This window comes from Crinia signifera, chromosome 5 (genome assembly GCF_055691185.1).
Source record: "Crinia signifera chromosome 5, ASM5569118v1, whole genome shotgun sequence".
In the NCBI taxonomy this organism is placed as follows: domain Eukaryota; kingdom Metazoa; phylum Chordata; class Amphibia; order Anura; family Myobatrachidae; genus Crinia; species Crinia signifera.
Window position 1 is genome coordinate 246,810,613 of NC_139221.1, and position 112,955 is coordinate 246,923,567.

The 112,955-nt window shown below is 46.3% G+C and overlaps 1 protein-coding gene across 7 annotated transcripts; it reads left to right on the forward strand.

The window, feature by feature from the left end:
• The first annotated feature begins 12,444 nt into the window (after positions 1-12,444).
• Positions 12,445-107,122, forward strand: DAZL (deleted in azoospermia like). 7 transcript variants are annotated; one of them, XM_083188786.1, is made up of 11 exons: positions 12,445-12,577; positions 20,994-21,107; positions 30,943-31,034; positions 39,880-39,931; positions 44,428-44,488; positions 62,761-62,897; positions 66,000-66,077; positions 66,153-66,203; positions 68,274-68,390; positions 83,252-83,347; positions 93,812-95,394. In XM_083188786.1, exons 1-11 carry the CDS (start codon positions 12,575-12,577, stop codon positions 93,848-93,850), a joined length of 840 nt encoding a protein of 279 aa, XP_083044912.1. In that variant the 5' UTR covers positions 12,445-12,574; the 3' UTR covers positions 93,851-95,394. The 7 variants fall into 7 exon arrangements, with proteins under 7 accessions (XP_083044912.1, XP_083044913.1, XP_083044915.1 ...); XM_083188787.1 differs by having other exon boundaries at positions 93,817-95,394; XM_083188789.1 differs by lacking the exons at positions 83,252-83,347; positions 93,812-95,394 and adding an exon at positions 106,907-107,122.
• The last annotated feature ends 5,833 nt before the right edge of the window (positions 107,123-112,955 follow it).

Consider the following 112,955-nt stretch of genomic DNA (forward strand, 5'->3'; position numbering starts at 1 on the left):
GTAGATTCTGATTGGTTGCCCATAGCAACATCACATGTGAAGTAGAATACACAGAATACACATCTTAAATTTCCTTTATTGCCTGAATTTTTAAAGCGGCAATCATTTACAAGGAAAAATCAGGTTGGTTTTGCATTGCAAATGATTGGCTCTTTTAAAATGCAGGCAATCTCAACTGATATCCTGGACCTCTGCAAACTCGGACCCTATTACATTTCCCCAATGATCATGATCATGATTTTGTTTATTAGATATTAGCAGATTCAGATTTGTTGGTAGGTCCATTTTGTGGATAGATCTTGCTATATTTAGCATGTGTGTTGAAGCTAAATGAATGCATATACGATACAAAGATGTCCTTAGGCTAATGGTGTGTACACACAGTGAAATTCCCTTGCTATTCGACTTAAGATTCGAGTGCTATACAATCTTTGCTATCTGTAATTTTGACATACAATCTGCACTATATAGTCATTGCTGCCCTGTCTATTTGGGTTTCGATTTGTGCTGTCACAGGAGCGCGCATCGGGATCGCAAGGTAAAAAACCTGAGCGATCTGCACGCAATTTTGACTATATAGTCAAAATCTCATGCTGGATTGTACCGTCTGTACACAGCATAAGTGTTGTGAGCACATCTGGGGTATTTTGGCAGAAATACAGGTTATACAGAGGTCAGCATACATAGAGATCCATCCAATTTCAGATGGATCATTTGCACAAAGGTAATGCTGGTGAAAGTTCTCTCTGATGGTGCTGAGGGCTAATTCCACTAGCACTGGTGTTATTATAATGGGTTGCAATGTGTGTAGTGCACACAGGCCTTTGGGCCCACACTGCACCCACTGTTTCATTACCTACCCTCTGGAGTACCACGTAGGATGCAGCAGCAGCAGCACAGAAACCACCAAGACAATGGTGCGTAGACATTTTTTCTGGTGTGTTGTGCATGAAATTGGAGAGTCAGCAGGGGTTAAATTGCTAGGGTACATGGTGGAACTGATTTCACCACCTCTAATGGTGAGGTGGAACTAGTTTAGCCTCCACTTGGCACTGCACAGTTATTATAACAGAAAATAATTATAGTTGGGGGGGTGCCAAAAACCCTACCACTGGCCCTGGCTCTGCGTAATGGGTGGAGGGGAAATTAGGTGGCTCCACCACCTCTTCAGGACCACTTTAAGCCCAGTCCCACGTACCTTCTCCTCTCTCGATGAGCCACTGTCTACAAGTGTAAGAATAGGGGATTCTGAGATGCATTAACCGCTGAATGCCAGTGAAGAACTGCATTTATTTCCAAGCATGCAATGCATCTGCTGCAGCATGCCACTGTGGAACCTTTGTGGCGCCATATAAGTACAAGACATATACAGTACATAACATGTGATTTTTGTTTATATTTTCATAATGTATTCCAAAATTGGATGGATGAATTGTTGGGATGGGCCCACACAGAAGCTGATATTCCTGCGCTATTTTTGAAGCTCAAAGACACAAACGGTGATGGGGGAGAAAATTGGGATCACAAGTTGTAATTATTGGAAGGCTAATTTTGGGCATGGTCTGTGGAGAGAATAATGGTAGAGCAGCAATAGAAATAACAGGATACAGTGAACCTTTGAACTGCTTGTGAAAAATCCAGACTGCTGTGATTACTACTTAATGCAAGAGCCGAACAATCATTCTGCAAGGCTACGGCCAGATGGACACTTTTCTGTACTTTTTGCAAACGCTACAGGTGTTGTTATTTTTTTTTCGGCATGCTGCAACCAGGAATGTAGAAACAAAACCTGTATTACGCGTGTCAGGCATTTTTTAAAGAATTCTAGTCCAGTGAAAAGAAGAGTGTTTTGCAAACGTATACAAAGCATAACTACAGTTGTTGCACTTTAAATACATTTTAAAAATAGTTGAACATTATCACTCTCTGAAAACAAATAATGTAACTTATTTAGGTACTTCCTCATTGCGGCCACTGCTTATGCTATGGAACTTACATAGCGTAACCCGCACCTCCCTGGGACCACGGCACCCACCTGTGTCCATGCCACCATAGAGAAGTTGTGGCGATCAAATCGAGACGCCGATCCTGAAGTGTGGCGAGCGGTGGTACTATTCTGAAAGCAGCTAACGTAACTGGCGTAAGCTGTGGACGCAAAGATGAGGAAGTACCCTTATTTATATACTGTATAGTCAGCTATAACTTTATTTGGTACTTATGTAATATCTGGACTCCCGTTTTTCTTATGAGACCGCGTCCCCTCGCCACGCTTCGGGCACGGTGGCTCGCTGCGCTCGCCACACTATATAAAATCAACTCCATGCGTAGTTGGATAGTAGGGGTATGAAAAAATGGGGTGCATTTAACATGGGAGTCCAGATAATACATAAGTACCCTTTATTTTATTGTTAATACTGTAAGTGACAGTTGCACGCAGTGCACATTACTGCATAGCTATTTTCTAGTAGCTGTACATGGGCTCTGGTTTTAAAACGTTGAGTTCCTTGGCCCTTAGTGATTCCAAATACTTGTTGGCACCACCAGATACAATAAGAATAATGGACAACAGTATGGTTTGTTAGGGAACACAACCTCTGCATTGTTTACCTGGTGCTTAAGAAAATTAGGTACACACCTCAATCCTTAAAAAAGATGACAGTGACAACTCCTTAAATATGATATTATAGTGACAGAGCTTCACAGTAAGTATTAGTGAGTATTTTGGTTTTAGGAATATGATTAAGAAAATACATGAATGGCAGAAGTGCTGCACGTACTTTCAGAAAGAGGCTGAGCTAAAGGGATATGGTGCCCTTTGGCCAGTGTGCATTCTAGTGTGGTGCCAAAGCAAAGCACATTCTTCATTCAAATATGCATAATAGGACCTTACACAGCAACAGGGCACAAGCTATTTTTACCACTTGGAGATGGCAGCAAGACAGGTTTTCCTTGGGAAAACAGCTGTGCCCAGCAAGCTCTCTGGTTTTTGTTACATTAAACCATGGGTCCTCAAACTGCGGCCCTCCAGATGTTGTGAAACTACAAATCCCAGCATGCCTTGCCACAGTTTTGCTATAAGGGAGTGTTAAAACTGTGGCAAGGCATGCTGGGATTTGTAGTTTCACAACATCTGGAGAGCCGCAGTTTGAGGACCCATGCATTAAACAATCATCAATCTAAAGTAAAACATTCACACATTGCAAAACTGATCAAAATACTTCATCCTCAGCAGTTACCTACTGTAAAGGCCCCCATACACTAGGGCGACTTGTCCTTAGGTCAAGTCGCCCCCGACTTCCCCCTGAGCTTCCCCGGCTGCTCCCAGGGGGAGCTTGATTAGATTGGCACTTGATGTGCCATTTTTTACATGTGATAAATTGTCTTGATTTATCACATGTAAAAAACCCGGGGAGCAGGGGGGGGGGGGGGGGGGGGGGGCTGCTGGTGGGAGCAGGGGGGCTGGGGACGCTGCGGGGACTCAGACGCTGCGGGGGACACAGACGCTGCGGGGGACACAGACGGCATAGAGCCGGGCAGAGGGAGCCGGGAGCTGTCAGTGCTAGAAAAAAAAGCCTACTGTATACAATGAATGGGCAGCCTGTGATTGGCTGAGCGCTCTCTCAGCCAATTGCTGACTGGCTGAGAGAGCGCTCAGCCAATCACAGGCCGCCCATTCATTGTATGGGCTTTTTTTTTTTTATTCAGTGCTGACAGCTCCCGGCTCCCCCCTGCCCGGCTCTATGCCGCCTGTGTCCCTCGCAGCGTCCCCAGCCCCCCCTGCTCCCTCCACCGCCGCACCGCCCCACTAGGTCCCAAGTCGGGTGGTCGGACTTGCAGCAGGTCCGACCACCCGATGCAGATCGGATGCGCATGGGACCGCGCATCGGATCTGAGGGGACATCAAAACTAGCCGATTTTGGTCCGATTTAGGCCAGATCTGACTGATCTGGCCTAAATCTGACCAAAATCGGCTAGTGTATGGGGGCCTTTAGACAATAATAATCATTTAACCCAATTTGTTACATACCCAAACATCTCACTATACAACACTTGAAACTCAGACCGTTTCATGTTGTAGTGTAGACTATTTGCTACAGAACGGTTTTCGAAATAAATCTTTTATTTTGCCTGTGTTATTTTTCATTATTTTTCCTTGTCAAGAAGCATGAAAATGTTTTAAAAAATAAAATAAATCATGCAACGAAGGGTTAAAGCTTCCCTACTACATAGCAGAATATTAAGTTGTTTACCCTGCTGTGCGCAGCCATTTTCCCAGGGTTCCTCCTTTCCAAGACGTTGCGGTTTGGTGCTCCCGATTCTACCCCTCTCTGTTGCCACTTAAATGCATCTAACTAACTTTATTTGCTGATACAACCGTTCATTATCAGAAACTGCTGAATGCCTGTGACCTAGTGTGACTGGGAGGCACATTTACCTCTCAGAAATGTCTAAGTAGCATTACATCCATGTCGGGGTGTGTGGTATAGATCACAGACAATGTCAGGGTCAACAGTCATTCAGTCGACAGTAAACGCTCAACATGCACAATGTTGACTGACAAAAGGTTGACACAGACACAACATACAAAAGATCACATGAAAAGGCTGACAATGTCAACCTAGTCAAAGTCAAAACCTGAGCAGGTGGACCCCCAAATAGTGTACTATGCACCCTCACAGGGCACTTCCACTGTTCTCGGCACACTTTATTGTTAGTATTAGGAAACCACATGAGAGTAAAGCATAAAAAAAATTCAAAAATTCTGAAACAAAAAAAAATCTACTCATGTCGAGCTTTTCATATTTCAATATTTTCTATGTCGATATTTTGCTTGTGTCAACGTCGACCTTGTGCATGTGGATCTTGTGGTGTCAACCTAGTCTGTCAGCCATCCGTAGTGCTTGATTAACCAATAGGCTGATTAGGCTGTCCCAGGATAGAAGGGGGCACCAAGAACCTTTAATCAGGCCCTGGCCATGCGGACACACATATCGGGGCCCTGGCAGTATCAGGCGGAAGTTATGTAAGATCTTCTCTATTTATCATACAAGATTATACAAACAGATAAAAAAATTCAAATAGAATATTTTATTTTAGAATTTAGTGGTGAAGTTGGAATTGTAGTGTTTTATACTAGTAAGCATATTTATTTTTTAATGGTTTTGTAACAGTTAAACAACAATACCCCATATGTACTATCATCAATTGACTGAATGGGATTGCTGGGGCTTGTAGTGCATTAAATATCAGCATCACCTTCCAGTCATTGGCTACAACTGCATACTTACAAGATGAGCGGAATGTATGGCATTGTAGATGCATTGTGTAGTACCCTTGCGGTGTACCCCTGTTGAATATAGGCGGCCGGAACCACCAGCCCCGTACAAACAAAGGCAGGTGATCACAGACGCTGCTGACCGCCACAGCACCTACAAGCCGTCGTGTCTTCGGGCTGCCCTCCAGCTGCGACCCGGGTGGGCTCCCAGACTTTCTGGTGCTTTTCAGCGTGGGAACGCTAAACAGCCATCAGCCCAGTGTGGAGGGTACCCAGAGGTAGAACTCTGGGAGGCAATGGAGTCATATGAGACCGGGCTCCTGCTCTCAAGGGGGCACCTCTCCACCACTGCCCGTTTAAATCCATTAATTGAAAGCCATCAAAATCGAGTTCTGAAATATATATGTGTTCTCCCTCTCTTTCTGTATATACATACACTATTCACTACTTGAAGGTTTTTGTGATGGACTGCACCATGACTAAGGTCCAAGTTTAGGATCAAAACGTTGTGAATATTTGTGAGGAATAAAAGCACTTTTCATTGCAAATAATTGATGAGTGCCCTGTCTCTGGATTTGTACAGTATATTATATATTTTTCATAACAGACTATATATTTTGAATAACGTTGTGTGTGTGTGTGTGTGTGTGGGGGGGGGGGGGCACCAATATTCATCTTGCCTCTGGGCAACTGGGACAAACTTACGCCACTGAGGGTACCTAAGGTGAAGTGCAGCACCCGCGGCCGAGACACCTATAGGCGGCCATTCTGCTGAGACCCAGGTGAGCGCTCAGACATCAGCGCTAATGAACTGAAGATTACTGAACATATAGGTACATTTGAAAGTTCCCGACACCAAAAGGGCAAGGTACTAACCGGAGCCCCCCTTAAACAAATATATACAGTAGCTGTACCAAAAAGGACTAAACAGCTAGGAGGATACATAGGGGCACCTCTGTTTACCTGCACCTTTCTCCCATATGGTGACAACAACAAAAAAACCTTCTAGAAGGGAGAACCATTACCATCATTGTACGTAAGTGAGGAACTATCATTCACCTATTAACGGTATATAGTGGCTGTTTGTATTAGTTTGTGGAGTCGATGTATATGCTACTTTTGAACTGAACTTTTCCACAATTGTGGAGTGCACCATATTGAGGGTGCGCATAACGCTGATTTATTAGTGTCATTCTGGATCCGTTGTCAGTTTTTTCTAATTTTATTTTAACCTGTTTTTTTTTCATGTGATGTATATGTTTTAATAAAATCGATTTTATCTACACTATTGTTTCATCCTATGCACTAAAAGTGCCAAATGGTATTGTTTGCATAGCACCCTACGAGTGAAAAGTGCAGTATTCTCACATTGCAGTTATTGCACCAGATTAATTAGATCTGTATTATGTATTGATATAACTAACCATTATTCTAAAAAGATCAGCAAGGACAGCATACCTTTAAGTTCAACACAAATAATGTAACAGCAATTCTGTTTTCTGCTGTAACCAACAGTATTTTTCAAATCACTTGTTTAATCAGGAAGAACCTGCCCTCTGCTGTTAAAAAGTATCAATGCATTAACTTCAGCTTGTAACATAGAAACAGAATTTGATGAACTTGGCCCCTCTCATCTGTCCCTTTTTTATCCTTTAGGTATAATCTTAACCCTTTTTGAGCCTTAGCGGGTCATTCTAATTGACTCGGTAAGCTGTGAAGCTCGCAGCTTACCGGGGTCCATGTGACGCCGCCCTGCGGCCGTTTCCCCTCGCAACAATCCAAGGGGATGTGTTACGAAGACACATCCCCTCGCATGTGCACACAGCAGGAGAAATCATTCGATGGTCGGTGACCATCGAATGATTTCTCCTGCCTTCGCAAATATACTGTAAGTCAGTGGAGACTAATTTATATTTGAGGGAAGCTGGGACGAAGACAGGTTGGGCGGCTGCCGTCATGTGATGTCAGCCGCCTACCCCCGGCAAGCATTGACCTGCCCACGTACCCATGGGAAGGCCCATCACTTTCATGGGGACGCCCATGAAACGCTGGACGTTCACATGTCCAGCGCCACAACCGCCCCTTCCCTCCCTCCATGATGTGACCGGTGCAGCGACATTGTAAATCGCAGAGGCATGCGCAAACCCCGACCATCGGGCAGAGGCCAAATTCGGTTCACTCCGTGTGAAACAGAATCAAGCCCTTATGGTCCATATACATTAGGCCGACTTGCCCTAAGGACAAGTCGGACTCAATTCTCCTGTGAGCTGCCCGGCAGCTCCCCCGGGAGGCTCAAATATGATTTGGCACTTGATGTGCCATTTTTTACATGTGATAAATCACTTGTGCAGCGGGCAGCACTCGCCACCCGCTAGTGCAGCGCTCAGCACCCGCTGCCCGCCCCACTGCTCCCCGGTCAGGCTGCAGGCATATGCATACAGGGAGGTCGGATATGATATTATGTGCTGAATGTCTGACCTCCTGATCCGGTGCAATGTGCATCGGATCAGATGTCACACACATGCAATTTTGGGCCAAAGTGCCAAAATCGGGTGAAATCGGCCCAAAATCACATAGTCTATGGGGGCTTTTAGTTCTTTGTAGGGATATTCTTATGTCTAACCCAAGCATGTTTAAACTGCTCTACTATCTTAAGCTGGCCATACATTAGAACAATTCTAGGCCGAATGCACGATTGTGACAGATTATGAGATCAATTGTGTGCACATCGTGAGGTATTTCTGCATACGATCTGCATCGTATGCAAGTCATTTTAATGTATGGCTTGAGCCTCTGATAGGAGACTATTCGACAATGTCCACTACTCTTTCTGTGAAGTCATTTTTCCTTCAATTTCCTCTGAACTTTCCTCGTGTTCTAATACTTTTCCTTCATTGAAGAATGTAGTCATTTCCAAGTTTAGTAGAATGCTAAACATACAAGGCGTCCCATAACGGTTGTGGTATAACAGGTGGACAGTGTCTAGGTAGAAGAGCCCAAAATGTTGGCAAGCACTAGGTCGATTAAAAAGGTGATTACTGAACAGGGATGGCCATTGACCATCTATGATTCAAAATCATCGATGGTTTATGGCCGATGTCAAATACTTTTGCCATTAATAGAGGAGAACCAAATAGTCATCGCTGCATAGTGCAAATAAGTCATCGATGGCAGCATACTATGTGATGTAAGACAATGAATGGTTTTACCTATTGATGCCATCCCTTTTTGTTGACTGACCGGCTCATGGGTCAATCAAAGCCTGGGGGTGCGTGGTGTGATGCGTGTCATCCATGCCCCAGGCCCTTGTTTAAAATAAAAAAACGGTACTTGTGTAGTTTCACGGCGCCAGCATGGTACCGTGCTACTTCCGGGTTCTACGCTCGCCACGAAATATGTCCAAAAAAGTAACTTAACTCCATTCCAACATGGATAGTTCATACCTCCACTATCCATGTTGGCATGGAGTTTATTTTAAATAGCGTGGCGAGCGTAGCGAGCCAACAAGCCCGCAGCGTGGGCGAGCGACGTACGGCGCCATGCCGTGAAACTACACAAGTACCAAAAAAACTATTCTGTTATGCTGTGCCATCGATGGAGGGAAACCATCTGCTTCTCCCCTTCGATGGCAAAACTCGTACATCGGTCATAGACCATCAATGATTATGAATCATTGATGGTTGATGACATCCATAGTGCATGGCCGCTTTATAGATGTATAGTAAGAGCTGATAGAGCATAGGGGACAGCAGATTAATAATAATGCACCATAGTCCTGTGCTGTATAGGGTAACATGTATAATTCAAATGCAAAGGCTGGAGGAGGTGGGCTCCCAGGCAGCGAGGGTCACCTCACCTGCAGGCCATTCTGGCCAAACCCATAGCAACTAATCACATTCTATCATTTTACAGAATGAGAGAAATTAAAATAGCTATCACTAGGGACTATTATTAAGGATTGCATATACAATGTGATCTGGGTGGAATATTACTGCCCAGGATTGCATTAGAGTATGCAATCCTATCGCAGTGATGTTTCATGCTGCACATGTAGGGACAGAGCCTTCCCTGCGATACGCTCAGCCAGGTCTGCACATGCCTACCGCACTACTCGGCGGCGGAATGGTGGTAGCCCAGGGAAGTTATGCTGCCCGATGTTTATACATAGTACTAAAACTAACAACTATGGTTGGAAAAACCAAACCAATCGGGCGCAATGAGTGACCTCACCTTTTATAGAAAAAGGGGAGGAGAAATAGGGATGGTATTGGAAATAGGGAAATTGCACACAACTTTAATAGATTCTTAAATGGTATTGATACCAATAACAATGTATATAGAAGCGTAGTTGGCTGCTCCCAATTACAAATTGGATGGTTTGTAAGGGGACACATATAGTAGAATCAGATATATGTGATCACTCACATATATCTAGAGAGCGCCACACCAAAGGATGTAATCAATATAAATTTATTACTTTTAAAATTAATATAAATCTCTCAATAAAATGTACAATTCAATAGGTACTCACAAAAAAATATATATATAAAAAGTGTATACGAATCTATGGTTATTTCATTGTGTTTTTATATATATATTTTTTTATGAGTACCTATTGAATTGTACATTTTATTGAGAGATTTATATTAATTTTAAAAGGAATAAATTTATATTGATTACATCCTTTGGTGTGGCGCTCTCTAGATATATGTGAGTGATCACATATATCTGATTCTACTATATTTATACATAGTAACCTATGGGGGATGCAGCAGGTGGCAGTATAGGAGGGTTCGCAGCAGGGATCGAAGATTCCTGCTGCGGCCCCTCCTGATACATTCAGGTGATACTTAATAGCTACACTAACTTTTCGGGGAATTTAGCCGCAAAAATGAAATGAAAAATGGTTACTACTGCCTGAGCTGTGATCCAAACAAGGTATCTGCCCATGGCCAGCTCAGGCAGCCTGGGGCCCTGCATGATAGTAAAGACGGGTTGGGATCATTGGGTCTACAGAAAGTTGGTCGACAACCGTTAGGTCAACACCGTTAAGTCAACACAAGCATTAGGTCGACAGTCAAAAAATCGACATGGGGTGTTTCACTGTTTTTTTACCTGAATGTCGACATGGACAGTTTCCAGTGCACCGCATCCCTCGCTATGCTTCAGGCACGGTGCCTCGCTGTACTCGGCACACTATTTTATTCTCCCACCACGGGAGGTTTCTGAACCTCGGTCCTCAGGGACCCCCAACAGTTCACAGGTCTCCACACAGAATCACAGGTGAAATAATTAGCTCCACCTGTGATCATTTAAAATGTGTCAGTGTATAATGAGTGCACCTTTCTGGGTGACCTGGAAAACGTGCACTGTTGGGGGTCCTTGAGGTCAGGGGCAGATTGGAACTTAAATCCTGTCCGGGAAAATTTTTTAAGCCCGGGGATGGGGGTAGTGATTACGGTACTGATCGGGGCGGGGGGGGGGGGTGTGGCGGCGTTAATGCTACTGACCCGGAGAGCGACGCAGCCTGGTTACAAAGTAGGGCAGCAGCATAGCCCAAAACAAATATGGCCGCAGGTATAGTATGATGTCATCTGTAGCACGGTCGGCGGCCCAGCCAGGGAGGAATGCGGCCAAATCTGGACCGGCCCACCGGGGAATGGCCCAGTTTTCCGTGGGCCAATCTGCCCCTGACTGAGGTTGAGAACCACTGCCCTAGTGGATGGTAGGGCATGAAATACCGCCTGTCGGCACATGTCGGCTCAAAAAACAGTGAAAAACCCCATGTCGATCTTTTGACTGTCCACCTATTGCTTGTGTCGACATAATGACACGTTGACCTTTCCCCATGTCGACCTAACGATTGACGACCAACTTGCTGTTAACCCAATGACTGTATCCCGTAAGGACACGGCCGCCCTCCGGACCTTGTATCCGGCAATAGGAATGCTGGCGAGCAGCGACCTGAGGCAGATTTATTAAACTCAGTGAAGTGATAAAGTGTCTGGTTTATATCACTGTCCAGCCATCTCTTAACTGTGAAGTTACAGGCACAGGGGTAGATTTATGATGTGGTGAAGTGGGGCATATGCGCTATCCACCTGCGCTAAAGCAGGGGATATCGCTTCCCCTGATGTATGAAACCTGCGATGCGGGTGATTATCGTGTGGCGGTATGGGGTTGGAGGGCTAAGGTCTGTGCATGAGCTCCAGGCTCACACCTTATTTATGAAGCCAGCCGCTGGCCGCGCGCTTCTTCTTTCTGCTCCTGTTCACATCGCCAGAATTTTCTGGCGCTGTGGGTCTCTTGTGTAAGAAGATAGGTGCTGCTTGTTGGTCTCCGGCGGCTTCAAATTAAAACTGCGCATGCGCCGGGTACACAGCATCCCCTGGGAACATTTCCCGGCGCATGCACAGTTTTAATTTGAAGCCACCGGAGACAAATAGCGGCACCTAACATGGAAAACTGCACATGACTGAGAAAAAGTACTTAGGCGGACGGCAGCGCAGAAAACGTTATGGGAGGCAGCGTATCCCCGGCAGCAGGGGATAACGCACTCCCATAACGAAGCCCACTCTATTGATAAATTTGGGCGAATTGCTGGGGAGCTTCACCACGATAAAGTGGTGAAGCGAACCTGCGCCTAGAGTTACCAACTCATCCCTTTAATCTGGGACATATATTAATTACACAGGTTCTGTGGCAGTTTAAAACCAGGTGAAGTGGAGTCTTGAAGTGTGGCAGTTTAAAACCAGGTGAAAGCCAGCCACAGAACCTGTGTAATTAATGTGTCCCGGATTAAAGGGATGAGTTGGTAACCCTACCTGCGCCCATAAGGAACCTTAGGGCAATATTGATAAATCTACCCCTTAGTTTGAAAAATGACAGATAGGAGCTGATTTACCAGTAATAAAAACACTTTATCACTTCACCAAGCTTAATAAATCTACCCTGCCCTGAGTACCTGAAGCAGCCGGGTGATAGGGGCGACAGAGGGGGCAGTGTGAGCAACTGGCGGGGCAGTGAGATATTCAGTACAGTAGCCGTCTAACATCGGGGAGCGCATACTCCGCCATGGCATGTGTCCGGCAGTAACTAACACCCCCCGGCGACTGCCGGAGGAGTCAGGATGGGCTGTTCCATTATGTCTCCCCCCGCCCGCTGTCCGCAGTGTGCTGCTCCGGGGCAGGTTATAAGTAGGACCCATTGCGCGCCCGCGCCTCACTCACTACAGCCGCTGTCACTGCTGTCCTCGCCGCCCGGGGTTTTAATCATTGTTTTAAGTTTTCGTTTGTGAGGATGGTGAGTAACATGCTGCGCATACTACCGCCCTGTGCGCACCCCCCCACTGTACCGCTGTTATCTCGCCATGTGCGTCTGCTAGCCGAACGCTGCCTGTACAATCACCCGTGCTTCTGTCATGTGTGTGGAGTCGGGTTCCCGGGTGATCTGTGATGGAGTTAGGCCTCACTAACCCTGTCCTACTCTGCCCTGACGGCGATCTCACAGGTGTAGGCCCCAATTCCTCGCCTCTAGCCCCTCACTCCTCCCTGTATCTAGGGGCGACTTGATACCGGGGGTATTGCCGCGACCAGATCGTCCAATCCGCCTGCCGGTGCTGTCTCACACCGGGTGCACGTGCTGCTGAGCAGTCACTGCGGGCGGCGTATGTGTCCCTCATTCCATTATTCCCTATGTAGCGGTGAGCATAGGGGCGCCGTAGTCCCAGCATTACACAGAGGAGCGGCCTGTGCTCCCCGCCCTGGCCTTCTGCCAGGGGCCTACAGACTACAGTATATTCATGTTCTTTCCCCTCCTAAAGTCCCATGGAGGCATCACCTGCCGCTCCCCCTGTTCTCTGATCTTGGAAACCATTTGCAGCTGTCTGCTTATTATGCCTGATAAATGCAGTATTTATAAGCAGGTTCCTGCATGTGACACACGTAGTGTGTGTGTGATATATATATATATATATATATATATGCTTGTGCAATTTTGCAATGTATTGTGTAAAAGCCCCCATCCGCAAGGGCGAGGTATCACATGCAGTACCTAACATGCGATACTAGGGATAGCCTTTGGTGCAGTCACTATCAATGGTTGCCATGGATGGATTCTGCAACCAGCCATTGATAGTTTTAGCTATCAATATCTAGATCTTTGACTGGCTCATTGACCAAACATGTGGGGGTGGGGCTCAGCACCTAAAAAAAGAAGAAAGAAACCTTGTTTCTGCTGTGCCATCGATTGCCTAATGGCATTCATTCCTGGAAAGCCGTAGGAACTGCGATGCGAGGTGCATGGGGGAACGAGTCATATCACAGGTTGACATGTGTCAATTTTTATGAGATGCATCGCAGCATTGCGTAGGAATTGCATAGAAAAGTGGCCATATCGCACTAGTGGATGAAGGCCTTAATCCAATGTGCATTTCCAACGTGTACTGCTTAGGAGCCCATTTATTGTGGATTACATATTTAGTGCAATCTGGGCAGGGTCTTACCCAGGATCACATTGCAATAAAGCGACAGCGGAATACGCATGTGAGACTGCGTGAAGAGGCAGTCAAAATGGCTTCTAAAGTGTCTGCCATATCAGTGAACGCAAGGCGAGCCTTGTGGCTTAAGGCATGGGATGCCGACAATGAATCCAAGAAGTCTGGAGGCATTGGCTTTTAAGGGAGAGTTACTTTTTGGTTCAAAATTGGAATCCATCATTAAACAGGCAACAGGTTGGAAAAGTACTTTTCTTCCTACACCAGCAGCCAAACAAGGTTCATCCAGGTTTGCTGCTTTTTGTTCCTCCTTTCTACCCTCCTATAGAGGGGGTGCGTCCTCCAGGGGACAGTCCAGCAGAGGAAGATTTGTTGCTGGAAAAGGAAAAACTCCCAAATTCCGTTTTGGTGCCTTTACAAAAAAGCAGGCTTCCAATGGTGAGAAGCAGCATGACGGGGTGGAGGCTCTCCAATCTGTAATCAGGGTGGCGGGTCGTCTCTTGCAATACCGGGACTCGTGGACCTTATCAGGTCATGATATTTGGGTTGTCAATGTGGTTTCCCAGGGTTACAGGACAAACCTGAAGGGGGTTCATCCGAAAAGGTTTTTACCTACTTTGCCAAGAGAGGCACGCCTAAGAAATGCCCTTTTGGGGGTGGCGAAGTCTTTCCTGGAAAAGGGTGTGGTGGTTCCGGTACCGTGAGAAGAAAGAAAGGGTTTTACTCCATTCTTTTCTTAGTGCCAAAAGCAGACAACTCATTCAGACCAATTCTGAATTTGAAGTCCCTGAATTTCCACTTGTGGGTGGATCATTTCAGAATGGAATCCTTGAGGACGGTTCTCCTGAGCCTGGAGCATGGGGAATTCCTAGTGTCTATGGATATTCAAGATGCATATTAAGTTAAGGTTGGTATTTTGCAGACCAGTGCCTTCCAGAATTAATACTCATACTACCAGGTCGGTTGCTGCCTCATGGGCGGTGAGTCACGGGGCAACGGCAGAACAAGTATGCAGGGCTGCCACTTGGTCATCTGTTCACACATTCACCAAATTTTATAGGTTCCATGAGTTCGAGTCGGAGGACGCATCATTTGGGCGAGCAGTGATGACAACTCCCAAAGGACCATCTCTTGAACCTCCCATGGTTGAGCTGTCACCAGGAGGGATGAAAGAGAAAAGGGGATTTTTGTAAGAACTTACCGTTCGAATCCTTTTCTCTGAATCCATCCTGGTGACACAGCGATCCCTCCCTTATGCTCAGTAAGTAATACTGTTTTATGTGTGGTCATATTATAATGGTTCAGTTAATTGATTGTGCATATTAATATGTTCTGGCGTTGTACTGAGTTAACGTATCCTAGTGTGCTCTGGAAGTTGAACTGAGGATGCTGGGATGCAGAAGGGAGGAGCCTGCCTCTCAAAGCTTTCTCATAGGTGCCTAGCTCCTGCAGACCCCTCCTACATCCCATGGTTGAGCTGTCACCAGGATGGATTCAGAGAAAAGGATTCGAATGTAAGTTCTTACAAAAATCCCCTTTTGTGGCTAACCCCCCAAAAACTAGCAAATATGGAACGATAACTGGGCCCCTTAGGATGCATGTTGCCCTTAAAAACGTAGCGAGCTATGGCGGCGAACAGTGCCTATTGCTCGCCGTCATAGCCCACCCTCAGTATTAAACTGACCCCCTGCACTTGCGGTTTCCACCTAACTAGCCATCCTTGTTATAAAAACCCCTCGCCGGCCCTTCCTCCCGAATCCACATACTGACTGTAGACAGGTTATCTCCCACACAGACTTAAGGTGCCCACACACTAGAATGATTTTTGGGCCGATTTTCGATATATCAGCCGATATTTACCGATAATCGGTCGAAAATCGGCCGATGCTCGCTCCCGTGGATCTTTTGCTAAATCTTCTGATCTTGCGTGCTGCACAAAAGATCAGAAGATTTAACAAAAGATCCATAGGAACGCACACGGGATCTTAAGAAAAATCTTTGGTAAAGATGTGCGCTTGCCTGAAATCTTTTGTCCAGATCGGACAAAAGATTTGAAGGCTAATTTATGCGCACATCTTATGATCGCAGATCTTTCTAGTGTGTGGGCACCTTTAAAGCCCAATGTACATTGCATTGGTGGGGGATTCAGTTTTTTTTCTCTTCAGCTACCACTACAGGGAGCAAAATTCAATAGTTGCTCCGTTTAGATGTAAGTGTGCAAAGTTTGCATTTTAAGGCACCTAGGCGGACGTTTGTGTGCACTAACCAGGACTTTAGATGGGTTTAGCCCCAATTACCAGCTAACAACCATCTATTTAGGCTTGTATAAAGCAATGGTTGCCCAATCAGAGCAAAATTGAATGCTTCTACGGGATGTGAATCTATTTAATCTGAATGGAAAGTTTTATCAAATTGAACCTAGGCTATAGCTGGATACAGCCATTAATGGGCTGATAAGACTTGGGGGCCCGTTTATCTATGGGCTACAGAATGCACTGCTAGCAGGGTCATAGACCCCCGTCGAAGCCGAACGCAGGAACGGGCTACTTTGGCTGCAGGTTGATACATTGAACCGAAAGGATTGCATATTGAAATGTGATCCAGGGCAGTAAATGCATATGCGATCCAATGATACATGGGCCCCTTGGTAAGAACAGTATTCCTGCATGTTGTCTTTAGATGAGGGCTACGTACAAATATTCATAAACTTCTACATCTGCTGCAGCCCCTCCATGATACCATATAGGTACATTGCAAAGATGACTATCCCACACAGGATCCAGCACAGATTATTTGGTACTCTTTACCTAGATGGGCGCCAGCGATTGAAATCGCGGGTAAATCGCGGGTACATAAAAATCTGCTACCCGCGATGACCGCGATTTTCCCATAGGGAACAATGTTAAAAAGGCAGATTGAGCGCGATTTTCATGTAAAATGCCTCAATGCCCGCGATTTGGCCATAGGAATCAATGTAAAATGGGCCACAGAGCCCAAATAGGCACAATTAACCCTTAAATGTCCCCCCAAATTTTTAACGCCACCCCACGATCCACGCCAACCCGAAGCGTGGCGAGCGCAGCGAGCCCGCGAGGGGCGGCGGTACGCGTCCTCCGACCTTTTCATGCCCTACTATCCACTAGGGCGTGGAGTGAGAATAGAATAGTGTGGCGAGCGCAGCGAGCCACCGAGCCCGAAGCGTGGCGAGCGCAGCGGATACCTTCACAGGTAGACGCGTCCCCTCGCGGGCTTCACAGGTGTCCACGTCGCCACGGACACCTGTGAAGCCCGCCAGGGGACGCGTATAACTGTGAAGGTATCCGCGGGGCTCGCCACGCTTCGGGCTCGGTGGCTCGCTGCGCTCGCCACACTATTCTATTCTCACTCCACGCCCTAGTGGATAGTAGGGCATGAAAAGGTCGGAGGACGCGTACCGCCGCCCCTCGCGGGCTCGCCACGCTTCGGGTTGGCGTGGATTGTGGGGTGGCGTTAAAAATTTGGGGGGACATTTAAGGGTTAATTGTGCTTATTTGGGCTCTGTGGCCCATTTAACATTGATTCCTATGGCCAAATCGGGTCCATTGAGGCATTTAACAGTAAAATCGTGTCCATCGGGCCTTTTAACATTGATTCCTATGGCAAATCGGAGCGTCGCGGGCATCGCGGGTACATTTATGGCCGGACGCGACCGACAAGATTTCCATGTTTAACATGGGTTTCAATGGGAAATCGCGGGCATCGCGTCGGTCGCGTCGCGGCCAGACATAAATGTACCCGCGATCACCACGACGGGCGCCCATCGAAGTAAAGAGTACCGATTATTTAAACAAGTATCGTAGAAACCAACTTCAACAGTAGTCACCTTAAAAGGGAAGCGGTCATCTATTAGAATGAACTTAGGTCTACAGTCATTAGGTCGACCCCACTAGGTCGACTGGCAGGAAGGTCGACCTGACTTAAGGTCGACATGGGCCAAGGTCGACATGACTTAAGGTCGAATTTGCATAAAGGTAGACATGAGGAAGGTCGACTGGTCATAAGGTCGACATGGGTTTTTCACTGTTTTTTGAGCCGGCATGTGCCGACAGGCGGTATTTCATGCCCTACCATCCACTAGGGCGTGGTGGGAGAATAAAATAGTGTGCCGAGCGCAGCGAGGCACCGTGACCGAAGCATAGCGAGGGTCCGATTCTCATTGCCAACTGTGTCCATGTCGACTGTGTCAACATTCGGATCAAAAAACAGTGAAAAACCCATGTCGACCTTATGACCAGTCGACCTTCCTCATGTCGACCTTTATGCAAATTCGACCTTAAGTCATGTCGACCTTGGCCCATGTCGACCTTAAGTCAGGTCAACCTTCCTGCCAGTCGACCTAGTGGGGTCGACCTAATGACTGTAGACCTAAGTTCATTCTGACAGATGTACTGCTTCCCCTTAAAAGGTATGTGAAAATAGCTGGAGGTGCCAAATAGGAACTATTCAAGTACATGGTAGATTTGGTTGCAGTAACAGCCAAACAGTGTTTTTTATTTTTTTTTGTGGAGGCACACGTTTATACGGTTGGAATAATGATTTTAAAACTTAACTTTTAATAATTTCTGTTAAAAAGATGTCTTAACTTACCTATAATAGGGGTTAATTTTATAAATAGTACATGACAACAGTATGCCTGGTGTTTATAAGCAGATTTAACAATAATAGCTCTTGTGTTAAGAGCTGTCCTTTACGATCTTCCCGGCGATGTGCTGTGGGTCCCGGCGGCTCCCCCCTCCCTCCCTTACCCGGGGCTGCTGCTGTCGGGTGACCTCTCCTCCTCCTCCTCCTCCTCCTCCTCCTCCTCCTCCTCCCTGCACCTGGAAGAGGATACAGTGCAGGGAGGAGGTCCAGGCAGCACACTGTGCTGCCTGGACACAGCAGGTGAGGGGAGGTGTGAGGCGGCGGGGGTCCGATCAGGGTGGCGTGGGTTGCGTTAAGAAGCCCATAGGCTTCTATGTGGGTATCGCCAGCTTTTGCTGGCGATACCACTCGCAGCGAAAACCCGCGGGTTTTGCTGAATATCAAAATGCGGTAAAAACCCCGATAACGGGGTTTTTACAGCATTATTGCTTTACAGAATCTCCCCCACTGTATGTAGAGCTACAGAGCGGGCATGCATTCTCCTCTCCCCCTTCTGCCAGTCTTCCCTGAGCGGGGTGGAGAGAGAGGGGCAGGGATGACCCCATTGTGAAGGAAAGATGTGCGCTGGTTCCTTTCCCTGACCACAGCATTAGGCGACCCTTGATACCAAAGGATTTTCAAGGCTTAGAGATGTACTAAACCCTGAAAAGTGATGCATAATTACAAACCAGCAACTAATCCGCCTCTAACTGATCTCTTTACAACACAGCCTGTAGCATGGTAGTTTGGACCTGATTTGCTGGCATGTAATCACTTTCCATTTTAATCACTTTTCAAGCTTTGTGCATCTGGCCCGGTGTATGTGCAGATACCGATTTCACATAATCAGCGAGAGATACTAATTAGTGTTCATTCTAGCACCCGCTATCTTTGAAAACCCATGCAGTTCCTCTTCCCTGCCTGGGGTGTCGCTGTCTGCTGTGGTGTTTCTAGCACTGGTCTGGTTTGCATATCAGTGATGATATACAGACCACACTGTGCTAGAAGCACTACAGCAGGCAGGGAAGAGGAACTGCATGGGTTTTCAAAGATAGCGGGTGCTAGAAGGAACACTAATACTAATGAATATGCTGGATGTTTTATCCATTTAGGATTAAATTATATTTGTATACACTGATTTGGTCAAGCACAACTGAGCTGTACAGGTGATATTTCAGCTCAAACACACACACACACACACACATAGGAGTATTGCCTGTCATTCCTGGAACGTGCTTCAGTTGTACAGATGGAGCCGCCGTCATCTATACCACACTCTGTGCACCATTTGCCGTGGCGTGCATGTGTGAGAGATGCTTGCTAACCCCGTCTAGGGGAACGGTGTGCCGAGACGGCTCGCTCTAGTGCGCCGGCCGCATAGAGGATGGCGGCTCCATCTGTTGGAGCTTTTGATTTTTATATTGCTCTTTAATCTGCTTCTATACACCACACATACTATTGTGTTGCCATGTACTTATTTATACAATTTCCCTATTACAGGGAATTTTTTGCACTTTAAGAGAAATTATTAAGACTTAAGTTTTAAAATCATTATTCCAATTTTCATTTTGTAGCCACATTGCATTGGTTTTTATGATCTGCCAAGCAAAAAGGTTGGGTTTTTAATTGAGTTGTCTCATAAGGCATCAAGGAAGGATGTTGATTGTTTTGAGCATGGTGATCATTAATGGGCACCCGATAGGGCAGTTTAGTTTTAGGCGTTCATTAATTATCGCACTTCTCGTGCCCAAAAGCTCCTGGTTTAGCCATGTATGGGCTAAACCAGTTACTGGAGAGGAAACAGTCAGCCTGAAAGTTCTACAATATTTGATAATATTTTGCAATCCTATTAGGTCATCTGAAAAAAAAAAATGTTCTTACAAAATAGTTAGATGGGTTTAGCGGCTTTGTCCATCTAAAACCCAGTGCATTTGGGTGTGACATGCCCAAAACATAAGTATTGGGGCAGTACGGATGGTGTAATGGTTAGCATTACTGCCTCACAGCACTGAGGTCATGGGTATGATTCCCACCATGGCCCTATTTGTGTGGAGTTTGTATATTCTCCCGTACTTGCGTGGGTTTCCTCCGGGTGCTCCAGTTTCCTCCCACGTTCCAGAAATATACTGGTAGGTTAATTGGCTCCTAACAAATATTAACCCTAGAATGTCTATGCGGAATGTGTGCGCTATATAAGAAACTGTAAATAAATAAGTACCCATTTATTTGAGCCTCCATCATTTAAGTCATAAGACTGGGCTTGAAGGCTGCTTCTCAAATGCCAGCAGGTAAGTGTCCTTGGTGTGACGCTCTATTATGTATACACTTGCCTTTAGGTTAAGGGGACAGCAGGGATATCAGGATGTCAAGCTGGCATGGATGGCATGACTGATTTGCCAACAAATGAGGCACGTGCTTATGCCATTTACTCCTATGGGTGGCCACGGCGAATGCTGCAATGTGTGCACACGTGATTACACATTGTGATAACACATTGTGACAACAAAGTGTGTTGCTACATCTGTACATATAATGTTCATTAAACTGTTCTGTTTTCTGTTTCAGTCAGCACAAAGAAGTGAGAGTCCTCCTGAAGATGAACAGGCCAACCATGGATACGTGTTACCGGAGGGTAAAGTAATACCGAACACCGTTTTCGTCGGTGGAATTGATATTCGGGTAATTTTGCCTACATATGTGATCATTTATGGTTTGAGGATTGTATGCATAAACAGTAGTTTTAATAACATAAGCCATAGAGAATCAGAATTTTATTCATGGCACGCCTTGTTAAGTAAATCGTTTATATTATCCATAGGGTGCCCACACGGTAATATTTTTTAAATTATAAAGCCGTTTATTGTAACAACCAATTGTTTAAAACCTTACGGTGTGTGTGAGCTTGATGACAATCCAATACTGGTGCCCGTGGGTCGGTCATCAAGCCTGCTAAACCCTTCAGCAGCCGTAAAGATGAACGACACGTCATGCAGGATCATGGACACCTCTTTCCACGTGTAGGCAAGGTGAACGATGTGGCCATGTCCCGGCACCTCAAAGAAGAGAAAAAGTATATACTTTATTACAGTAGAGATCTAGTATGTCTGGGTGGACACACAAAGGTAGGGAATAAGCTAGAGAGTTAGCAGGTGGTGGTTAGGCTTAAGGGAAAAGGTGAGAATTAGACATAAATTAAAGGCTAGATAAAAGTCTGAAGGTACTGATACACTATTGCGATGTATCGCAGCAGTGAATGGGCCGCGGCAGGATCGCATGCGATGCAACGCATGCTATCTTTTCACATCTGTCCCCCGCCGCCAGGAGGTGGCCAAGTCGGTGGTCAAACAGGCAGCAGGTCTGACCTCCGGCTCAGGTCTGTTGCGCATGGGACTGCGCATCGGACCCAATGAGGACGTCAAACACAGATTAGGGCAGATTTCTCAGCTAGATCTGTCGGGATCAGGTGAAATTGGCCCAAATCTAACTAGTATATAGGCACCTTTTAGCATCCGGGAATTTGTTCAAACAAAGGGGGAAAAGGGGATATTTTGAGAGTATATCCGCACTGGTTGGTGGTGAAAACCACTTGAAGGATATCAGGAAATAATTAAGTTAGTCTGTGGAGACTGACATAAACCTAAGGTATATTTATCATAGGACACACTTAGCCAACGGTTTTGGATTTTGTGCTTGGTGAATTGACTGTCAGTGGTGCACCCCTGAGTTAAAAAATAGTATTTGCTAGGACCAAGGGAGGTAAGGGAAAAAAAAACTTTTTGGGGGCACCCTTAAATCACAGAACTATTATGAGTAGGTTAATACCTATATAAGAACAATTTTTAATAGATTTGCATTAAAACTGCATTTAACTGCATCCCTTAAAATCATAGGTCACTTTGTACCATGAAGGGAACCTTTTTTATTTTCAAACAGGCTGGAAGGTAAATTAAATAAGTCAGTAACAAAAATAGATTTGTAGCAAATGGTCAGCTGGTATCTATACTATTATTCAATAATATGGAGATGTGAGTACAGCGCTATTTAAGTATACACAATAGAGGTAGGTAATAGACTCCTATAGTTGTCCTATCATGGAGCTTGTGGTATGAGTGACGTCAGTGGCACCCCATAATTGGGATAGCTTGTGCCATATGATAATAACCAAATACAGATTGTGTACCCATATTTATGGATCAGCTGAGAAAGATAGGGCAGGGATTTAGTCTAGTGAAAAATAAATGACAGCAAGCTAGACTGGAAACATATACAATGCGGCTGGATTCTGACAGTGTTAGGCAGCTGAAGGGGACAGCTACAGATGGAGCAGCTCTCATTGTTTCCGCCAGCTCGCCATGGCGAAGGTTTTGGTGATCCACTTTTCTTCTGTGCATCGGTACGCTGAGGTACGTAGATGCACGCCATACAATATCCATGCAATACATAGCGCCACCGCTGGGTGGCTAATGCTCCACCAATTTAGCGACGGATTGATATACAGATGGAACCGTGCCATTCGCCAAGAGAGGCGTGCTTACTATACAGTACGTAGGAGTTCTCGTGCTCCTCATTCCTGTGAACATCGCTGCGGCTCTAACTGTACTGTACAATACAAGCAAATGGGCCATGTAGTGTTCCGGTCCCCTAGGCAAATAGCAGAAAAAGAAAAATGGGTGTGGCTATGCCACAATATAGAACACAATATAGCTGAGTTTATTAAATATTTTACAAGAATTCAAATATCAGATTTAGTATCATTTAGAGTGGCCTCGACTCAAGCAGCGCTCTGTGTGTGCTTATACCACATAACAGAGAAAATAAGACAGACTGTGCTAGAGTGGAGGTCTTTTATACAGATGGAGACGGCGTCAGTTTTGCAAGGTCTGGCGATAGAATCACCAGTCGCCAGGCCCTGCCATCCGTCGGAAGGGACGCTCCATCTGTAAATCAAATTGTCACATTTGTGGTAGTGATTAAAACTTTCCACTAGGTGTCACTGAACAGATTCTATGAACCTACATAAATGGAGATGCAATGCTCTATTAAATAAATTAGTAGTTTAATTTGAACTAAAAAAAATGTAAAAAGAAACAATAGAACAAAATAGATAAAATGAATTAATGAATTTGTATAAAATACAATAGAGCTCAATCCTGGGTCAGAAGAATAGAATTAGTCCCCTAATTACTGTTAAAGCTTTTTGGTTATGTCAGACCATGAGAGATGTCTCTGACAGGGCTTGACAAATGTTTTCAAAATCTAGGAGCCAGGAAGAAATTGTAGGAGCCAGAAAAAAAATAGTGACAGTGTGCGCCAAAAAGTAACACCATTATGCCTATTACACATGTCACATACCCACATGCCTACACATTATGCCACACACTGAAAAACCTTTTGCATACTATACCACACACAATAATGCCCATTACATATACCCCACATATGCCTATTACACGGTAAACCAAACACAGTGATAGCCATTACATATAATACCACACGCCATAATGGCCATGGCATATTATGCCATTATGCTACATGCTCATTGCTATGGGTTTGTGGCTTTATGCCAGGCAGGGGCAGACTGAGAATTAAGGGGGGGGGGGGCCTCTGTTCTCTGGTGCCTCTGCGTAAGCAGCGGGTCCCCGTGGTGGGTTATAATGTTCAATACAACAGCCAGCATAGTGGCAGCCCGGTAAAGCATGGGAGATGGACAGGGAGAGGCAGGGAGCTGGCAGCAGCATCTTCCCGTGGCTGGTTATCCTATCGGCACTTACAGCAGCCTTGGGTGCGCATTTCAGACACGCAAAAAGAGAGCGCCGCAGTGGGTTATGTGCAATATAACAGCCAGCACGGCGGTAGAGCAGCGCAGAACTCTCCCGGCTTCCGCTGTATCAGAGCAGGTCAGCAGCACGCCTATTTCAAAGCTCAAGCACGGAGCTGCAGTGGTAGCTCGGCTCCCGATTAGCTCGTGTAATAGGCGCGCTGTGGACCTGCTCTGATGCAGCGGGGAGAGTTCTGCACCGCTCTGCTGGGTTGCCTGTTATATTGAACATAACCGACTGCGTCGCTATCTTTTTACGTGTCTGAAACGGGCACCCAAGGCTGCTGTAAGTGCTGATAGGATAGCCAGCCATGGGGAAGCACTGCTTAGAGACGCTGCTGCCAGCTCCCTGCCTATTACTGTCCATCTCCCGGCAGCCGGGAGAGTTGTGAACTACTCTGCCTGCTGCTGCGCTGCCCGCTGCTATCAAGCTACCACTCTGCTTCCTGGCAAATCTGCTCGGCAGGAAGCAGAAGCTGGTCGCCATGGCGACCTGGCCCCCGGGTTTTGTCGACCTTGCTCTATGAAAGCTGTTTAGTGCTTTTGGTTAGTATCTGCAAAGCAGGAGAGCAGTCCTGTTAGTAATTTCATGCAGCACCACAATGCAAAGCAGGAAAGGATTTAGTTATCAGTAGTGTGATATATTTACCACAATGGTTGCCCTTGTTGATTTTTAAAGAAGCATATTTGTGGGAAGTCAGGTGGCTGCCTGACTGAAGATGTGGATACACTGTCCCCGTCCTGGTTAGCACTTCCAGTCTTGCCTATTGAAGGTCCCTAAGTAAGGAGGCACTGCTTGGCCGCAGGAGCACTGGTACCAGAAAAACAAAGTGTGTGTGTGTGTGTGTGTGTGTGTGTGTGTGTGTGTGTGTGTGTGTGTGTGTATGTATGTATGTATGTGTATATATATATATATATACAGGGCTATTTTTCTGCAGGCTCCAGCAGGAACTGAGGCCCTTATTCTAGTTAACTCTTTCTGACAAAATATTTCTTAGATGGACAAAACCATGTGCACTGCAGGTGAGGCACTTGTGCAGAGATAATTAGATTTGGGTGGGGTTTTACACCTGCCTCACCTGCAGTGCACATGGTTTTGTCCATCTAAGAAATATTTTGTCAGAAAGAGTAAACTAGAATAAGGGCCTCAGTTCCTGCTGGAGCCTGCAGAAAAATAGCCCTGTATATATATATATATATATATATATATATATGCGTTTCTCCGCCTAGTAGCAATTGGCGGCTTCCTCAGAAAGAAAACCACATTCGATAGAATTGTCATTGCATAGCTTTAGTTCAGTGTTATTCCAGATAGTGGGTAGAGCTGGGGTAGCCAACCCTAGTCCTCGAGAGCTACCAACAGTGCATGTTTTGCAGGTCTCCTCACAGAATCACAAGTGAGCTAATTAGCTCCATCTGTGTATCTTTTAAAATGTGTCAGTGATTAATGAGTACAGCTGTGCAGCAGCTAGGTTGTCTGGAAAATGTGAACTGTTGGTAGCTCTCGAGGGCTAGGGTTGGCTACCACTGGGGTGGAGACTCATTCTGTGCAATACTGGGTAGCAGTCAGTTTTGCTTCCTATTTTAGGTCCAACACTTGTGAGAGGAAATATGTTTTGAAAGCTGTACAGGAATGTACAACACTTTTATTGGCAAGCTGCTCAATCAGAGGTCTGTCATTCAGGTGCCAACAGGGAGGGGTAAATCTGGTTAGGAAAAAAAACAGTTTGTATCCCTATTGCACACTGAATGAGAAATATACATATAATAATCAGATAATACAGAGATCTTGGTTGCATATATCTGCAGATATAGGGTTAAGCCCCCAGGCCGTACGTCAAGGCATCTCTGTCACTGGGGGTCCCTAACACTGGGTATGGGTCTGGGGTGTGGGCCCCCAATATGCCGGCACAGGCTGACTACTCCAGGGCAGCACACAAATGAAAGTTAGTAGGTGTTAAATAAGAAGCACATAAGTGCTATGTAAGGAGGTGAAGGTGTGGTTAAAATAATATATACAATGTGATAGGGAAAAACATAAATGTTAATAAAGTGTTAGGGTGTGCTACCCTGGAGCAGACCAGCCATACCAACAAAGAGGGAATCACACTCCCAAACCCATCCCATGCACAATAACAAATTTATGGGCCTAATAGCCCAGTGTAAGGCCACATGATAATGGCTTACAACATCTGAGAGCCAGCTTACCTGGAGATACCCCTGGCTTCTCCAATGGCACTCAGGTGTCAGCAATCCCTCCTAATGCTGACCCATCTGTGCCTCTCTCAACTGCACAACACTTTTATTGGCAAGCTGCTCAATCAGAGGTCTGTCATTCAGGTGCCAACAGGGAGGGGTAAATCTGGTTAGGAAAAAAAACAGTTTGTATCCCTATTGCACACTGAATGAGAAATATACATTTAACCCCTTCCCGACATTTGACGTACATTTACGTCATGGTCGGGAAGTACTTCCCGACACATGGCGTAAATGTACGTCATGGCTTGTAACTGTCACCGCGTCTATAGACGCGGTGACAGTTTCAACATGTCTGCTGTCCCTGACAGCAGACATGTCCCTGCATGCCCAGGGGGGGCTGCGATGCCGCCCCCCCCGTCGGCGATCGCTGTGATTGGCTGTTCAGTGTGAACAGCCAATTACAGCGTTTTCTGTGTCACCGGCGAATAACGTTCGCCGGTGACACGCGATCGGAGGTGATTGGTGCTGTAAAGTACAGCACCAATCACCGCGGGGTGTAAGGGTGACACTGGTGTCACCCCACCTCACCCCGCCCGCCCCCAAAGGCCGTGATTGGTTCGTCGGACCGACGGACCAATCACAGCCAAGGAGGGAGATTTAAACTAACGGTGACTGCACTGCAGACGCCATTCCGGTCTGGAATTGCGTGCAGTGCGGTCACCGTGCCTAGCTGCCGCAGTATACTGACCTGAACCGAGCAAAATACTTACCTGATCACTGCTTCATTACTGCTTGTAGTGTGCTGGATACTTCCTGGATCCTGTTACTACTTGTGACTTCCTGTGTTGTGAACTTGTGCTGCTGCAGTGTAATAGCGTTAGATAGAGAGAGATAGATAGAGAGAGATAGTGTCAGAGAGTGCTATATTTTGTGCTGCTGCAGTGTGATATAGTTATAGATAGAGAGATAGTGACAGATTGTGCTATATATTTTTTATATAACTGACTGCTGCCCCCCCTTTTGTGCTGATCAGTATAAATCAGCAACTTTTTGGGGGCGCAGGGTTTTATATATATATATATATATATACCTGTCAGTGCTGCTGCTGCAGTGTTATAGAGTGATAGATAGTGAGAGATAGAGAGATAGTGACAGAGAGTGATAGAGACTGCTATATTTTGTGTCTGCTGCCCCCATTTTGTGCACCCCCAGCAACTTTTTGGGGGTGCAGGGGTTATTTTTCATATATATAACTGTCAGTGCTGCTGCTGCAGTGTCATAGAGTGATAGATAGTGAGAGATAGAGAGATAGTGATAGAGAGTGCTAAATTTTGTGTCTGCTGCCCCCGCCTTTTGTGCTGATCACTATATCTGAGGTGATCAGCAACTTTTTGGGGGTGCAGAGGTTTTTTTTTTTTTATATATACCTGCCAGTTGCTGCCAGTTGCACTGTCAGTTGCACCAAAGGTTGTGCACCTGCTGCCCCTCACTGGTAATCAGTGTCGCATCACTGATCACCTTTTTTTTTTTTGAGGCTGCTGTGGGTCTTTTTTTAATTTTTTTTTTACACACATGGCACAGATGGGTCAGCATTAGGAGGGATTGCTGACACCTGAGTGCCATTGGAGAATCCAGGGGTATCTCCAGGTAAGCTGGCTCTCAGATGTTGTAAGCCATTATCATGTGGCCTTACACTGGGCTATTAGGCCCATAAATTTGTTATTGTGCATGGGATGGGTTTGGGAGTGTGATTCCCTCTTTGTTGGTATGGCTGGTCTGCTCCAGGGTAGCACACCCTAACACTTTATTAACATTTATGTTTTTCCCTATCACATTGTATATATTATTTTAACCACACCTTCACCTCCTTACATAGCACTTATGTGCTTCTTATTTAACACCTACTAACTTTCATTTGTGTGCTGCCCTGGAGTAGTCAGCCTGTGCCGGCATATTGGGGGCCCACACCCCATACCCAGAGTTAGGGACCCCCAGTGACAGAGATGCCTTGACGTACGGCCTGGGGGCTTAACCCTATATCTGCAGATATATGCAACCAAGATCTCTGTATTATCTGATTATTATATGTATATTTCTCATTCAGTGTGCAATAGGGATACAAACTGTTTTTTTTTCCCGTACAGGAATGTAACCTATATTAAGAGACCTGTCCATATGCTTTTTGGCGCATGTGGGATGAAAGAAGAGACAATGGTTATATGGTCCCTGGATCAACAATATCTAGGTCGCCCACTTATGGTTGACACCTGGAAATGGTGGACATACCATAGGTCGGCACAAGCTTAAGTTCAACATTATCGCCACTCAAAATGTCTTTTTTTTTTTCCTTCGGTGTAGACAGACTTGGTTCATACTTTACTATCCAAGTGAGAATATAACAGTGTGCCGAGTGCAATGAGGCTCAGTGCCCGAAGCATGGTGAGCACAGCGGTACACTTATATGATGTCCATGTTGACATAGACACCAAAAACCGTGAAAAACTGGTCGACCTGAGTGTCGACATACTAATTTCGACCGTAAGTTTGTGTCTACCTATGATATGTCGACCTAGTCACTGTGGACCGTTGGTGGTCATCCTAGACATTGTTGACTCCTTATATCGTATGCGACACAAGGTTACAGTGTAGACTGCATGTAATGGTTTATATTTGAAAACGAAAGATCTGCGCGCCTTTTCCTTGGTGTATACTATTCATGTGCCAGTACTTCAAGATATTAGCTGAAATAATTTTTATTAACTGTTATCAATACCATTCCATTTATTTGAAGATAAAATAGCTGACAGAATAAACAATAGTCAAAAATCGGATGATACACAGTGATCGGATGGCATGCATGTGAAGATACGGGGTTCCTCAATCACTCAGACACCGAGCAGATGAAACCAAAATATGGTTTATTTTTATCACAGCACACACATGTAGATGAAGACAGGAAAAAGAGGCAAATGTAGCATAAAAACATCCGGGTAGCAAAGTCCTTGTAGCATCACAGTCCAAAGCACAAAACTATCACTTATTCCACACAGCAGTGATAGCAGATAAGTCCACACGATACCTAGACAGAGCATAACCTCTTAGTCCAAGACAGTCCATCAAAATCTCCCCTGGCTTGTGTGCCAGTCATTTTAAAAACTTCTAAATTCCCACGCGTCTCCATACCATCAGTGGGCTTGCACTCAATCTCTATTGGTGGATTCAAGTCAGGTTTATCCCCCCTCCCAGGTACTGCTGCTGCCCCCCCCTGCTGGGTCAGGCCCCAGAAAGTCTGGAAGGGGCCAGAGATATGCAGAGCGGTGTCAACACAAGATACAAAACACAGTCTGATTACATTATGTCCGGATTACCCCCTGTGAACATTTCCTGTTGATAGCAGGGGAATTGGATCACCCCCTGTGAAGACTGTCCCTCAGCTACCACCCTCCTGTGATAGCAGGAACAAAAGTATGGTAATTGGATATAACCTTTTGGTGAATTCTTTCCTGGGTATTTCCTGTCAGACCATATTTGGGCAAGAGCGATCTGATCTGGAAATACACACAGATTTGGGGGATAGAAACATCTATGGAGAATAAGAGGGTACAGACGGACTAAAATAGTACATTAATTACTACACCTAATAAAATATCATAATTACAGTCTTACGGTCAGTTTGATAACCTCACAATGCATACAGACATGCATTTTCCCTCTAGAAGATCTACAGTAAAGATTGTCGCGTTGACCCCCAAGCGATTGACCAGAGTCAGTAGGAAAGGTTTGCATGAAAATAATACACAGGTGGTTTTGGGGGGAGGGGTTATGTCTTTTTTTCACTATATCCGAGACAAAATATTTTAAAGGCTTTCTCTCGCCATGCTTTGGACAAGCTTACTATTCCAAATAGTCTACCTGGATGGTGAAAAAGAATATGGATTCTGTTCTTGGGGTTGAAGCAGTTATCCATAGTCAGCTTGTTCTAAACTGGCATTACTTTGTGATCTGTTAATAAGGCTGGCATGTGTGCATCTGTTATGGCAAATTAGTGCTGGTGGGGATTTTATCATGTCTTTAAAATGTGGATTTGCAAATTTTCATATAAAGAAATTTTCATTTTGTTTTCTGTTTTAGACAGTGCCCCACAGTGGTATAATATCAATGATTATTTGCACACTGTATGTACCCTCTAGTTTGACATATACTGTATGTGAAAAATGCTAACTTACAGTATAACTGGTGGCATAATGGTTGTTAGCACTGCTTCCCCAGAAAACCGGATTCTGGTTTCCTCCAATAGTACTTGGCTTTTGACAGTAGGGAAGTTTGAATTGGGCAGTTACAAAAAGAGATTCCATGTAAATTTAGACATAACATAAAATTCCACACAGAAAGAGCTGTCAGATTGATCCCATGGCCACTGCACTACAAGGCAGAAATGCAAATTGACACTACTTTTTCCTCTTAATATATTTTCTCTTTTTTATGCTTTTTTTCCAGATGGATGAAATAGAAATAAAGGATTTTTTTTCTAAATTTGGAGCTGTAAAAGAGGTGAAAATAATAACTGACCGCACGGGAGTTTCTAAAGGGTAAGCTTACTTTGCTGATATCTGGTAGTTTTATCATTGAAATCTGCAGTAGGCAACAAGTTGCACTTCAAGTCTCAGTCACAATATGATGCGGATGTTACACACAAGTACCTTCTGCTGATTAAAATATGCCACATGCCTATTTCTCCTTCGGTAGACATCAGGGGCCACAGCTTTACAGTGGGTAGTGGGATTGGGAGAGAGCACCAGCACCCTAGGTTAAACTTGAACTGCCTCCCAGGCAGTCGGGCTCTTCCCCTCCTCTACCCCGCCTCCAGGCCAGGAAGCCCAGTTTTTTCGGGTGCTGGCAGGAGCCAGATGCACCTTACAGAGGGGCTGCTATTTAGCAGCCTAACTTGATTTTTATATTTTATTTTTCATTTTTCTTTTACACTGACGGACGCTCCCAGCGGGGAGCGCGTTACCTTTTGTCAGGTCCCCGGCGCCCGGTGGCGGCTGCTGGCTCCATCACCCGGGTCTGGAGCTGCATCGCCACTCGAGGGTGGGGACCTGCAGCGGCCCCGGGCACTGGGGAGCCACAGCCGCCACCGGGCGCCGGGGACCTGACAAAAGGTAACGCGCTCCCCGCTGGGAGCGTGCGCAATTGCGGGCCATTGCGGCTGCAGCAGTTCGTCATGGGGGACCGCTGACAAACGGACGGCTGGTCCGCCACCCGCTCCCACTGGACCACCAGGGAAACGGTTTGTGCGCAGCGGCGCCGGGTATGCGGGGCCGCCCGGTAGCGCCGGATCCCCGCCTTTTTTTACAGGCGCCGCATGTGGACACCTCCCTGGGGGCCATTTGTCAGCAGGGGGAGAAGGCTCCCCCCACATCAGCCTCTCCACCCGGGCACAGTAGGCAGGGAACTGTGCTCAGCACAGAGAGTTCCTGCCACTGTAATCCCTCCCTGCCTGCCTGCTGCATGTGAGGAGGGACACGGAGGAGCTCACAGCCACCCGGAGTTCCACTCCTTCACTGCCAGGTCATTTGGGCATGTCCCCGCTGTACCCCTCCTTCGGGACACTGTACTGTGCTCTGAGAGGAGCCTTGTGCCATTAATTGCATTGCCCTTGTATGCTGCATTGTTTAACAGTTTAGCTGCCTGTCAGTTTAATCTGTGTTACATGTATTGCTGGTTATGACATGCTGACTTTACATGTGTGGAGGGACACATAGAGCTTATTAAGCCAGTCTGGGGTTCCACTCCTTCACTGCCTGGGCTCCCCTGTAATAATCTCCTCCAGGAGTCAGGTTACAGAGCAGACAGAGTTCAAACTCTGGTCACAGCAGAGCCAAGTGCAACATTGTATCCTGTGAATTAACACCATCACTGCCTGTCGGAAGCATAAAGGACAGAGCGGATGGTGTAATGGTTAGCATTGCTGCATCACAGTGCAAAGGTCATGGGTTCGATTCCCAACCTGACCCAGACTGTGCAGAGTTTATCTGCCTGTCAGATACAAGCTGGCTGTCAGATGCAGACTGCGTTGTCTGTACTTTATAGACTGCCAGTATGTCCACTGCACCTGTATATATAACTGCACTGTATGTCTATATCACTGCTTTGTATGTCTATTACAAGCTGGCTCAGATGCATACTGCATTGTCTGTACCGTATAGACTGCCGGTCTAAATCACTGCAGCTGTCTATTGTATGTATATCACTGCACTGTCTATATCACTGCATGGTATGTATATCACAGGCTGGCTGTGCACTGTGTAACACTATCACTGCCTAGTACTAGCTTACTGCGTACTGTGGGGGCAGCACGTATGGTGTGATGGTTGGCGTTGCTTCTTCACAGCGCTAAGGTCATTTCCCACTATGACTCTAGCTGTGCGGAGTTTGTGTGTTCCCCCCGTGTTTGAGTAGGTTTACTCCGGGTACTCCGGTTTCCTCCCACAATCCAAAATATGAAACAGAAGTATGAAACTGTGTTAACCGTACATATGGGCTAAATGTCTACGCCACCACATGGTGTACATAGTACCAGCTTACTGTGTATAGCTTGAACACTATCTCTGTTGGTCAGAGAATACTGTGTTAGCGGTACCATATAGGCTACGCGCCTATTCTATGGCATTGTATGCCTTCTATACTTGTAGTACATTGTCTTACCTGTGCCTTTAGCTGCCTGTTCAGTGCTATAATACTGCATAGTCTTCCAGGGGCACCAGTCCCAGTGACTCTTGGCCTCCGGCGCTGATGTCTTGTACATCCTGTAATGCTGGCCTATGCCCGCATTAGACTAGTACAGGATGGCTTATGCACAGGCTGCTACAATGCCTGGGCGATGCCCACAGGTACAGCCTCCTCTCAGGAGACTGCTTGGGGTTGCCGGTGCAGCTAGTAGACAAGTTATTATCTGCACCGCCCCTGCAGCCTTGGATTGGCATCATCCCTTGGCTGAGTGCTTATCTGCCTCCGGACAAGGTCCCCAGAAATGCCGTCCCCATCCTTGGCGGGTGTAGCTCCCGGCACAGTGGAAGCGCTCTGTACCTGCAGGTAGACGCAGATACCCTCGTCATCCAGACTCCTCCGTCAGCAGACACAGAGAGGAGGACACCTAGGATTAGCATTGTTTAGAGGGGACCGTCGACGATGGTATGGAAGATGGGGGGCCTGTGATAAGGTGAATCCCCCCCCACCTCGTCTTGAGGTGTCGACCTTGGTCTCAGCTGTCAAATAGGTTCTTACCTTAAACAACCCCGCTGAGCCGCCTACACCTTTGGGAGTCTCCCTAGGTGTTTTCTGGGTTTATTCCGTAAAAAAGTTAACTTGACTAAGGTCATTAGTTTGGAGATTCCTAACTGGAAGTTTACCTTGCCATCGGCGGTTTCCCTTCCTTTTACCCCCTTCCACAGCAGGACATAGTCCCCTGGGAGACTGTCTCTAAAGTGGACGCACTCCTGCCCCAGGCATCTCTTTGGGTGGCTAAGGCCTTAGTTGCGTGAGCAACTTCTCTCACAGCGGACGCTGCATAAGGGGTGCCAGAGAAAACCCTGCTTCCTTCTATTGAGCATCACGTGACAATTTACCTGGGGGTGGCGGCTCTGGAAATTACACCACTCACCTCCAGAGGGTCACCTTCAGCCATAGCTGCACACACATACCGGTGTCTGCGCTCTTGGAAGGCCCAAACTCAAAGTCCCTTTAAGGGTTCCTTCTTATTTGGGCCAGAGCCAGATATGAGGGCCGGTTTAGATACTATTCGGCAGAGGATATACCTTCTGGGGGATAGCCATCTGGTTCTACAGTCCAGGATCAGACATCTCTTCTCCCCCTGGTGGGTGTCTGTGCATGCCTGCAGGGGGGCCCTGGGGTTGGTGGTATTGGCCTTCACATTGGCCGAATAGGCTCAGTTCCATTCCCGCCCTGTACAGGGGAACATACTCTCCAGGGGGTTTGGACCCTATCACAATATCTGGGCCCAGAAGTTCGCCTGGTCTCCAGCAGGCCCCCCCCCCCCCCTTTCCTGGTGGCGTCGGGACGGAACCTCACTAGTAGACACTCCTAGCCACGCATGCTAGCCCTCCGTGTTTGGAGGGTGGTCACTTCCCAGAGGTCGTTCCATGGTATCTGGACCACTCTGGTGGCCCAGCTCTTCATCATCGTCCTCAAACTGAAGACAATCTTCCGGGCAGTCTGCCTGGCGGAACCCTGACTTAGGGGTTGCCCGGTGCAGGTCCAGTCGGACATTGCTACAAGGGTGGCTTATGTTAACCATCAGGGTGGCACTCGTTGTCAGCCCACTATGGAGGAAGCATCCTGCATCCACCCCTGGTGCTTGCCAGCGCACTCACCGAAGCAAAGGTACCCCGTGGCATTAGAGCTGCAATGCTTAGGGGGTGACCCGAGGGCGGCAGCCACAGCCCCCCGCAATGCAGCACACAGCCAGCACCTCCCTCCCCTTCCCCGGGCAGAAGCCCCACTCACCCGCCAGCAGCACACGGTGGAACTACAGGAGCAGCGGGTCACCCAGAGCACCCGCTCTCGCGTGTCTGCCTGCAGCGGCGGGATCCGCACACAGCTGGATCTACCCCATTCTGAACTCTGGGCGGCCGCTGCCTTCACTCCCGCCGCTCCGACCTGCGGGAACTGGGGCCGCGCAGCTGGGATAAGTTCGAGGAGCTGGAGGCCTGTTGGGAGCTCTCCCGGAGAGGCCGCTGCTCGGGTCCCCCGATCTCCCGCCCTCACCCACAACTCTCTGATGGAGACTCTGTCCGACTTCCAGTGGGACCAGTCGGACATCACCTCCCCGGCCAAGCTGATCGCCGCGGGGGAGCCTTTGCAGGCCGACTCCCCCTCCGAGACCCCCGGCCGTCTTCCCTCTGTCTCCGTGTCCACACTACTGTGCCCAGTTCGGGGAGTTCGCGGCTGCCAACTGTGTGACATCAGCCTCCAGCAGCTGATGGAGAAGCTCCTGCCCCGACGGCTGCAGAACATCGTCAGCAACAAGAGGGTGACTGTACTGGCTGGACACGACGACTGGTCCACGGTCTGTTCACCCATTCAAGGGACCGCTGCCTCCCCAGCATTAGATGCCACTCTTGCCATGTTCCTGGGGAGGGTGTGGGAGACGGAGACCCCGCGGTTCCAGGGTAAGGGGGGGGGGGTATTTATCTTGCAAGGTGCGGGGGGGGGGCACGATATCCCGGTGGCCAGGTACCAGGGGAGGGGGGGGTCCAGTGTAGGGTCTAAAATACCGGTTCAGACACGTTCACACTGCAGAAATAAGTCTGAACCGTGTAGGACCCTTCTTTTTAACCGTTTTGAATTACCGGTTCTCTTGAACCGGTAATTTAAAACTGGCACTTTCACACTGCAGCTATAACCGTTTTGAAACGGTTAAAAATCTGCAATTTACCGTGTTATAGCTGCAGTGTGAAAGGGGTATAAGGGTCCTGGTACCGGCACCTGGAAATAAGCACAAGTAACCTCCCGCCACCTAGGGCAGGGCAATATGCACAATCACCTAGGGCCAAAAACGCCTGACCTGTAAGTAACACACTCTGCAAAGGAACACGATTGCAAGGGTCAACACAAAGTGAGATGACCAGAAAGAAATCCACAGTAAAAATCCAGTACAATGCAAACCATACAATACCTGCACAAAACACTAGGGAGGGAGAAAAGCCACACCACTGGAGCCACTGTGGCGGTACCTGAGCCCAGGGGCCTGCTACCCGGTTATCTGCTGCTGCAGGCCTATTGCCCGGCTGGAGAGGCGGGTCGGGCCTAATACACCCAAGGCCAGAAGGCCCAACCTACCATGGCTACGGGCCAAGAGGGCCTGACTATTGTCCCCACAGACCGGCAGGGTCTGAATATGTGCAACGGGCCTAGTGCCCGAACCCTAATGGTCTATGGCTGATACCAATGGGCCCAGATCTCCTGCCCACGGGCCAGGAGGGCCCGGCTGCTGTCCCCACAGGCTGACGGGGCCTGAATGCACCCCACAGGCCTAGTGCTGAAACCCTAATGGTCTTAGGGAGGATTGAGGAGTAAGTGGCCCACGGCGCCTACCTTCTGTAGGGAGAGGCCCCAGGGAGGGAGCTTCAACCGCTCTTTGCATCTCAGGTCCGCTACTGCTTCTTTCTTCTGCCGCTGGCCCGTCCTGGCCAGCGGCGCTTCTTCTGCCGCCGGGGATCTGCAGTCTTAATCCCGGCATCCACTGGTCCCGTCTGCCGCTTCTGGAGCCGCTTCTGGCTCCAGCGGCATCTACGCGGCAAAGTCTTTCCTTCTCTCTGCCGCCGAGCTTCTCTGATGGGCTGTCTTTTCAAACCACCGCCAGTGTCTTGACAGGGGAGGGGCAGAGGGCAGCATGGCGAGCGCCTATAGGCCAGGATTATCTCCCGGATGGCGCGAATTTGAAAGCGCCAGCCCTCCGCCTCGGCAGCCTGTATAGTGCAGAACATGGGAGGCAGCACCATCCACCGGACTCCTCGATGGGGGCACACAGTGAGGTTCCTTTGCTGTTCGACTAAGATTCAATTGCTATGCAATTTTTGCGAACTCATGTGCTATTTACATACAGTTCATACTTTTTACATTCAATCTACACTATATACCGTATTTGCCGGCGTATAAGGCTGGGCGTATAAGACAACCCCCCAACATTTCCACTCAAAATATAGAGTTTGTTATATAAGTGCACCCGGCGTATAAGACAACCCTCCCACTTGGAGGCATGTTTTTCAGGGGAAAAAAGTAGTCTTATACGCCAGCAAATACAGTAGTCATTGCTGCAGTGTCTACTGTATTTGGGTTTTCGGTTTCAGCTGAATGGCATCGCATCAGGATAGAAAGCTTTAAAACATGTTCGATCTCCATTCGATGTCTGTGCGATCCCGATTCGATTTTGACTATAGTCAAAATTGAATGTCAAATTGTACTGTGCATACACAGCATTAGAGGAAGCCGACTCAGTCTCTGTACTGAGTCTGTTTCCACTACTCCAGGAGAAACTCCCTTTTCTATTATTGTGGAGTCTCTGGTTAAGGTAGATAGAGGTGTTGTGTACATTAAAGTGCCTTCCCTTATTTTTTAGGGAAGATAGAGGGTAATACCTATTTCTTCTTCAGGGTTCCTGGGTCCCACAGAGATAGCAGGGTTGTTGGCGGAACCAGAGGACTGAGGCAACAATCTCCAAAGCTTTAGGCTTCCCATCGTGCCTGGCTCCTCTCCTCTGTAACCGCGCCTCCTTGCAGAGAACACTTTTCTGCATGCGGGAAGTCTCAAAGTTCCTTCTCCTCCTCCTCGCAGAAAAGCATGCAAGGGCCATATCGGCCATTTTCATTCCAGGCGTGGAAAATTAGGAGGCAGACTTTCAGTTGCCACGACTTATATCCGTGGGAGTGGAGTCTCCACCAACAGGTGTTCCGGCTGATCACGGACCGGTGGGGTTCATGTGGACATAGATCTGATGGTGTCCAGTCAAAACAAGAAGCATCAGCTTTACTGTGTAAGGACCAGGGACCATCAGGCGGCGGTGGATGCACTGCAGACGCCTTGGTCATACCAGCTGGTACAGATGGAGCCTACTTCATCCAGCGGGATTCTGGGTGTCGGATCGACAACTGCCAGCTGCAGGAAAGGGACACATGCAAAGTCCCCTTCCAACAGAGCTCCGTGCACCCACCCTCCTAACCCTGCCTGTCTCCCTAAAGTGGATGCTCGTGTGTGGGATGCTCGTGTGTTCTGGCGAGCCCCGTCACTGGCTGAGAGGCGCTTCATCTGTAGACTCATTCCCTCCAATTCTGTTGCTGTCCTGAATACTCCGCAAGATCAGGAGGGAGAGGGTGCAAGCAATTCTGATTGCCCCGGGCTGGCTGCGAAAGGTGTGGTACACTGATCTTCTGGCCATTACGACGGCTTCATTTGTTGGCTTGGAGGTTGAGCGACTGATCATAGCCAGAAAGGGCATTCCGTAAAACCTAATCCCTACCGTGGAAAGCCTGTGACACACACTATCATCGGATTTGGAAGAGATGTGTCATGGTCTGAAGGGAGAAGATGTTCTCCTATGGTTTTCCGACTGGGTCGGTTCCTCTAGTTTATGCAGGCTGCAGAGATCAGCCTTGTTCATCTTCTTTCAGAAGAAGTTGGCTCTGTTCCCAGAGGTTCAGATGTTTTTACAAGGTGTTCTGTATGTCCAGCCTCCTTTCGTACCGCCCATGTCACCATTGGACCTGTCGTTGTATTGACCATTTAGTAGTCCTCCTGGTTTGAGCCGTTGGACTCAGTTGAGGAAAAGTTCCTTACATGGAAAGTGGTCATGCTTGTGGCCTTGGCCTCGGCTAGATGGGTCTCAGAATTGAGGGCTTTGTCGTGTAAGTCCCCCTATTTGAAGTTTTTCAAGAGCAGAGCTCAGGACTCGAGCACAATTTTTGCTGAAGGTGGTTTTGGAGTTTTACCTTAACCAGCTGATTGTGGTTCCAACTCGGTCTGGTTCCTCGGACATTCCTAAATCTTTGGATGTTGTCCGTGCTTTAAAGATTTACTTAAAAGGGCGGCTGGGACTAGGAAGGCCAACTCATTTGTGTTGTATGATGCTCACAACTCCTGTTTCAACGCAGTCAATTGCTCTCTAGATATGATTGTCTATTTAGTAAGCTTATTCTTTGGCGGCTTTGCCTGTTCCGAATTCTGTTAAGGTCCACTTGACTAGATCTGCAGGCTCCTCCTGGGCGGCTGCCTTTGAAGTCTCGGCCATACAACTTTGCTGAGCTGCTACTTGGTCTGGGAAGAACACGTTTGTTAAGTTCAACAGGTTTGATACCCTGGCCAAAGAGGACATCCAGTTTGGGCAGGTGGTGCTGCAACAGTCTGACCATGTTCCTGCCCGTTCTGGAAGATTGGGGACATTCCCATAGTACTAAGTGAATCCCCAGTATCCCTTATGGATGATAGAGAAAATATGATTTTATACTTACCCGTAAATCCTTTTCTCGGAGTCCTCGCGGGCTCGCTGTGCTCGCCGCGCTTCGGGTTGGCATTGCCAATGGGGGTGCATTTAACATTGAAAGCACCCATCAGGGTGTTTGTACAATTGAAAATCGAATCGCATTGCATGCCGCTATATTGCATGCGATGCGATTGTATTAGATGTACTACAATCAAAAGATTGGGCGCCGTGCTAGGAAACAAGTACCCATATAAATTCAAATAAAGAAAATGTGTAAAACATTACAGATCTTTGTGATGAATAAAAATGTTTGCCTGCCAATTATTTTGACAAATTCACTTGGCACTCAAAAGGTTAAACTAATCCTGATTTTATATTTAGGGTATATTGTTTTGAGGGTGTTTGCATAAACCTTACACAATTAATTTTCCCCCTAGATATGGGTTTGTATCCTTTTATGACGATGTGGACGTCCAGAAGATAGTTGATGTAAGTACAGACTTTGATTTATCAGCACATATGATTGGTCCTCACCAGCCTTACTAATATGGGGGTCTATACAGAGAAACCCCACTGTATGGTCGCAAACTTACAGCACTCTTGTTTTGCCATCAAACAACAGATCTGGCCTTTCTATCAGTGGTCATATTTATATAATGTGTTTGTATAGAAATAGTGTTCCCGCTAGACTGTTTTAGCGGGGCCCTGCCCCTATAGCAGCGCCCCGCTAAAAGAGCCTGCTGCCTGTCCCCGCCGGTGTGCACGGTGCAGCCCAGTGCCGCTGTAGATGGTGATGCCTGACACTTCCCCGGCAGTGGCGGGGCCGCCCCCAATAGTGATTGCGGTGGCCAGGTCCGCCCCTTTCCGTGGTGGCCCAGGACCGCCCACAACACTTTAAGAATTTGAATCGGTGTGACTGTTCATCCCCGTCTATACCCCTCCTATAAGCCAGTCTTCGATTAGTGCCCAAGGGAGCTAGTTGCTTTTTTAGGGATCTGCTATCAGCAAGAGGACAGTCATCTGTTGCACTGCCTGTCCACATTGTGGGAGCTGCCGGGAGACACATCTCGGTTTTTCGCACACAGCTTTGGGGTACCCAGATGCCACTGCAAACTGCACGTGTCGAGGACCCCTCATCTGCCCCCATCCAGTCAAGCACAGGCAGTTTAAGAGTATAGTGCATGGTGAGAGGTCGTGCATTAAGCCAGTCATTGGGCAGTATTCAATGAGAATTTTGACGATGTGCAGCGAATCCTGTTTAGGATTCGCTGCACATTCGCCACTGCCCGCCGCGTTCCGGAGCCTCGCCGGCTCCAGTATTCAACGAGTCAAGGGCTCACTGCCCCTGACCGGCGAATTTTAACTCCTGCGGCGATGCCGCAGGGAGCCTGAGGACGGCGGCAGGCAGGGAGATGGAAGTCTCCCTGCCTGCCCCAGAACATTTGTGGGGGGGAGGTGGGCTCCCCGGGAGCCAGGCAGCACAGGCTGCCCCCCCGGGATAGCCAACAGGGGACCGGGTATTCACTACTCCCGATCGTGCATATGTAATTATCGGGTGCAGTGAATATATGAATATCTAATGAGCGGCTCGGCTCCCGGCCCCCTGCTGGCTGCTCTGTGTAAAAAATTAAAATTAATATAAAAATTAAAATTAAATATATATTCATGTGCTTACAGCACATGAATAAAAATAGCATGCCCCTCAGAATAAAATTCCTGATTTTTTGACACAAAATATAAAAAACAAAACACTTTATTTTAAAAGTTCACATTCCACTTCACCATAAAAAGATAGCTACTCGGTGAATCATGGCGATAAAAACCTTGAAATGTATTCGCCATCTGGTCATTGAATAGGGTGATTCCCCGTTTTAGTAAAAAAAATCGCCTTACAGCACGAAAATAGCACAAAATCGCCATAAAACATGGCGAATCAGCCTCATTGAATACTGCCCATTCAGTTCCCTCAGCAGTCCGCAGAGCTGGCTTTACAGAATGGTGCCATTGTGCGCCATACGGCGATAGCTTGCAAGACTACCTCCTGGCTCCCAGCAGCCCTGGCAGTACCATTTTCTTCAGCAGCACATGTTAGTCAGGCTTGCCTATGCAGGAGGCTCCAGACTTTTACTCTGAGATGTCAGAGGTGTATAGCTTGCCAGAAGAGTTTGGAGCACATGTTTTACAGGAGAGTTTAGAGCACATGTTACTTTCAGTCGCAATTTGGCTGTGTAGCTCTGCAGGGTTCTCAGTGCACTCCCGCCCTGGTTGGGAGCTCTGGGACATCTCAATTGTAAGTGTCACTCCAGTGTACCCTGCTGGATGAAAGAGAATGTGATTTTGGTACTTACCGGTAACTCCTTTTCTCAGATTCCAAAGGGGACACTAGAAGCCTGCCCTGCGCTATTCCTTTCTGCCTCGGTGGATGTCTTATCTTTTTTTTCTCTTAGAAATTATATGTTCTTTAGTATTGTGTGTTCTTGTTCTTTCATTGTTCCCCTGCTCTCCTCGAGCATGGTTATGAAGACTGACTTGTGGGAGGAGCAGTCACACTGATTAAAATGTTTAAAGTGCCGGCGCTTAGTGATCAATCTATACCCTTTGCAAGTATCACTCCAGTGTCCCCTGTGGATTCAAAGAAAAGGATTAATAGTACCGTTTTAGGTACTTGTGCAGTTTCGTGGCGCCGTGCGTCTGAGTCCCCTTGCAGGGCTTGCTTCACTCGCCCACGCTGCGAGCTCGCTACGATAGCCACGCTATCTAAAATCAACTCCATGCCAACGTGGATAGTGGGGGTATAAACTTTCCATGTTGGCATGGAGTTAAGTTACTTTATTTTAGATAGTTTGGCGAGCGTACAACCCATGCTGGCGCCGTGAAACTACACAATAACCCCGTTTTATTTTAAATATTGTAACTTTTCTGTAGAGATATAAATGCCACGCTGAAATAAGGGGTTGCTTAGAGTGCACATTTTCAATGAGGAAACAATAACCAATGCAGAATTAAATCATAAATATGACATAGTTTATCAATACATTTCATAAAATCGGATTACAGGAAGTATTAAAAAAAGTTCTGTAATGGATTATACGTTTCCGAATACACTAATAATTGGAGAAGGTTTAAGCAATTCAGCACAAATGCAAACTTGATATCTTGGTTAAACTATACCATTCTGTGCCTGTTCTTTGGTGTGTCAATTGCAGTGGCACATAATAGTATAAATGGGGGTGACTTTATGTGCTGCTCTCAGGGGCTCCCGTATGTGCCAAATCGCATTGGATTCCCAAGTTTTTCTCCAGCTATGTATGTATTTCCTCAAAATAGCGGGAAACAAAGTATGCAGCTCTAAATGATTAAAATAAATATATTTAAGCCTGTTAGATTGACTATACAGAATTTGGTACTTGTGTACAATCACGGCTCCCACGATGTCCATCGCATAGTAAAAAATCGCATTGCGTGCGATTTGATTGCGTGCGATTTGATTGCGTGCGTTCTGTTCGCGTGCGATTTTTTTTTTTAACATAAATTCATCCAAATGCATTGAAATTAGTATCAAACATGTTCAATGGCCCCCAAATGTCATTTTACAGGCTGTAGCACCCCCACTATCAACACGAACCCGAAGCGTGGCGAACACAGCGAGCCCGTGAGGGGCGGCGGTACGCGTCCTACGACCTTTTCATACCCCCACTATCCACGTCGGCGTGGAGTTGAGAATAGAAAGTGTGGCGAGCGCAGCAAGCCACCAAGCCCGAAGCGTAGCGAGCCCCGCGAGGGGACGCAGACACCTGTGAAGCCCGCGAGGGGACGCGTATACCTGTGAAGGTATACGCGTCCCCTCGCGGGCTTCACAGGTGTCCGCGGGGCTCGCCACGCTTCGGGCTCGGTGGCTTGCTGCGCTCACCACACTTTCTATTCTCAACTCCACGCCGACGTGGATAGTTGTATGAAAAGGTCATAGGACGCGTACCGCCGCCCCTCACGGGCTCGCCGCGCTTCGGGTTCGTGTTGGTACAGCCTGAAAAATGACATTTGGGGGCCATTGAACATGTTTGATACTAATTTCAATGCATTTGGATGCATTTCTGTTAAAAATCGCATGCAATCGCATGCAATTTTAAAAAACTGCTTAAAAACGGCAAAAATCGCATGCCACTACATATGGCATGCGATGGGAGCCGTGAAAGTACACAAGTACCCAGGATTTTATATCATTAAAAATCAAATAGCAATTTAATAAGCCACATGGCTAAACATACTATTACAATAAAAATTACTTAAAATAAAGCTCATACAAGCAATTATGGCAGGGTGTTGGGTTTTATAGCTCTGTCCTTACTGTACTTTCCTATAAACACCTGGAAAAATTTGGACCAACTCTGTGTTTTCAGAGTGAATATAGTGACCGTCTACCTTGCTGGATTTATCGGGTAATGGATCCTGATGGAATGAGGAATTTCCCTTTGTGGTCCAGAGTCCCTTGTATATCCAATATCAATGTGGCCAGCGCCACTGGTGTTGGATAAATAGATTTTCCGGTCTGTTCAGGCAGATTGAAGGAGTCTGAGTTGGGCTGGAACTGTTAGTCCACTTCTGTTGGAGAGTAGAATCCATCTAACGCATTTCGCTGTAAAGCTTTTTCAAAGGTAGCATGTGTGTATTTCCTAAGGATTTCCATACCATCTTGGGGGTGATTCAGACCTGTTCGCAACCTAGTGTGAAAGTCACCGAAGGCGTTCGCTCTGGGGGTTTGCACATGCGCAGATATGCATATGTGCAAACTCCGACAATCGTACAGGGGAAAGAACTTGGCCCGCTATGAGCAGGTGTGTATCACCCCCTCGGTCAACATCAAAAACATATCATTTGAGCATTGATGCCTATGTACCCCACAAGTGCAGTAGTATAATTGAAAGTGTATTGTATTGTTCTAATAATGTTGTAAGTGTATTTCTATGTAATGATGCTCTTCCCTTCAGTCACACATCACCTTCCATGGGAAGAAACTGAAGTTGGGTCCAGCAATACGAAAACAAGTTTGTGAGTAACTCATTATATAACTTTATATATTATAAATAGGATGAACTTGATGGACTAACATCTTCTTTCTCTAACGTCCATTATGGAATACTGGGGTTCAATACTATGGGGATAGAGATCCTCCGCAGGAGAGACAGGCACATAAGATCTTTCAGTGTGGGTGCACTGGCTCCTCCCCTCTATCCTCCCTCCACTAGTCAGTTTAGAAAAATGTGTTTCAGGAGAGGCTGCACTTCTGGGAGCTCCAGAGAGATTTTTCAACATTTTGTTTTAGTTTGTTATTTTGGGGCGCTGCTTTTAGAAATAGGCAGCAGTCCTGCTTTGAGGGTGCCAGGGGAAGGGTCAGTCATCGGCCTCTTCAGGCGCAGAGCTGCCCTGCTGCAGGACTTTGTCCTGAGAGAGGTTTCTGTTATCGCACAGCATTGCGCTGGGGCGAGCAGACCTCCCAGCTGCCGCACACCCCTGGCAGGGTCTGAAGACTACAAGTGGTGAGTACTGGTCGGGGTCCCCCACAGGGGTAGGGTTACCACCTTTCCCCTTTAATTCCGGACACATATTAATTACACAGGTTCTGTGGAAGTTTAAAACCAGGTGAAATGGAGTCTTGAAGTCAGCCAGCCACAGAACCTGTGTAATTAATATGTGTCCGGAATTAAAGGGGCAAGGTGGTAACCCTACACAGGGGGTAACCCGACTTTATGTGCGGCAAGATGGCGGTGACAGTAGTGGCGGACCTCCTGCAGGTACCGCGCGAACCCCCCATCTTTTATATATTTGCTGGCAGGTACAGATAGCCACTGGACCACCAGGGCTATGGCAATGTCTGGTTTTTGCATAAAACACAGATAAGCCTAAAAATGCCAGCTTTTTAATGCTAAAAGCACCAGCTCCATGTTGGGGGCGGGGCTTATCTCAGAGTGGGACCAGGCTCTGCTAGGCAAGACTTCCTGCTTCTTCCTGCATGCTGAGGTAGCCATTAACAGCTCCTCATCGGTGGTGCGGATCTGGGATCTTTCTGCCTGCAGAGACAGCAAGTTATAGCACTAATTAACACTTACTTTGTGTTTGCCTAGCATATGAATATTGCATAGCACTGTTTTTTTCTGAAGAATTACTGTGTGTTTTACTGTGAACCAGCTCTCTCCAATCTGTGAGCTCAGGTTACAGGGTGCCCTGCTTTCCCAAGTAGCTCTGTTTACCCCACACTGGCTAGTTAAGATATTAGTCTTTAACACATATCCAAAGAACACTTACAAATCAGTGTGTGTGTGTGGTGTGGCTGAGTCCAGCTTCACAATGGTGAAGAAACTGACCTGCATGGTGTGCAGCACCAAGTTTATCCCTGCCTCAGTCACAGGTTACCTGTGAACCCTGTATGTCTCCACAGCCTAGTGGGACGGAATGGGATCATTCGTCAGACTGCATTTAGGTCTACAGTCATTAGGTCGACCCCACTAGGTCGACTGGCAGGAAGGTCGACATGACTTAAGGTCGAATTTGCATAAAGGTCGACATGAGGAAGGTCGACTGGTCATAAGGTCGACATGGGTTTTTCACTGTTTTTTGATCCGAATGTCGACATGGACACAGTTGGCAATGAGATTCGGACCCTCACATCGCTCGCTTCGCTCGCAATGCTTCGGGCACGGTGCCTCGCTGCGCTCGGCACACTATTTTATTCTCCCACCACGCCCTAGTGGATGGTAGGGCATGAAATACCGCCTGTCAGCACGTCGGCTCAAAAAACAGTGAAAAACCCATGTCGACCTTATGACCAGTCGACCTTCCTCATGTCGACCTTTATGCAAATTCGACCTTAAGTCATGTCGACCTTGGCCCATGTCGACCTTCCTGCCAGTCGACCTAGTGAGGTCGACCTAATGACTGTAGACCTAAGTTCATTCTAATAGATGACCGCATCCCAGTGGGACTACCCCTCTGGCTAGTGGTGTGCCCCCACAATATAGTGGGGTGTCACAGGGAGATAATGAGCCCGCATGGGCCAGCAGCATCAAAATGCTGTTACTCAGTCTCATCCCAGCTAGCTGCTAATACACAGCAGACTCAGAGGGTACAGAAGGATTTAGCCATCCTGTCAGCTAGGGTGGATGTCATCACTCCTTTTGGACGGGGCTGACAGGAGACTGAAGACTACTCTCAAGTCGATGTATACGGCTAGTGGGGCCTCTCAACGTCCCGTACTGGCCAGTTGTTGGATGGCTAAGGCCATTCACACGTGGTCCACCCAGATCCAGGAAGGTTTGCTGGGGGACATGTCGGTGGCGCAGATAGGTGAAAATCTGCGTCACATTCAGGACACGACAAAGGTCCTATGCGAGGCCCAGAAGGAATTGGGGGCCATAAATGCCCGCAACTCTGCAATGGCGGTCTCAGCTCGGAGGGCCCTGTGGCTGCGACAGTGGGTGGCGGACGTGGACTCCAAACGCAGCGTGGAAAGTATCCCCTTCTCAGGGGAGAGGCTTTTTGGGAGTGAGCTGGATGAGTGGATCTCCAAGGCTACGGCTGGTAAGTCCACTTTTCTTCCATCAGCTCCTCCTGTGCCAAAACGTCCATTTACCTTGCCTACCCAGCAGTCCTTTCGCGTGACTTGGTTCTGCTCCAGGGCCAGGGGTGCGTCCAATGCCAACAGAGGTGGACGGGGTAAGTTCAAGAAACCTAACCCCTCTGGCACACAAGACCGTGCTGCCACTGCAGCTGCCTCCAAGCCGTCAGCATGACGGGATCTCCCCACCACGGGATCCTCTCGAGGTGGGGGGTCGTCTGTCGTACTTCAGCCAGGTGTGGGGTGCCTCGTGCCTAAATTCCTGGGCCAGGACTCTTATTTCACAGTGCTACAGGCTGGAGTTCGACAGACCGCCTCCCAGAAGGTTCTTCAAGTTGGCCTTCCCCGCAGCAGCGGAGGACCGGATTCTCCTACAAGGGGCAGTCCAGGGTAATCCTGCCGGTTCCAGTGCAGGGGCAGGGTTACTACTCGAACCTCTTCCTGGTGCCCAAGCCGGATGGGTCAGTGAGGCCCACTCTGAACCTGAAGGATTTGAACCCGTACCTGCAGGTGTTCAAATTCAGAATGGAGTCCCTCCATTAGGTCATCGCCAGTCTCGAGCCAGGGGAGTTCCTGGCTTCCATAGACGTCAAGGACGCCTATCTACACATCCCCATTTGGCCCCCACACCAAATGTTTCTGAGGTTTGCGCTGGGAAGGGAACATTATCAGTTCCGGGCGTTGCCCTTCGGCCTGTCCACGGCTCCGCGCATCTTCACGAAGATCATGGCGGAGATTAAGTCCCTTCTACGGCATCATCGGGTGAATGTCATCCCGTATCTCGACGACCTGCTGATCAAGGCAGGGTCGGCAGGAGCCTGTTGCAGTGCTATTCAGCTAACCAGGAGGATCCTCTCGGACCACGGGTGGATTTTGAACCTGAAGAAATCATCCCTGGTCCCAAGTCAAAGGATGCTGTTCCTGGGCATGATCCTGGACACAGCAGAACAGAAGGTATTCCTTCCACCGGAGAAGGTGGCTGCAATCCAGCAACTGGTGGTAGAGGTGTTGGCGGGCCCACAGGTGTCGGTTCACCTCTGCTTGAGGCTGATGGGCAAGATGGTGGCCTCCTTCGAGGCCATACAGTATCCCAGATTTCACTCAAGGACATTCCAGCTGGATATCCTGACGAAGTGGTCGGGGTGCCCCAGCCAGATGCGCAGGCTGATAACACTCTGCAACCACAAGGCTGTCGCTCCAATGGTGGTTGGAGTCGACAAATCTACTGGCCGGACGTTCCTTTCAAATCCAGGATTGGCTTCTGTTGACCACGGATGCCAGCCTGAGAGGAAGGGGGGCCGTGGTTCAGGGTGTCCATCTTCAGGGCAGATGGTCCCTGTTGGAAGCCAAGTTCCATATTAACAGGCTGGAATTGAAGGCGGTTTACTACGCCCTGTTGAAGGCTGCTCCAGGGCTGTGCAGGTGCAGTCCGACAATGCGACCACGGTTGCCTACATAAACAGGCAGGGTGGAACGAGGAGCATGCCGTGCATGAGAGAAGCTGCCAGGATCATCTCTTGGGCGGAGCAAAACGTTCTGGCATTGTCCGCCATATTCATACCGGGAGTGGACAACTGGGAGGCGGATTTTCTCAGCCGCCACGACCTCCATCCCGGGGAATGGGAATTACACAATGAGGTGTTCACTGCCATTGCGGATCTGTGGGGGACTCCATAGATAGACCTCATGGCCTCTCAAAGAAACCACAAGGTAACTAGGTACTGCTCTCGGACAAGGGATCCTTGTGCGGAGGCAGTGGATGCACTAACTTGGCCTTGGGAATACCGGCTGGTATATCTCTTTCCTCAGTTACCACTACTGGCGAAAGTGTTAAAAAGAACAAGACACCAAGTAGCAGAGGCAATCCTGGTGGCACCAGATTGGCCTCGGCGAGCCTGGTTTAGGGATCTTCAGGCCATGCTGGTGGAAGACCCTTGGCGTCTGCCCCTCAGAGAAGACCTTCTTCAAGGGCCGTTCGGTTACCAGGACTTGCCTCGGCTTCGTTTAACGGCCTGGAGGTTGAGCGGCAGATCCTGAGGCGCAAGGGTTTGGATTCCTCGGTCATAACAACCATGACCCAAGCCAGAAAACCGGTAACTGCCTCCCATTATCACCACCTTTGGAGGAGATATGTGGCCTGGTGTGAGGGAAATGCCCTACCACCTGCGGATTTTAAACTGGGTAACTTCTTGCGGTTCCTGCAAGCAGGTTTGGACTTGGGGCTCCGGCTGGGGTCCTTAAAGGTCCAGGTATCGGCCCTGTCTGTGTTTTTTCAGAGAAAACTGGCATCCTTACCTGAGGTCCAGACTTTTCTTCAGGGGGTGTTAAGAATTCAACCCCCTTTTCTTCTGCGGCAGATGTCAGGGGCCCCAGGGATTACAGTGGGTACAGAGTGAGGTCACGACCTTTTCCAGAAAGGATAAAACTTCTGGACTGCCCAGAGACAGCCCTGGCTCCTCCTCTCCTCTACCCTGCCTCCTAGGCTAGCTACTTCCAGTTTTTTGATTGTGCTGGCAGGAGCCGACATGCATTTTGAACATGCTTTTAGCAGCCTAAACTTCGTTTTTAATTTATTTAATTTTTTTTTATTTTTTTTTTACACTGACTGGAGTCAGTGACAGAGCAGCAGCGCTGGGGGTCTGTTAGACCCCGGGACCCGACAGCCGCACACCTCACACGTGGCTTCCACAGCGGAGGTGTCGGCTGGCTCCAGGCACTGAGGAGACGCAGCCGCGACGGGGACCGGGACTTCAGCGGTGACAACCACTTCAGGTAACGCACTCCCCGCTGGGAGCGTGCGCATGTAATAGCGGCTGAGCAGCTCGGCGAGGGGGATCACCGGGCTGCACTAGCAAGTGGCCAGAACGCCGCCTTTCAATAGGTTGTGCACCCTGCCCCGCTGGACCACCAGGGAGACTTGTGTGGGCAGCGGCGTCGGTATGCGGGGCCGCCCGGCAAGCGCCGGATCCCCGCCATTTTACCGACGCCGCATGAGTCATTAATCCCAGGTGGCCATTTGCAAGAAGGGTGAAGGGGGCCTCTCCTCTCACAGCCCCTCTCCCGGAGACAGGAGCTAGGATATACCCACGTGAGTTTCCAGCCCTGGTCTCTTCCTGCCTGCCTGCTGCATAGTGATAGAGGGACACGGAGAGCACTTTGCCAGTCCGGGATCCACCTCTTCACAGTCAGGCCATTTGGGCAAATCCCCCCTGTACCTCTCCTACTGGAGCACAGGTTACAGCAATTTATGCTCCTGCCGGCCATAGTGCTTTGCGGAGCTCAGTGCCACTTTATTATTTGCATTGTATGTGTGCTGTGTCTCTTATACTGTGTTAACACCATCACTGCATGTCAGAAGTATAGTGTGTTACCTGTACCAGTGTGGCTGCCTCTTGTACAATGTCAGAGGACAGTGATAGTGACACAGGGGCTCTTTTATTGGTGTCCTGCACACATTGCAAGGCTGGCCCAAGTACCACCGGCCCGCCTGGGCAGTTGTGAGTATAGCCTGATGGCGGTCCGAGGCTACCCTTTCAAAAAGGTGCGCTATTGGAGCTGGCCAGGAGGGGAGCTTACCGCAGGGTTTGCTCCCAGAGGCCATGACACTTCCCCAGCTATCACGCTGCTCTGGTGGTCATTTTAACATACTTGACACCCCTGCACGCTCCTGGAGGCTCCGGACTTATGCTGCCAGGGCTGTGTTCCAACATGTCCCTGTCTCCCTGCTGCATCTATGACTGCAGCTGCTCCCCCAGGTTCTGTGATCAGACAGTGGGGTTTAGAGCATAGTGGGACAGTATTGGGCTGTATGTAAATTAGGTCATAGCACTCCTGTGTTATATACCATGGTGTTGTTGATGGCCTGTGGCAGCTCATCTCCTTATACTGTCTCTTATCCAGTCTCTCTTATCCAGTGATTCTGTCTCTGGTTACGTATACCTACTCTCTCTCTCTCTCTCTGTGTGTAGTGTATAAGTGTATATATTGGCAGGTGGAAAGTGTATAACTCAGGTTACACTGTCCGCTGAGGGGCCTGCTTTATCAGCCCCCTGTGTTCTATCCCAAAGGGATTTTCCTGCTGAGTTTTTTTTTCTCTGTGTTACTGCTACCACAGAGTGACACAGAGATCGTTAGATCTATGTAATAAAAGTATCTGCTGGCAGACACCCCCTTTCTGTGTTCTCAGATTACAGTATGGGGGGACAGTTTGCAGCCAGCTAGTTCATACAGAGGACAGCAGGAAGTCTTATATCCTGCTATCAGGGTGACACAGGTCACTGCCTTACTCTCTAATGCAGTGGTTCCCAACCTTTTTTGTCTCCCGTACCCCTTGATTAGGCTTTTCATTTAGGAGTACCCCCTCGTGAAATTTTTAGGGGGCATGGCCTAAAATGGGTGTGGCTTAACAGGGGCAAGTCATACTGGCAATGACAAGAAAAAAAAGTGCAACCACTTGACCACAATATAAGCTCAGCCCATTCTGCGGACAGCATATAAAATAACAGAACCTTGTCAAATCTCTTACTGAAGCAACAGACATTCCAACGGATCACGTTAGCCTTCCAATAGTGCCAGATACACATATGCCCCCAAAAGTGCCAGATACATATATGCTCCAATGGTGCCAGGTATGCCCGCACAGTGCCAGAAACGGGAATGCCACCACGGTGCCAGCAATGCCCCCATAGTATTTCCCAGCAGCAGCACACTCACCATTGACGCTGCTGCTGGGGAGAGGACAGTTCAGTGTCCCCCTGCCATGTAGCTGCCGCGCTGCAGTGCTTCTCTCAGGGAAGGAGAGTACAGCACACTGCGTATCTCTCCTTCCCTTCAGTGTGACTGGGCTGCCCGTCAATCAAAGTTCGCGGGCCGGCTACTGATTGGCTGCCGGCCCGCAAGCTCTGATTGATTGGCGGACGGGCGGCCAGTCACAGCAAAGCACACTGAGGGGTAGGAGAGATGCGCAATGCACACTCCTCCCCTCCAGCGACCTGTCTGACTGCCGCGGCTGCCATTACAGGCCGGGCCGTGGCGTACCCCCCAGCATGTGGACGCGTACCCCCAAGGGTATGCGTACCACAGGTTGGGAACCGCTGCTCTAATGCACAGATACTGGTAACATTGCACGGTCACAAAGACAGCTGGTTGTGGTGTGTACACACAATACAATCCAGTGTGGGATCTGACTATGTAGTTGGAATTACATTAGGATCACATGCAGATCGCACATTTGAGATCAAATGTCTATATGAAGTCTAATGCAGATAGCATGACTTGTATGTAACTAACTCATAAGTTAGCAAAGATTTCTATAGCAAGTCAAATAGCAAAGGAATTTCAGTGTGTGCAGCCATTACAGTTCTGGTCCAGACACTTATAAAGTGTAAAAGACCTCTGCAAACACTGTCGGCCATAGTCCAGGTCTGTTTAAACCTAATAAAGAGCTCAATCAGCAGCGCTCCCGTCACTATCCAGACGAGGCGCACGGTTTAGTCTCCACAATACCATGGGTTATTTCATGCTCTGACAGGGCACTATGGCAAACGTCACTATAGTGGACCCTGAAGTATAATTTCTTCTACGATCCCCATGGCAGCCATAACATTGGGAGGTATCCCTTTCCCCCTAGATCAGACAGGAGTTTTTTCTCTAGGACCGCCCACCTTGGGTATAACAGCCTCCTCCTCCTTAGCCTCAGTGTCTTTTTTTCCTGTCTCCGGTAGAGAGGACAGTGTAGGAGTTAATTTTATTTTACAGGGCTACCTCTTATATATGGGAAGGAGAGCATGTGAGGGGGACCAGATTTATCTATACCCCTATGCAGAAACACCCGCTTGTATGCACAGCAAAAATACCTGCTGAAGATTCCAGTCTGGGAGCAAGGTTGTGTACAGCCGCTGCAATACTTACAGGCGCTGTGGCTGTGGCGTGGATTGAGACCTGCAGGCTGAAGGCGCGCAGACGGAGAAGCGTGGGTGAGTCAAGCGGCAGTCTCAGCTGAAAGCCGTGACTGCACGCTGCGGGGCTAGGCACTGGAGGGCGGAAGTACGCGGCGGCGTCTACTTCCGCCCAGAGCATATGCCGGAGTGCACTCAGAAAGGTGTCCCCGGAAAAGCGGCAAGGAACATTTGTTCCGCTCGGCCATCCCTAATACCGCTGGTACAGCAAGAAAGGGGTTAAGGCGCCATATTTAAAGGCAGCAGTCAGCGCTGGTCAGTGCATCACGCTGGGCTGCAAGAAAAACGATGGCTGAGATGGAAGTGCCTTCTTCCCCTAAGCTGGACAGTGCCCCTATGAGGTAAGCCCTTGGTTTTTTTTGGGCATTAGAGTTCTTTTTTTTTTTTTTTATTTCTAGCTTCTTAGTGAGTCTATTATCTCTTATAGTGTGCCTGCAGAGGTTACCCCTGTGCCAAAGAAAAGGCTATCAAAGAAGAAATACATTGAATCTAACTGCATGTCATGTGATAAGATATTCTCTGCGTGTCAAAACAAATCTCTATGTGAAGAATGTGAGACAAGACATAAGGAGCCCATAAGAGAAGTGCCAAAGAAATCAGAGCACACCGAGATACTAAAGGAATTGATGGCTTGGATGAAACAGAACTTTGTGTCTAAACAGGAATTTGTCCAGTCACAGACAGCTAAGAGATCTAGGTCTCAGGCTGGGCTGAGTCAAGAGGAGGGTTCATCCGGCATGGAGGAACCAGATAAGAATTCTACTGATGAGTCAGGAGAAATAGAGGATGACAGAACATTTAACCTTGATATAGTGGAGAACGTACTAAAAAACATATACAAGGCTATGAACTACCAAGAGGCTACAGGTACCTCTACGGAAAAGGACCCGCTATTTGAGGATAGATCAAAGAAGGGGAGGTCCTTCCCAGTAAATAAGGTAGTGAGGGAAATAATCGCCAAGGAGTGGGTAAACGTTGACAAGAAACTCACCCTTAGTAACAGAGTGGATAAAATGTATCCATACAAGGATGAAGAATTCATGGCGTGGTGCAAAATCCCTAAGGTAGACGCGGCGGTGGCGGAGCTCACGTCAAGGTCTACAATACCGGTGGAAGATGCAGCGGCCTTCAAGGATTCAATGGACAAGAAGGTAGAAACCGCCCTAAGAAAGGTACACACTGCATCTTCAGGGGCGCTAAGATCATCAGTCGCTATTGCTTCAGTATCCCGTGCTCTGAGGCTCTGGGCAGCAAACCTACATACGGATGTAGAAGATAAAATATCTAAAGCATATATCTTACGCAGTTTAGAGATTATGCAAAAATCTATTGACTACCTGTGTGAAGCGTCACTGGACTCGGTGTCGTTCGCATCAAAATCCATGGCAGCCGGAGTAACTGCAAGACGAGCGCTGTGGCTAAAACCCTGGAGTGCCGACGCAAATTCCAAAAACAAACTGACAGCATTACCCTTCGAGGGAAATTACTTATTTGGGTCTAAACTTGATGCCATGATACAGAAACTGTCTGGCGGAAAGTCTGTCCGGCTGCCGCAGGATAGAAGGAATAGGTTTCCCTACCCGGGAACACCTAAACCGTCTTTTAAAGACGCAAAAAGCTACAGACCCGGAAAACCATACTATAGAAGAGGGAACCCTAATCTTTCCCGTCAGTCCTTTCGCCAGTCTTACCGAGGAAAATTTCAGTCGGACAGGGGTGGAAGGCTATGACTATCCACTAAACATCAAGATAGGTGCAAGACTGTTGAATTTCCCAGAGGTCTGGAAAAGGACGATTGGGGACAGATGGGTCCTGAATATAATTCAGAGGGGCTATTCAATAGAGTTTGCATGTCACCCGAGACAAGACCGGTTTTTAAAATCCAAAACACCTATATCGAAGGAAGAAAGAAGAGAGTTGAAAATAAAGATAGACCAACTCTTAGAAATAAACGCCATAGAGGAAATTCCCAGGCTACAACACAAAAGAGGCTTTTACTCGAACTTATTTCTAGTGAAGAAACCCAATGGAGAATACAGGACAATCCTGGATCTGAGGGATCTCAACCTGAATATAAAGAAGATAAAATTCAGGATGGAAAGCCTGTCATCCATTCTTACGGGGATAAGGAAGGGAGCGTTCCTAGCGTCAATAGACCTAAAGGACGCCTACTATCACATCCCAGTAAACAGCTACCACAGAAGGTTCCTCAGGTTCGAAGTGTCGAACAGGCATTTCCAGTTTACTTGCCTGCCTTTTGGGCTAAGAACGTCTCCGAGGGTCTTCACGAAGGTCCTGGTAACCTTGATTGCAGAGATAAGGAAACAGGGAGTCCTGATTTGGCCATACCTGGACGATCTGCTAATCGTAGGGGATTCAGAAGTAGAAGTCCTACAAGGTCTAGAGTTGACATTATCAACACTAAGGAGACACGGTTGGGTGGTAAACGAAACCAAGAGCCATCTTCTACCAAGTCAGATGATTCAGTTCCTGGGGGTCCTGATAGACACTGTGAATTTCAACATTGCTCTATCACCAGAGAGATGTATAAGAATCCAGGAGATGATAGAAAAGGTCTTGTATTCGAAGAAGGTGACCTTTCTGATGGCCGTACAATTGCTGGGCATGATGACGTCGTGCATAAAGATTATACCTTGGGCTCAGGCAAATATGAGAGGTCTACAAGGGTACCTGTTACCTCTGATCCGAAGAGGATACAGGGACCATCAGCTTATCACATTAAACGAATCAGTAAGAAGATCCATACTGTGGTGGACAAGGGATCTGGAGAGAAGAAGGTCCAGTCTAGAGTGTCCAAGATATATGGTAGTAACTACAGATGCCAGTCTAACTGGCTGGGGAGCACATATGAAGAATGCATCAGTGCAAGGAATATGGTCCCTAGAAGAAACAATGAATTCCTCGAACGTAAGAGAACTTCAGGCAGTCTGGGAAGCAGTAAGGCTACTGAAGAATTACATAGAGGGGAATTATGTCAGAATTATGTCAGACAATGTCACGGTGGTCTCACATATAAATCATCAGGGAGGCACCAGAAGCAGGAAACTGATGAGAATATCACAGGATATCATGGTATGGGCGGAGAAATACCTTCTCTCGATCTCGGCAGTATACATACCAGGAAGGAGAAACGTAGTAGCAGATTTCCTGAGTCGAAAGCTACTAGATCCGGGAGAATGGGAACTGAACGAAGAGGTGTTCAGGGAGATTGTGCAGAGATTCGGAGTCCCGGAAGTGGACCTGATGGCTACCTATGCCAACAAAAAGGTGAAGACATTCTGCTCAAAATATTATCATGCCCAAGCAGCAACATTGGATGCCTTCACAATCAGATGGCAATTCAAACTGGGGTACATATTCCCACCTTTTCCCCTGATAAACAGGGTGTTAAAGAAGGTACAAGAGGACAAGACAGACCTAGTGGCAATCCTACCATACTGGCCTCGGAGGGGCTGGTTCGCAAACGCCATGAGGTTATCAGTACAGAAACCATGGGAGCTACCCAACAGACCGGACCTACTGACACAAGGCCCAGTACTACACTCAGAACCCGCGACATTATGTCTAAGGGCGTGGAGATTGAGCGGCAAATACTAAAGAAGCATAATCTCTCTTCACAAGTCACAGACATGATGTTGAAAGCCAGAAAGGAGGTGTCTTCTCTAGCATACTACAGAACATGGTTGAAATTCATCGAATGGGGACAGTTCTCAAGTGACTATGGTGAGATTTCCACTGGAGAGGTGTTACAGTTCCTCTTTGATGGTTTTCTCTTAGGGCTGGCAACGGCCACCATTAAAGCACAGGTATCAGCTTTAAGTGTTCTGCTAGACAGACCATTGGCGGAAGAAAAGGTGGTGAAAAGGTTCAGCAGAGCAATGAAGAGAGTTAGACCCCCAATCAGGTCGATAGTAGCCCCTTGGGACTTGAACTTACTTCTGACAGTGTTAGCCAAGCATCCTTTCGAACCACTCATGGACATACCGCTCAAACTGCTTAACTGGAAAGTGGTTTTCCTCGTGGCAGTCACCTCTGCGAGGAGAGTGAGTGAACTACAGGCGCTGTGGATTGAGGAACCCTATCTTATCGTGTTCCCGGACAGGGTGGTGTTGAGGACACACCCGCAGTTCTTACCTAAGGTAATCTCTAGATTCCACCTTAATCAGGAGATAACCCTTCCCGAGTTTTATCCAAATCCTCAGAGTGATGAGGAGGAAATGTGGCATAACTTAGACCTGGTGAGGGCCATATCCATATACTTGGAAAGAACCAAGACATTTAGAACCTCCAAACACTTATTTGTAATTCCTGAAGGAATAAAGAAAGGAGGAGCACCTGTGAAGCAAACAATCTCTAGGTGGATAAGAGAAATTATCTTATTTGCCTACAAGAAAGAGAACAAGGTGGCACCTCCGATCGTCCAGGCACACTCGACTCGGGCAGTCTCCACATCATGGGCAAATAAGGCGAAGGCATCAGTTGCAGACATCTGTAAAGCGGCTACTTGGTCGTCAATCCATACATTTTCTAACCATTACGCACTCAACGTATCTACTGCCCACTTTGGGAACCACGTGCTGCAAGGAGCTATGTCAGCGGGACTGACATCGCCATAAGTAAATATAATACAGCTATCCCTCCCGTGTGGTTTACTTGGGTATGTCCCAATGTTATGGCTGCCATGGGGATCGTAGAAGAAAGAGCCGAATTATACTCACCGATAATTCCTTTTTCTTCCTAGAGATCCCATGGCAGCCACTTGTTGCCCTCCCGTGTTATTATTGTGTTTTTTCTCCAGGTTACGGAGACATTCAAAGACACTGAGGCTAAGGAGGAGGAGGCTGTTATACCCAAGGTGGGCGGTCCTAGAGAAAAAACTCCTGTCTGATCTAGGGGGAAAGGGATACCTCCCAATGTTATGGCTGCCATGGGATCTCTAGGAAGAAAAAGGAATTATCGGTGAGTATAATTCGGCTCTTTCTCCACAGGATAACCTTTGGTATTCCTGCTCAATGGAAGTTGGAGAATAATTTGACTTAGTATTCCTCCAGGCCTCTAGTAGCCTTGCACCCCAGCCGGGTAGCATTTTTGGGGGATGCAGCTGTGGAGGTGCGGTACGAATTGTGTAATGGTTAACCATTCAAACAACGCCATTACCCTAACTGTGGAGTTTATGTATATTCTCCCCGCACTTGCGTGGGATTACTCCAGGTACTCCCGTTTTCTCCCACAAACAATTTGGTTTGACAATTCTTACGGTTTTCCACTAAATGATGTTAGCCGAGTAACACTGGCTGCAGCTTTTATAATTAATAGTGAAGTACAGATATTGTAATGGTTACATTACTGCCTCACAGCGCTGAGGTCATGGGTTCTATCCCCACCATGGCTCTAACTGCGGAGTTTATATATTCTCCCCGTGCATGCGTGGGTTTCCTCCGGGTACTCCGGTTTCCTCCCACAAGATATGGCCTTGACTACACATCCCTTCGGGGACGCATTCTCACTTTGGTAACCAGTAAAACTTGTACCAATGTTGACGGCCGTGTTCACTTCAGCGCCACCATATGCTATATACCAATATGCTGCCTTTTATCTGTACGACCTATTATATGGAGGTACATATATACATAAATTTACATTTATATGCATTTGTGTGTGTGTGTATATGTGTATATATATATATATATATATATATATATATATATGAATGATGTATACTGGTGCGGGGCCAGCATTCTTGCTGTTTACATTCAAACAGCATTTCTATATAGTTTCCTGTTTGTTTTCTAATGTATCTACATGCACATACATTATAACCAAAACTGATCCTTTTGGTAAATACGTAGTGTTCCCGCCAGGCTGTTTTAGCGGGGCGCTGCGCCCTGCCCGATTTTTAAAGGGCAAAATGCGCCCTGCCCCCCTCGCAGCGCCCCGCTAAAAAAGCCTCACGGGGAAGCGTAGATGGCGACGCCTGGCGCTTCCCCGGCAGCACAGTGGCTTCGGAGGGGCCGGGCCCGCCCCCTTTGATGACAATGGCGGCCCAAGCACGCCTCTTTCATGACGTTGGCGGCCCGGACACGCCCCCTTCATGACGTCGGTGGCCCGGGCACGCCACTTTCATGACGTCGGCGGCCCGGGCACGCCCCCAGCTGTGACGTCGGCGTGCCCGGTCCGCCCCCCAGCGCCCTGCCCGCTGTCACTCCTAGAGTGAACACTAAATACGTGTTTTATACATGCAACAGTACATCTTAAGAGTAATGCTATTATGCACAAGCTGCTTTTGTCTTGAAACCAAAGTAAAAAGGGCAGTGCTGCGGGATCTCCGCCAGGCAGAGCCTTGGTTTCATGGTCACCCTAGGCAGGTCCAGTCGGCCGACGTAAAAAACGTGGTTTTTATCAACCACTAGGGCTGAGTGGGCTGACCATGACAAAGGCCTACTGCTTCTTCCAATGGGTGCAGGGCAAGATCCCGGCCTTGTTGGCAAAAATATGGATGCCGGCGGATGGACCCTCCCTTCGGAGGCGTTCCTGTGGTTGGTAGGCCATTGGGGTGGACCAATAGCGGATTGATGGTTTTACGCCACATTCACGAGGTCACCCTGTATGGGTCCAGGTCTCGAGGCCCAGCAGTTTACAGGGTCAATGCTCTGTCAGCCCAGTGGCTGTTCGTTCTGAGGTATGGTATTTCCCATTTTGCTCCTCCTCAAAGTTTTTTGTATGTTAAAGGCGGAGATTAGGGCATCTTGATCCAGGAGATTCTTGTTCTCGGATCTGCGGATCCGGTCAGGGGCCTCTCTGATCCGTCTGCCTCGAGGGCCAGAACTGCTCACGGGGCTTTTGAGACCACCTCATTAGGTGCCACGGGCTTGACTTCAGGGTCATATCACCTATGCTCAGGGCCCATCAGCCTTCCTTGGCTGGTGCTTATTGCAGCTCTCGTGATTATTATTTTTCATGGTGTCTCCCAGGATTTACCGTTTGTCTAGGGTTTTGTCCTTTCGGTAAAAGTAGTGGGGGCGTGCCTCCGCCTGTCATCATTAAAGGGACAGGGCTCTGCTCTTTCCTTTTTATTCCACAGGCGATGAGCTTTGTTGCACGATCTCCGCTTCTTCTGGCAGGGGGTCCTGCAGATCCAACCTCTGGTTGTTACAAACATGGTGGTTTGATAAAATCTTTCTCTGATTCTTTTGGGCCCTTTATGGCTCTTTACAGGCTAACTGGGACAGTTTTCCTGTTGACCGTTGCTGCTGGGTGTCTGCCCGGCCAGGTCAGTCGCCATTTATAGTCTTTCATTCTCATAGGACGGATTCTTTGAAACGTTACTTTACACCTCACAAGGTGGTCCCTGAATTTCAGGTCATCCAGGAGATAGTGATCCCTGCCCTTTGTAGGCCGGCGGTCTCTCCTAGGCAGCAATCAACTGGATGTGGGCTGTGCTTTGCACGTCTATATACATCACGCTGGAACATTTCAGCGATCCGACTTTCTCTTTATCCACTAGGGAATTCCTAAGAGGGGCTGGTCTGCTACCATGCAGACTTATGGCCAGCCGATAGCTGCGGTCAGTTATCAAGTAGGCCTCCTTGTTCACCTCCCTCCCGGTTCTTGCGGGGGTCCGGGCTCATTCCGCTACATCTGTGGGTGTGTTTCGGGCTTTTACAGGTGGTGCAACTGCAGAGCAACTTGGCAAGGCGGCAACTTGGTCGTCTGCCAACGATTTCTTACGCTTTTTTGCGTTTGTTACGTTTGCCTCCCAGAACTCTGCATTCGTCCAGAGTATACTGGCTGCGGCACAGGCGCGTCCCCACCCTTAGGTGGCTGCTTTAGGACGTCCCACTGTAATCCCTGGGGCCCCTGACGTCTGCCGCAGAAGAAACCGTGATTTATGTCTTACCTGTTAAATCTCTTTCTTCGAGGACGTCAGGGGCCACAGGGATCCCTCCCTGCCACGCCTGCTTCATTGGTATTGAAGTTCATAGTTCCTCTGTTGAGTGAACTTAGTTAAAGGTTCCTCTGTTGAAGGTACTAACACATGTTACAGTTATGGTTTCTCTGTTGAGCAACCACACACATATATTTGTTGAATGTGTTTCTGCATGGGGTTCTCTTCCTTCTATCTTGTCTCCTGCCTGGCTTTGGAAAAAACTGAAAGTAGCTAGCCTAGGAGGCAGGGTAGAGGAGGGGAGGAGCCAGGGCTGTCTCTAGGCAGTCCAGAAGTTTTATCCTTTCTGGTGCTGGAAAGGTTGTGACCTCACTCTACCCACTGTAATCCCTGTGGCCCCTGATGTCCTCGAAGAAAGAGATTTAACAGGTAAGACATAAATCTCGGTTTGTGTCGCCCACTGTGCCATGGGACTTGGATGTAGTCTTATCTTTTTTGCAGTCATCCTGGTTCGATCCATTAGATCAGGCAGATTTTCGGTTTCTGACATGGAAGATTGTGGTCCTGCTGGCCTTGGCTTCGGCCAGGAGGGTGTCAGAACTTGGGGCCCTTTCTTGCAAGAGCCCTTACTTGATTTTTCACGGCGACAGGGCGGAACTGAGGACTAGGCCGCAATTCTTGCCTAAGGTTGTGTCGGCTTTCCATCTAAACCAACCGATTGTGGTCCCGTTCAGTTTGGCTCATCCAGGGATTCCGGCATCCCTGGATGTTGTTCAGGCCCTGAGGGTCTATGTGAGGCGAACCTCTAGGTTCAGGAAGACGGATGGTCTGTTTGTGCTTTACGATGCACAGAAGAAGGGTGCTCCTGCATCAAAGCAGACTATTGCCCATTGGATACGTACCACGATCCAACAAGCCTATGGAATGGCTGGATTGACTATTCCATCCTCATTGAAGGCTCATTCGACAAGGTCTGTAGGGACTTCCTGGGCGGCTGCTCGAGGAGTCTCGGCCTTACAGCTTTGCAGAGCTGCTACTTGGTTGGGGCAGCATACGTTTGTAAAGTTCTACAAATTTGATGCCCTGGCCAGGGAGGATTCCCAGTTCAGGCAAGCGGTGTTACAGCAGTCTCCGCACGTTCTGATGGCTTTGGGACCTCCCCATAGTATTGAACCCCAGTATTCCGTAATGGACGTTAGAGAAAATAGGATTTTAATATACCTACCGGTAAATCCTTTTCTCGTAGTCCATATGGAATACTGGGCGCCCGCCTCAGTGCGGAATTTTCTGCTGCAGGTAATACCTTGCTTTCTTGGGCTTGTTGCCTTGTTGAAGGTTAACGTTCTTGTATTGGCTGGTTGCCTTTTTGAACGAGTGACGTTCTAATATTGGCTTGTTGCCATATATGCATATATATATACGGATATTTATTAAATATTTCAGATATGGTGTTCACCATAGGTTATTATTATAGGTTTCTTCACCTATTTTGTTATTTTTGTGACGGTGTGCTGGTATGAATCTCACCACATTTACTCGCTTACTCCTCATATACTTTGCTCTCCTTCGGCACAGTTTTTCATTAACTGACTAGTGGAGGGAGGATAGAGGGGAGGAGCCAGTGCACCCACACTGAAAAATCTTATGTGCCTGTCTCTCCTGCGGAGGATCTCTATCCCATAGTATTGAACCCCAGTATTCCATATGGACTACGAAAAAAGGATTTGCCGGTAGGTATATTAAAATCCTATTTTTTCAACCTTAATTACTATGTTACTTTGTATCTACACATGACTCCTCTGCACAGAGAGAGACAAACCACAAACTTGCATCCCTTTGCTTACAGGCTCTTATGCATCACCAAGACCCATTGTGCTCAGTGCTCCTGCTCCACAGTATCCCAGCATTTATCAAAACATCCCCACGTCAGATCCTTATCTCCAGCATACACCAGTGTACAGTCCAGTCACTCAGTATGTTCAGGTGAGACACTGTTACTGTTTGAGGTTTTCAGGCCGGGTACCTTAGGAAATTCAGCCCTTGCTGAACAAGGTGGAACAGAGCTTCATGTACAGTTAGGGTTTTCCAGTTATTTTGTAACCAGGCCTTACTTCCAAGGTATGAGTGTTCATGCAGGAGTGTTTTTATGAAGCTATGCCAAATGTTTTGTAACTATCATTCTCTGCATATTTACTTGAGTAGCTGCAAAAAATATATGCCTTTCCATAGGTGCAGTGGTGCTTGAAAGTTTGTGAACCTTCATACATTTCTATATTTCTGGTAAAAGTAAATAGAGATTTTTTTTTTATTAATGAAAATTATCAAATACTCGTGAGTGGCAAAAGTTTGCAGATATTTTGAAGGTGAAATTATGTTTCAGTGTTTTAAATCTGAGTGGACAACCAGGTTCTTTAAAAAAAAAAAAAAAAAAAAGAAAGAAAAAAAGAAAGAAAAGGTATCAAAGTCAGATGTTGTGTAAAGGTGCCCATACACCGAGCCGATTTGGGCCGATTGCGATGAATTGGCCCGTGAAATCGGGCCAAATCTGCATGATTTGATGTCCCCTCAGGTCTGATGCGCGGTTCTGTGCGCATCGGACCCGAGCAGGTGGTCGGACCTGCTGGCCGTCTGACCACTCGTCCTGGGAGCTCCTATGCATGCTGCAGGGTCTGGCCAGCTGGTTGGGCAGCGGGTCCGGCAGATGGGAACTGAGTAGCGCTATTCGTCCGCCACCCAGCGAATAGCGCTGCTCACTCAGTTGCCATCCACCGCAAGGACCCGCTATCCTAAGGAAAAGTCGGACCCAGTGTATCGGGGGGGCCTTAAGTGTATCATGCCATGAGATTTCTGAGGACCTCAGAAGAAAAGCTGCTGTTGCGCATCAAACTAGAAAAGGTTAAATAAACATCTTTAGTTTGTACTCCACCAATCAACAGTCAGACAGATTGTGTACCATTATTACCATCCCTGGGAGTGGTCGACCAACAAAGGTCACACCAAAGAGCAAATGATTGTTTCAGGAAAGAACACTGCATTCCAGCATAACCACTTACCATCTGTGTAACATAGTGGTAGTGGTATCATGGTTTGGGCTTGCATCCACCCATGACAGCTTGCCATCATTGATGGGTTAGTGAATTCTGAATTATACCAGAATATTCTAAAGGAAAATGTCAGGACTTCTGTCCATGAGCTGCATCTCTAGAGAACATGGATCATGAAGCAAGACAAATAACCCAAAGCGCAAAGTTCTTCAACCAAAGATTGTGAAAGAAGACCTTTAAAGATTTGGAATGGCCAAGTCAAAGTCCTGATCTTAATCTAATCAAAATGTTGTGGAAGGACCTGAAGTGAGTAGTTTATTGGAGGAAAACCACCGACATAACAGTTGAAACTGTTGTACTGAGGAATGGGGTAAAATGTCATCAAGCCATTGTTCAGGCTTATTAACAATTACTGGAAACTGTTATATGCAGTTGTTGCATACTTTTGCCACTCAGATATGTGATATTGAATAATTTTCATCAATAAAAAAAAAGAGCAAATCTAGCTTTGTGTCGTTTTGGTTGGTTCTCATAATCTACTTTTAGGACTTGTGTGAAAATGTTGAGGTAGTTTTAGGCCAAATTTCTGCAGAAATATAGAACATTCTGAACGGTTCTGATTTTTTTAAAGCACCCCTGTATATGTGGAGTTATGAGCTATTCTCAGTATAGTGTATTTGCAGGGGAAAGTCACTTACAAAGGCTGTGGTATAAATGGTCGAAAATGTCTAGGATGACTCACTTGGTTGACAGCGGCTAGGTTGACACGGTCCATTGGTCGACATACCCAGGTCGACACAACCTTATAGTCGACATGTATAAGGTTGACGTGAGTTTTTCACGTTTTCTTTGGTGTCTGTAGACATGGACAACATATAAGTGTACCACATTCCACCTGTAAAGAATCTTCAGTTTGCAATAAATGTTACAAGTGGTATATACACAGCAGATTCAGGGTGGTAAAGTCATAAATTATCCACCCTTAAGGTGCGTACACACGGTTCGATTCAGATTTTGTTTCGATTTCTATTAGATATGGACTATTCAATCTGCTCTGAAGTTTTTTATACTCTTTTGGATTGCCACTTTCCACTTTCGATTACCACGATTTTCTATTAGATTTTTTATTTGATTTGTTATTAGATCAACACTGGCTTCAGGCAGGAGATGGACATAGAATGCTGCAGTGAACACATTCGATTTTCACTATTATTAGATACCCACAATATAGTCTTGGCTGCCAAGACTAATTTTTTATTTGATTTACACTACACAGGAGCGCGCATTGGGATCGAATTAGATATAGAAAAACCATTCGCTTTTTCCATTCGAATTTTCTTCTATAAGCAAAATCAAGTGGAAAATAGTTCATATCTCAGTGTGTACCCACTATTACACTTTTCCATCCTTACTGTTAGTGTAAAGGTGCCCATACACTAGGGCGATTTTCATGGTGATCATCCAATGATGTGTACATGTGGTAGGGAATATAGATTGTAAGCTCCACTGGGGCAGGGACTGATGTGAATGCTCATATATATTCTCTGTAAAGCGCTGTGGAATATGTGCGCTATATAACAAACTGATAAATAAATGTAGATTGTTTTTAGTTCTGGGGATATCGCTTGCAATTTGCTTTTATATAGCTCTATTTTCCAGCTCTCCTAGCACTCTGTAGGTACAACCAATTAGATAAATCGTATGTAATATATCTTGTGTAAAATAAGCACTGAAGATAAGTCGCCCTAGTGTATGGTCCCTTTAAGACACATAACATGAACGTTTTGGCTTTTTCACTTAAGTGGTTTGAAGATGTAATACATCGGTTAACACCGTTTTAATTGGTTTATATAGCAGAGCACATGTAAGAAATGTGTAATGCACAACCCCTTTCTCATGTAATGGGATCATGGAAAGTTTCATTAAAAAATAGACGTTTTTCAGTCAACTCAGTTAAAAATCTGTACTGTATTTCTAAGATTATCATAAAAGATTGGTTTGGATTGTTATCAAGAATTATGTATAATATTTTGTGTTGTAGGCTTATCCATACACAAACTCTACACCACTCATGTTCCAGCACATTCCTCTGGCATATCAGCAGCCAGGATATTACCAGGTACACTTCATGACTAATTTATGTTATTTGATCTGTAATTTGCAAAAATTAACATTTCTTTCTATTAATATGTAGGTGGCTCCACAGTGGCAAAATGGGGATCAGAGGAGCTATGTTTCCCCCCAGGTGACAACACCTTTTTTTCCTTTTTTTTTCTATTTGAAAGTGCAGAGTGCTTGAAAATGAGTGTTTACATTTATAAGGAGTGCTCTAATTCTGGTCTTGCGGTGTCCAAGCACCACTACTTTCATGTTGTGAGCAGTACCTGGGTTACCCATTCACACTGCACAGCAACCCAGGTTAACCCTTCTTTTAACCCAGGTTGCTGGACCCAGGACATTCAAAAAGGCCCTTTACACATCGCACAGGGACCTTGGATAGACCCAGGTTATTTTTGCTATGTGAAACTGGCATGAGTGTGCTCGAAATGTGACCTTACCGTCTAATATCTAAACCACTTTCACATGCCCGATAACTCTGCTACCTTTTTCTATGAGATCTCTATTGCAGTAGTTTTAGGCCATACATGCTATGATAATGTGTGCTTGATACCTTCTGTTGTAGAATGTAATATACTCTTGAGTCAGTAGAGAATCATTTATATAATCAATGTTCAGTCTAGCACCCTAGTTTGACGCTATTAAAATACCGCCCTCAGTATACAAATACACATAATGGCTTAGTTAGCATCATGTGTATAAAAAAAGAGCTAAAAATTGCACGTCAAAAAATCATCCAGCTTTGCAGCTGTATTATATGTTCCAGCCTCTATATGACTCTCTATGCATATGTATGTATGTATAAATGCTAAATATACATACAGATGTAGGTGTACATTTTTTGTGGTCATGCACAGTATGTTTGCATATTTTCCACTAGATTGTAAGCTCCTCAGAGCAGGGCCCTCTTCCTTCCTTGTTGTCAAAGCCCTCTTCTCTTCAAATTTCACTTACAGCTCTCCCAATACTCAAACACTCAGCAACCATCTTCGTCCACATACTCCTCTCCATCTTTGGCCACCAGCCCCCTCCAGTACATGGATCACGTCCTCACTGCTTACATCTAAGCTGTAGTGTGTATTATGGCGCTCTTTTTATCTGTACTCTATTTTATTTATTTACTGTAAAGTTTTGTCTCCCTGTACTGTTCTAGTGTATGCCCATTGTATGGTGCTGCGAAACACTTGTGGCACCTTTATAAATAAAATTTAATAATTAAAAACTGGCATATGACCCAACTGTGATAGGAGCAGATGCTATTCCTTTCACCATCTTTCCTTATGCTTAAACTGCGACTTTATACACTAGTTTAGCAGACATATTTGTGACATAAGCTTTAAAGTCTAGTGACAATTTGTCTTTTATTAACTTGTATAATGCAAAGTGGCCATGTCCTGCGGTGATGGCATTTTACATATTCAAATTGAGGTATTTTCTATGTATCCACAGTAATGGTACATAACTGGCAGTAGAAGTGACATTCCCCTGTATTGGTGGTTTTATGCTACAACCCGGAGCCTGTGTCATGTAGATATTAGTTTTGCTGGTAGTAATGTCCTTCCAGTAGCGCACTGTTGGATGGAATGGCTTGTGAGAAAAACATATATATATTTTTAAATACCCCTGGTTTCCTCTGGTGCTGTTTTTACTTCTAATCTAGCTAGAGTGTGGTGGTTCAAGGTCTCAGCTCTGAGCCTCTTGGCTATTGTATATGAGGGTGATCAATCAACAAGTTCTGAGATACTAAATTGAAGCTGCTTTGCTGATTGACAGAGTTCCCAGTACAAAGGCCCGTACTCACGGGGCGACTTTTTAATAGACAAAGCCCCGTGATCTAGGGAAAGCCAGTTCAAGCACTGGCTTTCCCTGCTAGCGATGCATGGGACTGCGCATTGCTATCATTGCAGGTCATACACACGGAGCGGTCTGTGCTCCTTTTCTAAGCGATCTAGTCAGAATGCTTCGAAACGGGTCTGAATTAGTCTTGGACCGAGCTATGCATGATCTTGTTTCTCCCATTATGGTCACTTGGAGGAGCGTCCTAATGCTCCAGTACATGGGCTGTGTTACTGCTAAGATTTTATAACTAAACACTGCAACAGTGTAGTAAGTTAAAGCATAAGGGTTGGTTAAATTCCGATATTTGGTGGGACAGAAGGAGTTTAAAATATTTCCCCCTTGTTATTGGCCCTTGCAGGCTTTCATGTGGAATTATCAATGCAACGAGCTTGAGGTTGCTAGCAATGATCTGTTTCCACCGGAGTTTAACAGCCACGAACAAACTGTATCTCACATTTCTACAAGTCCACAAAAGGTAAGAATACATTTTACCCTCAATTGTAATAATCCATTTCTGATAGAACACAACTACACATTCGAAGGGTTGTGTAAAAATGTTGGGCTCCATTAAATAAGAAATTATTTGCTAAGAATTGTAGCTTGCAACAATTGGCTTTTCAGGGGTTCTTTAACTAGTGAGTGGGGTTTGGCTTACTATACCATCATTGTTTTGGGAGCGTTACTGGCGTTCAGCAACTTTTTACTGATGCACAGAGACAGCAAAGCGGTTTCCCCCTTTCAACTGCACTCTGTGTCCCCAGTTGTAGGATAGAGAACGCTTCCTCCACCAGGCTCAATAACCATCACTTTGCCTGCTGGTAATTGTGTCACCGACGACTATTCAAGTAGCCTCAGTAAGGTGGCGCAAGCCGCAGCTTATTGGGAATTTTGTTTTGCCTTGCTCAAACAGCGAAACCAAAGCTAAGAGAGCACCTCTTTTCCAGTGAAAAGGGGCTGTGGCCGGTGGAAAACACGGGCTTCACTGAACTGGAGTGTTTCATGGAGAACGTTTGGATAGTCTAAGAAAAAAAATATAGGAGAATACTGTGAATAACTGAAAAACATCCATTTTATTTTTTGCTCCCAATGTTTTTTCACACTTAGCCTGCTTCAGACCTGGTTGCTGATCTGCAAATGTACAGATGATAACGAGTAGATAGCAGTCACCCAGACAGAATACCTGCCATGTGTAAATTTCAGAGAGAATTGCGAATGTATCACTATTCACTTTCAAATCAATATGCAGTTCATGAACCATTAAACAATTTTTCCAGTCTGTGCAAATGGAAGTCTGACCCATCCACAACTCTGCTAATGAGACAGGCCAATCGAGGCCGGTGCTGATGTCAGACACTCCCAGAAAATGGCAGGTTTCCGCCCCCAAATGTTGGTGTCCTCTTAGTCCGCTTTCCGACACATGTATTTACTACCCATACGCAATTTGATGCTACTTAGACTTGTGCAAGCGTGATCCATATGGCATTTGGTTTGCAAATTCGATGCACAGTGATCAAATCTGAATCAGGCCCTTATTTTAATGGCCCCTCCAAACTGTTTTGGATTCCCTCTTATATAGTTACAGCTGTGTCCACGTACAACTAGCTGCCTTGCCCCCTAAACTTCCCTTCTGTGGTGTGACTCTGGTGCTGAGCATATTTCAACGTGACTTTTTCCATAAATATGTATCTTACTCGCAAAGCGAATAGGATGCACAAGCAGCTTTTCATTAAAATGATACTCTACATGCCTGTATGTGTGGCCACAGCTATTTTAGCATATGAATTGCTATGTACCATTTTGTATGCAGCACAAAGTATATGCAGTCTGAATATCATTTTAATCAGCATAAATGTCCAATATGCATCACTTTGCAAATAAAACACCTTTCAATGGAAAAGTTTGCATGGAAAGACGTTCAGCACTACAGAGTCACAGTGCACTCACGTTACGTGCTACGCAGCTTGTAGTGCACAGAGGATAGATGTACAGTATGTGGAAACATCTGTAGCTGTACTAATTTATACTTCCAGACAGAAGTCTTAGATTTTTTAAAGTATTTTCTATTAATACTTGACAGAAAATAAAGTAGAAAGTAGTGGAAAATCATGATGAACTCCTTTCACGAATGGATTAAAAAATATTTAAATGGTAATTAAATGATATTTTACCCTAACCAGGGATAGATACAGCAGCCTGCCCTGTCCTATTTTAGAACAACCCAGAATGCACAAACGGGTGTGGGGGCTAGCTTTATACCTGTTCAAATGTAAATCATGTACAACCCATGGAGACTTCTAATGCAAGATGATCTGCTACAGCAGGGGCGGTTCAGTTACTCAAGCATACAGTGTCTGCATTTAATGGCATGGTTAAGTAGGCGAGGTATACCGAAATTGGTTATACCAACTATGCTTGCAAATGGTGGTCACTTTGACCCATTATAGAATGTGGAAGGCTTAGGTCTCTTGTTGTGAGAGAACCCCTTCCCTCAGCAGTTTTCAGTTTGTCCCGCCTTCGGTTTCCTATAAGCAGATTTTTCGACAGGACTTCTCTCACGGTACAGGTGTCGGCCTTGTCTATATTCCTTCATTGCTTGCTGGCCATGATACCAGAAGTTCAGCCCTTTCTCAAAGGGGTCCTCCACATCCAACCACCAACATAGGGAGGTATTCAATGTGAGGGTCACGGCAGTCGAGCTTGCTCGACCGAGAACATGCAGGTGGGATTCAATGTCCCGCCTGCCGGGTGTCGTGGCCACAAGTTGCGGCTGGGAAAAGGCGAGCTGTAGCCGGCAGCCTGTCACTTCCCGGCTGTTCTCGACAGAACGAGCCCGACAGCTAGTGATGTCGGGCTCTTTCTGCTGAGTTACCATGCTCAATGCTGTCGGGAAGATAGCATTGAATAGGACCCGGCGGGCTGCTCGCCGGAGATTGAATGTCCCACTATGACTGAACGCCCTCCCAATGCTCGTGTGTATGTAACTTGGGTGTTCAGTGTGTTGCTGTTTTTTTCCTCTTATTGCTGCTTCTCTGTCTTGCTCTCTGGAGATTCTCTGGTCCCTATCTCCTCTTGGGCAGCGTTTTCTAAGACTACAGTCTGAGAGGGCAATAAAGGGGGAGGAGCCTACCACACTTCAATATTCTTAAAATGCAAGTCCTCAGACACCACTCTTTTCCCCACATGTATAACAGGTTTCAGTGTCCGCTATGGATTCGGAGAAAGGGAATTATTGGGAAGTATCAAAATCAGATTTTCCATCAATTTTCCCACTACTGATGTGCTCACTGGTCAGTAGTTTGCCTCTTCCTTGCTTCCAATTTTGGGCAGTGTTACCATGTTTTCTATTTTGCAGTCCTCTGGAATTACTCCTGAAGCTATTTGACTGGCTGAATAATTATGCTAATGGTGCTACCAGCACCCCTTGATTCTCTTTTATTATCCACGGATGTATCCCATCTGGTTATATATCCACTTTAACGTTTGATAGTTCTGTTAGGACCTTCTCTCTGTAAATGTACTTATTTCATTGTTATGAATATTCCTGAAACTTAACTGTGGCCCCTTGAGCAAAAATATTTAAGATCTGCAATTGTCACCCTCAACTCGTAGTCTGTCTTTCGCCTTACTATTCCTCCAGTTTTTCTCCATTCTCTTATATACCTAAAAAATAAGATACCCCAAAAATAAGTATTTGCCTTCTTTACCCTCTAACTGGGTCAATTGTCTCCTCAGATTGGGCCTTTGCACATCTGAGAACCTTCTTATTTTCCTCTGTACAACAAGATGCATCTCTTGGTCTTTATTTTTTTTGCCATCTATTTTTTATTTATTTTTATTTTGCAATACTTGCTAATTCCTTTGTAAACCACACTGTCTTAATTTACCTTGTGGTTTCTGAACCCTTTTCATCAAGTCTTGTTGCCTTTAGTATAGCACGGTTTTCTTTCTCCCACTTCTCTTGCACTCCTTCCAAATTCTTCCACAGCATTTGCTTGCACATTTTCCCATTCCTATAAAATGTGCTTAACTACCATTAATAAATACTCTCTTGAAGATCAACATCATCACAACAGTACCCACAGCCTAAAATGTGTACTAGTATAGAAGAAAGGAAAAAGGCACTTATGGATATACAGGCCATATAGATCAGAAAAACTCATGAGAATATAAAGGGGAGGGGGTCAGTGTTATAGTAAAAATGAAAAGAAAAGGGACTTCAATGGTAATGTAGGTGAGGGAAGAGAAGAAGAAACAGATCGGAGAGATGCAGAAGGATAGGTGCTTGGAGAGCGTTTACAGAAAGCAAAACAGGAGGGCTTATGAGTGGAAAGAGGCAGAAGAGAAAAAAGGATAGGTAGAGATGTGGAAGGTGCAGGGCTGGCGCCACCACTAGGCAGGTATAGGCATTTGCCTAGGGTGCCGGCCACTGGAGGGCGTCAGTTCGCCCCTCGCACAAAGGGGGTCCATGCCGGCTTCTGACAGAAGCCTGCAGTGATGTCCTTGCCGCGCGGGTACCTCCTGCGGCGCTGAGTATAAAGCTTAAGCTGGCAGCGGTGTGGGGTCCCTTCAGTGAATAATAACTAGCGCTATGCGGCGGCGCGGGAAGCAATTCTGTTTGAAAACACTGGCCCCACACCGCCGCCAGCTTAAGCTTTATACTTAAGGAGGTACCCGCGCGGCAAGGATACCACTGCAGGGCTGGCTCCTGTCAGACGCCAGCCTGGACCCCCGGCACCGGGGCGCCCCTACTCCGACTCGCCTGGGGCGCTCCGGTGCCTTGCACCGGCCCTGGGAGGGTGCCAAAGGTAAGAAAAGAAAGGGAGGATGGAGAAAATAAAGTAAGAGGATGGATGGTAAATGGAGTGTGTGTGTGTGGGGGGGGGGAGAGGTAAAGTGCTTGTTTAGAGAAGAGGAGGAAAGGGTCAGTAAGAAGTAAAGTAGAACATGTAATTGCAGTTCTATTCACTACATTCCCTGTCTGGGTTACTACAACATCCTGATTTTTTATGCTTTTCTTGCCTCCATTACTCTCCCAGTGCTCTTAAGAGGCCAATTACTTCTCTGGCTCCCCAACCGCCTCAGGGTATAATTAAAATGTTCCCCATATATACCTCACTACATCCCCAACCTTAAATATTTTAATGTTCTCTCCTGCTGTCTCTGTTCCTCTGCTGATCGCATCATCTCTGCCCTGGTCGCGTTCTCAGCCAAGAATTCTGCGCTGTTCCACTGCACTATAATCATGAGCATAATGTCAATGCTGCTCGTGCTTTTCCATTTCACCCTACTGGTTTTGCCCTCGTATGCAGGCTTTGCCCTCCTACCATTATCCATGTCGCCACCTCCTCTTGGGACTGTGATCCAGTGTGTCTGCAGATTTTGTTGGGTTAAGATAATTTTGCTTCCTACCGTATAGTGTTCCTTCTAGGAACCAAATAAGGCAGGGCGCTGGAGGGGCGGACCCTTCCGCCGACGTCACTACAGGAGGCGTGCCCGGTCCGCCGACGTCACTACAGGGGGCATGCCCGGTCCGCCGACGTCACTACAGGGGGCGTGCCCGGGCCGCCGCATCACACATGGGGGCGTGCCCGGGCCGTCTCATTGCTGAAGGGGGCTTGCCCGGCCATGACTACGTCACTGAGCTGCCGTGACTAATCCATGGCCGGGCAAGCCCCCTTCAGCGATGCGACGGCCCGGGCACTCCGGCGGGACAGACTGCAGGCTGATTTAGCGGGGCGCTGCTAGAGGGGCAGGGCGCATTTTGCCCTTTAAAAATCGGGCAGGGTGCAGCGCCCCGCTAAAACAGCCTAGCGGGAACACTACTACCTCCTCCCCACATGTTTTATTTAACTAGCCATAATGAGGCTTTACAAAAATGGTGTGCAATTATCAGAAGCTGGCAAGGAAATTTAGATGATATATATATATAAAACAAGTCACATAACCATAAAATAAAAGCAAGGACTTCTGCTGCTGAGTATGTGGACTTGTTAAAAATTCAAGTTTTTCCAACTGTATGGGCCAGGTGCACTAAGTTTCAAAAGTGATAAAATGGAGAGTGATAAACAACCAACCAATCAGCACCTGACTGACATTTTTCAAACACAGTATGACATGAATGTTAGGAGGTGATTAGCTGGTTGTTTATCACTCACCATTTTATCATTTTTCAAGCTTCGTGCATCTGGCCCTATGTGAGGTAGAATTTATATAACCATTCCATGCTGGTCTGCTAATTTTGGGTCTTTTCGGGAGGGGGCGGTTATACCAGATCGTGCAGAGATGTCTCCATAGATCCCAGGACACAACTCTGCACGATTTGGTATAACCGCTCCATCCCTAATTGCTCCAAGAACCAAAATTCGAAGACCAGCATGGAATGGTTATATAAATTTTACCTCACATACAGTTGGGAAAAGGTTTGACTTTTTAACAAGTCCACATACTCAGCCGCATAAGTTCATTATGTTTTATGGTTAAGTGATTTTGTTTTATGTATTTTATAATCATTTCATTAATTTATATTTATTTTTAAATGAATAAATGTATATCATTGTGAACAGTCTTGTATCATTTCAGCCAGTGCTGGCATCCTTTTTTTTTTTTTTTTATAATAAGGCTTTACCCTGTCCCTCACTTCTCTCCTGATTTTCTATTAACTGCTGTACAGTGGTGCAGACACTTTATAGCACTTTTAAAATAAAACTTAAGTGAATTAATAGGTTTCATTTTAGCTCAGTCTAGTACAGTGGTCTCCAAACTTTCAGTCCAAGGCACCATGAATTTTTCAAGGCACCCATGTCACCTGAGAGCCCGATTCAGACCTGCAGCAGGTAAACACTGCCACACCGAGCTCAATCCCCCCACCCCTGTGCACGTCACTGCAGCCGTGGGCACAGGGGGAATGATTTCCCCCCTGACTTACTCAGCACCGTGGGGTGGAGGCCGCTGACCTGATGGAAATACCAGAAAATGCATGGTTACAGCCGCAGGGTGTCAATCACCCTGCGAGCAGCCAGCGAAGGCTGTCTTTGCATGTACAGCTCGCGCATGCACACACAGTACCATGCACATGTGCAGTCGCCTGATAATTGCTCATGCTGCGAATTCGCAGTAGTGAACAGGTCTGAATCAGGCCCCAAAACCTCCCCCCCCAGTTATCATCATGACCCTCATATAAATAGCTTATTATGGCACTTGTCAAGGTCTTAAGGTGCCCATACACGTACCAATTACCCGGTACTTTTTGTGCTAAAATAGCATCGTTGTGCATGCGATGCAATGCTATTTTAGCACAAAAAGTACTGGGTAATTGGTACGTGTATGGGGCACCTTTACACCCCTCTGCCAGCCTTTCCATGTATAAATTGCCCCCTCCGCATCCCTCCCTCCTCTCCCTGCCACCAGCTGACTACAGACTCATCCTATGCCCTCCCGGCACTCACTCGTCAGGACACTTGCTTGCTGTGTCCGCTGTATAGAGTGATGTGCACTCCCCAGCAGCTGGCTCCGGACCTCTAGTCCCCCCATGCCCCCTCCTGGCACGCCGCTCGCACTGTGGAAACACAGCTGCTGGCTGCGTAAGCTGCCTCTGTGTACACTGGCCGTGGCACCCCTTTAACAGAGCTGCGGCACCCCAGGGAGCTGCACAGTTTAGGAACCCCTGGTTTAGTTTTCACTTTTTTTTAAGGAAGGGAGCTGACCACCGAGCAGGGTACATTTTACATTAGAAACAAAAAATCCTATATAAAAAATTGCACTGTGCCAGGATTATACCCATTACACACTGTCACACATTGTATTGCCTATACACATTATGCCACACAGTAATGCCTATTACATAATATACCACATACACAGTAAAGCCCATCACATATTATACCACACACTGTAATGCTCATCACATATTATACCACACCCTTTAATGCTCATTACAACTTATTCCATATACCGTAATGCCCATTACACATTATACCACACACTATTGCCCATTAGACACTATACCACACACTGTAATGCCCATTACACATTATACCACACACTGTAATGCCCATTAAACATTATACCACACACTGTAATGCCCATTAAACATTATACCACACACTGTAATGCCCATTAGACATTATACCACACACTGTAATGCCCATTAGACATTATACCACACACTGTAATGCTCATTACACATTATACCACACCACTGTAATGCCCATTACACATTGTCGCACACTGTAACGCCCATTACATATTCTGGAACATGTGCTGCTCACCTTCGTCCTCTGCCACAGGCTACATGCTGGTAGCCCAAGGCAGTCTTTCATGCTCCTTGCCCAAGCCGACAGGAAGAGATGACGGACAGCCGTGGCTAGCATAGAGCTCAGTGTGGCGGGGAGCACATGGAAGAGCTGACAGCCTTTGTAACATTGGTGGGGGGGGGGGGGGGTCATTCAGGAGTATATAAACTGGGCAAGAAGTTGCACACTGTGAAGAGAGTAGAGTGGGAACACAAGCTCACAGTTCTAATTACTCACTACATATGTATCTAGCAAGTCCCAGGCTGTGTAAAATCGAATTTATTGTGCCAAGTAATGCATGCTTAATTCTTCATATGGAACCTTTTGGAGTACCTGTATGAATAGGTTACGTTAGCCTTGTGCGCATATGGAAAACCTGCTTTTTCCTTGATGATTGTTTTAAATCTGCTTCTTTTTATGAAACTGCAGACACAGCAGAGAAAAGCAAATTAGAAAAAGCCAATGTTCCCTCAAAAAGGAGAAATAAACCATATCATGGGGTGTTTGCTTACTTCAAATAAACTAAAGTACTTATTAATGTCAGGATTCCCGCTCTGTCCTGGGTAATTTTACATTTTTTTTTGGACTCTAACAGGTTTTTTTTTTTTTCCCGGTTTCATGATTTTACACATTCCATTTTCTAAATAATTTCCCTTACATTGCAGATACACCTCTGATTATGCACTTTAGCATATGTCACAGATAAACATCTCCTCACCAAACAACTCCATACAGGCTCTATATAGAACCGGGGTACTCAACATCCTATAATGTCCTACCACAGTTCTAGCATGTCCCAAAAACTGTAGTAGGGTATGCTGGGAAGTATAGTCCACAGCAGCTTGAGGGCCTCATTTTGAATACCCTCTGCTATGCTATAGAACAAAGCAGTGAATGGTGAGGTAACCGATGGAGAGGATATCCTAGTGATCACAATGCCAGGAGCCATAATTACACATTGCAGTATTGTCATTGGCACCATGGGGTATGCTCTGTGATAGGAGCTGCCTAGTAATGTGTAGCATGTGCTTCTCAGAGCAGTCAGCCCACTCTTGCGCTATTTAAAAAGACGTTGGGCAAGGAAAGACTGGATAACCAAATACGCTTGGTTGCCATGTCCATGATTAGTGAATATTTAGTGATGAATCTTGAGCTAAGTTTCTATTTCTTGCAACGTGTATTTCTCTTTCAATGGTCCTGGTGACACAGCTCAACATTGGGATGTAGGAGGGTCCGTAGGAGCCAGGCACCTATCCTAAAGCTTTAGAGTGGTAGGCTCCTCCCTTCTGCATCCCAGACTCTTCAGTTCGTGTTAGGTGCCCACTGGAGTGGGTGCTATTCTAAAGGGCTGCGGGAGCAGCCGAAGGATTAGTTAGTTAGGGTTTTTATTATTTTATTAACTTTTCACTCTAGCTAGGTAGGCACAGTGTGAGGATTAGTGTTAGTATTCTCATTAGTGAATCCTCACACTGCTAACGCAGCAGGAGCTGACAGAAGCGCGTCCTGTCAGCTCGCTGTGCACAGGGGAGACGCTGTCTGGCCTCCCTGTGCAGCGCTTACAGCTTCTTTTAAGAAGCTGCCTGGGCTCCGGAGCGCTCTGAAACCGGCTTCACGCTAGGTGGGGATCATGGGGGACAGGAGCTCCGTGATGGCCGCGGCCATTTTCTGCGGAGCTTACACACTGAGCTCCTATATGAGAGGACAGCAGTGTGTTACAGGCATGTTCCAAGTGGTCCCCAGCTGAGGGGGAGATACTGGAACTAGGAGATCCTACTAAGGGAGCGGCTGACTGGGTGTGGTTGGCGCCAAAAGTCACAGACCCCGCAGCAGCAGGGACTTGGTCTCTTCCCTCACTCTGTTTTGGCGCCATTCGGAACGCTTGCAGCGGAGCTGAGCTGGCTGACAGATCATGACAGAGTGTTTGGATTTCCTGTGCATCGTTTCCCCACATCAGAAACCAACAGACAGATAAGTGGCTGGGTGCATTGACTCTGTATAAACGCATTGTACATTGAATGCACTGTGATTGTTACTTTACATCATGTCTGAGCAACAGGCTGTGGTTTTGGGGGAGGGAGCCCTTAATACATTGAGCGCTTGCAGTGTCTGTACACTGAAATTTGTCCCTGAGCAGATGGCCAAGGGGGGCTTGTGTATTACCTGCGCTGCTGTGAGACCCATGGGGAGTGAACCCCAGAGGGTAGAGCAATTGGAACCTGCGTGGGCCAGTGCCCTGGGCAGGTCTGTTAATGCTTTAGTGCAATTGCTGGACAGACAGAGTGATGTCTTGGTAGATTCTCAGAGACATGTCATCATCTCAGCAGTCCTCTGGCTCCTTGCCTCTTACCCAGGCAGATCCTGGTTTCCTTCAGGTGATGCAGGATACTGCAAAGGGGATAAACAGGTTTAGTGAATTGCTAGACAAGATTGATGTTGATGCTGTGGGGACCCCTAAAAGGTCTTACTCAGTGCCTTTAATGGTTGATGAAGCGGATGGAGCATATGCAGACATTCCCTGGGAGCAGGGTGATGATTCTGAGGATTCCTCAGCCGCAGGGGTGGAGGATTTGATTACTGCTGTAAAACAGGCTTTGAATTTGTCTGTGGAAAATAAAACTCCTGCAAAATGTGTATTTAAACGGCAGCGTAAGGAAGCTGTTACCTTCCCTTCAGATGAAGGTTTACAGGATTTATTGGAAGGGGCTTGGAAAACGCCCGATAAAAGGCTGCAGATGCCAAAGAGATTCTTAAGTTTATACCCCATGCCTGAGGCTCATGCAGACCTCTGGGAGAAAGTTCCAGTAGTAGATGCTTCTGTGGCACGTTTGTCAAAGGCCACTGTGCTACCAGTGCAAGGGGGAGCAGCTTTTAAGGACCCCGTGGACAAAAAGCTGGAGGGTAACCTCAAGGCAATATTTGAAGGGGTGGGATACACCCTACGTCCTCTGATTGCTTCAGCCTGGGTCTCTAAGGCCATGATTGTGTGGGCTAATGATTTGTGCACTATTTTACACGCTGACCCTTGTGTGTTGTTGCTTGCGGAGAAGCTTAAAGCAGCTGCAGAGTATGTGCTGGAGGCTGAGGAGGAAGCTCTCAAAATGGCCTCCAGAGTTTCCACAGTGTCTGTCAATGCCAGGAGAGTGCTCTGGCTTAAGGCTTGGGAGGCAGATAACGAGTCTAAGAAGGCCTTAGAGGCATTAGCTTTTAAAGGAAAGCTGTTATTTGGTTCTGAACTGGAAGAGATTATTAAGCAGGCCACAGGTGGCAAAAGTACTTTCCTGCCTGCTCCTGCAGCCAAGCAGACATCAAGATTTTCTGCTTTCAGGCCGTCCTTTCGGCCCTCCCCTAGAGGAGGTGCGTCCTTTCGAGGACAGTCTTTTAGGGGAAAGTTTCAGTCCTCCAGGGGTAAGGCCCCAAAGTCAAAATTTGGTTCCTTTCATAAGAAACCAAATACCAAAGGAGAGGACAAACCCTCCGCATGACTGCCAGGGGATTTGCCCGGCGGTGGTCAAGGGGGGGGGGGGTCTGTCACAGTTCAGGGACGCATGGGCATTGTTAGACCAGGATTCCTGGGTATTAGACATTATATCCCAGGGTTACAGAATTCCCTTCAAAGGTCTTCTTCCGAGAAGATTCATTCCCACACCACTACCAAAGGAGGCTCTGCTCCGTACAGCTCTCTTGGGAGCGGCTCACTCTCTTTTAGAGAAGGGTGTGGTGATCCCAGTCCCCAGAGCGGAGTGGAAAAAAGGCTTTTATTCCACTCTGTTTCTGGTGCCCAAACCAGACGGGTCTTTCAGACCGATTCTCAATTTAAAGTCATTAAATATCCATTTGTGGGTAGACCATTTCAAAATGGAGTCTCTACGGTCAGTGCTGCTAAGCATGGACCAGGGAGAATTTTTGGCGTCCATGGATGTCCAGGACGCGTACCTTCATGTTCCTATTCACCCAGAACATCAGGCTCTATTGAGGTTTGCGATAGGAGACCTGCACTTGCAATTACAGGCGTTGCCCTTCGGCCTGGCCACAGCGCCAAGGGTATTCACCAAGATAATGTCTGTAATGGCGGCTGTGCTTCGACTGAGGGGAATCACGGTGATTCCATATTTGGACGACCTGCTGTTCAAAGCGGAGTCAGCAGACATGTTGAAGAGTCACTTGGCAGAAGCCATCGGGTTTTTGCAGGCTCACGGCTGGCTTTTAAATTTACAAAAGTCTCAGTTGGTGCCGTCACAGAGACTCCAATTCCTGGGAGTTGTTCTGGATACCCACCTACATCGGGTATTTCTACCAGAGGCAAAGGCCAGGGATCTGGCTGCCTTGGTCCAGGAGATCCTCGGGTCTCAGAGCACATCAGTATGGAGGTGCCTTAAACTGCTGGGGAAGATGGTGGCGTCTTTCGAGACGTTGCAGTTCGCCAGGTTCCACTCTCGAGTGTTCCAGTGGAACATTCTGACAACTTGGTCAGGAAATACTCAGACCATGAAGTCAGAACAAATAGTGTTGTCTTCAGAAACTCGATCCTCCCTGAAATGGTGGACGGAGGTGGATTCCCTTCAGTGGGGTCGGTCCCTGCAGTCCTGGAGCTGGCTGGTAGTCACTACCGACGCCAGTCTCAAGGGCTGGGGGGCAGTAGTCTTGGACCTGCGTCTGCAAGGCTTGTGGACCTCAGAGGAGTCTGCCTTACCGATCAACATCGTGGAACTGAGAGCTGTGTGGAAGGTGATTTCTCTGGCGGGAGAAAGATTACAGGGGCTCCCTTTAAGGATTCAGACCGACAACGCCACAGCTGTGGCATATCTGAATCACCAGGGAGGCACACGCAGCAAGCTAGCTATGTGGGAGGTGTCCCGAATTTTCTTGTGGGCGGAACAGAATGTTCCAGCATTATCAGCAATATTCATACCAGGAGTGGAGAATATAGAGGCCGACTTCCTGAGCAGGGAGGAGCTGATGGAAGGGGAATGGAGCCTGAACCCACAAGTATTTCACCAGATTACACTGAGGTGGGGAACTCCGGATGTGGACCTGATGGCATCCAGGTTCAACCATCAGGTACCCAGGTTTTATTCCAGGACGAGGGATCCACTGGCAGAAGCAGTGGATGCCATGACTATCCCCTGGGAGGGGAAGCTGCTTTATGTTTTTCCGCCAGTTCCAATGCTGGCAAGAGTGTTGAAAAAGATACAGGCCCAGGCAATTCCAGTGATTTTAGTGGCCCCAGATTGGCCAAGGAGGTCCTGGTACTCGAGGCTTCAGAGATTGTCTGTGGACTCTTGGCGTCTCCCTCTGAGGTCAGACCTTCTAAAACAAGGACTGTTCAACCATCTGGATTCAGCGCGATTAATTTTGACGGCCTGGCTGTTGAAACCGCCATTTTGAGGAATAAAGGGTTCTCAGAGGCGGTGGTTAACACTATGATTAAAGCCAGAAAGTCAGTGTCTTCTGCAAATTATTATAGGGTCTGGAAGACCTATATTCGATGGTGTGAAAGACAGAAGTCACACACATCGCGCTTTAAATTGGCTAAATTGTTTGAGTTTTTGCAGGATGGCTTTTCCTCCGGGTTAAGCCTTCAGTCACTCAAAGTACAGATCTCGGCCTTGTCAATTTATTTCCAAAGAAGGATTGCATTATTACCGGAAGTACAGACCTTCCTGCAGGGGGTGTCCCGATTGAAACCTCCCTACAAGCAACCAGTAGCACCATGGGATTTATCTCTGGTTTTGGAGTGTCTTCAAAAGGCACCTTTTGAACCATTAAGGTCGGCTGACCTTATATTCCTTACATGGAAACTGGTATTTTTGTTGGCAGTGGCGTCAGCAAAAAGAGTATCGGAGTTGGGAGCATTGTCATGCAAGTCTCCCTTCCTTATATTTCATGATAGGGCTGTCCTTCGGACAGTTCCCCAATTTTTACCAAAAGTAGTTTCTGCTTTTCATCTAAATCAGGAGATAGTTCTGCCTGTGTTTCAACCCCCAGAGGGTTCAAGAAAAAGGGACAAATTGAGGAATTTGGATGTTGTGCGCGCATTGCGCTTTTATGTGGACAGAGTTAAGAGTGTCAGAAAGACTGATACTTTGCTAGTTTTGTATGACATACACAAAATTGGTTGGCCTGCTTCTAAGCAGACCATTGCTAGGTGGTTGCGCTCTGTTATTGTGTTTGCATATACTAAAGTTGGTAGGCCTGTACCGGCCAGGATTAATGCGCATACCACCAGGTTGGTTGCCACCTCTTGGGCGGTTCGACATGGGGCAACAGCTGAGCAGGTTTGCAGGGCTGCCACTTGGTCATCTGTTCATACCTTTGCCAATTTCTATAGGTTCCATGAGTTCGCGTCGGAGGACGCATCATTCGGGCGAGCAGTGATAAGAGCTGCAGACCTGAGCGTACCCACCCAAAGGACCTGCTCTGGAACGTCCCAATGTTGAGCTGTCACCAGGACCATTGAAAGAGAAAAAGGGATTTTTGTAAGAACTTACCGTTCGAATCCCTTTCTCTGATATGGTCCTGGTGACACAGCGATCCCTCCCTTACGCTCAGTAAGTATGCCAGGTTCATGATGTTTCATGTTATATGGTTAAAAGTTATTTTTGAAAAAAGTGCATATAATGTGTGCAGGCGTTTGTACTGAGTTAATGTATTCCAGTGGCTTTAAAAGATTGAACTGAAGAGTCTGGGATGCAGAAGGGAGGAGCCTACCACTCTAAAGCTTTAGGATAGGTGCCTGGCTCCTACGGACCCTCCTACATCCCAATGTTGAGCTGTGTCACCAGGACCATATCAGAGAAAGGGATTGGAACGGTAAGTTCTTACAAAAATCCCTTTTTTGAGGCTAGTGTTGCCTAAGCTGTATAAACCATGTGTGATATATGTACCATTAAGCCTATGCACTTGTGCCTGCACACAATGGAGCAAGCCATGAGGGGATTAGTCCATATTCATAAAAAGGCATTAGGCTGATTTCACGGGTTGTGCGTAAGACTGTTATACTCTAATGACAGACTGCATACAAATTAACCATTTATTGGTGTTTTAGAAAGTTGATAGAAGCATACAGACGATTGTCTCATGTCTGCTCAATGGAGATGGAAGGCTTCAGAGAAATTTCTTTTCACAAGAAGATTACTTAAAGGTACATTATGACCTTGAAAACCGTGCTCCAAAGCGGGCTTTGTGGCTTTATTTCAGTGTGCTAAGATTTAGTGTCACTTTATTCCAAGATGTATAGGCCTGAACAGGCTGACATGCCACTATTTGTAATGGAGCATTCCATACTATAGATCAGAATAGGGCACACTTTAAATTGAGCCAGTCACTTACACGGTTATGGTATAGGGCAGGGATGGGGAACCTTCGGCCCCCCAGCTCCTTGTTGAACTACACATCCCTGCAGGCCCTGCTACAGTTTTGCCATTTGTCCATACTAAATCTGCTGCAGGGCATGCTGGGATGTGTAGTTCAACAGCTGGAGTTCCGAAGGTTCCCCATCCCTGATATAGGGGATTAAAGCGGTCTAAATCAACCATGTAATGGTCGACCACCCTAATGGTGTGTACACAAGGTCAGTTAGGCTTGCTTTTCAATCCCGATGCAATCAGATCGAGATCAAATCGCACGGCACGCCACCCGACATGCATGATCTGCACTATATAGTCTATATAGCAGATAGTCATTGCTGCCCTGTCTATCTGGGTTTCGATTTGTGCTGTCACGGGAGCGCGCATCGGGATCGCAATGTTTAAAACCTGTGCGATCTGCATGCGATTTTGACTATATAGTCAAAATCTCATTGATTGTACCTGTGTGTACACAGCATTAGTCAAACCCATCTGGTTAGACCCCTAAAGCTAGACAACCACGTCTAGACCGACAGGATGTGCCGAATGTCAGTTTTCACCCTTGGACGCTGTATATGTGAAGTTTCCCCTCGCATGGCTCGCTGTGCTCGCCATGCCTCGGGCATACTATTATAATCCCACTCTGTCCACTTGTATAGTAAAGTATGAACCAAGTTGACCTGTGACGTGACCGTTGCACAAACGTTTGCATCTAACTTCCGGTACTGTCGATCTAGATGTGGTCAACTATCTTTTAGACATCTAACTAGATTGGTTTAACTAAGCGTGGTTGACTATAACATGTTCATTCTAGACATCGTAGATCCGTCGACCGTATACCCACCTACACGCAGTGGGTGCATCTAGTATGAGCTAATGTCTATTGAGGTTACAGTATACTAATTTCCTAGGAACAGATAATATATTGGGTACAGCGTAGCTCTTACCTGCAATTTCTGTGATCTGCAGAGAACGTTAATTCTGTACATTTCCCACACATGTGCTTGAGTCTTTAAGCCTGGGATGGATTCAGGATCACAGGAATGCACAGAAATATGCTCAGGGGCAGGGAACTTTTAGGCATTTCTCAATAGGAAGAGCATCTATATATCTGATTGCAAGGAAAAGGCAGCACATCGCCCTGGTATACACTGAGGCTACCCACAGGGTCCACAATCTTCCTTTTAACCTCAAGTACAAAACTTCTCATTACAGCATTGGGCTGGATCTCTTCTATAGCAGCCTCTTGTGTGCAGCCACCTTGGACTATGATCATTGTGCGACAGGACTTTTTGTGCATCACAAATTTGTGGACGTTAAATGTGCAGTTTTTTACTAGATGCAGGGAAACTGAATTGTGACTACAGAATGAATAGAGTTCAGGTCAGAGGAAAGTGATTAGATGTTTTCATTCTAATTACTGTAACTTGAATTTGAGCAGTAAGATACACACCCAGGATCACAGCTCTCATATGATGGTAGAACTAGGGTTAGGTACTGTATATTAAAGTGCACAAAGCCTCCTGACTAAGCTCAGAGGTTGCAAAAGCTCTGCGCTTTGTATGTCATGTGACTGGCCTCCATGGCTGTCACATGACATTGCAAACGCCACAGAACTAAATCATCTAAAGGTCCATACACACTGGACGACTATGCCCAGCGTGTATGGAAAGCGATGATCGCATTCATCACTGTGGGGAAAGCCGCTCAGTGCATACACACTGAGCAGCTTTCCCCCTGCCCGGGGCCGACCGAGGGGGGAGGATGGATTTGCATAGCGCAGAGCTATGCAAAGCTGTCCCGAAAGCCGCTAATCTGCTGGTGTAACCAGTAGATGAGCGGCTTTCCCGGCGATTATGCTGGAGCGCGCAGTAGCGCTCATCGCTGGGGCATACACACTGGGTGGCTTTGAGCTGAAAGCCGTTCAAACTGGGTGTTTTGAGTGACTTTCAGCTCAGTCGCCCAGTGTGTATGGGCCTTAAGTCTGAAGAAAGGAAAATGGTAATTGGCAAGGCTTACTGTATGTTAAAGAAAGAACACCTTTTTGGTTTTCATCAAATTGTTACTTTAAAAAAAACTTGCATAGGGTAGAGCAGGCGTTCTTAACTATTAGGATCTGAGACCTCAGCAAGTTACCTCAGAATGTCCGCCAAATGTGTGCTTAGCACATGCACAGTATACACACACACAAATTTTATGTAAATTCACTGGCGAGTTTACCACACACAAGATATATATCACTTACACAGTGTATTAAGATATATTCTTTTTGGAGTCTCTAAGATCTAAAAAAAACTCAAAAACAGGAAGACCATAGTACAGCAATGTCTGAGTAAGAGGCTGATTTAATGTAATTCAGTTCACTCACATTCAGATAGATTTAATGCGCATATCAATGGGTCTTTCTGTCCAATCCAGTCAGATCTTCCACATGAATTGTCCCTATGGACTCAATGAGAAATATATAGTGCAAAGACGTTTCAAAAGTAGAAAATAACATTTATTTAATGCACTCACATGTGGTCGATGAAAACAAGCAGAAAAAAACCCTCAGGGTAATAGGATCCTTGAACTGTGAACATGCAGAACCCTCCAAGCAGCCGACCAGCGGTAATTAGTGGGGATGCAGCTCCTCCTTGCGGCCTCAGGACAGGATCCGTTCGGTGGTGTTCACTCAGCTTAAGCGCGCTTTCGGGCAAATGGTGCCCTTCATCAGAAGACCCTGTTTGGAGGGTTCTGCATGTTCATTGGCACAGTTCGCGGATCCTATTACCCTGAGTGTTTTTCTGCTTGTTTTCATCGACCACATGTGAGTGTATTAAATGTTATTTTCTACTTTTGAAATGTCTTTGCACTATATACTTCTCATCGAGTCCATAGGGACAATTCATGTGGAAGATCTGACTGGATTGGACAGAAAGACCCATTGATATGCGCATTAAATCTATCTGAATGTGAGTGAACTGAATAACATTAAATCAGCCTCTTACTCAGACATTGCTGTACTATGGTCTTCCTGTTTTTGAGTTTCTTTTAGATCTTAGAGACTCCAAAAAGAATATATCTTAATACACTGTGTAAGTGATGTATATCTTTTGTGTGCGTTAAACTCGCCAGTGGATTTACATAAAATCTGTGTGCGTGTATCCTATGCTCTAAAGCTTTGGAGAAGGCTTTCTTTGTATCTCCTGGGCTGGGTTTGATTAATTGCGCTGTGGGTTTAGTACTTTCTTTCTCTGTAGCACATGCACAGTGGCACTGCAGAGGCACAAAATAAGTGATCACTAATGCAATGTGGAGGCAGGGGATAATGGAGGTAGTGGGTGTTTACCGCTGGTCTCAAAGCCAGTGATTCAAGGAGTTTGAAGTAAGCTACGATTTAATGGATTTCTCACACTCCTAGGATCACTGGTTGAGAGATTTAAGAAGTCATTAGAATGACTGTCAGCAACATGTAGTCGTGACGGCATGCTGAGATGGTTGGGACCCACTGCGGGTCAGCAGTTTGAAAACCGCTGGTGTAGAGTAATGGTTCTCAACCTTGGTCCTCAAGGATCCCCCAACAGTGCAAGTTTTCCAGGTCTCCACACAGAATCACAAGTGAAGTAATTAGCTCCACCTGTGATCTTTTAAAATGAGTGAGTAATGAGCGCACCTGTGCACCTGCCAGTTGACCTGGAAAACGTGCACTGTTGGGGGCACTTGAGGACCGAGTTTGAGAACCACTAGTGAAGAGAAATAAGAGACATATTGATGAAACTAATCACAGGTGTAATCAAACCTCTGGAAGGCAGCTTATTTACATGATTTCTTGAACATTGTGAGGACAGGTGAGTAAAATGTAACCTTTTTTCTCCTTCATCCACTAGGTGTCACTGGAGTAACAGTGTGGTGAGGGGATAGAAGGGCGACCACAGGGAGCAAGGGCACTTTAAATATAATTAAGTGTGGCCAACTCCTCCCCCTTCTACTCCCCACCTAGGCAGTAGAATGTGCCCTCATGGGAGCTGGTCACACTCCTGGCTTGCTCCAGGGCAAAGCTTGAATCAGTTGTTTTTTTTACTTACTACAACAGACAGGCAGGCTGCCGCTGCCTGTCTGCATCGTGGGAGCTGTTGGTGGGGCTCCGGCCACGTGCGGCTCGCGCCCGGTCCCCGGCTGCGGAGACCACCGTCTCCGGAGAGACAGCCACCACTGCACGCGGTGCGTGTCCCGTCCTCCCTCAGCCTCTACCGCCGCCAACCAGCAAGGCAGCGGTAATGTATTCCTGACCTCCCGCGGGGGTCAGTGTTTTAAAAACATGGCGGTAGTGCAGGTTTTTCAAACTGGCGCCATATTTGGAATCTCCCCAGCGTGACTGAGAGCAGCGGTGGCCATCTTTTTAGTGCGCACCGCTGCAGACACACTGAGGGACTCCTTTTTCAGCTGAGACAGTCACAGACTCAAGCACAGCCGCTTTCTCCCAGTGTCCAGGCCTGCATTAGCTTCCCCAAGCCCTGCATGCAGACAGTGGGGTTAGAGCTGGGTGAGACAGTTCTGGGCTGTATGTAAATTTGGGGCTATAGCGCTTTCTGGTATATACCATAGGGTAGTTGTTGGCCTCTGGAAGCTTCTCCTCCTGATACTGTCTCTCCTGTCCAGTCTCTTCCTTCTGGCTTCTAACTGTACTATACTTGGTGTGTGTGTGTGTGTGTGTGTGTGTGTACAGTTTAATAACCTGTTGATTGCTGCATATATATATTCATATATTGTGTATAGCTTAATCACTTGTAAAATGGCAGGAGGCAGCTCAAAGAAGTGTTGCAAAAAATGTAATGCTAGACTTATAGTCTGCTGAGGGCGGTCTGGTGTGTGAAAAATGCACCCCTGAACCCACCCCTTCCACTTCCCAGCAGCCCTCCCCTGCATGGGCTTTACAGCTCTCAGAGGTGATGTCACGCCTGTCCTCTGAAATCTCAGATGCACAGAGCCTGTACGGCCCTCTGCCCGTGATGCACAGCCCCCAGTGTTGAAGAGACTGCTCACACAGGTCTTAGACACTGACACAGATGATGATATGCCTGACCTTGAGGAAGGGGAATATACTGCCCCTGAGGTGGATGTGCAACAAGATTTGCCGCCGCAACAACCGGAACCGGTTGCGCAGGGTTTAGATGACCTTATTGATATGGTCAAACTGGCATTAGATGTGGAAGAAGGGGCATCTGCCCTCAGTTGCCCCTCCCTGTTTGGTAAAAAGCCAAAACAGGCGGCTTCTTTTCCTCCTGCAGAGGAGTTAAATGACCACGTGCTTCAGGCCTGGAAAAACCCTGATAAAAAATTCCAGATTTCTCGGAGACGCCTGTCTTCTTACCCCCTAGCGGCCGCAGGCAGAAAGCTGATGGAAACCCCACAGGTAGTTGACCCTTCTTTCCGAAAAGACTGTCCTCCCAGTACTGGTGCCACCACTCTTAGGGACGCCTCAGATCGTAAGCTTGAACTTACGCTTAAATATATTTACACTGCGGCAGGGGTAGTTCAGCGTCCGGCTCAGGTCGGATGCTGGGTCAATAAGGCCATTGGGGTTTGGGCCTCCCAGTTGGCTCATCAACTGAAACATGGAGGTGAGGTGGATGTCCTGGTGCAATTAGCAGAACATATCTCTGAGGCATTATCCTATATGGTGGAAGTCTCCAATTATGTTTGCATCTTAGGTGCTCGCATATCTGCTTTGTCCATATCGGCACGCCGATCACTCTGGCTCCGCCAGTGGCAAGCTGATGCTGAGTCCAAGCGGGCAGTAGAAGCACTCCCCTTCACGGGTGAGGTATTGTTTGGGCCCGAACTTGATAAGTGGATATCACAAGCCACTGGTGGGAAATCCACATTTCTCCCTTCCACGGCCCCTCCTCCTCGTAGGACCTTTCAGGGAACATCCTATCGGCCCCAGGCAAAGTTCGGAGGTCGCTCTAGAGGAGGCGCTGCCTCTCAGAGAGGCTCCAGAGGTCGTGGCAGAGGTGCTGCCTCTTCCACCCAAGAGGCCAAGGCCTCCACCAAGCCCGCCGCATGACGGGCTTCAGGCCCACCTGGGGGATCCCTAGGTTGGAGCGCGTCTTCAAGGCTTCAAGCATGTTTGGTTGCAGTCTTGCCAGGACGCTTGGGTGCGAGATCTTGTAGCATTCGGCTACAAGATACATATCCAAAGACCACCCCCACACCGGTTTTTCAAAACCGGTTTGCCAGTTTCAGTAGAAAAGAACCTGCTACTAACTGCGGCCATCCAGAAGTTGGTCTCGGCAGGGGTGGTCATTCCGGTCCCAGTAGACCAAAGGACCTTGGGATTCTACTCCAGCCTCTTTCTGGTCCCCAAGCCAGACGGATCAGCACGTCCCATTCTGAACTTGAAGGATCTCCATCCTTACCTTCAACCGGTCAAGTTCAGGATGGAGTCCCTGCAATCGGTGATCGCGGGGTTGGAGGAGGTCGAGTTCTTGGTGTCACTCGACATCAAGGACGCCTACCTCCATATCCCTATTTGGCCTCCACATCAGGCCTTCCTTCGGTTCGCAGTCCGCAGCCAACATTGGCAGTTTCAGGCCCTTCCTTTTGGCCTCTCCTCAGCACCCCAGGTCTTCACCAAGGTCATGGCGGTGATGATGGAGATTCTGCGGAACCAGGGAGTGACGGTCATACCGTACCTGGACGATCTTCTGCTGAAGGCCCCATCCAGGGAGGTCCTCCTGGACAGTATAGCCTTGACTCAGAGTACTCTAATTCGCCACGGATGGATACTCAATTTTCAGAAGTCCCAGCTCCAGCCGTCTCAACGGTTACAGTTCCTGGGGATGGTCCTGGATACCACACTTCTGAGGGTGTTCCTCCCAGAGGACAAGATACAGTCCCTCCAGGCTTTGATCCGCTCGGTCCTTCTGACCAGACAGTTGTCAGTCCTCACATGTACCAGGCTTCTGGGGAAGATGGTCGCCTCCTACGAGGCTCTCCAATACGGTCGCTTCAGATCGAGACCCTTCCAGCGTTGCCTTCTACGTCAGTGGTACGGCTCTCACCTGCACCTTCACCACAGGATTCAGTTGTCAGTGCGGGCACGGCGCTCTCTCCTGTGGTGGCTGAACCCAGCAAACCTCAGGGAAGGAAAGAGGTTCGCCATTTGGAACTGGATACTGCTCACCACAGACGCAAGTCTTCGCGGGTGGGGAGCAGTCATTCAGGACCATCAGTTCCAGGGCCGTTGGACTACACAGGAGGCCCTGCTCTCCATCAATATCTTGGAGCTCAGAGCAGTCTACAATGCTCTCCTGCAGGGCCTTCATCTCCTGCAGGGTCAGGCCATCAGAGTGCAGTCGGACAACGCCACTGCGGTGGCCTACATCAACAAGCAGGGAGGCACGCGCAGTCGCGCTGCTATGAAGGAGGTGAGTGGAATCCTGCTGTGGGCTCAAGATCACGCCCTGTCCATCTCCACCATATTCATTCCTGGCGTAGAAAATTGGGAGGCCGACTTCTTAAGTCGGCAGGACGTACACCAAGAAGAATGGTGTCACAATACCCAGGTTTTCCAGCAGCTGGTCCACCAGCGGGGGTGTCCCCAGGCAGATCTCATGGCGTCTCGCTAACAACTAACAGCTACCCCGGTTCTTTGCCCGCACGAGGGATCCTCAAGCAGTGGGAGTGGATGCACTGGTGGCCCCTTGGCCATTCCACTTTGTGTACATTTTCCCTCAGTTTTCACTAATACCTCGGGTTCTGCAGAGAATCCGGAGGGATAGGATCACTGTCCTCCTGATAGCTCCGGACTGGCCGCGCAGGTCATGGTACACCCTCACGTCTCTCCTGATAGACAAGCCTTGGCCCCTGCCTCTTCAGGAAGATCTGCTCAGCCAAGGGCCTTTCGTCTTTCCCGACTTAAGTCGGCTTCATTTGACGGCGTGGCTGCTGAAAGGTCCATCCTGAGACAGGCAGGGATCCTGCGGGCGGTGATACCTACCATGATGAAGGCCAGGAAAGATGTCACCTCCAGGCATTACCACCGCATCTGGAGGGCTTATGTAGTTTGGTGCGAGAGTCGTGGTGTGTCTACCACTCTTTTCAAAAAGGCCAGGCTTCTCCTTTTCCTGCAGTCTGGCTTAGCTGCAGGGTTGCATCTTTCCACCTTGAAGGTACAGGTATCGGCGTTGTCAATCTTTTTTCAAAAGAAATTGGCCCTTTTACCTGAGGTACACACCTTTTTTCAGGGAGTTTTGCGGCTGCAACCTCCTTTTTGTCCACCCACTCCTTGGGACATAGACCTTGTTCTAAGTTTCTTACAGTCTTCGGTGTTCGAACCACTAGAGGACGTGGACCTTCGTTACTTCACATGGAAGACCGTGCTTCTCCTGGCTTTAGCATCAGCACGGCGAGTTTCAGATCTGGGGGCTTAGTCCTGCAGGCCCCCGTTTCTGATATTTCATCCGGACAGGGCAGAACTGCGCACCAGCGGTTCCTTTCTGCCTAAGGTGGTATCGGCTTTCCACATGAATCAGCCAATTGTGGTACCGGCCTTCCAAGAAGAGAACAGTACCCTTGACGTGGTCAGGGCCCTGAAGATCTATGTGGTCAGAACAGCATCGCTGAGGAAGTCAGATGCTCTTTTTGTTACGTATGATCCGGTCAGACGGGGCTGGCCAGCCTCAAAGCAGACGTTGTCTCGTTGGATCCGCCTGACTATTCGTCAGGCTTATGTGGCAAGTGCTCAACGCCCTCCTGCCTCTCACATGGCGCATTCTACGCGCTCAGTGGGCCCCTCTTGGGCGGCTGCCAGAGGGGTTTCAATTTAGCAGCTCTGCAGAGCTGCCACCTGGTCTGGTCGTCAGACTTTTGCTCGGTTCTACCGATTTGACACTTTTGCGGCGTCAGCTTCACAGTTTGGACGCTCAGTGTTAAGGGCCATCCCACCCGTGTTGGGAGCTCTGGGACGTCCCCACTGTTACTCCAGTGACATCTAGTGGATGAAGGAGAAAACAGGGATTTTGTACTTACCGTAAATCCTTTTCTCTGAGTCCACAGGTGTCACTGGACACCCGGCTCGGCGCTGTTCCTTTGTTATTTGGAATTCCTGCCTTAAAACTCTTGTGTGTTATACTAACCTCCTCTGGAAAGCGTGTTCTTTCTTCCAGCTCCATTCGGGCACATCCTTGTGACTGCCTAGGTGGGGAGGAGTTGGCCACACTTAATTATATTTAAAGTGCCCTTGCTCCCTGTGGTCGCCCTTCTATCCCCTCACCACACTGTTACTCCAGTGACACCTGTGGACTCGGAGAAAAGGATTTACGGTAAGTACAAAATCCCTGTTATTTTCAGAAAGGTTGATGGATCCATCAGTGTTCCAGCAGATATGATGTACATTAAAATATGACTTATTGTGAACATTTAGAACTAGCCCCTCATTTCTTAAACCGAAATTGCACTAAATAGCTGTATACACTGTTTGTAACTGACCGATGTCTGTTAATACTGCAGAAGCTATATGTACAACCAAATGGTATTTAACGTGTATATATATATATATACCCCCCCATGTCGACATGGACACTGAAACGTAGCACCGTGTCCGCTCGCTATGCTCGGCACACTGTTTTATTCTCCCACTATGCCCTAGTGCAGTGGTTCCCAAACTGTGTGCTGTGGCTCCCTGATGTGCCTCAGGACACTTGCAGGGGTGGCCAGAGTTGGTGGCCTAGGATAAATTACAATTATTTATGATCAATAGCACAGGTGAAACCAGTGCTGTCAATGATCACATGCACAGACAGTAGCAAATCCTGTTTCTTACAATGTAACTGACCCTAAGAATGACACATAAACACAATTTGCTTAATTTTATATTTTTTTCTGAAATTATCAATAATTAACATTCAGCCTAGTGGTGCCGTGAAATTGTGTTGATGATCAAGGTCTCCGTGATTCAAAAAAGTTTGGGAACCACTGCCCTAGTGGTTGGTAGGGCATGAAATACCGCCTGTCAGCTCCAAAAAAGTGAAACCCCCCTTGTGGACCTTTTCACTGTCGACCTAATGACCCTGTCGACCTTCAGTCATGTCGACCTTCCTGCATGTTGACCTAATGCTTGTCGAACTAGTGACTATCCCCTTGCATAAGGGAGTATAGCATTCCTTTCCCCTGTACTATTTAACTACAGTAGAAAAACAGATTAGAAATATGTAAATTACTTTTTGTGCTTCATATATGACAATGGTTTATGGTATGTTTCCTTTTCTCTCAAGGACAGAAGAATCAATCACTTTAAAAGAACCAGACGTTGAAGTCCGCTTTCCTTGGATTCTGTATACACTTGTTTGTTTTAGCACTTGCCATCACTAATGTACATGTAGCACTTCTGCAGAGAATAAGGCACACCGGAGGCAGCAGTTTTGTGGGCCGCCTTTCGACAAAGAATTTGTACTCCATTCCTTATTTTTCACTAGTTTATAGTGAACTGAATAAGGCTGCATTAGTAATTCAGCCCACAAAATTGCTTTACACGTTCTTAGGTGATGGGTTCTTTGTGTTCGTTTCACGTTTGTTTTACAAATGCACATTATAGTTGAGGTTTTGGCACTGTTTTGCATGTTTACGTTTACTGTTTTGTTCAGATATTCGATAGTTTCACAACTTGTTCAAACTGTTCACTTGTTTCACTTTGCGCTTTTCCTATTTCTGTTTTGTCGGCCTAAAGGGCTATTGCTTAGAATGCTGCACTTACGTATTTTTTTGAGACACAGTTGTGCACAAACTGAAGGTGAGAGGGTTGTTTTGTGTGGCGCTCTATTCTGTGCCCGCGTTGCTTTGCTAAACAAAATTTAGTTTAAATCTGTTTGCTAACACTTGGGAGATGGAAGTTTGTGCAGAATTCACTTTATTCTACCACCCGGGCTTGCATAGTATATCAGTATTGTATGGTTTAAAATAGTGTGACTGACGCTGGGATTTTAACTGAGATGGGGGAGCTGAATGCTGAACACGCGGAAATTTTTACATTTGTAAAACAAATTGCAGCTACCTCTTATTTTGATCCTTGAGTACTCTTCATTTGCTCTTAACACAAGTCAGCCTTAATAGTAAATAATTCTACAGCTCATCCTGGAAGACTTCGAATCAAAGGCTGAACAGCAGTGTGTCCGTCCCACATGCGCAGATCAGAGATTAGAATGCTGACATTTGCAAGAACAAAAAGATTGGATGTGGGTTTTTTTTTTTTCTTTCAAGCTTTAATACAAATTATGCAGTTTTTAAATGGAATTTTAAAAACTATACAAATTACATATCCCCACTGTAGAGTTGTGGTCTGAGAAAATTGTTGCTGTAGTGGTAAATTGTTTTTATCTGAACCTCTTAAATAGCATTTTATTTTAAAACTTTTTCATAAAACACTGTTCTTTCACTGTTCTGGCATTTGTGACAGTGTCCAACTGTTGAAAATTACAAGTCATTTGGTTACCTTAAAATTATGGATATACAATGCCTGTGTGTTTTGGTTGCACTGCCACGGGTCACTACAAGCCAGCTGTAAGCAGGTTTACGGACTACACTGCAGCCTCCCCACAAGTGTTGGCTACAGATGGTAGTGATCATGAAAGTTCAACTTAAATATATTATTGGCAGTATGAATTGTTTTTCTATTAGGGAAAAAAAGTATTAGTACATCACGTGCAGTTGCCCTTCGTATAGAAGTTCATTTCATGATCAGTCCCCTTTTATGATGCCATGTGAATAACTTTTTTTATTGAGCCGTCAGCAATAGCTATCTTATTTTCTATCAAACTCTTTTGTATGTGAAAAATGGATGCATTAAAGTAACTATATGAAACTGCCTTTGATGTGGTTAATTATCAAATGGGGAAGCTGCATGATAAGGACTGAAAGGGTGTTGTGTTTAAGGTTTTTTGTGTGTTCTGTATGAATGTTGGTTAATAGTTGAGCCTGTAGTCTGGGGAAGTTCTGAGCAGACTTGCTCAAAGGATATGAGCCACCTTAGGGGATTTGCATGGAGGATTTGAACATATGTTTTGGCTTCTATCACAAATATCTGCAGAAGAGCAAAGTTCAACACATTGAGGCAGATATGGAAAGCTGGGGGAGAAGCGGTATACTGTAAGTGCACATTATGTGTACTTATACCGCTTCTCCCCCATGTATGAAGAGGCTGGTGTGCTAAATGATAGCAGGCCGATATGCCAGGCAAATGTATGAACAGTCAAAAACGCTGACTTATGCTTCATGCAGCTATCGACTTCAACAGCTGCAAAATGGAGACGTCTTATCCCCACAACAGGTATAGTGCTGTCCCTACTGCTGTCTCCAGCTGCACTGGAGATCTCGCATTGAGTAGCGAGATCTTGCCCATGCCTGGAAGAGCTGGCTGGGCAGGCAGAGACAGCGGGGGAAATTTACTAAGGAAAAAGCGTATAAAAAATTTGTATTCGTAAAGCAAAATACGTTTTTCTTAATGCGTATTCGTATTTTCAGGATTTGCTATCCTGAAAATACGGTGATGTGTATTCCTATTCATGGTGTATACATGGCGCATTTGTATTTTTGAATACGACATCGATAGAATACGCCTATTTTTAACATGAAAGCAATGTACTTTAGTCATTTACTAACAATTCTTATATTTGTAAAATACGAATCAAACGCATACGAATCGTAAAAAAATAAGTAAAAAAAAAATACACCTTGATTTGGAAGTGTATTTCACATCTTAGAATTTTACACGAGGGAAAAAAATCAGAAAATAAGCCAGCTGATCAAAATCACAAATGTGTGACTTATAAAAGGCCACTAAGCACACATACACACTTTTAAAATTATTTATTTTTACATTTTTTTTTACACTGCAGCCTGCATGGATCTGACTGATCCATGCAGGCTAAAACCAATACGAATTTGTATTAAAAATACGAATTCGTATCAGAAAAAATACGAATCAATACGCCATCGGATAATACGAATCAGTCAAATACGACTGATTAGTAAATTATCCTCTGGAATACGAATGAAAATACGACTACACCAGTGATATTCATTTGTATTAAGAATACGAATATGAGTTTTTGTATTCTTAGTAAATTTCCCCCAGCGTGTCATTCTGTCTGCAGGAGGGGGCATTGCCTGAGGGGAACTTTACACTCCCCACTCTGGCGGAAAAGATGTTAATACATCTTTTCAGTGTCTCTTCCTGTTTCGCCTTGTTAATGAGGTGAAGCAGGAAGTGTTATAACGGTGCAATAAGCGCCACTATAATACATCTGCGCCAATATGAAAATTTTCTTATGCCTATTTTGACCAATGATTACATACAAGTGAAAACACAACCCAGAAGAAAATTCAGGGTAGTTAGATAGCACAAATGAAACCAGAATTTTGAAAGCTCTGAAGAAGGCTCTGCAGGATCTGTTTTAGAACCAGGGAAAAAACTCTTGGGGCTGAGAGGCGCTAAATATACAGTACACCTGAAATATATATTTATGAGAATACTCTCCTGACACACTCCTGTCAGCTGCAGCCTAGAGTACAACTCTTGACATTTTAGCGCAGTAAGAATGGGTCAGATGAAATGAAAGAGAACTTGACTGTTATGTCATTATACATATAAATTATCTTAAAAATAATAATAAAACAGACTGTAAGAACACTACAAATTTAGTAGAGCAAGGTGTTGGAGAAACATTATTTTTTTATACTTATACCTATCCTCTGCCCCACGGGTTTTACAAAAGTGATGGCCGTGATAATGGAACTGGTCTGCTCTCGGGGTATAGTAGCAGTACCTTATCTGGACGATCTGATGTTGAAGGTAGACCTCTTGCACAACTTTCGTTAACAGACGACCCTTCTGGAACATGTGTGTATCCTCAATTTTCAAAAATAGCAGCTTCTCCCCACCCAGAGATTACTGTTTTTGGGGTTGACTATGGATGTGTTGCACCAACAAGTATTCTTGCCCCTGGTGCAGTCCATCCAACAAATGTTTTGTCTGATCCTGCAACACAGACGGGTCTCTGTTCATCTATGTGGCAGAATTCTGAGCAAGATGGCCTCTTTCGAGGCCATGTAATATGGTAGTTATTTATCTCTGCCATTCCAACTATACCTTCTCAGCCAGTGGTCAGGCTCATACCTGTTCTTAGAAAAAGGAGATATACAGCACTGGGGTTTGACAGAATAAGAACTGTCACAATGTATCAATGAAATGCAATTATTACATGTTAAAACAAAATATAATACAAATAACTAGAGAATTCTCTATAAATTTGGAAATAAAAAATGAAAAAAAGTGTGAAAAAACCATGTAGAGGGATTTTAAAAATTAGTTTTTGCTAGCATGAATTGCTCCTGTGGATAAATGGTTATAGCAGCAGTTCATATGCACCAATGTTTATTATATAGTTACCAGAGATGAAGTTTGATATGTGCCTCTTATACTTGAAGGAACTTTGAAAGGTTCCTGGAGATTACCTGGCATATGGAGCCAGATTTACTCAGTAGCAAGAAGCAGGGGTTGCAGATTGACCGGTATGGGTATACCTGGCTGTATCACTGCATGTAAAGCTGAAGTTGTGGAATCCTGTATATTTAGAAGAGCTGGCCCGGAAGTCTGGTATAGCAAGGTGCAAACTGGAGCAAGGCAGGTGGAAGCTCAATGCATTTCGACCTGTTAACACGTCTTCATCAGGAACAATATTGTTACTGATGAAGATGTGTTAGGTCGCAAACGTGTTGAGCTTCCACCTGCCTTGCTCCAGTTTGCACCTTGCTATACCAGACTTCTGGGCCGGCTCTTCTAAATATACAGGATTCCACATCCTCAACTTACATGCAGCCCCATGTTGCAAAATGAGTGGGGTATGCATTAATGTGCCATTTAAGAACCACCTTTGATTCATCTTGAATCTACTACACTATTGATGTCTTTCCCTTTTATGACCATGCCATCTTGAGAAACTTGGAGTGAAGATTGAACCCCCATCGGTGGACTTCTCTACATTAATCACACCAGGGGAGTTCCTTTCATTATTCATAATATACATCATAGTGCCAGTGTGTAATTTAGATGTTGCAAAAAAAAAATTATTTTTTTAAATATTTTTTTTTTTTAATTTTAGATATTGCACAGGATTTGCTAAGAAATCAATGTATGTGGGGAAAAATAGAGATTTTTAAAATTACCACAGGGTGGCAGCAGATGCACATTGTCTGATTATTTAGTGCTAAGACATGAATTTGGTTTTGTTCAAGCAAATAGTATATTTTATTTGTCGGGTTCCCTGATTTTTTATTACCGGCCCCAGCTCTGTCAGCCTGGTGCTGGTTACAGCTGTGGGGGGGACCCCACGCCGTTTTTTTTTTATATTTTTCTACACTAAAGCCTGCACGGATCTGACTGATCTGTGCAGGCTTAAAGCAAATACAACAGGAAAATCAAGGTGTGTTTTCCTGCCGTATTTTCGTGGCTGTTTCACGACAATTAGCAGCCGTATTATCAATACGGCTGCTTAGTAAATCAGGAACCACCATTCTTTTGAATGGTGATTCTTGTGGTATTCTATCGATGGTGTAGACATTCGTATTTGTAAATACGAATGTCCCATCTTTAGGAATACGAATTGCTGTATTTTTGGGATAGTAAATTCCGAAAATACAAATATGTAAAAAATGGATGTATTTCTGACTTAGAATACACCTATTTTTTTACGAATTCATATTAGTAAATTTCCCCCACTATAATTGGACTTGAAATCGTATATAAAGGAACCAATATTATGTTTTGTGGCTTAACAGGACATGAAACATCTGAGAGCACTAATTTTCGTATTAGGAGAATGCCCATAAAGGTACAAAGTAACACTGCTCACTGAGGGTGGGATGTATCAACGCTTACCGTCGCGCTGACATCCCGAGCCGGAGAAAGACACTCGGGAAACCCAGCCAGCAGCAGGACGCATCTGCGCATGCGCACAAAATAAAAACCTAAGAAATCATTACGACGGAGGTCCACATTACCGAGGACGGGGAGAAAAAATTCATACATAATGCGGAAATCACTAAAAAAAGGACTCCACTTCACTACAGAAATGCGAGTATTGATCAATCCCGCCCTGAGGTTCAAGCATTGTGGGGGGATACAATGGAATAAATACATTTATGTACTAAAGAAAAGAGCTTAACCAGTGGATTCTATCTGCGAATTAGACGACCTGATGTATACAGTCATTGAACAAGAATAGTAATATATTTGTTTAGAAAGGGACTTTTTAAATAAGCTCTGTAAGCTGCCGCACATCACTATTTAAGTGGAGAATACCAATCGATATAATATTGTTCACATAACAGACACCGATATCACTGTCAGCAGGATCCCATATTTTTAGTAATCAATTAGAAGAGGATTCAAAAAGAGACTTATAGGAACACAGCAGACAATATCAATAATTGAAACTATATATTGGGTGTGACTTTGTCACTACCCACAGGCGCATCCCTATTTGGGGAAAAAAATAACAATAAAATATCGGATTGTGGAAATTATCAAAATATTACCTGCATATTAGATGTGGATTTCCTGTCACTGTAAGTCATTTATTTCACTCAAATTACAAGATCTTATAAAATGTTATATTTTCTACACTTATCTCAGAGAGCTCTAGTAGTATCCCATTCTTATCTACTGTACACAAGGTTACATTCATTGCCAATATAAGTAGATTATGAATGCAATCATTTACTCCGTCTATCATACTGTAGCTTGCAGATAATATATTCAGGGGGAAATGTACTAAGATCGAATGGGTATGAATGCACCTATTCTAGATTAATTATAGCTGGGAACCCCTGCTTGTCTAATTTACAATTATTTGCAGTTTTTGTGAACGCCAACCTCAGGTGAATTTGGCTGTATGAATGAATAGACATGGGGTAGCCAACTCCAGTCCTCCAGAGCTACCAACAGTTAATTTTTTACAGATCTCCTCACAAGTGAAGTAATTAGCTCCACCTGTGGATCTTTGAAAATGTTTCACTAGTAATGAGTGCACCTGTGCAGCAGTTAGGTTTTCTGGAAAATGTGAACGGTTGGTAGCTCTCGAGGACCGTAGTTGGCTACCACTGGAATAAACCATCGATAGAACTTGTCCACATATAGAGTTCTATTAGATACAGTAGTCTAATTTATTTCATTCATATGGCTGAAATAACCAGCCCGTGCTCTTTGAGACGGTCCTGTTTCTAAAATATGGCGGACAAAATGAGTAGGTTCCCCTGTATTTTTATAGCCAGCACTGAGTTCCAACAGCCATCAGGGTAATGCCACACAGCCGGGGGCCACTTAATATATAAGGTCGCCGTGAAACTACACAAGTACCTTTTAAAAAAAAAATAAAAAAATGTAAACGCCGTTCCCCCTCCAAAGAGCCTGTCCTTGTTTAAAAAAATCAGGGAACAAACTGAACAGGGTTTCCTCATATTTTTTAAAACCAGGCCCAAGGGCCGGTCCTGGTTCCCAAAATACAGGGGACAAAAAGTAGGGGGTCCCCCTTATTTCAGGAACCAGGCCCAGCCAGCAGGGTAATGTCACAGCCGGGTCAGCCTGGGCAGGGCTCCTGGGGGAGTGGGGATCTCGGTGGGTACCGGGGTAATTGTGGTGTGAAGATTAGAATAAAATATTGTATATTGCTGTGGAACTATGAGTCCCAGCAAGCCTCCTCCGCATGCAGGGGCTTGGAGAACCACAAGTCCCAGTATGCGGGGCATTAGAAGGTCAGCTGAAACTTGTAGTTCCTCTGCCTCCGCCATGGCAGCCATCATGAATGGGTTTCTCCCTGCTGGGTAGTGCTTTTGGAAAGGAAAAAAAGACCTCTGGCTCCTATAAGAAGGCTCCTCCTCCGAACACCAGTGTCTTTTTTTCCTTTCCGGGTAGTGCATGCATGTGGACACCAGCTCACCTTAAAACGGAGACTGTCGCTCCCTGCAGCTGCCTTGGCTTCATGCAGTGGAGAGGGAGAGCATAAGCTCTTGATGCCGAATGCGGGCCCCATGGGGTAGCTGTACGGCGGCGTCCAGGGGAGAGAGGTACTGAGCCAGACACTGAGGTTGCCGGCACACGCTCCCCTGCCCTAGCTCTGTGCTAAGGGCGGGCGCCGAGTAGTGCGCGTAGCGTGTACTCAGAGGAAGCGCGTCATTAGGGCGCGACTTCCGGTACGCGTCAGGTCTTAGCTGCGGTTTGTCAGTGTCACGCTGATCTGAGGTCTGGAAGCATAGCGGGCAGAGTCCTGTCCATAACGTGGGAGGAAGCAGAGCGCTGGCTTCTGGTGAGCGGATCAGGCGTGGGAAAGTTGACGGACGCGGAGGTGAGTTATAGCGCTGGCTATGTCTTAGAATGTGGTCGGGCTAGGTTTAACAGTGTTTAATAGACGTGACTGTGTTGTTCTAGAGAGGCGCACTACTCATGATGGAGGAAGACAGACAGTCTAGTGCAAAAACGGGGTGAGCAATGTATGGTGTAGGGTGTCCACATAGTGTTGGTGTTGTGAGTAGTTGTTGTGACTGGTAATATTATTATAGGTCGGAGTCTAGCAAGGATAAAGGGAAAAGCAAGCAGAAGAAATTGGTGCACAGCAAATGCTCAACATGTGACAAGACGCTGCCGGACAAGCATGTAGGGAATATATGTGAAGGCTGTAAGGCGTCTCAGTTGTTTCCCCCGGCTCAAATGGCGAGCCTAGTACAAATGTTGAAAACAGCCCTGGCTGATACGTTTGCACCTAAGGAGGATACGGGCAAAACGCCCATCAAGCGGAAAAGCTATGTGCTGAATGAGGATACAGAGGACACAGCGGGTCAGTTGGCCGGTCCTAGTGGGCTGGGAGGTGACCTAGAAGATGATGACGAGGAGGATCCAGGTCAGGATAGGTCGGACTCGGACTTTAATGCCGACATGGTCGACAACCTTTTGGTCCGGATTTATAAATCATTAAATATTGAGGACAAGCAGGAGGATGTGAGCTTGCAGGAGATGCTTTTTAAAGATAAGAAGCAGAAAACCAAAACGTTCCCCCTGTCTCAAACCCTGAGAGACATAATAACGGAGGAATGGAAACAGCCAGATAAAAGAGTGGCTATTCCGGGGAAGGTTAACAAGATGTACCCCTTTGATAAGGCGCAGGTACTCTCTTGGGAGGAAGCACCGAAAATAGATGCGGCGGTGGCGAGGCTGTCGAAGAAAACGACACTGCCACTAGAAGAGGCCAACGCCTTTAAAGATCCAATGGACCGTAAGATCGAGTTGGGCCTAAGGAAACAACATTTAATTTCGGGGGCTTCCCTGAAAGCAGCGTCAGCGATGGCTGTGACTTCCAGAATAGTAAGAGGCTGGTGTCAGCAACTAGAGGGTGATATTCTGGATGACCTTGCAAGTTCGGAACTGTTAAAAGTTGTACAGGACGTGCAGCTGGCAGTAGAATTTATTTGTGAAGCATCTATGGATGCGGTAAGGCTGTCGGCCAGAGCAGGGGCGGCGACAGCCGCAACAAGAAGGGCGCTATGGTTAAAACCATGGGCAGCGGACGTTCAGTCCAAGAATAAACTCCTGTCCATGCCATTCCAAGGGGACTATTTGTTTGGCAAACAATTGGACGAGCTTGTAGCCAAGATATCAGGGGGGAAGTCGGTCTGGCTTCCTCAAGATAAGGGAGGCAGACGAGTACCTCCAGCCAAGTTCGGGAGATTTCAGCCCCAGGACTACAGAGAGTCACGGGCTTATAGACCAGGGAGACCCTATAGAAGGGGGTCCTGGGTATCAAGGGGCAATTTTCGTGCCCAAAGAAATAGAGATAAATTCTCCTCCAAAAAGGAGGCACAGTGACGTCAGGTCACAAACAGTAGGGGCCAGGCTGCTGAAATTTGCAAGCGTCTGGTCCAGGACCACTGGAGACAAGTGGGTCCAAGAGGTAGTATCCTCCGGGTACAAAGTGGAGTTCAACAAAGTCCCCGGAGAGTTTTTTGTTCAGTCTCCGATTCCCAAAAACAGGGAGGAGAGAAATGCCTTAGTAGCAAGTTTGCAAGAGATGCTGGAACAGGAAGTAATCAGCGTTGTGCCAGAAGGTCACGAATTTCGGGGATGTTTTTCCCGTTTCTTTTTAGTAAAAAAAGCAACAGGGGGATTTCGTACCATACTAGATCTGAGACGACTCAATCAGTTCATAGAGGTAAAATCCTTCAAAATGGACAGTATCAAATCAGTGATACTAGACTTAAGTCAAAAGGACTTCATGACATCGATAGATCTCAAAGACGCCTATTTGCACGTCCCAATTTGCATAAGCCATCGAAAATATCTAAGGTTCAGGCTGATGAGCAAGAGTTATCAGTTCAACGCCCTACCATTTGGGTTGGCGACATCCCCGAGAACATTCTCCAAAGTGCTAGTAGTGTTGGTAGCCGCATTAAGACAGAGCGGGATAAGACTATTTCCTTACCTCGACGACATCCTAATAGTCGCAGACTCCAAGGAGAAGGCCCAAGAGCACACAGACAGGGTGGTGCAGTGCCTGTTGGAACACGGATGGCTGGTGAATTACAAGAAGAGCCAGCTTGTTCCGGCTCAAGAAATAACATACCTGGGGGTAGTAGTCAATACAAAAGAGCAAAAAATTTCCTTAACAGAAGTCAGAAGGAGAAAGCTAATCCACCAAGTAAAAAACCTGAAAAGAAGACGCGTTGCATCCTCACGAGGTTGCATGGAGGTGCTAGGCCTGATGGCATCAGCGATAGAGGTAGTTCCTTGGGCAAGGTTCCATACAAGGAAGCTACAGAGCTGTTTCCTCCTACAGTGGAACAAAAACTCAAAGGATCTATCCCAAAGAATAATCCTGTCCACAAGGGCCAGACAAGACTTAGACTGGTGGGCAGTAGAAAACAGGCTGACAGCAGGAAGATACTTTGGCACAAAACCACAGGTTACGCTGACCACGGACGCCAGCGAAACAGGCTGGGGAGCAACCTGCAATTATCAGGTGGCCCAAGGAAAGTGGCAACAAGACTGGAGGGAAGCTCACTCCAATCTGCGGGAAATGGAGGCGGTGGTCAGAGCCTGCAGGTGGTTTCAGAACCAACTACAAGGGACAGAACTAATCGTGAGGACCGACAACCAGGTGGTAGTGGCCTATGTGAATCAACAGGGGGGCACACGAAGCAGAGCATTGATGGATGTGGCCACCAAACTGTTCGAGTGGGCGGAAGCCTGGGTTCTGAGCATCACGGCAGTTTATCTAGCAGGGAAAGAAAATGTGGTGGCAGACCAATTAAGCAGGATAGAATGCCTACCAGGAGAATGGGGCCTCAACCAAAAGGTATTCGAGAAGCTGGTGCAAAGATGGGGACGTCCACAGGTAGACCTTATGGCAACGGCAAGAAACAAAAAAGTACCCAGATTTTTCGCCAGGTTCTGGGAGCCGCTGGCAGAACAAGTAGACGCCCTGTTGGTGTCATGGGACATAGAGAGGGCTTATGTTTTTCCCCCAATACCGATGATTCAGAAGCTACTGAGGAAACTGCAGAGGGAGAAGATCGAAGTAATAGTGATCCTGCCATATTGGCCTCGCAGGGCATGGTTCAATACGGTTCAGAAGTTGGCAATAGACGATCCATGGACACTACCTTCAACCAAGGATCTACTTGTACAAGGAGAGGTATGCAAGGAGCAGCCGGAATCGTGGAAACTGACGGCTTGGTTGCTGAAGTCGGAAGTCTAAAAGCAAAGGGGTTCAGTGAAGGTGTAGTGGAGACCTTGCTGAAGGCAAGAAAGCCGGTAACCATGAAGGTGTACTATAGAGTTTGGAAGAAGTATGCGTTTTGGGCGAAGGAGAATAGGAAGAATCCTCGTAGTATAGTTACCATACTTTCCTTCCTACAAGAAGGGCTGCGAATGAACCTCTCCCCAAGTACTCTGAAAGTGCAGGTCTCAGCAATATCATGCATCTTGGATTGGGACATAGCCAAGAACAGGTATGTACAAAGATTCATGCAAGCAGTAAAAAGAATTAAACCGAGGGTAAGAAGTCCGATACCCTCGTGGGACTTGAATCTGGTGCTAGGGGTACTGACAGAATCGCCGTTTGAGCCACTACAAGAAGTGGCCTTGAAGTTTATGTCATGGAAAGTATTATTTCTAGTGGCCATGACCTCAGCTCGTAGGGTATCAGAACTCCAAGCACTGTGGATAAAAGAGCCGTACTTCAAAATATATACGGATAAAGTAGTCTTAAGGACTAACCCAATGTTTGTACCGAAGGTGACGTCAGAGTTCCATATCAATCAGGAGATTATATTGCCTACGTTCTGCACAAATCCGACGAATAGTAAAGAAAGCAGGTTACACTGTCTTGACTTGGTCAGAGCCCTGTCCATTTACAAGCAAAGGACGGCCGAGTTTCGTAAAGCCGACAATTTATTTATATTATCAGAGGGAGAAAGAAAAGGGCAAAGAGCCTCTAAACAGACTTTATCAAGGTGGATTAAAAGTTGTGTCCGACAAGCATATGTCATAAGACAACAGGAGCCACCAGAAGGGTTTAAAGCGCACTCAACGCGATCAATGGCGTCGTCATGGGCAGAGAAGGGATCTGCATCACTGACAGAAATTTGCAAGGCCGCAGGATGGTCCTCACCGCACACGTTTACAAAGCATTACAGAGTAGACGTCTGGTCTTCCGCAGATGCTAAGTTTGGGAGGAAGATCTTGAGTGCAGCAGTAAAATAAAACGTGAAGAAACGTTCTATTTGAGTTAAGCATTATATGGCCGGCGGCCTGTTCCTAAGTTATACGTGAGTATTCCCTCCCTATGAAATACAGTACTGCTTGGGCATGACCCATTCATGATGGCTGCCATGGCGGAGGCAGAGGAAATACCGGGTTATTACCTGGTAACGGGTTTTCCTCTACTCCGCCATGGCAGCGGTATTTCCCACCCTTGAGTTGGAGGGGGGTGTATGTGGAATAATGATGTTCGTTTATTTTAAAGCTGAAGAATGTAAGACACTGGTGTTCGGAGGAGGAGCCTTCTTATAGGAGCCAGAGGTCTTTTTTTCCTTTCCAAAAGCACTACCCAGCAGGGAGAAACCCATTCATGATGGCTGCCATGGCGGAGTAGAGGAAAACCCGTTACCAGGTAATAACCCGGTATTTCCACAGCAATACAAATAGTAAAATAAACACACACTGACACCTGAAAAATATACTGTACAGCCAACACTGCGTGCTAAGCAGAAAGTGTTTGTTTTTTTCCTGACTCCTCAAAACATATTTTTTTCTAAATTATACCCAGATCGTCAGGACATCTGTCCATGAGCCGCATCTCAAGAGATCATGTGGGTCATGCAGCAAGACATTTACCTGAAACATGCAAGTTATTCGACTAAAGAATGGTAAAAGAAGAATAAATGTAAAGTTTTGGAATGGCCAAGTCAAAGTCCTGGTCATAAATCAATTGAAATGTTGTGGAAGGACATGAAGCAAGCGGTTCATGGGAGAAAACCTGCTAAAATAGTTGAAGCTGTTTTGTACTGAGGAATGGGGTACAATTCCTCCATGCCAGTGTTCAAGGCTTATCATCAATTACCAAAAACATTTAGATGCAGTTATTGCTGCACAATAGTTTTGACTCTCACAATTAAGTGATATTGGATAATTTTCCTCATTAAAAAGTGAGCACATCTAAATTTTTTGTCTCATTTGTTTGATTTAGCTATCTTTGTCTACTTTTAGGACTTAGCAGAAGTCTAGAAAATTATGAAGGGTTCACAAACTTTTAAACACTAATGTACACTATACAATTATCTGGCAGACCATCTCTCTAATCTGGTTGATTGGAATGAAAATCTGGTAATGTATGGAACAAATGGCAATCAACCATATGCTTCCAAACACTGGAAACACACACAAAAATGGTCATTCAGACATAATTGTTCATTTCCTCTGCCTGGCATGTGCAGCCCAGTACAGCAGGACTCGTGCCTTGTGCACTCCCAACTTCCAAGGCCTTTTACAAAGATCTCTCTCTGCTTCTCCTAGTCAGCAGGAGTCTGCATTAGGTCAGCACCCCGGCAATTCTTTGGCTGGTGTACTAATGGGCAGCCATAGCGGGGTTCACTTGTCATCCTTGGCAATCTGTTAAGCTCCACTGTTGCTCCCTATCGTCCCTATAATTTTTTCTGGCTTCTGCATTCATTTTATAAGTTTTGTATTACTCATCAGGCTTTCTCTATCAGCAGTAAAAAGTGATACTATTGGCAAATTAATATGCTGACTAAAGCCCAAACTACACGGGGCGATTTCAGCTGACATTGTCGTTGATATGGTGGCTGAGCGACCATATTCTCGTGCGTAGAGGGAGACAGTCTCCTGGAGCGACCAGCAGCTTCCACCGGCAGTGTCTCGTTTTTATCAGCGCCCATCACTGGTCGCTGATGAAAACGGGACACTCAGCAATTTGGTTACTGAGCGCTATATCGCTCAGGGACTAATCGTTCCGTGTGTACGGAGCTCTAGCCAAACCAGGAATAACACATTCAAACTAATCTCAACACTATATAGACCACTCAAGACAGTTTGAGTCCTACTTAGGAAATGAAATAATGAAATTCTAACACTCCACTCTTTCCCAACAACAACCATATGGATCCTTGGCTCCGATAATACACCTGGGAGACATCAACCACGGAGACATCAAGGCACTCAACAGCTTTGAAAATCCTACTAAACCAAAGCGGTATACATGACAGGAAACGAAGGAGACAACTGCTTCTCTCTAAAAGAACAATTTTCCACTTGTTCGGTTAACCAAATAACATCTGAATGATAGCAGAGAGGGTTAGTATCCTGCACAGGACAAATTTTTTTAATATGACAGAAGATATTGAAAAACCAACTTAAAGAGTAATAATATTGATAATATACAATAGTTACGTTGAGTTGGAGGTACCCACAGGAATCAAGTCCTTAGATACTCAGGAAAAAGGAAACGGCTGTTCATAAGAGGTGGGCAACCAATTCACAGAAAGGATTCCTTTTGGGAGGCACACTTTTATATGGTAAACGATGATGTTTAATGAGTGAGATAAAACTTAGCTTTTATTTCCTATTCACTAAAATAATGATAACTCTGTATTTGCATGTAATGCACAATTCGCCATGAAGAGTTAAATAACAATCTAAACTTCACAAATAGTGAGCAAAGTGAGCCACTGAAAACTCTGATTATTTGTATCTACCCAGTGGCAGTTAGTGGTGTTGTTAATCGACCATACACTGTTGGTGTATGATTTACTTTAATGGGCCCCATACATCAGCAATCACAATTTATGGATTTCCAGATACAGGGATTTTTGGGCCAGATAAATGGATTTTACAATCTATCTGACTTTGCCCACACATTACAGATTTATTTCAGTGATCGGCAGATTTTTCCATCTAAAGATTACATCTTCATATCTGGAAATTGCCCAATCGATTGTCATTTCAGCTGTTCATAATGTAGATAGATGAAGAAGGCGAATTGGGAATGCCCACACATATAAAAAAGATCTGCAGACAATACCAGATTATTAAACATGTTTAAAAACCTGATTAAGCAATCGATTGGCGATTTTGATTGGGATTGCCAAAAGGGGGAGCCCACACATCTAAAATTAATTGTGGCAATCATCTCCATATCTGAAAATTGTCACAATTAATTGCTGATGTATGGGGTCCTTAAATAGGACAGCTGCTGACACATCCAGTATGTGTGACAATTGTATGTAGTTAAATGATAAAGTAAAAAAAATCAGGACTGTACACAATAAAACACAATAATACCCGTTAGTGGTAACGTGCCGTTAGTAGATTAGATAGCAACTAATATAAGCGTTATAACACAAATTGAAAGAAAGAATTGAGTCTCACTCACTGTACTTTTCTGTTCTCAATCTCCCCAAGGATACCTGTTGTGTTATAACGCTTATACTAGGGGGGGGGGGGGGGGGGGGTAATTTTTTAAATTAAGAAACTAAGGAGTAGATGTATTAAGCCTGGTGAAGTGATAAAGGGGTTATTACCTTCCACTTTATCACTTCATCAAGCTTAATACTGTACATCTGCCCCTAAGAGCCTTATGTACTAAGCCTTGAAGAGAGATAAAGTGGATTTAGAAACAACCAGCTCCTAACTGTTATTTTATTTTTAAAACCCATCCTGTAACATGGCAGCTTGGATCTGATTGGTTGGTGCTTTATATCTGTCTACTTTATCTCTCTCTGAGGCTTATTACATTAGCCCCTAAGTGCCAGACTAAGGGCCTTATTCTGGTTGAGGCGGTCCGTTCCAAATTCTTTCGGACGGCGACTTTTAGCTACCTGCGTATGCGTAAGCAACGCAATGTGCTTGTGCAACGCAGTGTCTTCGCACTCGTTCTCAGCAATACCGTCTAAAAATGTCCACCGAACTCCCTCGGGAAATATGGGCGTCATGTGGGCGTGTATAAGGGCGCGGTTTCATAGTCGGTGGATCTGGGCGTACACGTGGGAGTGCACAAACAGTGGTAGGCTTGCATTCGGACCACACACCGAGGCAATCGAACCAACACGGCAGAAATCTTCGGTGTCAACAAGCAGCTTTCACTTCTCGGAGGGTAATAGTTCATGCGCTAGGCATTCGGATCGCCCAATTAGTACGCCCGCACCTTAAACACTCGCAGCTGAGCACAATACAATCCAGTCCTCTGCTCATTACTGATTAATTAAACACTTTTCACAGGTTCTATTGGAACCACTAAGTCATTGCTGCCTAAATGGGGCAATACAAAATAGTTGAATATATGCTGCAAACACGTTTACTTTATTGTTGGTATCTAGCCCACATTTACACTGCACTCAATGGACATAACTGTGTTACCCAAATCTATATGAAAATCTGCCCATTACATTAATGTGAAACAGCACACATAGGTTAGTATGGATTAAAGAAAGGAAGGGAATGAGAGCCACAACTTAACCACATTGCATTGACATAGTGTATAGATAATATTTATGAAAAAAGGTCAGTACTCATAATGGTAGTAGTTTTACAGTACATTGCTGACTGGTAAGGCTTGTCAAGTTTGAGAGAGGTTCAAGTCTAGGTGCCCCTTTGAAACATACATTTTAAATTTCTTGTATAAGTTACAGATTTAATACAGTAAACAACGGTGTGTGTGTCACCATCATAGTAGTTAGTTTAATGTTGAAAGCAGTAGCCTAGGTAATTGTATGATTTTTGATGCTGTAGGTCATTTTGGCATATTTTATGGATCACAATATAAAATGAATACATGAATATCAATAGTAATGTTGAACCCCCTTTAACATGCCGACAGATTACCAGAGACAAGTCCACGAGGGCGTCCGAGGTGCCCTTACAAGGATGAGGGAGCACCTCCTAATGCTGGACCAAGACCTGCAGGACCTAACGGACCTCCTTATTTAATTTTTTATTTTGATATAATAAACAGTTGTTGAGAGTTAGAAGTTGTCTGGATTCGGTATGAAATCCCGACAGTCAAAATCCCGAATGGGTTAAATACAGACAAGGACAAAATCCCGACATTTAAAATCCCGACAGGGTCAAAATCCCGACATTTAAAATCCTGACAGGGTCAAAATCCCGACATATAGAATGTACAGGTGAAACAGTCTTCATGACTTTACGTCGACAGGTGTCGACATGGGATTTTTCACTGTTTTTTGACCCGAATGTCGACATGGACACAGTTGGAAGTGAACTGCAGCCCCTCACTTCGCTCGCGATGTTTTGTGCACGGCCCACTATTTTATTTTCCCACCACGCCGTAGTGGATGGTAGGGCATGAAATACCGCCTGTCGGCACATGTCGGTTCAAAAAACAGTGAAAAAACCCATGTCGACCTCGCACCTGTCGACGGAAAGTCATGTAGACTGTTTCACCTGTACATTCTATATGTCGGGATTTTGACCCTGTCGGGATTTTAAATGTCGGGATTTTGACCCTGTCGGGATTTTAAATGTTGGGATTTTGTCCTTGTCGGGATTTTGTCCTTGTCGGTATTTTGACCCTGTCGGGATTTTGACCGTCAGGATTTTTACTGCATTCCAGTTGTCTGTGTGTTTTTGTTTAATTTACCATTATACTGTATGTGTAACTTTTGTTATATATTTATGTCACTAGCAAAAGTTAGATACTGTATAGAGATGTGTGTTTGCATAAAGTGTAAGAAAGTGAAGGGTAATGAATAAATGGTGTTGAAGGTGTGGTGGTGGTGTGTATGTGTGTGTGTTTGCACAGCGATCTAGAGTACCTCTGTTAAAGTGACCAATTCATTGCATGACACAAAATTCAATTCTTTTTAATACAAAAAAAGTTAGCCGGTATGCATAATGATGTACACACACACGTAGTGTGTTTTAAACTGTAGGTATTTTACATTTATTATGTGTTAATCACAATTTGAACATTTTGAATGACTGCATTTGCCTTCCAATTAATATATAGTATGCATACATAAAACACAGGTAAAGGGGCGACAATGAAGTAATAAAACTTAACATGATGTAAGGGTTAATCTAAAGTACAAGTAATGTGTTTAAGTGTCAATTAGGAAGTAATTGATTACATTTAAAAATAATATATATGTTATGAGGTACCCTAATTGGATAAGTGTGTCATGTTGCTGAAGCATGATTTCCGAATACATTACTGAGGTTTGCACACATACACTAACACGGTGCTTACGGTCAGCTTCCCGTCCGTTCGGACACAGTAGGACCGTGCAGAATCTTTGAGTTCCCACCGCACACGGACGTGTGGATGCAGTCCGAAGACACTCCCTCTTCTTAGAAAGTCCATCCGGATGGATGCGGACGACCTGTAGGCGTGTGTTCTTTGAAGGTCCGATGTGCGTGGTGTTCGGTCATTTCCGAAAGAACGCGCATCCCAAAGAGTCAAATAGAATAATGGCCTAAGAGACAAAATGCCACTTGAGCTGCTATCCCAGATGCAGCAGTTGTGTGAAAATATTAAAATGTGGCAGCCACCGGGAACTGTAGTGAGATGGCCACTGGCTGTGTCAGATCTGCAGTTTGTGCACGAATATACAGTACAACAGTCAGATGCATATCAGTCAATTAATGACCCGAGTAAACCTATGGATGCACAACATGGCCAGCTGTAGTTAGCCGCCAGAGCCATTTTAACTGAATAGAGTATCCCTGTCGCAAGCCATGACATGCTCCTGAAACGGTCAGGACAAGCATGTATGCCCCCCACCTCCATTGCAGCTCACAATGACTCCCTGACTGTCAATCACTTTGCAAAAAACTTACTA

Coding starts and splice junctions, on each gene's coding strand:
- DAZL (XM_083188786.1), top strand. Junction 44,489..62,760: donor AGCAATACGAAAACAAGTTT/GTGAGTAACTCA, acceptor CTTTGCTTACAG/GCTCTTATGCATCACCAAGA. Junction 83,348..93,811: donor CACAAGAAGATTACTTAAAG/GTACATTATGAC, acceptor TTTTCTCTCAAG/GACAGAAGAATCAATCACTT.